This window comes from Rhopalosiphum padi, chromosome 1 (genome assembly GCF_020882245.1).
Source record: "Rhopalosiphum padi isolate XX-2018 chromosome 1, ASM2088224v1, whole genome shotgun sequence".
Classification (NCBI taxonomy): domain Eukaryota; kingdom Metazoa; phylum Arthropoda; class Insecta; order Hemiptera; family Aphididae; genus Rhopalosiphum; species Rhopalosiphum padi.
This window is the reverse complement of record NC_083597.1, coordinates 45,802,459-45,942,365: the sequence shown is the minus strand read 5'-3', so window position 1 is coordinate 45,942,365 and position 139,907 is coordinate 45,802,459. Positions and strand designations below refer to the sequence as shown.

At 25.5% G+C, this 139,907-nt stretch overlaps 8 protein-coding genes and 1 long non-coding RNA gene across 14 annotated transcripts; 3 read left to right on the top strand and 6 right to left on the bottom strand.

Moving 5' to 3' along the window:
• Positions 1-15,988: 15,988 nt before the first annotated feature.
• Positions 15,989-37,614, top strand: LOC132917293 (uncharacterized). Of its 3 annotated transcripts, none has more exons than XM_060977971.1 (11): positions 15,989-16,131; positions 28,682-28,749; positions 28,828-28,891; positions 28,990-29,082; positions 29,461-29,963; positions 30,823-30,999; positions 31,105-31,248; positions 32,755-33,018; positions 33,550-33,642; positions 34,739-34,934; positions 37,006-37,614. In XM_060977971.1, exons 2-11 carry the CDS (start codon positions 28,696-28,698, stop codon positions 37,137-37,139), a joined length of 1,722 nt encoding a protein of 573 aa, XP_060833954.1. In that variant the 5' UTR covers positions 15,989-16,131; positions 28,682-28,695; the 3' UTR covers positions 37,140-37,614. The 3 variants fall into 3 exon arrangements, with proteins under 3 accessions (XP_060833954.1, XP_060833953.1, XP_060833952.1); XM_060977970.1 differs by having other exon boundaries at positions 28,987-29,082; XM_060977969.1 differs by having other exon boundaries at positions 28,972-29,082.
• Positions 37,615-51,118: 13,504 nt separating this feature from the next.
• LOC132932400 (glyoxal reductase-like) lies at positions 51,119-56,468 on the bottom strand. Its single transcript, XM_060998761.1, has 6 exons — positions 55,964-56,468; positions 55,797-55,877; positions 55,238-55,345; positions 53,177-53,469; positions 52,008-52,215; positions 51,119-51,646 (listed from the first exon to the last, which is right to left on the bottom strand). The coding sequence occupies exons 1-6, from the start codon at positions 56,034-56,036 to the stop codon at positions 51,504-51,506; spliced, it is 906 nt and encodes a 301-aa protein (XP_060854744.1). The 5' UTR covers positions 56,037-56,468; the 3' UTR covers positions 51,119-51,503.
• Positions 56,469-57,907: 1,439 nt separating this feature from the next.
• Positions 57,908-58,726, bottom strand: LOC132932401 (small nuclear ribonucleoprotein Sm D3). Its single transcript, XM_060998762.1, has 3 exons — positions 58,458-58,726; positions 58,178-58,364; positions 57,908-58,093 (listed from the first exon to the last, which is right to left on the bottom strand). The coding sequence occupies exons 1-3, from the start codon at positions 58,581-58,583 to the stop codon at positions 57,990-57,992; spliced, it is 417 nt and encodes a 138-aa protein (XP_060854745.1). The 5' UTR covers positions 58,584-58,726; the 3' UTR covers positions 57,908-57,989.
• A 1,607-nt stretch (positions 58,727-60,333) lies between these two features.
• Positions 60,334-75,430, bottom strand: LOC132925878 (uncharacterized). Its single transcript, XM_060990239.1, has 27 exons — positions 75,226-75,430; positions 74,933-75,095; positions 73,429-73,624; positions 72,712-72,900; positions 72,459-72,640; positions 71,721-71,922; positions 69,905-70,105; positions 69,687-69,819; positions 69,438-69,594; positions 69,049-69,270; positions 68,637-68,835; positions 68,464-68,566; positions 68,312-68,399; positions 67,289-67,346; positions 65,464-65,509; positions 65,152-65,317; positions 64,339-64,546; positions 63,978-64,166; positions 63,692-63,864; positions 63,433-63,634; positions 62,536-62,736; positions 62,305-62,437; positions 62,055-62,211; positions 61,784-61,963; positions 60,930-61,128; positions 60,755-60,857; positions 60,334-60,673 (listed from the first exon to the last, which is right to left on the bottom strand). The coding sequence occupies exons 1-27, from the start codon at positions 75,255-75,257 to the stop codon at positions 60,583-60,585; spliced, it is 4,173 nt and encodes a 1,390-aa protein (XP_060846222.1). The 5' UTR covers positions 75,258-75,430; the 3' UTR covers positions 60,334-60,582.
• Positions 75,431-78,887: 3,457 nt separating this feature from the next.
• On the bottom strand, positions 78,888-90,319 carry LOC132932292 (peroxidase-like). Its single transcript, XM_060998599.1, has 13 exons — positions 90,112-90,319; positions 89,751-89,913; positions 87,233-87,428; positions 86,187-86,375; positions 85,902-86,080; positions 85,640-85,838; positions 82,292-82,492; positions 82,073-82,205; positions 81,297-81,453; positions 81,046-81,225; positions 80,767-80,965; positions 79,472-79,574; positions 78,888-79,409 (listed from the first exon to the last, which is right to left on the bottom strand). Exons 1-13 carry the CDS (start codon positions 90,138-90,140, stop codon positions 79,322-79,324), a joined length of 2,016 nt encoding a protein of 671 aa, XP_060854582.1. The 5' UTR covers positions 90,141-90,319; the 3' UTR covers positions 78,888-79,321.
• A 3,919-nt stretch (positions 90,320-94,238) lies between these two features.
• LOC132920669 (peroxidase-like) lies at positions 94,239-100,797 on the bottom strand. Its single transcript, XM_060983640.1, has 12 exons — positions 100,586-100,797; positions 97,880-98,292; positions 97,172-97,366; positions 96,674-96,849; positions 96,251-96,446; positions 95,988-96,185; positions 95,615-95,747; positions 95,404-95,554; positions 95,127-95,306; positions 94,724-94,922; positions 94,522-94,624; positions 94,239-94,428 (listed from the first exon to the last, which is right to left on the bottom strand). Exons 1-12 carry the CDS (start codon positions 100,633-100,635, stop codon positions 94,356-94,358), a joined length of 2,067 nt encoding a protein of 688 aa, XP_060839623.1. The 5' UTR covers positions 100,636-100,797; the 3' UTR covers positions 94,239-94,355.
• A 933-nt stretch (positions 100,798-101,730) lies between these two features.
• On the top strand, positions 101,731-138,024 carry LOC132923872 (beta-galactosidase-like). Its single transcript, XM_060988221.1, has 11 exons — positions 101,731-101,901; positions 102,062-102,228; positions 124,625-124,775; positions 127,749-127,812; positions 131,128-131,222; positions 132,442-132,637; positions 133,476-133,828; positions 134,982-135,245; positions 136,053-136,190; positions 136,248-136,460; positions 137,511-138,024. The coding sequence occupies exons 1-11, from the start codon at positions 101,839-101,841 to the stop codon at positions 137,697-137,699; spliced, it is 1,893 nt and encodes a 630-aa protein (XP_060844204.1). The 5' UTR covers positions 101,731-101,838; the 3' UTR covers positions 137,700-138,024.
• On the top strand, positions 104,359-105,671 carry LOC132924617 (uncharacterized). Its single transcript, XR_009661381.1, has 3 exons — positions 104,359-104,626; positions 104,817-105,069; positions 105,138-105,671. It is a non-coding gene; the product is annotated as an uncharacterized LOC132924617 (long non-coding RNA).
• LOC132921427 (peroxidase mlt-7-like) lies at positions 107,034-118,999 on the bottom strand. 4 transcript variants are annotated; one of them, XM_060985621.1, is made up of 14 exons: positions 118,834-118,999; positions 114,245-114,374; positions 113,972-114,167; positions 113,712-113,903; positions 113,471-113,637; positions 112,955-113,150; positions 112,429-112,626; positions 112,236-112,368; positions 111,156-111,306; positions 110,914-111,090; positions 110,633-110,831; positions 109,314-109,416; positions 109,149-109,236; positions 107,034-107,508 (listed from the first exon to the last, which is right to left on the bottom strand). In XM_060985621.1, the coding sequence occupies exons 1-13, from the start codon at positions 118,881-118,883 to the stop codon at positions 109,176-109,178; spliced, it is 1,953 nt and encodes a 650-aa protein (XP_060841604.1). In that variant the 5' UTR covers positions 118,884-118,999; the 3' UTR covers positions 107,034-107,508; positions 109,149-109,175. The 4 variants fall into 4 exon arrangements, with proteins under 4 accessions (XP_060841604.1, XP_060843155.1, XP_060840824.1 ...); XM_060987172.1 differs by lacking the exon at positions 107,034-107,508 and adding an exon at positions 107,870-108,106; XM_060984841.1 differs by lacking the exon at positions 107,034-107,508 and adding an exon at positions 107,870-108,091.
• Positions 138,025-139,907: the final 1,883 nt, after the last annotated feature.

Sequence of the window (139,907 nt, the reverse complement as noted above, 5' to 3'; positions counted from 1 at the left end):
TTTTATTTAAACAAGCACAAATTATTTGAGAGAAAATTATTGACTCAGAAAAAAATTTTACGAATAAAAATAACCCTCAGCAAAACACATCCTATTTGTTGTCAAGTGAAACTACATTCATCTGCATTTCAATATGAGTATAATATATCTCTTACACTATAAATATATATGTTTATGTGTATGTGTGTGTGCGTATATATTTATTTTAATTTTAATTTTAGTCCAATGCAGCACTTATACATCTTATGAATTTTTTTTTATTCATTACAGTATATTGCTGCTGTTTGTCGTTTGATCCTTTTCAATATTTTAGAATATAATAGGTATAATTATATTTAAAAAAATAATAATCTTTTTATAATAGTTTTTAAACTTTTTCAACTCAATAATTATACAAACATACTCTAATACCGTATATTAATATTAAAAATTCATAATACTATCGAATTCTAAACATTACTCTATACCTACACAAATAATTTCATAAATATATACAATTAAGTAGTAGACATCAATAATTTATTAAACAACATATCATAATTTAAAGTCGACTTTGCATTGCTACGGTATTTTTTCTACTTATTGACACAGACACTAAGTTTTTTTTTGTATTACTTATTTATTTGCGTTGCATTTAATTAAAAACACTATAATATCTAATGTAAATCTGAATACAAGTAGACATGTCTACATAAGTGTTTTGTATTTCAAAACCATTTACTGCCCTCTGAATAATAAATATTTGCTTATTAAATATCATAACGCGATATCAACAATATCAAACAACTCGAAAACAATGGTGCAGGTATAAAAACAATAATAGGCGGTGTTACGAGCTTAACCAATCAACTGCACGCACAATACAGCGGCGTCATATGTACAAATTTACAATAAACAATAATATTATAGTGTATTTTTGCATTAAAATATAACATCGATGATAAAAATTCGGACAAACGGCGTATATTATTATTATCGATTCGATTCTTTTCGAACGGCGGTGGGAAAAAATCCGATGCTAGTGCGCGTGTGTGTACGTTAAACGTGAAGGGCCGAGGGCGGAATTTAAAAATAGGTATAGGGGGGGAAAAGACCGGCCGACAAACTTTGAACGACAACATAATTTTGCAATATTATTATTTATAAAAACGTAATAATAATAAATATCGTATAATATTAACACGTCGACGTGTCGTCGTCCGCGACGGATCTCGCGCGTACACGGCGTATTTATATATTATCACGAGTATATTATTATAATAATATGTAGTGCGTATACATCGTTTGTCCGGCGTGCTCGCGTACATAATAATCGCCACTGGAGCTTTATTGTTGTGCAGTAGACTATAAAATTCGCGGCGGTGTCCGTTACCACCACAGGATTAAAATGATATTATTATTATCGCAATATATTGTTATTATTATTATGTACACAGTTTGAGCGCCTTGTATTTCGCGCCGCACGCTCCACTACGCGCACGACGGCTGCACTGGTTTGTTGCTGTCGTTTATTATCGTATACAATATACGCACGGCGTCGTTTCCATAATAATAATAATAATAATAATAATATGTCTATTATTATTGTTATTATTAGTCTCAAACTGTGACCGCGTCTACCACAAATCCGTGTATGATATTATTATTATATATAATATTGTTCAAAAAAAAAAAAATTAGCAGTTTTTTGGCGACCACTCGAGTATAATAATAATATTATATTATCAAAATAGCGATGAGTTGTCCCGGCCAGACGAAAATCGGTATTATACGGCGTTCTCGTGGCGGTGTTTCTTGGACCGATTTAGGTGTACATGCACTTGAATAGTTATTGATATTGTAACGACTATACATATAATAGTCGTAGTAGAAGGGACCGTATTTTGAATATCAGCTACAGCTCTTGCATTTTCCACGTTAACGATGTAATGGGCATTTTTTCATTTTTCATTTTATACTACGACTTTTTTTGAAAAATTTAAACACGCGAAAATAAATAATTATAATAGTAATAATATATATCAGATTTTAATGAGCTTATCAGGCGACATTTAAAATAGGTTTTTACGTTATTAAGTAGATATTCTTTATTAATAAATAGAAATATAGAATATATAAGGTTGTATTTTTTTTTTGTGTCTTATAGGAAACATGTCGTTAAATATTATCGTGAGGTACCTATTCATTTTTTTGTCGTTTGACTCGTAAATAATAGTTTTTTTTTTACTTCAAGTTCCTTTAATTATATTATTATGATGAAAAAATTATTTAATATTATGTTAATAATTTGACTAGTTTTAATATCATAACTACCTATATTGTATATAATTAAAATCTTTAACTAACGTTAATTTTTCCTCGTAAAAGGTTTAGGATATTGTAGCTTTCTCTTTATCGAAATTAAATTTGGATAAAAAAAAAGTTCATGATCCATCGTTTCTAATAATTATTATTACCAGTCTTAAACGTTAACGTATACTACGTACTAATGAAAGAAAATACTTTAATGCAACAACATTACTATATTTGTGTAACAATAGTTTCGTAATTGCATTATAATTTATTCTCCCCTATACCTATCCAACGAAAGAGCAATGTTGTTATAACAATTAATGTGTTATTGATAAATTACAATAATTATTATAAAAAAGAAAAACATACTAAGAGCGCGCAAATAAACAATGCCAATATTATATCAGTATATTCACTCATGAATTTTGTTGGCGTCGTGTTTATGCTCCGTCGTAAATACGAGTACATAATAGTTGTAATAATAATATACGTTTTGGTGTATTTATATAATACATTCGTTCGCTAACCTGCAGACTATGATCATACTATATGAGTATGATTATACTGGTCATTCGGCGTAGCGTAGTCAGTCTGATCATTATCAAGTCCGTAATGAGTTTTGTAAATAATATTTAAAATTTAAATGCTCAGTTTCGTCTACCGATACCAATCGGATTAATTTTAACCGAAAAAAATTAGCAACTATCGTCCATTAATGATACGGGCGAAACATGTTTGGGATAGAATATATTATTATAGGTACAGAATGTATAGACACGTGTTTTTATACGTCTGTTATAATATTGCCATGTAAAAGTTGTGATATCGTTCGCATACATGTAAGTATATTAATACGTGTATATGCATTTTTCACGACATTGATAAGTATCCAGTGGAGAGATATTTGGTAAAAATAATGAATACAATATTTGCCTATAACAATATACTCAGGTCTCCAATTATAAGTACCGCCCTCTCAACCAGTGGTGATTTTGAAACTTGGCTTTTGGTAGGATAAAAATGTTGTAATGCAGCTCTTGATCCTGAGAACTCTTCGACGCCTCACAATTTCATGATTTTTATTTTTAACAGCAATTTCCATTTATTTTTTTATTCAATGGTAATGCGACAATTTTATTACTACAAATATAATATAAAATAAAACAGTCACAAATCCAGAGCAGAGGGGGTGATCCAACTATTCCCCTCAAATACACCACTGCTTTCAGGAAGTCTGGACTTGAATATCGTTTCGTAGTATTTATATTTTATTTAGTGTTTATTATGTAGTGTTTACACTGAAGTGAACCCTATACACATTGGTGTATCCACATAAATGTAAATAATTTTTCATGATCGACTTTTATTGATATTTAAACGTTTAAAATTAATTTGTTGACTAACCTATTCTTATAATTTATGATCAAGTTCGAAAAAAGATAGATTCGTATATAATTTAATTTTATATAGTTTTTAAAAATACTATAATTAAACATCACATCAACATTTAATCAACAGCATATTGCATAGTGCAAAATGTATTCTTGGAATGTGCTAAAACTTATTTTATATAGTTTCAAAATTAACGAATATTATTAAATGTTACTTACATTTCATGTAAAAATTTATATTGTATTTTAGTATAAAGTACTATCAACTTTGTATTTTCAATTAACTTTTGACATCAGAAGTTCAAGTATCAAACTATTGTTATTTTATATTTTAAAATTGTGGTAAATAAAAAAGTTTATAATTATTTAATACTTAAGAAAATCAAACTTTTTATTTTTTATAAATTAAATCCTGAACTTCCAAAGTATGTTTTTTTTTAAAACATTGGCTATTGAAATATTATGGTATTTTAAAGAGAAAACTTCTAAAAATAAATTCTTTAGAAATTTAATTTACCTGTGCAATGGCGTATTTAAGATTTTAATTTAGAAGGGAATATTAATTTATCTAGTGGTCACTGATTCAAGGGAATCTCTGCTTCCGCCTATAACTTGTCTAATTTTATAATGACTTATCAATATCATAATTTCAAAACACGAAAATTATTTTAACATATCACTTAAGATTCAATATTGTACAAAAATAAAATTGAATACCTATTACAAATAATACATGTGATATTTAATTAATTAAGTATTATTCTTTAATTATATAATCAATATATAATATACAGTAATAAATATTTACAACATAACATCTATAATACAAAATCTAATTTTCTTTTTTCGAGACTTGGCACTCATCGATGACTTTATCCGGTATTATTTTGAATGATCGGTGACATGCAAATTTTTTTTAGTGTTTACTATCAGTATTATTATTATCTGTAAATAATTAGTTATTTAGGCTAGAGCCACTAGTGTTATACTGCTAGAACTAATAACTATTGTAATTATTATAGTTCCTCTAAGGACATTTTAATTTGACGTAATATATATATACATATAGTACAAATATTAATCTCATATTTATATACTCAGAACTCATATTGTGTATTAATTACTATTGCAGCAGTTATTGACGTCGTTCGTTGTCAAAACAGTTATCCTCGGTAAGTATTATTTAGCATGTATTTATTCTACATTATATAAAAATACTCATCTATGAACATATATTTTCATGGAAATAGATAAAAAAAAAATAAAAAAGGTTGTGGGGACTCTTTTTTCGCCGTAAATAACCACCGTACTCGTGTTTTATTCTTCAGTCGTGAAAGGCTTTAGTAATTAGCAAAGAGAACAATTATTACATTTTTTTATTTGCTTTCCTATCAAACACATCTCTAGATTAATCATAACAAGTAAGTAAAACAAAGGTAGGTATACAATTTTAAAAATATTGTGCTATATCATTCGTAGTAGTACTAATTAGTAATATCGTGGAATATAAATTACATATTTTTAATATTTAATAAAATATTCTTTACTACTTTTAGATAGAAGTGTCCGGGTATAATTTATTATTAGCAAAAGGATCTTATGTATACGTATATATATATATATATACATATTACATTAATTAAAATATTTTTTGTCCCATCATAATTTTTTTAAATTCTTCTCTGGTTACCTTTTATAGTTTTAGTCTACAATTAAAAATTAAATTCAATAATAAAAGAAATAATGTGTTTATAATATAGCAAAGATATATTATTATAAAAAATGTAATCACAAGTTGAATAGTAGTTAATAATTAATTTTTTTCTCTTTCTTTCTTTCTCTCTCTTTCTCTTAAATATAATATATTTCAATACCATTTTATGGAAAAAAATTCCAAACCTAGTAGGTTAACATATTTATTTGAAAAATACATTTAAATATAAAGGTACTTATTTAAGTTTAACAATATAGTCAATATCCAACAATAATTATTATTCTTTTTTGTAAAATAATAAAAATAATAACGATATAATTTATAAAACCAATATTTATAATATTACAAGTTACAGTTTTTTTTTTTATGATTTTAAATATTAAATAAACAAAATTATTAATTAAAATAATTTTGTAAAATATGCATCAGAAAATATTCTCACGTATATAATAACGTATAATTTATTCCTCTAACTGATATTTTTAAATAATATTTTATTATTGTAAATATTCCTATATTATGGCATTGTCATACAAAATGTTAGTATATTCACTAATACGGGACGCTGAGTGCGAACAGTTGAGCTAGAAATGTATTGGTCTTACTAGGATAAATATTTATATTTTTATGTTTAGCCTTTTGTGACTATTATAATATTATTCTTTAGAAAAGCAAAAATACCTCTATCTTCAACGTTGAGGGTAGTTTTTAGTCACAAATATTTGAATTTAGTAGGTATACTTTAAAGCAAAATTTTTTTCACAAGCTTTCGGAGGTGAAATTTTACTGAACAGTGAAATCTGATATTTAAGCGATAAATAAAGTTTCTTTATCGATTTTAGTTTTTGTTGTAATTCAAAAAACATTATTCGTAGGAACTTAAAACTTTTCACCATTTCTTATAGTATTATTATTTAATATTTTTTATATATAGATTACATTTTCAAAATATTTGACCAACTTTAAGTTATTTTATCATCATCATTTCACATCGTGTCTTGGTATATTAGTATTTACTTAAAAGTTAGTTACTGTAAATATGATATAATATAATAATAATAATTATTATTATATAATATTAATATATTATGTGATGTTTTCGACAAAAATAGTTCAATATATTGCTAATAGAAAAATAGGTAAAAAAAATATAAAAAAATTATAAAATATTCTTAGCAGTTATTGAAATTTGTATACATAAATCGTTTTTTGTATGTATAATATTATATTATTGAATTCAAATTTAACACATCTATTACAGTGATTTATTCAATGACAAGGTATCGAAATGTACTCTAAATCTATTATAAAGCAGAGAACATTTCCAGTTTTTACCTATAAGCTATATTATTATTGCATACGTACAGTATATTGTTAAGTAGGTATTTTTACTAAACATTTTAACTGAAATACTGTTTTGACATGACAATTAATCATAACAACAGTATTTTACATTAAAATTGGCGTTTCTCAAGAATTGTGATGCATGAATACATATATATTATATATGAAAGAAATAACATAAAATTACTGATCAATCGAATACAGACATTAATCAGAAAGCTGACTATGGTAGAACGTAATATTTCTTTTCAGAACACGTGTAAAAAGTACACAAGTAGCAATTTTAGTCAAATTACAATTTACAGTTACAACTATTTTAACATAATTTGGTGTAACTATATATTTTCTGTTTGAAAGTACTTTCATACGAACGTCCGGGTGACAAAATTACGACCAGCAATTATTATTTTGCGACTGTAACAATAGATAATGGTTGTATAAAACCGTCGTTATGTACCTATACCAATGCGAGAACATGACATTTTCAACAAAAAAATCAAGCCGGACTTGATAATTTAAAATTATCACGTGCATTCGTATCACTTTGTTGACATTCAGGGTGCAGGATAGTGAAGATAGTTGTGTACACATTTGAAAAACTATTACTGGTGAAGATCATGATTATCTGTACAATAATATGACGTATTGCATATGTTTTGTAAATTGACGACTTTTTTTAAAACGAAAAAGTCAATTCTTAGGCCCGTTTCACATGGGCGCGTATCATACGCGACGTATCGTACGCCCGCGTTTCCGGTTACATTGGTTAAATACATGCGCCATACGCATACGCGCCACTCCGACGATAGCGCGTTTTTTTCGTCAGTGTGGCGCGTACGATACGTCGCGTATGATACGCGCCCATGTGAAACGGGCCTTAAGTTTTTTAACAATCAATATGGATTTTTGGATATGGTTAATAACTAAATATTATATGATTATATAATTAGTAAAATAAATAATAATTAGCATTTGAATTTTAATACTTACATTTTTACATAACATACCAAAAATATAATTTATATTCCTGAATTAATTTCACAGTAGTGATTACCTAAGACTTGAAGGTTTGGTGCGTGCAAGCGTACGTAAATTCCTGTTTTATCATAAAAATGAATACCAACTGATGACTACTGATAAGTTGGCATGCAATCAATCAAAAGAATATTTTATTTTCTTCAAATGATTGATTTTGAATTTATTAATATGACTTTCAGATGGATTTAATCTGCATAAGTCACATGTTATTGGAGCACTACACAAAATAAAAAATGGGGAAAGTAGTTAACCACTTTGCTATACAAGTGGGTGTCGAATGTACCTCGTCATTGAGTAACACATTGTAATGAATTTGTTAAATTTATATTCAATGATAAATCGTTACATTCAAAATTAATTCTAAGCTAAGTCTGTCAACCTATTTTATCAAGTATATTTTATAATAAATTGCTATGTTATAAAAGTATAGGAGATAAAAAAATAACATAATTGAAAAATCAATAAATTCATCGCTTTGCGATGAATCTAAAACACATAGATCAATTGTAAAGCTGATACTATCTTCAGAATCTAAAAACATATGCTCGCGTGAATATGTAATTTACATATTATGCAACTTTACGTCGTTAATTTAAATTCTTTGGTGAACAAACTTCATTAGCGGCAACACGACATAGATATTATACAAACTGAAAATAGGTAGTTGAATAATACGAATATGACCAATGAGAATAACGGAGTCTGCGATGTAGAGAAAATGTCATCGCCCGTAAGAAGAGACGGGAAAATAATGTCGGGTTACATGGAGACATACGCGTGTGCTGCCGCAGTGGCCTTAAACATTGCTTGTAACTGCGATGGACTGAATAGTACGTGTACATATCGCCCGCGTGCGCAGTTCAACCCCCAGAAGTAGGTACTTTAATAATTTATGTACGGTTTCAGAAACCGCAGAAATAGTAACCGAATATAATATATATCATTGATTCTCAACCCGGAGGTCGGTCGCCAACAAATTGTTTAGGGTCACCAATACGCATAATATAATATAATGTAAACTCGAATGTAAACATATTATTTATTATTCAAACCTCTTTTTTTTTTTTATAAAATTCGTTTTGAATCAACTAGTTATACTCGTGTATTAGATTTTTAATTTCAGCCTATTGGATTTATCAAGTACCAACTATTATCGGATATTTTAATTTTAGTACAATAATAATTCATAATAGTTTGAAACAACGTTTTACTAATATAGCGTAGTACTACCGCACATTACAAAAGAGTCGTTAAAAATCTTTCCGGCATTACATAATTTGCATAGTTGGTCTCGGTCTCGAAAAGATCATATTGCTATATAAGCCTCAAGACCGATATAGGTAGGTACATCGTGGGGCGCAGGACACGGTGAAACACGATATTGGTTTAAATAAATCGATCCTTCGTCGTCACGCCGATACGAAATAATATTATAATATTATATAGTAGATACGTACCTACCTACATCGTTGCGGAAAACTTTTCATCTACGCGTCGTACGAAAGAAAAATTGACGATGAGAATGTGGAAATGTGGAATTCGCGACCGGTGATGCCGCGTACGGTGTATAATAATAATAATAATAATATGCGAGACACTCTTGCGGCTCGGCGGCTTCGGTCGGGCGAAACGACCGACGTCGGGGGTGCGGGCCGATAGAGTTTCCGGCGCGACGGACGACAGCGGTACCAAAACGGCGCGGGCAAGAACGCGACCGCGGTATCGTCGACGGTGATGGCGGATTATTATCTGCGGCGAAGACCGTACGGGTGAGTTGCTCGAGGGAATACAAAATATGTGTCAGCAGATGCCGACCCGGAAGTTTCCGGTGGGTGTGCGATACAAGTGCATCGACCGGACGACACAGACGCGCTGATGACCGGCACGATTGTTATATAGAATAATATCATCAAACGGGTACACAATAATTTCGCGATAAGTGTAAATCACAATATTATATATTCGTATTATATTTTTAACAAACGATTTATGCAGACTCTTAAGCAACGCGCAGCTCTGACCGGAAGAGACTGTGCACGCTTTGTCTGTGTGTGTATGTGTGTTTCCGATTTAATATATTTTATTTATCTATCTATATGTATACAGTGTATTGAATTATTCTATGTCAATGGACTTTTTTTAATTATAATTATCGCTGAGTCACAAAGGCAAAGGTTCTTGTTATATTTATTTGCGAATTTATTATTTGTGTTGGTTTATTACCATATCGTTGTGCACATCGCATGGTAGCAATGAAACGAATTCCTAAAATACCATTGTTCCCATTTTAAATATATATATATTATATACACAGATATTAGAAGAGTACAAAAACAAACACTTATGTGGCTATATCATATACCATTGATTATACATCAACGACCAATGATTATTACACACACAGCAGTTCACTCACCGAATTCATCATCACTCAGGCAAATCCGACGACCACCCACTCATCAGACTAAATACATTATAATATTCGTGTAAATAATGTATTTAGTTCAATGCTGCTACACTCCGTAAACGGTACACACAGCTATGAGATTTGTGGCACGCGCTGCAAAGTCGCTACCTCTACTTGTTAGCGACAATCAGACTACGTTCCCATGGCCCATACATTTTTAAATTACATTATTGATTTTTGTATACAAGTAGATACTATAGGTTTACAAAGGAATATTGAAAAAATAAATTGCAATTTTAAAAATTAAACTTCAAATTGTAATCGTTTAAATTAATTTTTATAATATACCTATCCATATGTACTTTACTTCATTTTACGGGGAAAGCCGGAAAGGAGTGACGTGCGAACTATGGATAGACGATAACTATATACACCTCGATAAATGGTAAATTATTTGTGACTAATTTATTATTCATAAAATTCAAATTTTAAGTTTAATTTTTTTATTATGAACTTAATCGATTTCTACATGCTTATATTATCGTCATTACTAATTTAAATATTCTGCATTTTAATTATTTGCCTGTTCGCTCACTTGTTGAGTTGTAAACAAAAAATATATTAAAGAAGTTATTGTTCACTAAAACTATTGGAAAAAAAAATTGTTTTTTATTATTCCTATGATTGATTATATTTTCGTCTCAAATAGTAGGTTAATTAAAAGTGTAATAGTTTAATTGTTTTTATTTCATTTATCTTAATCATCAATAAAGCTTGGACCGTTGGCCTTTCTTGTCATGATGGTTTGCGCAAGCCTATGCTCGTGATATCTGAAATCTGAATTAATATACAACGGAGAATTATGTCTATGGTCGATTAAGTTATTGTAAATAATTACTAAATAAAACCAAAATGATTCAATTTTTTTTAAAAAATTGTATTCAGTTGACTGTATTTAGTTGTTTGCTAAACGAGACCTGAGCTCTCAATTTAGCCCCTAAATACTTATAATGTTTCCAAGTGTACGTCAAATTAATTAAGAGATTTCAACGGTAAACGGTTTAGACAAAGTTAGAAAACTATTCTGTTTCTACTTGTATAAGGTAAATTGATAAAAACGAAAACTAAATAATAATTGTTGATAATTCATTGCCATTCATCATAACAATTTTTACTTATTAATTAAATTTAAAAAAATGTTTGTTTGCTTAATACGTTTTCATATTCACTTAAATAATGTAAATGAGTATTAAGTAAAAACATTATTTTTTTCAACCAAGAATAACGACTTTTGTTACAATATTTTATATACTCAAACAACTTTTGTTAAATGTAATTTCAATTAAATTAAGAACATCTCTACAAAGATATAAATATTAAACGATTTAAATATAAGCGTTTAAAGAAACACTTTTTAAATTTAAAAACTCCTTTAGTTTAATACTCATAAAATGCTTGTACATTTATTACACAATTCGAGGAAATTTGCATTTTTTGTTTTTGAAGTGACGATAATTTTTTAAAAAACTGTTAAAACGATCTTTAGTTGTCCACTGAAATCATACTTCGAATGCGATAACAATCGCTTTCTATTTAATATGTAAATATTGTAAATACGAGGAAATACGCCCATACAGTTCGTCAACTCAATGGTGCAAAATACTCGTACAATTTGTATTATTATCATAATAATTACAATTCAATATTAATAAATATTATATTTTTATTTAATATAATTCAATTAATTTATTTTATTTTACTATTAATATCTAAATACAATGCTATAATAGTTGAGCATATAAAATCTATATTCAGTTAAATAAAAGAGAATGACAGGTTTTATAAAATTTTATAAATTTCATTTATTTTTAAGTTTTATTTATTTGTATAGTCTTTTATAAAAAAGCTTTGAAAAATAAAATATTTTTAGAAGAAATTTGAAGTAAAACGTTCAGATAAAATTTAAATTCCTTAAAATTTTCAAAAATATACTGAGCATAACTACAATTGTGTAATAGTGTAAAATATATTACGAAATGCACCACTATTCTAGGTGAACATTCAATAACTTAAAATGTAAAAAAATAGAAGCTAGGAACTATCATTAATACGTCTTATGCACTCATAACCTGAAATAAGCTAGATACAGAGAAACTATTAAAAAGCACTTAATACATTTTTAATTACCTATGTTTTGTTTAAAAAAATTCAACTGCTGGTAGGTACCGCAATTTATATCAGGTATTTTACATACAAAGTAATACCGTGTGATACATCAAAAGTAATATAAAACATTTTAATCTACTTTTTAATGGTTTGGAATTTCGGCTACTTATTATGTAATACTGATTTATACTACAACAATTAATACTTATGTCTATAAAATGTATAATATAAATAATACAAATCATAGTTTTATTGTAATTTTTTATAAAGTACTCTAACAAAAATGTTGATACAACTATGAACTAAACCAATTAAGTATTCTCTTCTTATTTTTCCATAAAATTGCAAATTTTGAAGAAAAAATATAAATACGCCAACCATCTGACTGTTTTAGAACTTCGTAGAATAAAACTATTAAAATATAAATACATTTATAATATTGTACAATACCTAGGTATACACTATGACTATTGACTATACAATACTATGAGTACCATACTAGTTTAGACGCTGAACTGGAAATGACTCCCCGTTGATTTTTATATAATCATATTGTAGAACTGTAGTTTTAGTTGGTATACCTCAACTAAAAGTAAAATACTACGTTTACTACCTATTCAAATATTTCCAACTAAACAGACTTTCATATTATTTTCTTGTTGTATTGTTCAACCAGAAGTAATAGATTTGTCAAAAGGTATTTCAATTTTTATTTGGATTTGAACAGCTGTTAAAAATAATTATCTAGGGTTAATAATCGTCATAAAAAAATACAAATATTTTAGACTTTTATCGAAGCAATGAATATATCAGTTATACGATGAACGTTTTGGAGCAGTAAATATACTAAATACTTCCATCCTAGACTTTAAGGGTGGTTTATTGTTGAAATTTAAATCTAATTTTTACTTTAAGAAATAAAAAGTAAAATATTCTCAATAATTTTTTTAAATTATTATCATTTTAATAAAAATAAAAAAAAAAAAAAAATATTAATGTCATACCATTTTTTGCTAAATGTATTTTGTTATTTTGTTTTAATTCAAAAATTAATTACCGTAAATACTTTAGACATTTTCAACAAATATTTGTATTAAGTATTAACATTTAAAAAGGTTGAAAATGTTATACAAGGTTTCTTTTAAATTATTTATATAAATTTTTAAATAAAAAACAAAATTTCATCAACACAATTTGTTTTATTAAATTTACGATATTGGAATTCAAGTTCAAATTATTAAAAATATTGGATATTTAAATTAAATTTTTTTCTCAATTGGAATATATTAAATATATTATCAGATATATATTATATACATTATTTTTTATTTATTTTTAATATTTATTATTTTTACTATAAATTATATTAACCATAGAAACTTGACATTGTTCACTATTATGGAATTTTAATTTTTATCACTTTATATTATACACAATGATATTTTCATAATATTTAAAGTAAGGTTAAATTATTTCTACCTAATCTATACGCTCCATTTTACGGTACGTCGGTATTGATTTATATTTTATAAGTTATATGCAATATTTTTGACAAAAATTAATTTATCATTATACCGAAACTTCGATACACTCAAAAAATTAAAATTATACAGTAGAAGCCAATTCCCAGCAGTTTTTTTTTTTGAAATTGATAACCAAGTTTTTATACCCAAACCGATAACGTCCACGAATAAAATTGATTTTTATTTCCTGCATATTATTTAATAGATATTTAAAATGCATAGTATATTATTTAAAGACTATAATATATCCCGTGATCCATGCATTAGACGTGTACCCATCGTATTATAAAAATATTGTTACTTTGACCTTTTGAGAGGAAGTATGTTTTGAAGTGAAAACAATTTTATAAAAATGATGTGTAATAATATTATAATTGTATAATAATTAATTTTGTAAGATAAAATTGGTCCATTCGGTATAACTTTCATTTCATTACTATAATGTTTATTCCTATTGGATAATCTTTTCGAACTCTAGTTTCTCACAGTCGTCTCATTTTATTTACGAAGTTTCATTGCAACATGAAATTTCATAATTTAATTTCCAGAAGTATATAATATATATTATATGTATGGTTTAATCTAGATTATTGTAACATATTCATATATAAAAAAAAATAAATATTTTAGGGGATTAACTAAAATGTGAATAGGTATACATACAGTTATACAACTATATACTTTTTACATCCAAAAATAAATTTAGGATAGGTATAATTTAATTTCAATTATTCAATTATAATCAATTATTTAATAAATTGTTATTACCGACCATTTTCTTCGAAATATGATGCACCGAGTATAATAGCTAGTATAAAATTAGTAATTATGCTGATAATAACTACATTGTACAATTAATATACAAGATTTCAATAAACTAAAAAGATATTTCAATAGATAATATCAATAGTTTATAATATATATTTTCTGATATATTTTATATCGTCAAAATTTATAGGGTTATCAAGATTAAAATATATTATCTACCGATTTTAGAGGTAAAAAAATCATAAGAAAATAGCCAAAATAATAAAAAAAATATAGCGAGAAAAAGACAGTTCATCCAATAATAATTATTAGGAATACTCTAAACATAATATAATATATAAATGCAATGGTACTTTTAAAATAACAATGGTATTTATATAATCAATATATGCTATCTGTAATATTTTACCAAAACTCATTATTTTAAACGAAGCATATTTGTCTGCAACTTTGATATTCGTATAATTGTTTTCATATCATTGTCAGATACCTGTTTATTTTTTGCTTCGTATGTACATAATGTTTGGAATTCAACGATGTGCTTATTTATTTTTTTTAACTAATTTAATAAACGTCAAATAAATATAATTTAAACGAAATAAAAATACTGTAAATGATGTTAACATTATTTTATAAATGTAAAATATGTGAAAATACACCCACGATTCATGAAATCGATGTCAATTAATGTTTATAAGTTTATAACGTTTAATATACTCGTAAAGTGTACCTATAATATTATGATAATATTACCATGTATAATTTTTTGATAAATTGATTTTCATCCTAAGTTTGTCTCGAAAACAATGGTTTAGATATTTGATTATATTTTAATCTCGTTATACGTATTACCTATGCATAATATCTAGTATCTACACATTATCAAAATCAAAATTATTTGATCTATAGATTTCTATAGGAATAACACCAATATTTTGTTTTTTATGAGAATCTATAGTGTTTTGGTAATAATATGCTTTATAGGGACTTAATAAAATTTGTTTGTATTATTTTACTTGATATATGACGACGAATCGCGATTGATATTTGTCCCTGCTCATAAGAACTTATTGTTCATTATAAATTATTAACATTAAAATTAAATTTAAAAAAAAATGTTAATTATTGTTATGTATTATTATTTATTTAACTGGTTGTAAAACCCACACAATATACCTACTGTACCTAGCAATGACAGTGGATAAAAGGTTTAACAACTATTTGCTTTTCGTATATTATGTAGAGAAATACTTGAAAAATGAAAGTCCTTATACCACTCCACTAAAAACATATCTTAAGAGATGGCTATATAAAAGCAGACGTCTGCGAATTGGATCCTACCAATTGTGAAGGTGAATGCAAAGGAGAACATTGTTTTTCAACAATAATATTGTGTTTAAAAACTTATTTTTGAATTTATTTAACCATTTTTAAATAGTGTTTGTGCTTGTCAGAATCACAGTTACTTCTAACAGTTTCTAAACTAAGGTAAGTTAGAAATTTTAAAAAAAAATTTCAAACGACATTTTTATTAAAACCACATCACACGAGAAACGATATTATATTTAAAAAAAATAATTAGTCGATTGTCGATTGTATTACTTGGCACTTAAATTTTGAATATCACACTCAATCAAACACGTATATCGGGGTGAATATAAATAATTACAAGGTTCATATTATAAATTATTGCTTTAGTAAAAATAACCTAAGTATTAGATTCTCAATATTATATCAAAATAATTGTGTTATAGGGATGATTTTTTTTTTGCACAATTGCAAAACAATCAAAATTATTACTTGGCTATAATGTGAAACGTGCTATACATTGCTAGCCAATCAAAGAATTTTTTACACAACTATAGGTAGTGTATAAGTATTAAGATAGAAATCCAATATTTTATATTATATTAAGTTTGTGCAGAGCGAAACATCTATAATATATTTCACTGGAACTTAAATTTACATCGTTGAGTATATATACTTAGAAAGTATTTTCTTTACTTAAAAACAAAAACTATAACGTGTAGGTGTGAAATAATATCTTCTAGTAAATATTAGATATTTCTGAAAATAAAAAATGTAACACACATTCCTATACATTATTAAACATTTAAATACAAATATTTGACAATACTCCTTTCAATAACTTATTCTTATTTTAATTTCTTAAAGTAGTTACTCTGAACAATTTAAATTTATGATAATAATGTTGTAATTAATTTAAATATTTTTTCTTTAGCCTCGTCTAACATTTTAAATTTAAGCATTATGTTCTAAAATAAAATTCCCCTTTTAAAATTGGCAGATTTTGAGACTTGAACTTTACAATACCAAAGTATTTATTTTTTTGATGGTCGTCAAAAACCAAAAAAAAGTTTTGTAGATATCTATAGTATGTACCTGCCGTAATATTATTATTAAAAATGAATATTGTATTTATGCAAAATTATTTTTTTACAATCTCGAAATGATTTAAGAAATCAACGAAATATAAGAACAAATTAAACCAATTAATCATTTTTGGATAAACTCAATTTTACTCATAATAGGATTTTTAATACTGTAATTTTCTATTGTCACATTGAAATTGAAAACAATAAAATATATAATTATTTTATGCACGGGATAGGTTATACAATTTTTTTCTAATATAATAAATATTAATAATATTATTCTGTTTTATTAACTGATTTATGATAATACAATATAAAATAAAATTAACATTTAAATTTAGATATTCTAATTCTTAAATATTGTTTTGGTATTTATACGATCAAAATTAAGAAAAAAAATTCTAAATTCAGTGTTTTATAACATATACGTGTATATTCTTTATTCCAAATTCAAACTTTAAATTCTTCCTATTATTATTTAAAATAGTTAATTTTATTTATTAATCGTATTATATGTATATATAGATACAAAATTATAAAATCGATTGACTAAAGAAATTTTTTTTTATTAATTATTAACAATAACAAGGATAAACTAAGTTTTAAGTCAATTAAAATACCACATTACATCGAACCTTTTTAATAAAATATAATATGATAAATTGAATAGTCCTGTCATAACATTTTAACTTTATGAAAACAAATTATTTCACTCAAATATAATTTTTAATATGCGATTTTAATTGAGGTAAACTTTACAAAATCCATCAGTAAATTAAGTAAAATATATAGATATTAAGTTTAAAAAAATAATGATAAATATTTACGATGTATAATTATTTATAATTATTATTAACATACCTCAAATGCACAGGGTTATTATCAATTGATTTTTAGTTAGTGAGTTTAAGACAGCCAGTTAGGTTTTAGTGTTTTACAACAATAATTATTTTGACAATAATGGTGATTAAAATTTTTATCAAAAAATTGCTTAATCACATACTTCTATAACTATTTATGTAATCAAAACTATAGAAAAATTAATGTTATATGAATTAAAATTAATTCTAATAATTGGCTCAAATACAAATTTCTTTAGATTGAATCCAAGTGTTTTTTTTTTTTACTAATGTACCTAATTTATTTCTTATTTATAATTATCATGATGTATTTATATCAATAACCCTAAATTAATGAATAGAATATACATATAAAAATATTTAGATTATTTTGCAAATTTCAATAATACATTTATTTAATATTTATAAAATAATATTTATTATTTTATTTGTTATCAATAATGAATAAATTAACATATTTAAACTTTAATAATTGTATAATATTATGTTATGTATAGTAAGTAACAATACTACTATGAACTGTGGTTGAATTAAATTCGTTATGTTTATAACAAAACAAATACGTAATTTAATAAATTATGCGTTATATAAATCAATATATAAGTTATAAATATTAAAATATACCTTTCGATTTTAAATCAATAACAATTATTATAGTCTGTTAATGTTATTATTATGTTTTTGTTGTATGTTTTTATTTCATTTATTTTTTTTTTAGAAAAAGACTGAGTTTTTATAGTATTTATTTAGAGCTAAAAAAACGCAAGCATAATTTTATAAATTTATAGACATTATTTTTTTATTCAACCTTGATTGCTTTTCTTAAATTACGTAGACTCGTTAAAACTAGATAATGAATGAAAATAATAATAATAATAATAATAACAAATAATATTTATACAACTCTGTCTAACATTAATGTTATTATTTAATGGTAAATCATTTTTAAATTACGTAGGTATTCTTCTTGTTTAAATGTTCAATTGTGTATTAAGGTACTAATGCTGAGTTGCATAAAAAAAATGATTCATTAAAATGTAATGGTACAATTATGGACAACTATTTAATGTTTAAGTACTCACTATTGATTCATTAAATGTTTAATGATTGATTACATAACCCAGCATAATTCAAAAACAATTAAATGTTCTAAAATTTGAGAATTTATTAAGAACAACTTTTAAAATCATTCGAATATTTTTCTAAATATCCATACAGTAGGTATTGTAGTTATAAATATTAAATAACTTAATTAAGGCTATATATTAAAGTGTTTAACTGCACATAACGTATTCACTTGTAAATTATAATCAAATAAAAACGTTATCATATTATATATTATATTATATAATATAGTTAGCTATAATACTCACTTTTGATAAAGACTCACAGAATGTGCAGGAAAACGTACCATAGAATTTTCATTTATTTTCTTATCTACTCATATTTTTTTTCAAAACGCTTATAATGATTTTTCTTACAGGCTATGTCTATATTGTAAGTGGAAATTCCTTTTAAGGGTTTGTTTTGTACCTTTTTCTGGAAGGTTCGATTTAGCTTCATCTCGATTCAATTAAAAACAATTTTGATAAACTGACCTATTTTCGATATCTGGCGCACAATTTTGTGTAGCTTTTATTGTGTCTTAGTGCAATAATTCAACCATTTGTATATTAAATAGAATAATAGATAAATTATCAATCTATAAAAATAGCCAAATCTTAAACTTTTCCTTACGAATTATACTTATAAATGATTCATGTTTCCATTAAAGTATAGGTTATCTAATAATTTTAAAATACCGTTCGAAAACAATGATTGACCATTATTTTATTTTCAAAAACATCGCTCGTTACGTCAAAATATGAATATTTATTAATTTTCGTATAATAACATTACGTTCATACCTCGAAGCGCGTTACGAATTTATTGCAATAAGAAGTCACGCGCCTTCTAAAACGCAAGCACTTCGGCGTTTGTGTCTACAACTTTGATATTCTCTTACTTTTACCGTCGTGAACAGAAACGTTCTCGATTATTGGTTTTAATAAAAATGTTTTTCCATTGTTTCCTGCGTACGGAGACTGCAGCTGAGACCACGATATTAAGTAAAACATTACAATAAAACTATTACATCGTTATGTGAACGGAGCACGATATTAATATTTTACATTATTATCGTTAACAAGTCTACAATGGCGGCTGATGATTTTACGCCGATCGATGAGAGAAAATCGCGTTTTTTGACATCTTCCGTGATAATAACGCTGCGCCCCGCAGCACACGAACCATATTGCCGCTCACTTATCATCGAGTCGTGCGCAGTAGTAGTGTGGTAGTAGACTTTCCCCCCGACAAGATGTCGGCATAAAAGTTCGACAAGTGTTTCAAAGGATCGGATCAACGACGACACTGCAGAAAATAAGCCCATCGAAATCGCCGTGAGATATTCCGCGCCCGCGCACGACTTGCCGTGCCATCGTCGACGGGTTTAATTCCGCGTTGCATTTAATAGCCGAATCATCGATCGATCGATCGGTTTTCCAATAAATTATTCTCGGACCACTACTGCAGGCTGTGCACAAAGGTGGATACGGCGGTAAATCGTAAATTGTCGAGTATGTCGTCCCGCATAATACGATTGTATCCACAGGTCTTGATGTGAGTCGTCACTCATCGTCGACCTTGATATGCGCGCGACCTAACCGCTGAAAACACTGCACACTCATCGATCTCGTATGATCCTTATATAGGTAATAATAGTTAAAATAATTATAATATTAATAAAACGATTCAACGCATAAGACGGTTTATAGAGCGTACAACAATATACATAGTTACTGTTCTCCCGAATGGTTTCGCGTGTTTGCCGCGAGCAAACATTGTCTCGGCAAATTTTCCGAAAAACGCGTCGCTCATCGCTCATCCATTCGTATGCAAATCCGACAAAAATAGCCGGATCACGATCACCCGAAAATTAAACACTCCGAGCTGATGACAAATCAAAAAGGAGAAATATGACTATAATATGCGCACACACCACAACCGCTACGTATAATATAATATTATGTGTATTGTGTATATATGTAATATTATATATTATAAGTGTACCTATACACTTACCTCGTAATATAATAAATAAGCTACTCGAGTGTGAAGTTCTTTACCGTCGTCGGTCGGCCGGAAATCAAAACGTTACGAAATAACCATCATCGCGACGTAATTGGTCCCGGTGGATCGTGATAATCCGCGAAGACACTTTCACGGAACGACGACGAATGACCTTTGCCGAGGGGGGTAGGAGAGAGGGTCAAGTGACTTATGCATTTTCACTTTTTCCTTTGCTTTACTTCCCCGCGCGCAACAAAAACAAACGCGCCGCTATACGAAATGTACATTGTACATATACGGCAAAACAGTATAATGTGAAGTTTATTTATATAATTTATTATGTACGTATGTATAATATACACACGAATATGCAATTGTGTGTTTTTCCGTGCGAGATTACATTTTAATAATATTTGCATAATAAAAAAAACGGATAATTTCGTCCGTGTATTATTTAAATAGTCATAATATGTAAAAATCTTCTGAAACGAAACAAATATTTTCGATGCACACTGTCGGCTATAGTTGTCTATTAACCTTATTGAAGGTATGTTATAATCATTTTACGTATTATTGTATTTATATTATCGATGTACAAGTTGTACACGTTTATATAGTACGGTTGTTTGATTACTGCAGAGTTATTTTTTTGATTATAAAATCAATGTTTCATTTAATTTGATGTTTTTACGATACGATCGCATTGATATAGATGCGCCTCCATAAACTTATCTAATTTTTTTTTTTTTTTGATAAATCGTTTTTCCAAAGTATTTGATTGTTTAGGACACTTAGGACACGCCGATATAATAATAATCTTATACGCATTGTACAGTGTACACATATTATATCCACAAAAAAAATTACTGTTGTAAGAGTTTTTGAGGAATTGTTTTTATTTTGAAAGTAATTTTACGGTTTGGTATTTCTGTAGACTATAGCTGGAGCAAACGAATCAAGTTTACGATCGGGTGCATTAGCCATTAGTGTTCTATAGGTATAATATAAGCACCTGCAGTATTATTTTGTATACTTTTCCTGCAGTGTATTATAGTTATGCGCGCACATCTTGCCAAAACATCTCATTAATTTACATAATATTTATAAAAGATATAATAATATAGCGTCTCTTAATTTAGGGATTTCATATTATTAGCTGCGGTGTAAATGTATTCTTGCAGGGGAAATGTTGGTATAATTCTCACAGCCGAATTATGAAAAGCAAATTATGAAACGTGTTGCATTTTATTATTTAAATGACCTACAAACAAAATTATAATTTCAAGACTATAGTAAACATTGTAAATGTGATGCGCAAGTCGAATGGTTTTAAGTATTATTCATAAACACATTAGGAAATAAATTCTCATATCATTGCAAACGTAATTTTGGATTTATTACACTAAATAAATAGATAATATTTCATAATAATATACTTTTACTTAATGTATAATAATATAAAAAAACATTACAAACATAAAATAATTTAAATTTTACACATAAAATTATTAAATTTTTAAAAATTAATTACATATTTAATTCCATGTGCTATTTTTATATAATAAAACATCAAAATAATGCTTAAACTTTTTCAAGTATTTTAAAAATACATTACTTTAATAAAATTAATTATTTTACAATATAAGTTTAAAAATATATTTTAAAATATTATCTAATAGGCCATTGGGGAGTAGATTTTAATGTTTCGAAAAAAAAAAATACCTTTATAAATATAATTTATAAAACACTAATAATATAACATAACTTAAAAGAATGACCTACCTCCGTATTATGTAATAAAATCTAAAAACAATAAAACAATTTTTTTTTTCAATAGCTTATACTAATTTTTATTGAACTTCATCCACTTTTATAAAACGAAATATGTACTAAAAAAATAAAATAAATGCTAATAAAATTTAATTTTTAATTTTGAAATTATTTGATATGTGAAATGATTTTGTACTTGAAAAGCAATGTCTTGGAACATTTAGAAAAATACGATTTGCTTATCCCTATCATGTTAATGACTTTTGTATTATAAATCAATAATAAAAATATAAAATATGTTTTAAAGTTTATATTAAATGAGGTAGTATGTCAATATTGAATATTTTAAACGTACAATACAAAATAAATGCTTCTATTAAATTTATTTATTATTTTACATTTACATTTCTCTGGAATCGGCTTTATAATTTCGTAGAAATTTTAAATTAACTTTAATCTTGATTAAAATAAAAAAAAATTTTTATACGTCAAAGCATAAAGCTCTCAAAATAAATTCACATCTATGAAAACGATTCATGGTAACTTGAACTTCGAGAAAAATAGAATTATTGAGAATTTCTTTTGGATAAACAAAAAATATTTACATACTCATAATTCTATAGAAGTTATTTTTGAGATGACGAAAATATCGTGTTGAAAATATTCGGATGGTATAAATAAAAATAAACATGTATTTTATTCTTCTGGGTTCTCTTGATTTTTTGCAGCAACAAAAATCTGTTTAAACTTTATTATAACGTTTATTGTGCACTGAGAATGTGACACTCGTTTTTCTTGGTACGCGTTTATTACAAGAATATCTGTAAAAGTACCTACTACCCACCTACAGTATTTATTATACGTAGCCACGTAGGTAGAGCTATTATTATTATTATTATTTATAATCCAAGACTGTCTTGCATAGCAGCGGCACGTGTTATTTTGAAAAATGAAAATATACTGCTCTAATTCACTGGCATTTTTAATCGTTGCGTATGTGGTAGGTACGATAGAAGAAATAATGATAAAAAAAAAACCCCGTTAGGAAACGCTTTTGGGTTTTCTGACCACTCGGTTCGTTTCTCACAGCGAAAACGCAAAAGGGGCATGCACGCGATAAAAACTAATTTATTCGGTCAAGATCAGCCCCTCGTTTATTTGTTTGGTAAATACATAACGCGCAAGTACCTACTCTGAACTCGAACGATGGTAGTTTATATTTCGTCACGTCGCGACGCATAATATTCGGCATATTATTATAATATACTAATAACGAATTCCGCGTTTAACGGCCAACTGTTGTGTGTGTGTGTGCGCTCGCTCGCGGACGTGTATTATATAGTTAAATAACTTGTTACACGGGCGCGATTGCTAAATATTGTTGTTCTGAAAATTTTCCATGTACGAAAAACGTAAGACGAAAACACGAGAAATTAAAAATAGGTTTATTAAATAACAATAAACCAGAGTGTCCAGTAATTAAATGGCTTTACACCGTACGCAAAAATACGTCTCACGGTTTTTCACCCCTCCTTTCTTATAAATACGGTGTTACATTACGTTATGCGGTAGAATTAGTCGAATGAAAAATAGGTACGCACTATTGTAATATTATATGTATATAGGTGTCTTGTTTAATTATAAATTATAGTGATTCTACGAAAATGCAAGTGATATAACGAGTAAATTATATCACATCTATATACATTACGATTACACATTTACACCCACATAAATTATTTCAACTGTAGTATACACGTTGTTGTTGTTATTATTATTATTATTATTATCATTATACACAATGTACGTGTGAATGGTGTGTACTTCGTAAAATGTATACAGGTAACATTAAAATTTCGTCAAACACGATGAATGTTACACTGCCGTGGATCGACGAAAGAACTTATAATATTCCTATGACTTCCTTACATTGTTAAAATAATATAACTGTATAATAGTTATGACAAAATATAAGCTTCGAAAATATTTAATACACTTCGCTATAGTGGAGATAGCAACAATTTTAGAACTGCATGAATTACAACAATTTGTTTTATTATATTTTGCTACATGATGCCAAGAATATTCTTTTATAACTGAAATTGTGTGAAATTAATTTTTTATTTACATTTTCTAATGTTTTATTTATTCTTGATTGTAGTGGAATCTTTTATGATAATTTATGAATAAAATTGTCTTTCAAAAATTTAATATTCTTCATCAATCGTAGTATAATTTTTATCATTATGCGTCTAGAAATAAAGTGTATTAACCTTGAACCAATACTCGGTAAATATAAACATTAGAGAATATACAATATATGTAAAATACTTATATTATTATACTAATAGTTAAATAAATTATATTGAAGTATTTTACATTTTAGAAATTTTATTTTACATAGTAACTATTTAAAAATATATTTCTTGAAGTATATTTATAGAATCTAGCTAGCATCTTTTAAAAAATGTTTATATATTTTATCTAGAGGTAAACATTGACGTATCTTGTGACTTAACATGTCGAGGTACTTTTATCAGATATCTTGATCATCGCCGAACATGCCATATGGCGTATACAATTATTATAGTAAATACTTTAAAATGTACGACTACGAGTACCTACTATTTTTTTTTTTTTATTTATTAAAATCTAACAATAATCGTACATCAAAATATATTTTTAAAATAGTTTAGGCCTTAAGTTTTGCAATTTATGTACCTATATCAATTGCAAATATACAATCGTAATTATTCATTGTTAAATATAGTTAATAATTATATTATAATATATTATACCTAAAAAAAAATATTGGCAATTAAAATAATTACTTATAATAAGTCATCACTATAATATAATTATATAATTTAATAATACAAATTTACCAACAACAAATTATTATCCTAATTTCAAATATTTTTTCTTGCGGTGTTTTAATATAATCAATGTATTATAATCCATCATATTTATGACAGCAAATTTCCATCGTCTCCGTGGCTTTTTTCTAAATATTAAATAAAACAATTAATTATATCAATATACATATCAATATTTTATTTTTAGAACGCCGAATGTACATTGTTATTTTTCAATAAATCTTTTGGAAAATGAAAAGAGCTAAATAGCTATTTAAAAATTATTATAAATAAAAAATATATTATTACCTATTATTATATAATGTAAATATGTATATGATAATGTTCAATATATTATACTAACGGAATTCTATAATTAATTTTAAAATATAAATATTGAACGCATTTCCTATTTATTTATCGTGTATAATTATTAGTGATATAGTTACGATGTTAAAATATATGACATATCTATTTATGTATTCTAAACATATATAATATTATATATATATATATTTATACATAATGTATAATAATGAACAATATCGAAAGATTATGTATATATAATTATAGTATATGATAATGTTTTTGAAAATTTACTTTAAAACGAATGTTAGCACAGGTAAAATGCACTCGTTTTAGTATTTTACATATATCACACATAAGCATAATATCGTGTTTATTAAATTAATAAAAATACCGCGAGAACGGGGAATGGGCTTTTAGGGTTTTTTCTAGACTGAACGCATACAGAGGTTGAATAATAATGTACTTTTTTTATCGGCATAACTGCGTTGGTATAATTTGCATTGGTATCTCCCGAGAGAAATACCAAGCCACAATGTATACTGTTTATATAATATAAGCCTAGAAGAAATAAAATTAAGTTGAAATGCTAATGAATGACCTCACGATAGAGAAAGAGTACTGCTAATAACGGTGGTTATTCGTATTACAATGATGATACCGAACGCAAAGAATATTCCTCATCTTAGAAAAAAAAAATGATGTAATGAGTCTCCTTCTGATAATGATCTGCAATCACGTGCAGGGTTTTTTAACATTCCTTTCTGTGTTCGTTATATTTTTATACCAAAAACCGTCGTAAAATAATCAAATAATAATAATCTCCTCGGGATATATAAGTTTTTATTTCTAAAGGTTCTTGTGGCAGTATTATGAAACGATGTTTAATAATTGATGTAATCCAATTAAATCAAATAATTAATTTAGTATCTTAAATATAAGCATAAATATTAGATATATTTTTTCATACAAATATTTCATAATTGAATATAAAATGTTTTTAATTAAATATTTTGAATAATTTACATAATTACTTAATATAAAATTCAACATTTATTTAGTTTTAAACTCAATCTTAATTTAATTCAACCCATTATAAAACATGACTAATATAATAAAAAATAAAAATAATTAGTCGATTTAGGATAACATTTTTATATTTAAAGAAAATTATTATTAAAGTTTACGAATTAATTCTACACATCTTGTTGAATATTTAAAAATAAGACAATATATTGGAAACGTATAATTTATAGATGTCACCAAGTCTCCAAAATTTAAAAAAGTACCGAGTTTTATATTTAATCACTTGTTTTTAAATACTATTTAATTCACTAAACTTTTATGAAACCAAAAATTAAACTATATAAGGTAGTACGTGATAGATTTATTTTTTGCTAAAAAATTTATTCATAAACTAAAAATAAATAAATATTTCCTAACAAGTAATAATGCTCTAACAGTCGACTTTAGTAAATGCTATATTATAGTAAAAAGTTGTATTTATAACTTATTAAGAATTAATGCCTAAGTTACCTACGTAGTATCCAATAAAAAGTAAATAAATTACTTTCAACTATAAATTCGTTTAAGTTTTGTTTGTATTCAAATAAAAATACTTCATACTTGTTTAATGACTATACTATAATTAAAACTTATACAATTAAATATAAACATTTTAAGTACAACTTAGTAACCATAAAATAAAACTATTATTTCATTTAAAATATCTAAAAACATTATTATTATTATTATTATTATTATTGTTGTTGTAAACAGTAGGTAAAGTTATTCCAAACAAATCAATATCAAACTATATATTATTACTCAAGTCTAAAATAAAATTAATGTTACAACTTATAATAAATATTATTGTATTTTAATTCTGGTATTTAAAACAACAAACTAAACAAATATAAAGTTTCGTACAAATAATATGTATGACATATTATAATAAATACCTACATATTGATTTTATGTATAATTTAATTATTTTAATGCAAATCGAATCTCGATTAACTTGTAAGAATAGTAGATAAGCAAATATAGTTTTATACTTGATAAATATGGTTTCAAATTTACGATTGGTGGTTATAGTTAATAAATGATGGTTATTGATATCGAATCACCGGTATAAGATTTTTATTTGAATGTATTAAAAAATTATTGTAAATATCTACACTTTCTTTGTTAGATGTGAAAAAAAAACGAATACTTTAGAAACTTTCGTACGTATCTATAATTAACAATGTAGAATCTCGCACTGTGGTATTTATGGTAAATATTCATCAAATTATCATTATTCCTCGGGTGTCTACAATACATCGGCTCCCACGGGCTCGTAACCCATTCTCTTTCTTTCAAATTCCAATTTATTTTCTAATAATAATCTTGTTATTATACTATGTTACTATTATAATAAGATAATATATTATTGGCGTAAGTCTCGTTTTAAATATTTTTCGTTAAAAAAAGTATTGAACCACGTAATTTTTTCGACTATTAATCTTTGAAAAACGAATTCTTAAAAAAACCCCAGGTGAAAGGAGTACAGATAATCCATCAAATTCAAATAAAAACGTCGGTAACTCGAGTTCCCACTCTAACCACCTGAAAATTCGATCTATATTATATTATTGAAAACTATTTCTACATGTTAATGTATATATATATATCTATATTCTATACACATAAAGATCATTAATTCATATATATATATATATATTATGTATCTTTATAGATCAATCTCTCACGATGACCCGTCATTGGGCGACGAACTTGTTAATCATTGCACAGATATGCAACGCAGTAAGAGAAACCGAGTGACAACACTTAAAATAATAATAGCTAACATTATTACCATAATATAACGTAATTGTCTTTCAGGTATTGGGCGTGGAGTATGATCGAGCTCTATTCGTCAAATCCGATGACATACGAAAAGCAAGAGGTAAACACTGACAAAGTGGAAAGTGCAATGGGCATACTGCCCATTATTAATATATTTTATTTGACTTGTCTAAATTTCAGAAATACATACGAAAGTAGCTCAAATAGCTCCAAATTCTATGGATCAGACGGTGGACCATATACTCACATGGTTACAGACAAGATATCAAAATCAACAAAACCAGCGTTCAGGTAATATCATTTATTCATATTTTATAAATTATTGAATTACCATATAAAAGAATTAAATGGACTGCCGTCTTGGCATTATATAATATATTATATACACGTAAAGAATGTGAACAATTCGTATTAAATTATCCATCTCTAATCCTATGTATTATTATGGTCTGAACGAATTTTATATTGAAATTCATAAGACAATCAGTTACCTATCGTTCGATCTACACGATTATTATTATATCGTAATCATACGTTCATCGATTTACGATATTTTACTTGACCGTACAAATGTATCGTTTTATACGACACTTAAAAGTTAATATGTTTTATACAATACTATACCAACTAAGTGAAGTGTCATCATAACAAATTTATTACGTATTTTAGCTCGCCAGGACAACAACGAACAGCGTCCTCGCCCGTTCGTGGTCTCTCCCGGTCAATCGGACTACCGGGGTTATCTACCTCCGCAACCACCACCCCAACCGGAGTTCATTATACCGACGACCTCATCGCAATACCAGCCCGCCGGCACTCCACCCGCGACCTCAAACCCATTTTTCATTTCTGAACCCAGTCAGACGCCACCACCCCCACTATCTTCGGAAAATACGCCGCTACAGTCTCTAGCACCGGTTGAGGAATCACTACCCTCATTGTCACCAGACGTCTCACCACAAACTCCAGGATTCGTGGACGTGCCGACCAGTTTTCAAGCCACTAATCCACCACTGCGACCACAATTTCAAAATCCACAAAGCTTCCAACTCAACACCAACGATATTTCACATCCACCACACATACACGAGATGAACGTGCAGTGTTCGAAAGACATGATGACCATCAACGTCGAGTTCAATAGACCGTACGATGGCGTTGTTTACTCAAAGGTTAATATGATTAATTATTATTCTATGTAGGTGTATCAAAATCGCGTTATAAGATTTAATCATCATAAGAAAACTACGTTTCTTCGGGATATACACATTTTAAAGTCATCCTTGAAATCCAACGACATGAAAGTTTCCTATCCCTTTTTCCAGCCAGTTTTTGAAAATGTGAGAAATTAATATCCTTACGTCAATATGATAGAAAATTATTAATAATTTGCTTGTTATTGGCGATATATATTTTCTTTTTCGCTCAAATAGTAATAAGTACATCGTTTATTTTTAGCTTATGGCTGACTTATGAGCTTTCTATGACGTGTCTGAGTACCTCTAGACAATAAAAAAATATGTACTTATATTTTGAATTTTTTACATTCATAATAAGTGAAAATTATTTTACTTTTATTTAAAACTAAAATGTTTAAATTAAATTTTTTTTTATTAAAATGTCTATTTGCTTCTACTGACTTAATAATAAATATTATTTATAGCAATTATTTAAGCTATTTCCATCATCGATATAATTAAGGTTTTTTCATCAAAAAATATTTGCGAATTTCTATTGTATACGATTAATAATAACAACAGTTTTTATTTTCTATGTACAAATGCACACCATTCCGAAAAATCTGCCACAGGCTAGTGGCTGCTGTGCTGGCAGAATAATGATTATTATTTATTGTATAATGTATAGGATCCGTGCATAGCGTCCGGTGGGTCGTTGGGCGCACGCAAATTCCTAGTAAATCCCCATTTACCCGCCCGCGTGAAATACCGAACGCTTTAACATGTCATTATTATATTATATTCGGTCTCTGCTGAGTGCTGATAAACACATAATAATTATTGTTCCGCGCAGGGGTTCTACAACACACCGGAGTGCAGATATGTGAACCCGAATTCCGGCCAAACGAAGTATTCGTTCAAAGTGATGTTGAACTCTTGTGGGACACGTTTCGTCGATGATTTCTCTTCGGGCAAACAGGCATACTTGGAGAACGTATTGGTCATACAAAACGAACCGGGAATACAAGAAGTAAGTCTCGACCATCGCGCTTTTCGTACAGTATTATGTATATAGTGTATACATAATTTATGTATATAAATTATTGTACACTCGTAATCATGAAAATTCGTTTAGGTCTGGGACGTCATACGTAGTGTCAGATGTCTGTGGGAAGGCAATTTGAACAAAGCTCTGTCCATCGCGTTGAATATCGGTATGTTGAACCAGGAAGTGGTGACATTCAGTGGAGATACGGCGACTGCCCGACTCGATATCCAAGTAATAACAACGATATTATTGTTTTAGTCGTATTTTTAAATAACAAAAAATATATATATATATACTAACACCTGACTAACAAAAGCCAAACAATTTATTGTGTTCCCCAAACGAAATATTTTTAGATAAATAATGTGCTTTTCATTAAATGCTTACACAACGAGCAGGTGTAAATCTGTTGTGTTAAATTAAATAATTAAATCAATGGGATGATAATAATACTTATGTTTATAATAACTTAAAAACACTGTCGGTTATTCTTTATTATAAGATACTTGGTGAAATTGTAAAAATAAAATTTAATTTAAACAGAAAAACCGTTAAAAAATTTAACACGTAATTAATTTTTGAGCAAAAATAATATTAAACTTTAATGGATTGAAATATACATAAAATTATACGTCAAGCCACCGTTTGTACATTATTATTATGTTATATTTTAATAATTAATTCAAACTTTATCACGGTAGCTTTTATTATTATTTTGAAGCTCGTTTCAATCAAATACTTAACTCCTACGCGTTTTAATAAATTTAACCAAATCATTATAAATAATATATTTTTTACAGCACACTACCTAAATATAAATTATTGTATTATCTATTTAAAAATTTATGTTCGATTTTCGTTGTGAAAGTGCCGTACAATGAATTTTACAATACAATTACATAGTACATTTATAATACAGTTTCCCGGTGGGTACCTATATTATGTATGATGTATTTGGAAACAGAGTAGGACATTACTTGTAAATAATATTGGTATGATAGAAAGTACTGTCTAAAAAGTATTAAGAAAACATTAAGTAGTTGAAAAAAACCAATTACAAAAAGACTATGCTTGTACTTACAAAAATAAACATAATTTATATTTTTATTAATACAATCGTTTAATCTTTCGTTTAAATCGTCGACATATTATGTAGTATAACTGCCTAATAATAGTAATGAGTAAACCAATAAGAAAAATATGAAAATGCAAAATGATTTAAAAACATTTGTGAGAGTTAAATTATTACCTACTTAATGTAGATTTTATTAAACACAAACTAATTTAGGTACCTAGTGGATATTATTATACATCATAATAGTCTGTGCAACATTAAAACGCAGACTCTATAATATGAAATAGGTACTGTTACTATAAAAATGAATTATGATTATCAAATTATGTTATTATTAAAATAATAATAAAAATTATTATTATTATTTTATTATATTTATTTTTTTAATACTTTGATTCAAATATTAAGAATATATATATATAGTTGCAGTATACTTTTTTTCTATATGCTTTTTACTGTTTTTAGCCATTACTTTTTATATCAATATACTTTTTTTATGATTGCTTTTTTTCTAAATTCCTTTAGTAAGTACTATAATATTTGCGCAAAATACTATATAGTATTACTATAGTTTAACTATGCCCTTATTTTATTATTTATTTGGTTTTTTTTTTTTTTAACTTTTTCTTTACTAACACCATTTACGACGGGTGTGCTTGCAGGCGGGCAAAGGACCATTCGCTCCGATCGCTAACGGTCTGGTAAAAATCGGCGAGACCATGACGTTGGTCGTGACGGTCGATGGTGACCCCGGATTTAACGTCTTAGTGAGAGAATGCGTGGCCCGTGACAACAACCCCGAGTCGGGCAATCAACTGCAGCTGACTGACGCTCAAGGATGCGTGGCGAAACCCAAACTTTTCGGTAGCTTCCAGACAACGACGAACCCGGCTACCGGGTCGTTGATAGCCTACGCATACTTCCAAGTACGTATCTATATAATGTATAGTAAGTGTGAATTGTATTGTACCGCTCTAAGTTATTGAATAATATATTATACTTTGTATTCGTTCGACAATCTAGAAAGAGATGCTATGAATAGTATATAAGCATAAAATCTTTCAATTTTTTGATATTTTTTAGAACAATAAAATAATGCCTGAAAACTTTTATTAATGTAAAATGTTAATTTATAATGTATTTTAGTTTGTAGTATTAATTGCACTATTGCGCATCTATATACTGATTATATAATGATTATAGTGTACAAGATATATATTCCATGTATAATATTGTAGATTGCCATTAAAAAATTACCCGTGAAAAATAAAATTTTCCATACTAGGTACTTAAATTATATTTTATCGATTTCTAACCATTAAAAAACCATACGTTCAACAACTTGACATCGTCCTGCCACTATATGTCGACACCGATGATAGATAATATATTGATATCGATATAACTTGCGAGTTATGTATAGTTTGTCGAATAATATTATTATTAATAATTTATAGGCGTTCAAATTTCCGGACGTCATGGACCTGTTGATCGAGTGCAACGTCGAGCTGTGCAAATTCAACTGTCAGCCGTGTTCAGATCCGAATCAAGTACGTATAATAGATGCATAATATGTAATACAATAATGATAATTTCGATAATGCACAAGTTCAACGATAAATTTAATATTATAATACGTCTTGTCGATGTTGTTGAAGTAGCGAAAGTAATCTGTCAAGTTATAATAATACGACCATTAACATTTATCAAGCTCAATATTTCGAACGCGATTTGCTTAATAAACAGTTCTGTAGTGTGTTGAACAATCGACGTTTAGAATGGCTTTTGAATCTTTGATGGCTTTTTTACGTGTCCGATATAACACATATAGGTAGATTGGGTTGTCGAAAGGTGTGTGTGTTCAGTGTTCCCTATTATAATAATATTATGTATGATATCGCACAACGACCGCCGTAGAAATGCGCTGAGAAAATAAATCCAACGAAACCGCGTGTAAAGATCGGAATATTATATATATATATTATGCATTGTACCCGTGTATAGAATCACCGGATAAACGCTCACCTGTCTGCCATACGTATACGTTGTAATTATATATCGTGCGGTGCGATATACGCAATTGCATAGTATTATAGACAAGTAGGTACCTACCAGATCGTATAAACTGTAATTTACATAATTATAACCTATACCTATACATAATTATATATACTTATTATACTGGCGGCGCAGATGTCCACCGGAGACTTTTGCCGGTCGTTTCGGCGATTCCGCGGAAGATTGAAAATTATTTGAAACCGACCGCGTGTAAAACGCGCAACGTATCAATAAGGCATCGTTATTATAATATTATACATTGCATAACACTAATCGCCGGGAATCGAGAGATAATGTGCTGGTTATGTTTTGTTTTTGTTTTTTCGCCAATTTCTCCGTTCTCCCTCGAAATCGGTATTTTATTATTATTATTTTTTTTTTTTTTTTAATTATCATTATCATTCACAGTCTGTTAAATAATTTTTCATACACACTATAATACACCTATTTATAAACAACACTGGACGGCTGCAGTAAGCCGCACGACCGACCGGCCGGCCGGCTGGCTGGGCTTTCACTCGCGTGGATGTCACAGGTCACGATCACGCGCATATAGTAATAATAATAACAACAATAATTGTTCCGCAGAAAATCGATCCCGGTCGTAAAAGACGAGACGTGCACAATATTGCGACGAACAATACGATCAATACGTTCGACGACAGTGCGGATTCCATGATGTTAGTCGGCCGCGTACACGTATACTCGCCCGACGACCTGCTGGCCGACAATTTCAATCAGACCGCCACCGACGTGCTGGATCCGCTACAGGCGTTCACGACGGGTAATATAACAAAACGACCACTATACGATAATGATAATGACGATGACGATGATAATAATAATAATAATAATAATATTGACAATACATATATTAATATAGTACAATAGCCATATCACAGGTACCCAGGTATAGTATGTGATATTAATTATTCTGTCATTAAACGCAGCAATTAAAAAATTGTCGTCCTTTGCGCGCCTAAACGTCCAAATCGGTTTATTTTCATATAGCGCGGTAGATTATACAATAATATCGTGTTCTATCGTATTGTATAATATTATGTGTGTAATCGTAACTATTATATATACGCGCCCAAGTAGAGATGGTCGACGACAAAATTAATATTGTTCCGAGAAGAATGAATATAATATAACTGCAACGAAATAAAATATATATTTATATATTTTTTTTAATTAAAACAATTTCGTGGTGTTATTAATATAACATGGTTAGCAGCATTTTGATATTTTTTGGTGTACCATAACAACGTAAACGACTCTTTGACAAAGCGCATCGTTCTATAGTCAATAGAACATTTTTTTTTATCGTAACTAAAAATATGAATTAGCTTTCATATTATAATATATGACATTAACATAAATAAAATAGGCACATTGATTTAACATTTGTATTTTATATTATAATAACGTATATGAATTGCATCTATAAAACTTCCGCATACAATTTGATACGTATATAGCACTTTCAACATCTGTTAACTAAACCATCCTGGCGACCGTAGACACATGTAATGATGTAAAAGTACCTATAGTAATTATTATGGCACCTATAGTTGATAAAATCACGGAGCAAATAAATCATTAAACTTTAGCGTCGTCGTTCGGTACTTCCAAAGAGGGATAACCTTTGTTGCTGCAAGGAAGTGTTATGCTGTGTTCAAAGTTGAAAGTGTTATCTATAATTTATAAGACGTAACATATCGTACTGTGTTATTAATAAACTACTCGCCACCAACGCAATCACTAATTTAAAAGATCTAGACGATTTCAACTGATCACTTGAAAACTCTGCAGATGTAGCCACGGGAAAATAGTTAAAACATGAAACTGCATTCACAAATAAGTCAATAACAAACAGTAAATAAACTTCTTTAATAATATAATATTTAATATTATTTTTTTTTCTTAAAAATGTATTTATTTAATGATAAGTGATATTTATTGAAAAACCATTATTAAATATTGCCCATTATCAAGTAGGCGTTAATGTTCTATTTACAAAACCAACAGTATTAACTTTCACTTTAAATTTGATTAAAACACAAAATAATATACTACGCAAATCTGTAAAGAAGATAATGACTTATAAAGTGAATTTTTATTTATGACTTAATATAGGAAGTGCGCAATTGGTTTTTTTCACTCCCGTCAAATTAATATTATCGTTAAAATTAATTAATTATGTAAAATTTTAATTTTTATGCGTGAGTATACGTATAAAGATAAACACCTATAGATATTTCCTATGAGTGTTATGCTATTTATAATATAATTCAAATTATAATATTATACAGCTGATATACTCATACCTGATACTTGTTGATAAAATAAGAAAGTATTTTTTTTTTTTTTTTTGAAGTGTTACATCTTCTTTAAAATATATTTTCAACTCAGTTTTACACTGTAAACTACCATAAGCTCTTGACGTAACATTTTTTTTTCCTTTTTAATACTCACTTTACTGTTTAATATAGGGTTAGGATAAACGCGAAATCATAATATTATTATGCAATTCTAACTATCGAACTATAGTAACTACACTAAAGCCAAATACCTTAGGTTTTTTTCTCTTTAAATCATAATAATATTAATAATAATAACAGCTTTGCTATAGGTATACGTTAACAGTTTTAATTTTATATACAGTTTAGGTATATCATTAGTTTTTATCTCATTGTTCTATAATATAATAATATTTTAGTACTTAGTTTTATATAACATTTTCGCAGTATAATAACGATTACACACAATTGTACATCGTAAAACGATGTATTATGATGATTATTATATTTTTATGTAAAATAAATTAATTGTCAATTGCCTTCTGTTTGCAGGCGACAGAACTTTGTGCATCTCATCAAAAAAGTTTTACATGACGTATTCGTTTATGGTCGCAGTGACATTAATATCGAGTGCAATGAGCATGATCCTGTGGATTCGATTACAACGTAAAATCTATAAAGATTAAATAGTCACTATAAATAAAGAAAATATGTTTGAATTACTTTTTTCGGCATTGAATTTTAATTTTTTACTCGAAAAATATGCGTGAACGTACAGAAAACAGTTTTCAGTTGTTTTTTTATATTAGTTATAATCGATAAATTAAGATAGTTATTAAAAAAGCATATTATAGACATTTAAGTGTATAATGTATTTATATATTTTATAAATGGAATATGTGCTATTTTTTTACAATTTTTTTACTTTTTTTACAATAAATAGAACGTTTTATATATTTGTAAATTATATTACATTAGAATATTATTATCTAAACTATACACTTAGCACTTAATTTCTAATTTTTAATTATAGTATAAACTATATAGATGTTATGAGATGTATATAATATGAAGAATTTTTGTATGTGTAATGTGTATGAATTTTATAATAAACCCACATTTTAAATAATAAAATTGTTACATAAACTAATTCAAGGTACATTGTTTTTATTAAGTGTTTAATGCACAATAATATTTGTGTATATGATGAAGTTTAATTATAGTTATAGTTATAGTTTATGATAGTTATTAGTTTGTTTAGTAAAACGGAACAGTTCCTTTATATAAATATTCATAACAGTGTAATAATTCAAACACAATAGTAAGTCTATTGAATTCTTCAAATGCAACACGTCGTAAAATTATGCGTATAGTGTATAGTATATAGTGTATACTGAATATTGTATATATTGCACATAGAGTGGTCATGCTATAAAGAAGAAGGGGTTTATTATTGGATAGTGTCGAAGAGTTCAAATTAAAATATTTTAAATGTTTTTTGTTATTAATTAATTAATTTAAATAATAAATAATAATTTTTGTCCATCTTAAACATCTCATGAAAATGAGTTGAATAAAATCCCCCAAATGTCATACTTTTAAAAACAGTTTATGTCAATCATGGCATTCAATATGCAAATCAATATTTAGATTGAATATTTTGGAGTTCTTGAAGTTTTGGAGTTCTATCTACCAATTTAAATTAAAGGAATGTTATTACGTGTAGCGTAAATCAATTACCAATTAAATAAATCAATTTTAATTTGACATTTGTCTTTGTCTTTCTTTTAAATTATTCAACGCACATTGAAATATTTAAAAATATTTCAAAGAATCTTCAACCAATTAATATTGGTTTGTCATGTGTCATGCCCTATATGCTATAATTATATTTTATTAAAAAATCAAAAAAATCAACTGAACTGTTTTTTTTAATAAAGGCCAAATAATAAATGTTGCGAATGCATTTTCTCGTGAAGAAATTAAAATTAAATATCGACATATTTTTCCTGATGAATAGCCTATAGTGGTAAATTAGTTATATTTATCCTAATAAGGTTTGAAAATTAAGAACGTGACATATTTTATTCTTATAATTAATGCAATAATTGATTATGATTAAACAACTAATTTAAATAAAAGCGACATAATATACAGATTTATGTCTTAAATTAGGTAAGAGTTCTTTTGATACCAAAAATCAATTTAATTAATAATTTTCTACATAAAATATAAAAATACCTTTAAGGACGTACCTTAAACTCAACATTTCCTGATGTTGAGATTGCCTTTAAATATTAATTTATTTACCATATTCAAATACCAGCTGGAAAATATAATAAAAATATAAATAATATGTTTCACACTGTGGCCACGCATTTTTTTTTTTTTTTAATCAATACCTATTTAATAAAATTGTTTATTTTTTATTTTTAATAACTGTGTTGTTTGCTTAATAATTATTATACTAAAAATAAACATGTGGTCAATAAAAATATAAACTAATTTATTACAGGTACGGTTAATTGTAATTTGATTAAATTTAAATAATATTCATTGTTTATCAAAAATATAAGACTATTACATAAATGTATTCACAAGCATAATATAAAGTAATCGAGTTTGATAGAGCTTTATTAATTGTATGTTAAATCTTAACATCCCTAGAAATTATTATATCAAATATTATGTTGAATAGGGGTATTATGTATGATTGCTCTTGGGCACCAATGATGATTAGCACGATACCATATAGTACACAATATATTATAATATAAACATAAACAGATTCAAGTTCAACGCATAATGGAGTTATGCCATACATATCAGTTACTATACTAAACGATATAACTTTTCCAAAAGGTAAAACAATTTAACACGTATCTACGTTTTAATATAAAATACTCGACACTGCAATAGTGCGAACAATCTATCAAAATGGACGGTCGCTTCGACGTCGCGCCTTTAATTTGGAATATTAAATTCATAAAGGTACTGCAACATCGGTCATAAGCTAGAGAGGAACTTTTTAATACTTGGACTGTGAGTTAACCGAAAATGTTTATTATTTTTTTGAATATTCAATACTTTCGAGTTTCGATTATTCGAGATTTACAAACATTATGTCACGTCACGATGGGAATATTACGCAACGTAATTACCCATAGAAAATATAAAAAAAAATGCTGAGCGTTTCACGTGAATTTAACTGATAATCGACAGATATAAAACTTAATTATCAGATATACACTCGGTTTATTTTACTATATAATATTTACGCATAATCTTTTATTTCAGTTGATTATTAATTAATAATTATTACCTCGCCCCAACTGACGATATTAAATACAATCACATACAACGTCGGTAAGCAAAAATATTTTAAGGAAATGGTAAACAATATAAACGCTCGTTCTATTACTCGGTAAGTACTTGAATCTCGCTGTACAGCAGTATATTTTAAATTAATATGTCAAGTTTTCTTCAAAATATATTAAGTCTTGATTAGAAAACATTTCCAGCGGTATGATGATGGTTTTTTTGTTTTTTCGCTTAGAAATCTACTATTTACAAACTTTAATAAAGTTCAACATACCATAAAAAACTTAAGTTTACCAAACATTTTAAAATATTTAAATGTTCCATTCGTAGTAATTTATTCTATACAAAATATCTTGATTGTTGTTTGTACTTCTTCATAACCAAAGCAAAATTAATTAACAAAATACATAAAAAAAAAACTGTATTAAAACGTAAACCAGCAATCATAATCTAAAGCAGCGCAATATACATTTACTTTTAATAAATAAATAACCAACATTGTAAATTATATTTTTAACCGTATATAACACTTTTACGACATCAGAGTATCTATTATTTTTCATTATGATTCAAATCTTAGAAATGTTAAAAGTTTCTAATGTTTCTATGTTAAAACATCTGTAGAATGTGCCTTTCCTGTATTTACATTACAGTGGTAACTAATGTCCCTTGCTATCCCGTAGTTACTTAACTGCGAACAGTTTAAATATCCATTTTAAAAACCTTGTACATTATTTTTACATTTTCTCTTCAAAAATACATAAATTCCGATTTTATTTTTAATCTTAAAAATTGTATTCGAAAAAGTGAACACAATCATACATTTATTGCACCACAAATATAAAATAAAACAATAAAATACAAACGGACATTGGTTTCGAGATTGCAAAGGATCCGTTTTTATGAACTATAAGGTTATTCGGGAACTTTTATTGAAAAAATAAATAAGTACAATTACACAAAACATGCTTCGCTAATAACAAACGCAAGTGGTTCATCAACCAAGAGTGCCTTTTTAATTTAAGAAAAAGCACTTAAACTTTATCGTAAACCACAGACAGATTATAATAACGACAACAAAAACAATGAATGACACGTGAAGTTTTTGGTTTAAACGTATTATTCAAAGTAACTTAAAAGTAGATATTTAAAAAACAAATAAAATATATATAATATTTAATAAACTTGAGTAGTTTTAAAAAAAATTGAATATCGTGTATTATTATGTTATTATACAATATACTAGGCACATATCTAATATATACACAGTGCAGAATAAAACTGTAATTAAATTAAATCGTGTAGGTACAATTACATCCAAAAAATGAATAAAAATTACTTTTAAAATTTTGAATTTCCATTTAATAACTTCTTTAACATTTAAATTAATTTGTTAAACTATCAAAAACGTGATTGGAGAGTAACTAGTAAGGAACCTAAATCATCCGTCTGATCGTTATTTTAAACATAGATGTGGCAGTAATTATTGCATTCATATTATACAACGATTCTGATAGGAAAGGTTTTCAAAAAAATGGCACGTGTTACTTATTATTAAATTTGTTTTTCTTATAAGCGCTTGAGAAGCAGGGTTCGAAAGGGCTTCATAAATATTTAAAATCTGCAATATTGCTCTTTGTTCTGCTCAGAAAACAACAAATTAAATATTATCATGGGAAAAAATCATATTAAACTTATAATAGTTTTATAATTTAAAAATAATAAGGCAATTTTGATGTTACAAATCTAAAAGTATCATATAAGTAAAAATAACGTCATTGAAGAAAGTGATCCTTTTTTTTTTCAAGAAATTAAACACCAAATAACAATGTTTGTCGATAGCACGATTGGTTTTATATTACCTACGTGTAATATAAACAAGCACGTACAGTGAATTTTTTTTCCTTCTCATTTCAGTGATTCACAAATGGGTTTTGTCAAAAAAAACCCCCCTTGTAAAATGAGAGAGAAATAGTTTAATACCAATCGATGGATGAAAGCAAGTCGGCTTTTATAAAGTTTTATTACTATTTTATTTTAAAGAATATATCATTTTTTTTATATATATATAGTACACATATACAAATACATAATAATAAATGTCTGTAAATATTTATGTTTATTTGTCTGAATGCATTTTTTCATGCTATACAAAAGAATAATTGTAGTAAAATATCGTACAAAATTTAATTTGCTTTCAATTCAGTAATAATATAGTTTTTAAAAACGGGAAAACGATTCTAAGCCTCCAGTAAACTTTTAAAATAATAATTATTATATATAATATATTTGTAGCAAAAATACTTTAAAAAAACCAATATTATAAATAATTGAATAATTTTATAATATACCTATTTGAATAGAAAGATAACCGTTATTCGAGAATTATTGTTTAAGATTTCAAAAGATCTTTGAAAATATTAATTTTTTTTATATTTAAATTGTATATCAAAATATTTATAAAAGTAACATAATACTAAATAAAAAAAATGAATTTAAAGTTGTTTTGTTAGAGTTCAATACAATTTTCGTTCATGTTACATGTACGAACTATACATAATATTGTAAATAACCTTTATGTATAAGTTCAAATCTTCGATATCATTCCTATCATATGTACCAACACTAGAAAAAAGCTAGCCCATGCCCATCGACCATCACTATTAAGATTATATTTCAATTTATAATTATAATTATATTCACAACAAACTTTCAAATTTTAAAAATAATCATTCAAGTTTCCTCAATGACTATTCCAGGAAGTTCCACTAGAAGATTGAAAATAAATTAGACAAGATACGCTCAAGCCAATAATATTACATATTTTTGTTAATAATGTAAGCTATTTTCAGTGGTAGTATATATTCTATTGGATAGTTTCCTCTTAGCTGTATCCTAAATATTTGCATAGTGCATAATTAGGTAAAATACTTTTAAAAAGTATTTAGAGTACCTACCTATATGAGTATACTCGAATAGTTATGAAAAACAATACTCCGAATGAAGTATTTAAAATACTATTAAAAAGTATTTTTTGTTTTAATATAAAAAAAAAGATACTTGTCATCGAGAATACGTGTAACAATAGTTCATGTTAAAATATATAGTACCTATTTGTATATATTATTATAATCATTTATGATTTACTATATGACAATAAATATTTAACTATTAAAATTATATTTTTATGAAAGTTTTCAGAATACACGACAAAAGACTTTTAAGAAACAGTATTCCAAAATTATTCAGAATATTACCTCAAGTCTGAATATCTATTACCTGTAATTGTCTTTGTTTTCAAGTTTTGTTACCAAATTTACATACTGGTTACTGTAAAATAAAATAGTATTAAATATTGATTTTAACTATTAAAATATTAATAAATATGTATGTAAAGAATTAAAATTCCTTTCAATGTTCAAAACATAAATTAAATATACAATTAAAAGTTTTAATTAATTATTAATATAATTAATTTAATATAAGCGCAGATTTTATAATATACTATAATTATTATGAAATCGATAGTAGAAATAATATAATTAATCAAGATTAAATCCAAATAAATAAACAATAAATATTGTTTTACATAAATGTTTTTTATTTCAACTATATAGTTTAGATTGCTAGATTAGTGATTATTAATAATATTAAAAATCGATCTAAATAATATCATTGATATTAATAAGGAATAATGCGCCGTATTCATCAAATAAAACAAAAGCATGTAAAAGTAATTAAATTAATAAACGCTAATAAACTTCGAATACTATTAAGAATACGCCTACTCGTTAATAACTAATAAATATGTTATTTTAATCAGAATACAAAACAATAACAACAACAAAAAATCCATAGAATTAGTGATTAGTATTTACTATTTTATAGATTAGATCCGGAGCGAGGTGGATGGAAAAATGTAAAATATTAATCTTGGGTTCAGCATGTTTAAATTGCGTTACTAGGACTGAATATACACTGCTTGCAATGTAAATAAATAATCATATATACGCTTGCACACTAGCCTAAACTTGTATAGTTATATACTTATGTTTAAAGAATAACGTATCTTCTACACAACTTATGTTTCTGATTTTCTTTCCCCGTGTGATTTAAAAAAAATAAATAGTTATTTTGAGTTTCTACAATGTATATAATGGTATTACCTACTTACATTGCACTAGGTATTGAATTGTTATACAATTTGAATACATGTATTTCATGTATATTATTTTCATTCACAACAAATATGTAGTTTTAATTCCTTTAATAGGTATGTGTTTCGTGTATATTATAATATGATTATATTATATCAATGTCATCGGTATAAATCCAAATTTTCAACGGCAAAAACAAAAAAAAGTGATAAATAAATGTAACAATTTAATATTTGAGCGCGATCATTTTTATCAAAATAATTATACTTGAACTGAACTTTATAATAAAGTATATTATAAAGTATATTATTTTATAATTAACAACAATTTATAGTCTTTATTTTCATATAGTTCGGGACGAATTCTGTACAGGAATTGTTCATCAAAATATAAAATTATGTAAATAGTACAAGCTCGTTACACTCTCGAAGATGTAGGGAACATAAACATAATAAGTAGCTGATATCGCACACAAATTATATGCACAGAGTTATGTTTGAAGTGTTGCTTATATTAACGCTTAGTGGTAATTAGTATTTTAGAAATGCCTTTCTGTAAAGACTGCATAACCCACATGCAGTCTTTATCGACACTAAAAAGGTCAGAACGCAAATTACGTGGCCAAGATTAATTTTATACAAGAATATATTATCACCTTGAGTTTAAAAAAAAATTTAAAAAATAGAACACGTGAAACATGAAAATGGTAAAATTTTAAATTTTACTGATTTTCAATGTACAAATATATTTAAAAGTAAATTTTCTGTATGTTAATATAACCTTGACTGAACTCAAACTTACTATAATGTAAAAATAGTTTTCGCGACAATACAAGGTTAGGTTATTAGGTAAATTTTGTGATTAAAACATATATGTATTATGTACACGATCTATGATTTTAGATGATATAGAATATATATATATATGATTATAAATTTTGGCTAAGAAAATATTATAATTTTGTTTTTTTAGATGAAAAAGATCCTTACTTCGCTATACGCTAATCGTGTTATATATACTGTTATATACAATTAACAATATACATTATTTTTTAAAACAGTGCATTGTATCAAAAATAAATACGTTTTTAATTGGGAGTTAATGTTTCTTTAAATATAATATTTTTTCTTGATGTTTAAATCCCTGATCTGAAGTTTTCATTCTGAACAACTGCCACGTACCTATAGGTAGCTGTCCGTGAGAGAATATATCATGTCTTCGTCGATAATGCCAATTTTATCATAATTCTGTCCTTGTCAAAAATTCAAACCAAATATAAAATACTTTCCGGAAAATGGCACACGTGACTCGAATATGTCACGTAAAGTCAATCATATCGAGCATAGTCTACAGGGGATCATTGATGCTTCGTCCTATAAAATACTGTTGTTGTTTGTAGGTATATACCTACCTACAATAATATATACATCTACGAAGTTGTTTTTTTCGTTCTTTTTCCAGTTTAAAGTTAGTGCACTGATTTTGTGGCAACCAAGAAGTATAAACACGATGTCAAAACCTCACATAGTAAAAATGACAAATTATTTAATCCATTGAGAGATATTTAAAATGATTTATTAGATTAATATATACTGATGTTATTGATGGTAAATGCGCGTTTAATCTTATCATATCTTTTAAGCCTTTGCTAACACTAATTTTTATTTGATTATAATAATCATTTTCGTCGTTGCGTATATCCTTTAGTAAATACTATAGAAATTAATTCGATTTCAATAAACTAAAATACATCTCAGACAGACGTCAAACGTCAACAAAATTATGGATCTTCAAAAATATTGTTCGATGACATAATAATGACAACATAGAGAAAAAAATTATACGTAACTACGTTGCAGTAGAATTACTATAATATAATAAAATCTTATTGTTAGTATGTTATAGTGTCCGTTGTTGCGTATAGTAAATTTAAGACGATCAATTGTTTCGAGTCCCCTTGTCATCTGTCAATGATTGCAATGAAATGTAGGTGCTCGCCGGTCATTAGTCACTAATACAAGGATGGTCTTTTCTGCGATGCCTAATGAGTAATGACTAATGCGTAACGACCACACGGCCCGGCCTAATCGGTGTATACGTGGTCGAAAAGAACACTCGAATCCACGAGCAGTCTTCGATATAATTAAAATGTTTGGAAAACGTAAGTGCACGAAAAAAAGAAAAGTAAAAACAGAATAAGAAAAAACCGTCAATATTTACGCAAGTAGACAAATATATATGCCGCGTGCGTTGCAGCAACCGATCTCTCATCGTAGGTAATAACACGCAATATCGCAACTTGCAAGCGAATCGCACTCTATAAGACAGCACACACTGCTCCGGTTGTACGGCGGCGTTGGAAAATAATTTCTTTTCAAAAATTCGTAACTATATAGGCAGTACGACGACGACGACGACCGCACTACCCACTCGACGGGCTGATTCATATTTCACGTACGTCATTGTGCAGTCCGGGCCATATACTTTTATGTGAGATCACATCGTGAATGAAAACTATGATTACTGTTATTGTCGACGGTATATTATATAGTTTGATAATTAATACAGACTATAATATACTTCCTATTTTAATGCGATTATTATTGAGATGAAATCTTTGTACGCGTTATTGTCTTATATATAATGTATAGTTATGTCCAATACAATATCATTGCCCATACAGTCGCAAATCGCAATCACGATTCAGTGACTTTCCAGAAACCATCACTCGTTGTGACTGTTGCCTATTATAATACTCGCCTGCAATAACTTATTGATTGATTTTTTTTTCAATTCAAACGTCATAAAATTATACGATACTTAATTTACGAATTCAATAGTAGAAACCCGATTTATTTCTTCGGATTCCCCGGACACCCCGGTACTTGGATCGCCGCCAAGAACAAAATAAAATATTTGAACGGTCCGCAATGCTATAGGTATATATTAAATCATTATACGAATGAAAATATGTTAATGCGGATTACTCTTGCAGTGGCGTTCTAACCGCAGGGACTTATTACATAGAGATGCTGGTGATTGTCAAGTGTATTTGGTAGATAAATTATGTTTAAAATTTAATCAACGTAAACGTATAAAGGTTAATATGGTGTATAAAGATTATAATTTCTATTACAGAGGTGAAAAACATATTTTGCCTCGAGGGCGCTTTAATGTACAGCTACGTCATTGAGTGTCTTCGTAGTACTACTATACGTAGGTATCTGGTATACCATCGCCACATTAGATCTGCAAAGGAAATCCTACCTAACGTCACTATATTGCCACCATATAAAATTATAAACTATCACAAATCACAACGCACGCATTGCTATACTATAAAGAAATAAACATTTATATAGAATAAGTACTACGTAGACATTTAGCTTCTATTTATGGCTTTGGACGTATCATTAATACGTAAAATAATATCAAACCTCATTTCAGTTAAGTTTTCTTCCGTTTTCTAAATAAAATCTTAAAAACACAATACATGCAGTAAAATTTAGATCAGCAAAAAAAAATATAGGTAGGTACATTTGTTTGAATTATCTAGATAATGCTGAAACACTAGATTTGTATAACACTGCAGTATTGAAAGTTATAAGTTATGATTTTTTTTTTATATTTTATAAGCTAGCTAATTGTATCCATATTTTTTTAAAAAAAAAATTGATTTTTATTTCAATCCATTAAGACGTTTAGGTGAAAAATGTAAAAGAATTTAATATACCTAATTGATTCGAAGAAAGTATAATCGAGACACAAACTACTTTGCCTATATATATAGTTTGCTACAGTTAAACTTTTATAAATATTAATAATTTGCATTTGTTATTTTGGCTTAAGCTTATAAGCTCTATACTCAAAAGAAGTAAAAACTTGTGTTGGAGTAGAACACTGTGTTATTATTTATAAAATTAAAATTATTTTAAAGTAAGCCATATAATGGTGTTCTGAATAATTATTAATTCCATAATAGGTAAGTCAAAACACTTTTACATTTTACGATATTATCCTGCTGTGTTGATTTTTGCAAGCATTCCGCTGCTGTAATAAATCGAAAATACGTCAATATAATCTTCAAAGGTATGTTCGCTCATTAAATTTAAGTTATATCTATATTGATTGTTCTTGAAATAATTTACTTATATACATTTCCACGGTTTTAAAATATAATAAAATTATTATTATTTTTTTTTAGTTAAAATATTATATTTATTAACGTTTGATATTATTCTAGCTAAAATTATTAAATAACTATAACATATAAATCTGTAAACCAACTCTTAATTAAATGTATTATGTATTATTTAGAAACTCCAATATCACCTGCAATACGAGGTATACTTTTATTAATTTATAATGTAATTAATTATTCGTGTATGTATTTTATCAATCTCTTGGCCCATAAATATTATTATTATTATATTAAATTGTAAGTTCCTGAAAACGTACTTGTTTATCACCAGTTATTGGCAGACATCGCTGATTTTCATTGAAACTTTTGAATATAAAATATTATGGCAATCGTCCATTGGCCAACTTACTCATCTTATTCTTCGAGAAATCTATCAAAGTACCTTAGTAAGTACCTATGTAGTTGTATGCAGGGACAAATATTAATACTCACAAATAAGGAAAAAAATCTAGCTTTGTTTCCCTAATAGATACCAACCTACTTCCTAGTTACCTAATGATGAACTATAAATCGTCATTTGAAATGAATAATGTTATGACGGCTTCGATAAAAATGGAAATGTACTGCAAAAATAAACAATTTTATTATATATAACGTAGGTAGGTATAATATATAAAAACATCAATAGATGACAATTTGGCGATACTTTAAAAAAAGTTATAAGATATAATTTAGTACCTATACAGTTATAAGACTTACATATTAACTTTAATCAGTATAATAATGTTAACTTCAATATACCCATAATATTATAATTGTTCATTTAGCTAAGGTATATTATTATGACAGGATAATACAATAATTAGCTACGGGGTTCTTAGGAGATTTTATAAACACTATTTTAACTGTGTAAATCGATGTGTTTCGTGAAAGGTGAACGTTTTGATCAAAACATTTTTTTTTCTCTCGACGTAATATTTTTTTTTTTATTATTATTAATTTTATAGACATATTAAGAACGCGATAATAATGTAGGTAGGCATTTAATAACATACGCGTCATATAATTGACTTTCGTCTATCAGTTCTATCATTATAATTGGATCCGTCCATTGCTATACTTTCGTTACTACGGTAACCGACGCAATAAGTGTTGATTCTTTATACCTACGTCTTATATAAGTATACTGTAGCTAATAATATTATTATTTAACGATATTTTTGGCCTACGCTACTACGCTAGACATTACGTCCTTTATATGGTAGGTAACTACCGAAAACCTTCTTATTTCAGACATGTACAAATTGCATGTGGGGGCGTTAGCGTATGCTCGTGTGATTTTTCATATTTGCTGTAAATCTGAAAACGATTAATCATCTATTTTTAAAAAACGATTTTGGTTGTATGGTAATATTATATTATTTTGCCATGACGTGTTGTATCTGTGAATTCGTGTGGTCTAACCGTCATTTAGTGTTTTTTTTTTTAACATGTTTTTCGCCGTAAAAAGGAAAGTTTATACTACCCATGTACCTAGTCGATTGTGTATGTATTAATATTATGTAGGTATCATAAAATACGCGTTACAAAAAAAACTTTTTAAGTAGGTATTTTCAACAACCAAATAAAAGTTAAGTTTTACAAATATAGAGCGTTATAGGCGAATATTAATAGGAATGTTGAAACTGTACTCCAAAAATTGTAGGTACTAAATACGGTACTATACGATTGTATCGAATTATTGTTATACTTTATACTTATTACAAGATGTTATAATAGTTTTACTGCTAGATTTTAATAATGATTGCATTCAATAGCGCAAACAGGATTTTTTTCGGGAGATGTATAATGACTAGGTATAATAATATAAACTGTAAAATGTTGATTTAAAACAATTTATGAACGATGAAATTTTAGAGGTGGTTTTGACACTTCACCCCCCCCCCCGCCACTACCACAATAACCACGCGAAAAACAAATATATTTTTATTTATATAGGGTTGCCATTGGTCACAGTAAACAAAATAGTTGGATAATATTTTAGATCTGTATTTGATCAAAACCACCTAAATAGCCGTGTTAAACTTGTTAAGGATTTAGGTACAATAATACTTTAGTATACTTTTACATATTAGTATAATATTATGGTAGGTACCGAGCTTACATTTAACGGAGTTGAAGGCGGGGTAAATCCACTGGTTTTGTAAAATGTCGTGGACAACACCGTACCGGCTATAATTAATAAATATAACTATAATACAGAGTGATTCATCAAGCATGATCAGTGATCACCTAAATTTTTTCCTTTAGCAATAAATTTATTTAAATTTTGAAATTTTTGAATATAATATACATAAAAACTATACTTTACAAATCTTGAGATTTTTGTACTGCTTAAGAAGTGTTTTGTAGCAATACAAATTTCTGGTTTACAAAATATGATCCCCATATTTTTTTATTGTAAATTATTTGGTCATTGATATATTTTTTTTTTTTTGAGCATTTTGATGTTTTTCAACATTTAACGTTTTTTTAACTACTTACTTTATTAAAAATTTGAATGAGTTACCTATCAATAGCTTTTCAATCATTGAAATGTTTATTTTTGTAATCTTTAAAAATAGTTTTCAAATAATATAAAATTGAATATGTATTAATTGCATATTGAATAAAAACTAGTTTAAAAAAACTTAACTTATTAACTTTTTTTTTATTAAAAAATATTTTGTATGTGTGATTCTTTAAAAAATTCTTAAATGTAAACTAATATCAAACATGTCACTTAACTTTGGATTAATACATTTTTTTTTTATTATTGTACATTATAATTATACCAATAGTGGTACAAATTACAATTTATTCTCAATTACCCTATCTAAAAATTCATTATTATCAATTTTCCACCAAATATTTTACAGTGCAACATATAATAAATGAATATAGCAGATACCTATGAATGTTGTTTTGATCAATTAATATGTTGTAGAACAAACATTTAAAAACAAATCAAAATTTATGATTTTAAATATTCAAATGAACTATTAAATCAGTGTTAAAAAAATATTTTTATTAAAAAACGATTAACATAATTAAAAAAAATTTAATTGGATTACATTGTGAATAAAAAATTGTAATAAACCAAATACTATACAATTATAAATATCAAAAAATATATAACAATACTTTTCATAATAGTATCATTGGTAAACTTATTGATAAAACCTATTAAACGTCATACAACATTATGTTACCTTGTTATCCCTATCACCAATATTAATTTGTTTAGCTATTGAGTTTAAACTGTAAGCAGATATACTATTTAGCCACTAATATTAAAACCAACATAACAAAATGCAATACTAGAATGATGTTATATTTAATTATGGCATGTAGTTTATAGTAGTATGTTAAAAAAAAATATATTTGTAAGATTATGCAATGACTTCAGGCTCCCAAGCAAACTTTTCTTTGTGCTGAATATTATTAATATTGTCAACATCTTCCTTAGTGAGTTCAGTGTCGACATCAAAATTTGTTCTTATTCTTTCTGCAGTAACTGACTTAGGTATAATAGCTAAACATATAAATTAATAAATATTAGTTTAATAAATAATTATAATTATTATAAAAACCCATTTATTAATAATATTAATTGAATTTAAGTTTTAAATTCTTTAGGTTCTATATAATATATTATTAATTTGAAATTTTAGTTATTACTTTTAAATTATAATATATAAATATGTACATAATACAGTAAAACAATTATAGTTAAGAATATTTTGTGTTATTAGAACTCTCTGAAAACAAAATCAATGAACCTATATTAGGTTTGAAAATTTCTAAAATAACCTTTTGTTTATAACTAATTTAACATATTGAATAAATCATATTTTTTTATTAATTCTTTTAATTATAAATAAAATAAAGCTCACCATAATTTCTTTGAATAGCCCATCTCAATAACACTTGTGCAGCACTTATGGAATGCTTTTTAGCAATACGATTTATTACTTCATCATTTAACAATGAATTTTTACCAGCAGATCCTCCCATAGAACAATATGCTTGTAGAACAATTTTGGCATTTCTGCACACTTTATGGAACTCTAACGATTGTTGAAAATATGGATGGAATTCAACCTATAAATAATTATGAATATTAACAATATTTCAAATGTTTAATGTAAATAGAGTATAAAGTAAATGTGTAAATGTCTTATAAATTATAATAAAGTAACAAAACTTAATGCATTTGTATATTAATTAAGAAAACACAAATGTTAAATTTAATTTAACATAAAAACAAACAATGTTATATAGCTAAAAGATTTTAGTTTATATTTAAAAAAATTAAAATATTTTTTTTTTCAAATAAAATCAAATGTACTAAATAAAAATAAATCGACAACTAATTTAATTTAAGTTTTTATTTTGATAATTATTATAAACAATTAATCACATTGTTTAAACTGTATTATGTTTTATAAAATAGATTTATCAAGTACAGTAGAACCTCGATTATTCGTGTTCGCGATTAACCGTGCTCACTCTTCCAAAAATTTAAAAATAAGTATGGACGTAGATGTATTATGTATAACATTATTGTATATATTTACAATTATAATTAAATCAAAATTTTCAACATTTCATTATTATAAAATTGTACCTATGTATTTCTAATTATAATTAAAAAAAAATTACATTATTATAAAAAGTCTCGATTAACCGTGGTTTTCACTTATCCGTGTATACCCTCCCCGCTATTACCCCGGATAATCGAGGTTCGACTGTATTAATATTTCATTGAAAAATTGTTCATATAGTTATAAAATTAACATAAATCAGATATTTTTCATATCAGACTTTTATAGATATGTAATTAATATTTTACTATTTTATTAATAATTTTTATAATTATCATCATTTAAAGGAAAAATAAACAAAAACATGCTCAAATATATTTTTTAGTACAGTACGCAAATAGTCGTAAATCGTATTTTTTTTTTTTTTTTAATTAACTCCAAATAGATACCTGCCATCTTAGAATATTAAATAATCCAAATCATAATGAGGAAATGAGGTAGTATACATAGGCAATTACCTGATTAACTGCAGGAACAACATTAGTCGGATCATCAAGTATTTCTTTTATATGTTTTACGGTATAATTAGATACCCCAATATTCTTAAGTGAACCATTGCCATTGTTGTGCAACTTCATAAGAGTCTTCCAAGTTAAGTTACGAAGTTTAGAATTTTCAGGACTTTTGGCATCAATACGTCCAGCTCCTGGCCAGTGTATTAAATACAAATCCAAGTAACTGGTACCTAGATTATCCAATGACCTTTGTACAGCAGCAGTTACTTGCTTCTCATCTCCGTGGTCTTTAGGAGCTTTAAAAAAAATAATTAAGAATAAGAATAACAAAATATCCTTGTTAACTCAAATATAAATAATATAAAATATACAACTCAAATTTTCCTTATGGATGAATGATAAATATGTATTACTTGACAAATGAAATTATTTTCATAATCATATTTATATGTTATGAACTTGCCAAATTAAAACATTAATTAATTAATACTTATTTCAATGTAGTTATGAACATATAATAGTATATTATTACTTACCTATTGCATTTTGTAAATACAGTATTATCTTTTTTAATTAAAAAAATGTCAAATTAATGCAAGTTAAAAGTTTTTAATTATACAATTTATAGAAAAAAGAAACTGACAGAGTCACAACATTTAGAATCAAATGAATATAATTTATTTGTTTATTATAGGAATAATGAAAGGCTTTTAGAAATTAACTAAAAGAAAAGGCTATTAAAATATTTAGTGAACGATATGTCATATTATACCTATTATACTTTAATAATACAGGTTTTTCAAGTTTTTTAAATTCTGAGCGAAGCGATTGGTTAATGGGTTATTATTATTATTATTGTTTATGTCAAGAGACAATTTTTATTGCAGAAAAAGGTTTTCAAACTATAATATTGAGCAGTTTCTAGTAAAATTTGGATCTAGATTGTAATTAGCTAGAAAACTACAAGAACATTTCATAATAATTAAGAAAAAAAAATGAGATGAGAAAATGTAATTAGAAAACACTAGATTTTAACAAAATAAATTTTGATTTTGGTTGTAGATGAAAAAGGAATAAATGTTTACACCAAATATATTTAAAATTAGTATTTTCTAAACATGACATAGTTTAAAAAATATTTTAGTCCTTTTTGTGATATTATATCTAAAAATATTGAAAATACTCATTTTTTTTCTAAAAGTTTTATAAATATAAATTTATTTAATAGTATGACAATTTGCTAATTATTTTATAGTTACAAATTCATACAGTTTTTAAGCTGGAAAAAATAATATATAATATATAAGATAATAAATTCATAAATTAATCTTGTGGCATCCTAAAAATATTGAGGTCATAAATATTTAATGGATATTTAAAATAATAATTTATTTCTAATACATTTAATTTTAATGTTGGAATCAAAAAAATATTACTTGTAAGAACTTGAAATTTTTTAGATATTATTCATCATTACTTATTAGGTATATTATTATTTTCTATACATAATGCTATTTTCAAAATACTTAGACTAATTTTAAACTACCATGAATTATAGTATGCAGTATTGAAATAATAATTTAATAATAATAATATATAACTATTTATATTATATGATTATGATATTTTGGAAAATATTAGTTCAACATATTTTACTGATGGAAAATTAATTATTAATAGTTAATAAATAAATTATAAAACATCCTTAGAAATAGGCAGATAGTGTATCCACATAGAATTGTTTTTTATATGGAATGATTTATCCTTGAATTCAAATTTAACATATCAATTAAAATGTACTACTAAATTAAGAGATACGCTTAATGAAAAGCCTAGCCTATACAGCACAGCGATTCTCCTAGTTTGATAAATTAAAACTCTAAAATCTTAAAAACTGTTTTGTTACTTTTAAGATCAAGATATTAAGGTTGTATACAGTAAGTAATTACCATATTGGGTTTACTATTTATCATTAAAATAAAAATAATTTAATAATATCCATGCTTTGCTTACACAAATTTTAACTAACAGATTAGAAGTTAGGTTTATTGCACAACTATATACCTAATTTTGATGTAATAAACAGATCTTCACGTTTCAGATTATACTTTGGTAATAACACTTGAAGTGCTTCTTTGATGTACTGCTCATTGTTATATACTGCTGCCGTATCTGAAAAATAATATCATATAATTAAATACTGATTGCAAAAGAAACATTTTAATGACAATGATAATACATAAAGATAATTATAAAAATACTATAAAATACTACTACTATTTAATTATTATATGACTAAGATGAATTTGAATACTGATATTATCTTATAAAACTAAATCATAACCAATCAAACCAAATTAAATAAATATTAATACATTTATATTAGTTTATAATATATATACAGTGAGTTCACGTTAAAACGAATACCAATACAACGAAAGTCATAGAAGTCCCCTGCCGAAAAGCAGGGCTTATAAAGAACTTAATCGAATTTTCATTACAACGAAAAAAAAAATTCGGTCCCCTTGAGTTTGTTGTAACAGGATTTTACTATATTTATAAATTAAATGATCATAATATACAATTATTTTTATACTAATATAGTAATATTCAATTAATTTACCAATTAGACGATAACCAGCGCCAAGTGCTACATCCAAGACATTCAATATTGTTTTTCTATCAGAAATTGTGTATGTGCCAACTAAAAATCAGTAAAAATGTATTACAATTTTATTAAGATTCAAGACTACCTAATGAACTAATGAACACTATTTGTTTATGACTTACATCCAATTATGGGCAGTTGGCTATTTCCTCCTTGAGTGTTTAAGGGTAAAAATGTTTTAGAAATAGGAAGCATTATAATAAATGTATTTTATATTTTATTTTAAATGTAGAAAATTAACATAACAAAATTAATTTACCTAGTCCTAAGAAATAAATGGCTACTTAATATAATAAACACAATATTAATTATTATATAATACACTTTAATAGTTATCTCTGCTTTAGACGCTTTAGTTATTGGCTTCTAACTTCTAAAAACAATTTACATAATAAATAATAATGTATTCTGTGAATAAAGTATAAACCACGGTTATAAGTAGAATAGATATAAACGTGGAACAAACTACCTTGGTGGATTGATAAGGTGTTAACACTTTCGAGTTGATAGCAGTAATTCCACAAACCATTTGTTCCAAAGAAAAAAAACATTAATTGTTGTTGTTCAAAAACAGTTTGTGCTTTAAACCAAACATATTAAGAATGAGGCCCCAATGTACAAATGATCATTGAAAATTTTGAACAAATGTTTTGTGGAGAAAGTGGTTACTGCCAACTGGAAGGAATATTTTATTGTATAAAGACATCTGAACAAATACAATTTTAAATATAACTGTAGGTGGTGGAACAAATATCTATTTAATATTTACACAATGTACTTACTGGCTTATTGATTTGATTTGTACCAATGCACATCACAATATTATTTAAAATATGTTTAAAGTTTACATTTTTATGAAATTCATAAAATGCTTGATACTCAAATCTACGATATTTTTTTACTTAAAGATGCACATTTAATACAATTACTAACAGATTAACAATAATATTCTGATGAATATGGCTGTCTCATTTATCATAGAACTTAAAATTGAATATAAATTAAATGATTTTAACACCTGTAAAGTTTCTTATACAACTTTAACTGCCAACTGTCAGTGTCAGCTATCCGATGGTCATAATGTCTTAATTTTTACTTAATTACCTTAATTTTTTTCTTATTAACTTGTACAATGTGTAAACATCATGTACCACAAGAGTGGATGTATTATAATAATGTAATGATATATACCTTGACTTTTAGACATGAGTACCACTGAGTTATTGGTAAATAAAAAATTTAAAAGAACTTGTAAACTTGTCTTTTTACCCACAATTCAGTGAAGTACAGTATTATCAATATTGATGATTGTAATATTTAACTTGAATTTATCATCGAAGTACAACAGTATGCTTACATTCTTATAATACTTTGAATACAAAGAAATATTTAAGTAAGTATTAAATACTTATATTGAATCCCAAATGTCGTAGGATTTTTTTTAAAACTGGTATTTTTTCAATATTTTAATTTTAAAGTACTAACATTTTAATATTTTACATGAGTAAAACACTTTAAAATTGAAATATCAAAATTACAAACAATTATGCTACTTTAAGGTTTAATAATAAGTTGAGTTATATACTGTAACATTAACATTATTGAAGCTTAGTATAAATTATTTGTTATATGCTTGGTTTTTTTAGAATTTAAAATGAGATATATAGCATAATATATTGTAGCATAATACTGCACTACATACAACCTAATTAACATTTTTAATAGATTGAAATTTGCATTAAAAACTGTTTATCATTATTTTCAAACATGTTTAAAGAATTTTTTAGTATTGCAATGACTATAAATCGATTGTACAATTTTATTGTCATAATAATTAATGTATAAAATATAATTAATTGTATTTGTCTACTTTTACAGTTTATTACAATATAAGTATGAGTGAATTTATATTTTTTTTTTAAGAATTCGGCTTTAACAAAGTTTTTATTTTTAAATATTTTATATAATATAGTTAAATTGTGTCCATAAATAATATAAGACTTTTGAGTAAAGTATTTATTTCAAAATAATTTGAATATATTTATTTTTTTTAAATATATTTCAACTTAAAAGATATTTTAAAACCTTTATTAACCTTAAAAGAGAAGTAGGTGTTATTTTTACAATTATTGTTGTAATTTAATAATATTAACGTCTTTGATTCCATGATCCAGCCGCTGGAGGTCCACCGCGTCCCATGGGAGGTCCTCCACGACCCATAGGAGGTCCACCGCGTCCTCGACCTCGTCCAACTAAAATATTATAATAATAATTAATATTAATCATACAAGTTATAATATTCAATCTTAATTAAAAATAAAACAATTGATAGATACCCGATGACCGTATCATTCCACTCTTTCCACGTCCTGCTGCTCCACCCATAGTCATTTTACTTTTAAACATAGGAGCATTCCGAAGCATGTCAGGTAGTATAATGAAACGAACTTTTGATCCTCTTACATACACATTCTCCATTTGGGCAACGCGTCCATCTCTGTACGTAACTGTCACATGCGACACCTATTTGCCATAAAAATTGTAATATACATCATAAATGCACGATAAAATGTTTAAAAAGCTAAAATTGTATTATTATTTTTTTTAACACAATACCTGGCAGTTCATGTTGTCTTCAGCCTCAATAAGCTTACCGCGATAAACTTCGCCATCAATTGTTTCGCATGTGACGATATGACCCTCAGCTTCGTGCAACACTTTAATAGGAACGCCGATAGACATCACGTAATAGTTATTTATTCGTTTGACGTAAAAAAAATAAATAAGACTTCACAGAAGAACAGAAGAAATTATTTAATAGTGGTTAATAATTTCAAATGTTCAATCCTAGTATCCTGTCGGCAGTCGGCTGTCGTTTTATCACGTAAAGTAATTAAATGGTAGCGTAAATAAACATTATGTTTACCAAAGAGAATAAAGATATGAAAGGGCCCAGTGTTGCTTAGCAGTGTTGCCAAGTAATCAAATTTTCATAAGTTTCGATCACGATTAAATAAAGATATAATCGGTTTCGATATTATTTCTTTTATTTTACAGATGATAAATATTAAATTTAATAACCAGAATATGGCCGACTCCTAAGTACACGTCGATCTTCCATAGTCTTTAATCGTGCAGTAAAGTAATAAAATTGTGGACTACGGAGACGATATATTTTTACATAAATCATTATTATTCATATTGAAGCGAAATTGGACCTCTTTTACAACTTCAGTAAACACTAGATGGCGTCGACAACAGTGAATACAAATTGTGTTTAATTTAGAATTTTAGATCATAATAATATACCTATTAACATTATACTTCATATATTAGTACCTAATACCTACATGATCTAAGATATTTGGTAATATCTGCGGATGTAGGTAGATAATATTTTAATATTCACATTTCACAATTTCATTATGTCATATAGATAGGGCTAGCCGCGATAGGAACTTCATGCCCTAAAAAACATTAACATATAATCATAATGCATGCGTTTAAGCCCTAAAGTATCATTAAATATGCTGCTAGAATATGCCTTAAAAAAAAATAAAAATCATAATAGGTATTGAATATAATCTTTTTATTTCAATATCTAAACAATAGGTATTTAAAAAATTGCCAAAATTATAAATTGTTTAAAACTATTTTTCTTTTACGATTTGTTTTTTTTTTTAATCACCCGCGTGTTACCTACTGATAAGTAGGTAACAATAAAAATAATGGTGCGAGAAAAACACACTCTAATTTTAAAATATTTATTTAATTTAAATAAAACCTCATACTAATATCTCAGGTCCAGAAAATCCATTTAAAATTAAGTTTATTTTTATAAACTTATATATAACTTACACCTTTATATAAATAATTGTCAAATATATGCGGTTGTAAATAAAAAATGATCTAATATGCAAAATATAAATTAAATTAAATTAAACTATATAAATTTAAAATAAGGTACCTACACTTGCATTGCTATCAGTGGCATACCGGAGGAGGGGGAGTGGGGTTATATCCATAGACCTTATACTAGTATATGGTCTATGGTTAAATCCCCAATCAACTTTTTTTTGTCGACTTTCAGAAAACAATTTATTAGATATTAAAATTGTTATAAAATCATTACTTTTAATTATTAGTAATAAGTTATTGTTTATAAATTATTGACCCAAAGCCATAAAGCCCCTTATTAAATTTGTGTCTTTGGATCACCATAATTCATTTAAATGTATCATAACTAAGTAACATTCCCTCCGCCCATTATTGAAAATTTCTGGGCACGCCATTTGCTATAAAACAATTTTATATTTTATACTTAGCTATTTTTTAATGATTTTTGAATAACATACTAACTCCTATGAGTCTCTAATTCTTAGTCATATATTGCTTGTTGTGTATTGTGTATTTTATTAATTTTGATTATTCGAACGGATATAGTAAATATCATAAACCTATTTCTAACCTTAGAAATTAGAATATAAAACTATTTAATAATAATAAAAATAGAATGTAGTTTATTAAATTAACCACTAGGAATCATACATTTATGTATTTATAGTTTATACATAACTAAATATCAATGATAATTAAAATACTATAGGTAGGTACCTAGTATCTACCACCTACTTACATATCCAAACTGAGTAAATTATAATAGACTTAACAGTTAACATAGTAAATTGTATTACATTATGTATAATGAACAATAAATATTTATCTTAACGCTAAAATTAATTCACAACTCTGGAGAATCGTTTACTTTTTCCCAGACTTCAAAGTTTATATTAAACTCCTCATCACATTTCATTTTGATGTTTGGAAATAAACTGAAAAAAAAATTAAACAATTTAACATGAAAAAATAATAAAATCGTATAGGTAATATTATGTATTGTTTTATATATTCACTTGTGATCGATTGTTTTAAAAATATCCTTTTGAACAAGGTCTACGTTTGAAGTTGCACATATAACATGACCAAGAGTAATTTTCTTTATTACTTTCAATTGATCTATAATAAACAATTAATATTTTTTATAAGTTTCTATTGAATAATATTAAAAGTTGTTTATTATTTATTTACCATCTGTGAAGCTACCGGGCTGCCCTCGTACATCGTAGAAAAATCGATCACCAGCTTTGTATCGATAAAAAGCGTCGGCAATTAAACATCTCGCTGTTGGACCCACAATTGCACCATCACTGTGTTTTTCTAATAGAATTCCCACCATTAAGTCGATATCATCAACCGAATAATAATTGTTTTTTAATTTGATAATGTCCTAAAACAAATTACAATTTTACTCTTGGCTAAATTTTTTTTTGTTATTTTATTATTTTTATATTAGTCAATACATATTTTCAATTAAATAATAAAGTCACAAAACCTAGTAGGTATTTGTAATTACTGATCACTTATTAATGTAATTTGTTACATTATAGGTACTAATATGAATAGGTATAATTAAAACATAAATACAGTGAAAACTCTTTATAACGAATCTGAAGGGACCAAGAGATTTCGTAATAGAGGGTTTAAAAAAAACAAAATTTTTGTTAGAAATTACGTCGATAATAAAATTAATATATTCGATATCGATAATAATGGTAGATAATGAAAGAATGTAATCGTTCTTGGAAATTTTGGCATTTTTTCCGATTATTTTTATAATTTATTATACTTAACAACTTAACAGATAAATTGTGTTATGAACATAAAATATTGTTTCGTTATTGAGATTGACTATACGTTATAGAGAATGAATTTACTAATGGGACATGGGTTATAAAGCAAACCAACCAATAGTACGTCATGTTTACATTATATAGAGTTTTTCGTTGTAAAGAGTTTCGTTATAAAAAGTTTTCACTGTATTCGTAAATACAATTCTATATAATATAGTATTTTAGTTTTAAATAATCGATGATTTATTATACTTTTATATGTATAAGATCCGCCAAGTCTTTAAAATGTTTAGCCAACGGATACCCACAAAAATGTCTAACTTTATTGTATGGTTGGAGACCTACATCACGGCCCCTTGCAATATCGATTGCAAGTAGATCACGACCATTGTATTGAGGGTTGTTTGGCAGAGGAAACATATAATTAGATATCTATAATAAATAAAAAAAAACATATAAAAGATTAACTTGCAACGAAGTAGCGTTAAGTATTATATATTATAATTTAATAAGGTCAATTTACATAAAAATTATATGAAGGTTGAACCATTCGACCAGGAGTCTCTATAAAACCTTTTAACAGTTTATCAAAATTATCGCCTAGAGGTATTAGGTCTGATTTAGTCATCCAATCCGTAATTTTTACTGAATTTTCTACTTCGTAGTTTTTGTTCATAAAACTTAAACGTTAAAATTAAAAATTATTTTTTAGTAAAATTCACTCAATATTTATATAATAAAAATAATATATGATTTTTTGTTATATTACACACTTGAACTCAACTGGTATAATAGCGTGAAGAACTCGACTTGCGGCACTTGAGAATTCGAGGGATGTAGATGGATTTATGGTAGGATCGTAGATATTTTCTTCATTTAATCCATACATTTCTTGAAAATCATTCCCTAAAAGTTTTTTTTTAAATTATAGATGCATTTTAATGAAAGCGAACATTCTTGATCTTGTATTCCAATCACCAATGGATACAATACTAAATAATTACCAATAATAATCGGTAAGAAATCTTCATACGCGATACGTTGAATAGTTGCGATGACAATTCTTCGTGACTCTTGATAAATAATTTCATCAGACCAAAATGGATTTAAAGACGAGAGCTTAAAAGCGATATAATTATGAAATCTTAAAAATAAAGTCTGCATTGCTGTTATTCCTAAATTTTGATTCCCGTTGTTTGGATCCCCTGTAAACAATGTATTAATGATGATTAAAAATAACATATAACATTTAACATATATATGATGAATGATGATGTAAAAATTATATTTCTAAATGGCTAAAATAATTGATTGTTTATTAGTAGATTAGAAGTGGTGAATACTGTATATTTTAAATTTAGAACGTGTAGTACCGTACCTAGTACAGTGAAACTTCCATATAACGAACTTCCATTTTAGGAAATTTTCTGTTTAACGAAATATTTTTAAGAACTATGACCTTCATTGTTAATGAATACGTTATTCTATTTAACGAATTTCTCTATATTACGAATTTTTTGTGTTGCTTATTTGACTTCGTTATATGGAAGTTTCACTGTATCTAAATTATACAAAAATATTTTAGTCTGTCTTTGGAGTATTATTTTAATTCTCAAAAATAAATAATATGTTTATTGAATTTAATTAATGAAGAACATCTTAAAATTATTTACCTATCTGATTGTATTTTATTTTTATTTTAAATCAATAATGTATCACAATATTTGTTCAAATTAAAATTGTCTAAAAATAATGTAGGTAGGTTTATGTATTTTATTTATTTGTCTTATAAAATGTTAGAATAAAATAATTATGAAACATGCTATTCTTATAAAATATTTATTTTATAAATGTACATTTATATTTAATACCATATTATATTAACCATATTAACCAATAACCTGTATCGTATTTAATATGATGGTCATTTTTATTTCGGATTGATGCCTTATTTTGATTGATTAGAAACGGACAAAACACTTGACCATTGTCGCTTATGGAATACTTAAGTCTTCCACCCTCCATGGCTCTAAGATGTAGTGCATAATTGTCGTCGGATCCATACACTTCAGACGCGTCGATAAAATGAGAATTTTCATTGATCTGCAATGTTTAATTATATTGTTAGTTTTCGATAAAATATAAATAAACCTGACATACAAATTCTGTAGGATATAACGGACAACTATAATTTCTTGATGTCAGCGATCGGAATGTAGACGAACAACTTTTATTGTATACACCATAAACAGGATCGTCAGGTAAACTGAATAGAACTATTTGACATTGAGTATAATTTTCTATTTCAGTCAAACAACAATCTATTGCATCACCTAAATTATACATTCAAGATATAAAATAATAAATATATTTATGAGTACTACGATTATAATTTATAAATTTGAAAACAATTAAATTAGTTATAAAATGTGAACTGTGAACTTACCATTTTCATCTGAAATTATATCATTGGGCATACCCGATATGTCATGAGCTAATAATTGCCCGAATGGCAATAAAAGTACATTATTTTCATCGACTCTATAAATTTCACGGTTCAGAAATATGTTAACATCGAGCACTCTTGGGTAGGGTAATGCACTTCCATTTTTCTGTACTCGTAATTCGTAATAATCTTAAAAAATGATAAATATTTATTTAATAGTAATTAAAATGGTTGAAAATCAAACATTTTTTCCAAATCATATAAAATAACTAACGACCAACTCGTAGTATTTGAAGTAATATTATAATAATTAATAAAAACATTTTTAATCAGAAGTATATTATATATCTAATTGTCTAACCATCGCTAAAATTAGCATCAAGTAACCGAGGAAATGGCGTTTTTGCTGCACCCCACGTATTTGTCTTCAAATTATTACAAGATCCGTTTATACTTCTGTATTTGGTGTTTTTATCACATTGCACTATAGGAGCACATTTCTTTAAGAAATCATCATTTGTGGTTGCAATACTCGTGATATGTAATGGATGTTTTTTCTGTAATAGTACCTATATGATTTAGATTTAATATTAATATTAATACAGTTGTTGGATAATAATTTATATTAGAGATAAATTAGATATATTATAAATTATAATATAATATGATTTGTATGTTGTAGGTAGGTACCATAAAATGAACTAGTTATATTTATTAATAACTTAATCAGAAAATTTAAAAACACGCAATTCCAAAAAAATGAAGATATATGCACCGGACCTTTTCTTCAATTATTATTCATTATTAATTTATTTATCGTGATTTATATTTTTCACGTTTTTTATTTTATATTATACTATTCATTTTATCAGTTTCAATGACTTTTATGTGAATCTACGCAATTCAATGATTTGAATAATTATTTTGTTATTATTATCATTATTATTATTTATATTTTTATAGTTATAGATTTAATTTTAAACTATTTAAATATTTGCTGTAAGTTGTAACTACTTATTTAAGTTATTTTTCATTTTTTTTTTTTTTTAAATATTTTAGTGATTATATGTCAAATAATAAATATTTATTATAATATTTGCTAGTTTAGTAATAATAATAGTTTAATATGCTGACTAAATAGAAAATACATTTTTATAATATTTACAAGACTTACTTTTGGAGTATCACTGAATTTTGATTGTATGTCATAGTTAGTAAAAATGTATAAGATAATATAAACAGCACCCAGTAACATTATGCCATACAAAATTACGTTGCAAGGCCACTTGAACAATTTTTGGTTCCATTTCAAAAGTTTATTATTTTTCTTGAATAATGGTCTAAAACGAGTAAAAAAAATGTCATTAATAGACAAAACATTTTAGTTTAATTATATTATTGACTTATTGTTACTATGAGCTATTTGTATGTGTATTATATAATAATTATACAACGGTCGATCAAGTCTTATTATTATAAAACTTACTTTGATTCACCAATTGAATGTAGATAATCCATTTTTATAGACGATTACACTATACGATTTCTCTACAAAATTACGGGAAATAATTTATTTAGATAAATGGTCCTAGAAAATAAGACCAGATTTATTAACAAAATATAAAAAAAATTTAATTATTTTCAATAATTATTATATTACATCTGGAATGGAATTACTTTTACGGCAACTATAGTATACGATAACATTAGTATGTAGGTACTAATTAGATTATTAGATATTTTGGAATATAAAATTAATATTCCATGTTTATCTATAATTTTAAAATGATAAAATAGAAATATTAGTTATAAATATTTAGTTTCATTCATATTACATGCGGCTAACGATAATCAGAAAAATTATTACTTAAAGAAAATGATAAACTATCGATAAAAGTTATTATGTTTATATTATATAAACGAGTAATTTGTTATTTAATAAAACCATATGATAGTAACAAATGATATAACTCATTCATATTTATTACGTATATATATATACAGGGTGCGACGTAATGGACTCCCATATTTCAAATAATCATTAGCGCGTAATTAAACTGATTAGATTAAAGTGGTTTATTTCCCTAGATTAGATTATTAATAAGGTTTTTAGTTGTCACTATGCCGTGGTCTGGTGAACAATGTGGTTTCGTTATTGAGGCATTATTCAAAAACGTTGAATGTGTGATTGCGACACAGAGAGCATTTCGCACTCGGTTCAGTTTGAATCCAAACGAAAGTGTCCCTGATAGGAAAACGATTTTGAATTGGGTACAACATTTTAGAGCGACCTAGAACTATTGAGGAACTAAAAAAGGTTATCCGTCAAGAAATCTCCGCGATTCCACTCGATATGTTGGCGAAAGTGATGGAAAACTTTCGAGAACGGCTCCATATGTGCGTCAAGGCAATCATTTAGACGATATAATTTTTAAAAAATAATTTAAAAAAAACCTTATATAATATAGTTTTTAAAAATAAAAATTTTTTTCTTTATCTTGTATCGTTTTTTTTTAATTCACTTCGGAAATGTGGGAGTCCATTATGCCGCACCCTACATATTACAATATTCCATATTACGTATTACAATCCATCATGTAAGAAATAATATGAACATTATGTTACTACAAGTAGATAAGTCGATATTTATCGTTCATAAACTTCGACCTAAAATTAATTAAAATATTGTTATTTAATATAAATATACTGATATATTTTCAAACAAAACATTAATTATTCATGTCATTAACCCCTTAGATCTTGTTTACAAATTTGATTTTAGATAATAGACTGATGAATGTATTGGCTTAACAAAACAACAACCATGTTTATTTTAATTGTCGTTTATGTTTTCCATCAGTGGTTAGGTGCTCATACATTTTTGAATCAGTAAAATACTTTAATCTATAATGTAAATGCCGATCCAAAAATGTATTATGCAACTCGAGATGTCACAGTAGCCAAGCCTGCACAAATAAATAATTTAATAATACAATTAATTTAATTATAATAAAAATAATATACTAGTAATAAATGTACTTAGTACATTTAATTTGTCAATGTTTGCATTAGTACTTAATAATAATAATAATAATAAAACAATATACTAACTAATATATTAGTCATTGATATAGTACCTACCTATAATATACTTAAATAATAATAATAATTAATAACTTTGGTAAAAATGTTTGGACTTTTACTAACACTGATTGTTTATCCTAAGATTTACCAAATCTCGTTTGTAAAAGTCCGAACTACAAAAATCATTCGGGGTATGACCAAACGATGTTGTATATCCTAGGTTTTACCGAAATCAATTGGTAAATGTCCGAAATTCGGACATTTACCATCAGTAGTCGGCGAAACCTAGGATTTACCGGTAAATTCTAGGTTTAACCGGTATTCGTACTTTTACCGTAACATATATATTCTGAAGGTAGTTTTTGATTATATATGAACTTATTTACGCAATTTTACTGTATGTCGGCATTGCCTTATAAGTTAATAATGCTGTTGTCTAATAAAATATTATGATAATAGTTATGTAATACATTATATAATGATTTTTTTTTAAAATTGATCAATATACCATATTATATTATTTATCCTATAATAAATTATAAAAATGCGGAGAAGTGGGTATCGCATGCAGTACGGCAAGTAATGAGATTTAGTTAGTGTGACGAACGTGTTAAATTTTAATTCAATAATAAATTATAATATTGTTTAGGTATAAAAAATAATTCTGATCGGAAACGGTCTATAAGCATAATATCACCAAGCACATTTCATGATATATTTTTTGTTATCACTATTAGGTAAAGTAATTTATTTTACTACCTATTAGTAATACAGTAGATTGAATCAACTTTTACCTACTAAGAAGGTACTTAATGCATAAGTACACTAGACCTCTAATAGACAACAAAGCAACCTTCCATGGTTTGTTTTGCGTCTGCAACAATTACTGATAAACTAATATTTTATAAAAATCAAGAAATATGAATAGGTATAGTATATTATAAGACTATTAGTAACTACACTGGTATACATTTTTTATATGATTTAAACTTTTTTTCTATAACAATAGTTTTAATTTAAAGGATATTTTATACAAACGAATAGTTTATAATGTACTGTGGTGAATTCCAATGTTTTCTAAAATTTATATTATGGTTTGAAATTCTTACATTTTATATTTATGAGATTTTTTTACAAAATCGTAGAAGTACAAATTTAAAAAAATATTACCATATATTATAATGTTTAAGCATCTAATACAATATATATTTTTAAAAACAACAAATATTTATCCTAAATCAATTAATTCATAATTCTGGTCGACCATTTGATTCATGCCAGTTTTTAAAGTCCAAATAGAAGTCCTTGTCACATTTTTCTTTGAGTGTGGGGAATAAACTAAAACACACAAAATATATTTCAACATTATGTGAGAAAATTATAACAATTATTTTATTATTACTTATGATCGATTGTCTTAAATATATCATTTTGAACAAGGTCTACGTTTGAAGTTGCACATATAACATGACCCAGAGTAATTTTCTTTATTACTTTCAATTGATCTAATAAACAATTAATATTTTTTATAAGTTTCTATTGAATAATATTGAAAGTTGTTTATTATTTATTTACCTTCTGTGAAGCTACCGGGCTGCCCTCGTACATCGTAGAAAAATCGATCACCAGCTTTGTATCGATAAAAAGCGTCGGCAATTAAACATCTCGCTGTTGGACCCACAATTGCACCATCACTGTGTTTTTCTAATAAAATACCTACCATTAAATCAATGTCATTCACTGAGTTATAAAGTTCTTTTAATTTTGCTATATCCTAAAACCAATAAAACATAAAAAATATGTTAGTTTCCATTCAGTTTTTAACATTAATAATATTAAATTTTTATTTTTTATATTATGGAATACGTTTATATTTATAAAAGTATGCGTATAAATATTTTTAATTTAATAAAAATATTATAATAATAAGTCCAACATGTTAATAAAATATTATCATTTGAATTATTTGATAGTCTATCCTTCCTACTTTTGTGTGTAAAAGATCCGCCAAATCTTCAAAATCTTTAGCCAATGGATATCCACAAAAATGTCTAACTCGATTGTATGGCTGAAGGCCCACATCGCGGCCCCTTGAAATATCAATTGCAAGAAGATCACGACTATTGAACTTAGGATTATCTTGTAAATCGAGTACATCCTGTCCTTTTATTGAATAATTATCTATTCTAGGAAACAAGAAGTTGGATATCTAAATAATTAAAATACAAATATTATATTATTTTATAAGTTATGTTCTTTGTATTATTATGTAGGATCGGTATGTATAACGAACAAACCATTAGAGAATGAAACATTTAAATAAATACAAATAAAGAAATTGTACAATATATTATGAACAATTTACGATAAGCTTACGTAAAAATTATAAGAAGGTTGAACCATTCGTCCTGGAGTCTCTATAAACCCTTTTAACAATTTATCGAAGTTATTATCATGGGGTATTATATCTGCATTTAACATCCAATCTGTAATTTTTTCCGAGTTTTCTATTTTGTAGTTTTTGTTCATAAAACTTTAATATCAAAATATCAAAATTAAATATTTAATTACATGTCGTTAATAAAATAAAATAAAAATGTACACTGCATCTATTGTATTACATACTTAAATTGAACTGGTATAGTTGCATGTAAGATTCGATAAGCAGCAGATGAAAACTCCTGAGACGTTGAGGGATTTACACTAGGATCATAGATATTTGGTTTATTTAATCCATACATTTCTTGAAAATCTTCTCCTGTTAAAAATAAAAATATATAATAGTAGGTATAATATTTGAATATTTTAAAATGTATAAGTATTATTAATATTATTATGCATACCAATAATTATAGGTAAGAAATCTTCATATGCAATACGTTGAATAGTCGCAATGACAATTCTTCGTGCCTCCTGATAAACGGTTTCATCGGACCAAAATGGATTTAAAGACGAGAGCTTTGAAGCAATATAATTGTGAAACCTTAAGAATAAGGTTTGCATTGCAGTTATTCCTAAATTTTGATTCCCGTTGTTTGGATCCCCTGTATAAAATAACTAACTAATTTATTGAAAGTTAAGATATTAGTTTCAATGTAGATAATTAATATTATATTATAGCAGACACGACTTTCATAACTATAAAGTTGTCAAAGATATAGCACACCGCAGTTATTAATTGAAAAAAAATCTTAATATATAAACATGTATTTTTTTTAATGAGTAAGTCATTGTAATGTATACGGTATACCTATAAAAACAGAATTGAGTAAAGACGGTCTCTCCTATATGTCAGCCTATATTACTAAATATATTATATGATTATAATTATATAACTATTGTAATTTATTTTACGTGTTTATATAAAATATAATGATGTACATTAAAGTTAAAAGTCCTCAAGAATAACACTTTTGAATTACAATAAAATAAATAAAATTACAGTTATTTTTCACTTTAATATCTAATTTTGTCAAATTTTGAAATTCAAATAATTGTAAAAAAAACCATGCATACCTATATTATATTTTCAAAGTTCTCAAAATTATAGGATAACTACTTAGTATATATGTTTTAGTATTAACTTTTCAAATTTTTTTTACCGAGTGTAAAAATTAGTATCATTGTTAATAAGAAAACTTAAAAATATTGAAAATTTTAAATACCATATTATATTTTATTTAAAACTAGTCTAAATATTTTGTAAATTATAATTTCAGTAACAGTGAACGTTTTTAATGCATTCAATAGCTTGAATACACCACACATTTTTTGCTAATTTAAAAATATTAAAAAAACATGTCCATGGTTTTTCATTTATAAGTGTTTGAAGTTCAAATGTTGCCATATTACGAACATGTTAACATTGAGTTATAGAATAATAATAAAAAAAAAAACAATTTAGTGATTATGTTATAATTCAAAATATAAATCTTAGGGAATTTAAATTTCTACGTGTGCGTATTCATATTTATATGTATATATTATGCAATAGAATTTTTTAAATATTTATATTGAGATATTTTTAAGATTTTGCCCACTTGGTTATTTATGCTATACATTTATTAATACCAATGTACGATAAGTAAATCATATTGTATTGATTCAAAAGTTAATTAATAACAATAATATAATATATATTTTTAAATTTTAATGTTTTTGAAAAAAATTTATTCAACCTACCATTTTACCATTTTTAAAATAAATTACTATAGTAGTAAGTACTATAGTAGCAATAAAATATACTTAGTAATATATTATAATGTTGAATGTTGATATATAGAGTCTCCCGACTATAATCGTTTATCTTATACATAATGTAATGATTAATCATTGAATTCAAATTTAACTCATGGATTACAAAGTTAGTCAAAAGCTGTACCTATGTGTTTACATTTTTTATTTTAAACATAAAGTTTCGTTCATTTTATATTAGACTCTGATTTTTGAATTAACTTATAACGCCACAATTTTTTAATAAATACTGAAAAATAGACTTTTTTTTTAATCTGTGTCTAATATAATCTGTATAAAGTCTTCACTTTTAAAATAAAATTTCAAAATATGATTGTTTTATAAAGAGTAAATGTTTTTCTGTATGTTAATTTACGTTTAGAAAATTACACCGGCACCATCACTCTTAATATTAGATATATTAACCTGTATCAAATTCAACATTGATATTTTGATTTCCAATTGATGATTTCTTGTATTGATTGCTTAAAAATGGACAGAACATTTGACCATTATCACCAATAGAGAAATTAAGTTTTCCACCATCCATAGTTCTAAGGCGTAGTGCATGACTTTCGTTGGATCCATATACTTCAGACGCGTCTATGTAATGCGAATTGGCATTGATCTAATATTTTGACATAGGTAGTTAATATTATTCTTATTAAGTTATCACGTCTAGCGCTAGATTATGATTAATAAACCAACAAGAACTTTTAAACTTAATGCTTTAAATACATTTAGAGTATTTTATTAAATTTAAAAATATAATAACATAATTATATATTTATATATGTTGTACATAGTTAAGTTATACTAACAAATTATGAATAAATAATATTTTACACAATAATAAAACATGTAATTTTTAGATTAAAAATAATTTATTTAATTTTTATGTTTAGTTTATTTAAATTTTGATTAAGTATCTATATAATGAGTATTTATTAAGTCAAATTTTAGTTTATTTATTAGATGTATTATATTTTTTTAGTCAATAAAAAATAAATTTATTATTATTATATAATATTGAAAACAAATATTATCTTTATGATTTTAAAAATAATGTTAGAATGTATAGGTTTATTTTGCTTATTTTGGATCCCTTATTTAAATTAGATCCTGATTACTTTATGTAATGAAAATCAAGTAAGTGTTACTTACAAACGTTGTGGGGTGTAATGGGACGTCATAATAATGCTTCGATGTCAATGATCGGAATAATGTCGAGCAAGTTTTATTATGCACACTATAAACAGGATCATCTGGTGGATATTCGATAGCCAATTGACATTGTAAATATTCTTTTATTTTATTTTTGACTAAGCAACAGTCAACTGCTGCACCTAAATCATGCGTTCGACAAAGTGATATTATGAGAATGCTATATCAAATTGGTCGTAAAATATTAACTTACCATTCTTTTCTAACATAATATTATTGGGCATACCAGATACGTCATGGGCTAATAATTGTGAAAATGGCGATAAAAGTACATTATTTTCATCAGCATGGTATTTTTCATGATTTAGAAAAACATTTACATTTATAACTCTTGCACTGGGTAATGCTTTTCCATTTGTTTGTAATCGTAATTCGTAATTACCTATGTAAATGAATATAGATAATAAGTCACATTTTAAGCTTATTTTTATGGTTTAATGCATTTTATACTATGTTTATTATTTTCAAAATTTAAGACGTAATTAGCTTGGTTAATTAATTATAGGTTATAAGATCTATATAATATGTAATAAAAATCCTAAAATGGTTTTAAATTGATTTGTACTTTTTATATTTTAATTCTGTTACCAGGACAATTTAATATCCGTAAGAAATTAAAATTATAGAAGTGTTTTAACATATGAGTCATGAGAAGCATGAATACATTTTAAATTTAAATTGATAAATAAATCGAGATTAGGCATTGATAAACAGTTAAATTATAATTAATGATTAAAATGTTTAAATTCATTTGATCGATTTAGGCTTAAAAATTCTTTAAAAAACAATTTTTAAGGTATAAATATTTTATTGTATAACTAACTCCTTAAATCCATGTAAGTGTATTCAAATATTTCATAGTCATTTGTGTTACATAAATGTTTAAAGTAAATAATAGTCAATATCTCACCATCATTGTAATTAGGATCAATCATACGAAGCATTGGAGTTTTTGCAGCACCCCACGTGGGAATCTCCAAATTATTACAAGATCCATTTGCACTTCTATATTTGGCATTTGGATCACATTTCACTATAGGAGCATATTTCTTTACAAAATCATCATTTGTGGTTGCAATACTCGTGATGTGCAGTGCATTTTTTGTCTGAAATATCATACAATTTAGATTTTAAATATCTTGGAAATTATACCTTTGAATATATAAAAATAAGTAAATATTGTATTAATGTATAAAGAAATGACAATTATATGACAGTTAACATTATAATAGGTGTAATGTAAAGTACCTATACATTTTAGATTTTGAGAAGAGTTTTTTTTTATCTATGTAGGTACGTTTAATTATGGAAAAATTCCATCATTTTTAATATCAATTGTGGTTTTGGGTAATTAGTTTTTAATAATACTAAAATTGTCTATTTGATGAATTCAAAAATAAATAACTGCAGAAATCTAGAAAATTAGAATTTAACCAAATATTCATAATATAATTTTTTACACATGATTTATAATTCAAAATATTTTGTGATACTTACATATTATAATTACCTATTTAAAATTGTTGATCTTTTTTAGTTTATTTTCGATTTATGCACGATAAAATTTTCGATTGTCAATAAAAAAAAGTAATAGGTATTAAGTAGTACATAAAATATTTCTCATAACTTTAAAAAAAAAAAAAAAATGTTAATTTAAACTAATATTGATTTTGTAAAAGTGTTTAAAGTTTACATTTTTATAAAAATAAATATTCAAACGTATACCTAATATCGATTTATCTAGAAACAGTATTTTGCTATTCTGTTATTATTTATAAAACATATTAAAAGAAAACACTTGAACTATTTACATTTTATTCAAATGATCTATTTCTATACAAAATGAGATAACCAAAATATTTGGAGACTTTTTAGATTTCTTATGTGCATTAGAAATGTTTTACTTTTAGGTTTTTCTTATTAAAGTTATGAAAAAAGTTATTCATTATTCGGTATAAGTCCATCATAAGTTTTATTTCTAGTAATTTTTAGTTATTTAAGTTTAATTTTCGATGAAATTTGATTCTAAAATGTTTTATAATATTATTAGTTATTTTGTAATAATTCCGTAAATATTATCCATTGGAATTAATAACTTTTTATCACATGGTATATTGTTATTTACATAATATAATTTAAAAAATATTTAGATTGACTTTAAGATAATTGATTATTATACCATACATTTATTTATACAGATCTCCGGTACATCGGAACTGATCTTTATGTTTATAATAAATGGTCTTTCCATTAATGAAGTACATGCTACACAAGATACCTAAAATACAGTAAGGCTGATTTGCTGATTTTTATTATTATTTACTACTGTATTTTAGATAACCATTTTTTTAGAAAAAAAAATATTAATCATTTCAGTTAATTTTATTATTAAAAAACAATTAAATAATAGGTACTTTTGGAATTGCATTGGATTCTAGCTGAATTTTATTCTTAGTAAAAATGTGTACAAGATATATAGCACCTAGTAACAATAAGCCAAACAAAACTATATAGAATATCCACTTGAGCACTTTATTATTCCACTTAATACTGAATTTACTATTTTCTAACAATGTTCTGAAACAAGAAAAATAATCAATATATACTGTTATTTAAAATCTTATAAACATTTTTTTTCGTACCTATTTGAATGGTATGTTAATTGTATAAAGTGATATGATATGTTATAAAATAATTTTCTACTCACTGTGTTTCATCACTCTTAGAAAATAAATTCATTTTTTTGTTAAATTACAATTTTAAAAAATAAAGATTAATAATATTTATTGAAAGAAATAAAAACGTAAAGATTCTCAAAAAATTAATTTTTTTTCATCTATATCACACTTTTTATTTGAAAATATTCAATTTTTGTTCCAACAAAAACACGTTTAATGTGGCTGAAATCCAAATATTAACTGATTGCGCGATTTAGCTTTTTGGCTTCTTGTTCTTCGTTATATAATTGAAATGTTGTTTTATTTATATTATTGCCTATTCGAGAATAAAATTAAAATATTATTACTATATTTATCCAATCGATGAAAATATGTAAAAAAAAAAAAAAACAAGTTACTTTATTTTTTAATGGAAAATATTGAAACAAGAAAAACAATTATAAATATGATCAGAAGTAACAAGTTTTTTTTAAAAATAAAAACTTTGTCTTACTTTGTATAGATTTTAAAAATGAAACCAATAGGTACATGAATTCTAAGTTAAAAATGTATAAACATATTTTCTTTGATCACTTTGAACATTGTAAGTACCTACATTTATATGTTTTTTGTTTAATAGTTTGTTTGTATTGGTTTCATAATAAATAACATAAAGGATATTGGGACTTATGATTAAATCATGATTTAGGTTATAAATATTTATGTAATTTGCATATTTTTATATTTTTATTTTCACAAACTTCATCCCACGGACTACAACGCTGTATCGAAATGAATCTAATAGTTGAAATATAAAGATAGCTAACTAGTTGCTTGGCCCATTGAGTAATAATTTACCGATGCTGGTAAATGTATGCCAGTAATTTTCCAACTGAGTTTCGCAACACACTTTACTGTGTCGCGAGCATTTTCTAGGTGTGTCGAGATATTTTGTTTTAAAAAAGAAAGAAAGAAAGAAAGAAAGATCATAAAAAGTTATTGGTGTGCCGTGAAATTTAAACGAAGAGCACAGCGTGCCCTGTTTAAAAAAGTTTGAAAACCACTGATTTATACCGTGGGTCATGAGGAACTGGTTGCTTTTCGATGTCACCGAACCATACATTTCTTTAATTAACGTACCGAACAGCTTACAGATAACGTATATTACAATAGTGCATACTCTATAGGTAGTATAATATTTAAAATATCAATATTACATTTTCGTATCATCTGCACTTGAGTGATATGCGTTAAATCTACGATCGTCTCGGCGATATACAATTACGTTTGCGTATATTTGTTGCTTTTAGTAGCACGATTATTTACGATTTTTCTACCTGACCCTTAAAAACATAAGGATTGCGTATGAAAATGAGTGCAATATTGCCAACATTCAATACTTAGTATAGTATTCAGTATTAAAAAAAAATAATATTTTAAAATGAACATAGTCAATTAAATTATTAAGATGTTATGTAAAAAGGGGCGTTGTTCATAACCGCACACTTTCAAAAAAAGGTCGTCGCTCAAAACCACACACACTTTTATACCTCGATCTCGCATATTTTCCCCAAATCATGTATACAAACAGTGGCGTAGAAAGACTCTTTAGCGCCCTTGGCAAACCTGGGAAAATGCGTCTTTTTAGCGATTAAAAAATTGACGAAAATACGGAATGATATTTTTTAACACACACAAGCACGCACCGTTCCTTCTAGTAAAAAACGAATTTAACGATAAACAAAATAAACAAAATCATACACATTTCAAAATGTATAGCCGTATAGGTAATAAAGAAATGTCGTTTTGAAAGTAGAACAAAAATAAGTACCAATTTTAAAGCATAAATTTGCGCCCCTTCATAATTTGCGCCCCTGGCGTAGGCACAGTTCGCCATACCCTTGCTACGCCACTGTATACAAATTTTGATTATTGTAAATTAGAATTAGTTCTTTCTATTAATATCATTGTATAGTGATAATAAAAAAATTTATTTATTTTTTCTTTTTGTTTAAATTTGACTTCTCTTATGTTTTCATAAGATTGATAAGAATGGCTTCCCCAGCACAAGCTTAGCTTATATAACAATATTATAGACTTGTTAATTATAACAAAAAATGTATTGTATATTATTGTTGCAAATATATACCAATATTATTATTATTATTATTATTATTATTATTAAATCAAACCGTTCAATTCCGCACACATTGATATATATTAATAACGTATATATTTTTTTAAAATAACAAAATCAAGATCACAAAATCATAAAAATAAAACTTTTGGGGTTATACAGAAAAATTACCATGATAACTTATTTTTGATTTGCCTTATTTACCAAACGAGTTGTGTCCCAAATACTGAATTGTGTCCCGCAGTTTTTTTCGGGTTACACGAATTGTGTCCAACAATTTTTATAAATTTAAATCGCGAATTTGTCTATTAAAAATTAAAAGTATGTTATATATTATAATATTTTACACGAAAAATGAATATTTCCTTACAAAAAAGTCGTATACTCGTCGTAGCTCCATGTATACATTATCTCTACGTGATAATAATAATGAACAGAATCGAAAAATTGTACTCAGTAAATATCTTATAAAATATATGTGGGTATTTATGGACAAATTTCTCGATTTAAATTTATAAAAACTTTTTTATTTCAATTTACGAAACAACATATCTTGTTCTTGTGAAAAATATCGATTTTAATTTATCAACACCAATTTCTATAAAACTTTATAAAATAGTTGGGACTCAATTCGTGTACCCCACTTATATTATTGGGACACAACTCGTGTACGAGTCATTTCGTCGGGACACAACTCGTTAACTGCCTACCGTTAATATTATCTAAAATAAGTTATTTTACACATTTTAACAATTGCGAACAACGAAGCGGTTGCGTAGCATTACGTTTGAATAGATGGAACGTACGCAATCGTAATAGTGAAAAAAATGTATAAGCGACCGAAACGCACCCGATAGTCTTACCCTCGTACGCCCCGAGAGTGTCAAACGATTATAATAAAGTTCAAACACAGTTTGAAACCCTTTCAACCGGTATAAAAATCAAACACAAAACAAAACACTTGGCCCGTTCTACAGTCGTTCATGTACAACCGCCGTACCATCGCTCTTGCCGAGTTTCAGTATAACAACTGGACTGGTGGTATACAATATATTTTAGCGTCTCCTTTTAGTACAATACGTACTGTTTCGTTGTTCTAACCCATTTAAATTACTGAAATGCTACAGAAACATATATTGTATCACACATAATAATATATATTCTGAAATAGTGTAAAATAGTGTTTACAACTATCAACAATGTACGAGTTATACGTATATATTATATAATAATATATTTAGTACCCAATTTAGACAGCGCTGCAATCGCTGTATTCCGGTATTCCGTACGGTGAGATCATAGCATCTAAGAACGAGTTCATGGTAAAGATGTTGTGACTTTAAACCTGATTGACGCACTGTGCTTCCTCGACAGCTACAACACTTTCAACTGATTCAACTTATATTTCTATTCTATTCTACGAATATACTCATTACACTCGTATTTAAGTATTTTTAAACATAATATCAAAATATTCACTAATTATAAAATTGTTTATTATTTTATAATCATCATTATTCCCGGCAGGTGAAAGATAATGCATCACAAAAATAACTTAAGTACTTACAATAATAATATGTTTTATGTTTACACGACCATGATTGACCGTTGTTCGTTTATTCACTGTAATGGACATATTATATAATTTAATATAATTTGCACAGAATTCATATTAGGTACACAAATATTCAATCAAACTACTGTGTTCGTATAGAATATTAAAGTAATCATTTGGTACATATTTGATGATCGTTTTGACTCGGATATAATATGAAAAACTATTCCCAAATATACCAATTGACGTTAAAAATATTTTTAAAATATATTGTTAAGAAATCAATCGAGTTGACAAATGTTTTTTATAATTTATAATTTATACACATTCAAGCTCAATACAGACATATGATAGTATTATTATTTAGAGAAAATTATTTTAAGACAAGAAATAAAAAAATAATAAATAATAGATTTATAGACATTAAATGTAGTAAATATTTATCTTTATTAAATTACAATTCTGTTCGGTCATTCAATTCTTCCCATGCCTCAAAATCCAAATAGAAATCATCACATTTCAGTTTGCTTGTTGGGTATAAACTAAAACAAAAAAATTAACAATATAGCAATGAAAAATAATAAATGTTTATATTTATATTTACTTGTGATCGATCATTTTAAAAATGTCACTTTGTACGTGGTCCACATTTGTAGTAGCACAAATCACGTGGCCAAAAGTAATTTTTTGAATCGCTTTTAATTGATCTAGAAAACGTTTAATTTATCTATTAAACCGTGTAATTTTATTTCACTTGTGCAGTATTTAGTTTTATATTTTAATATTTAGTTTTAATTATTGCTTATTATAAGGGCGTATAGTAATTGTATTTATATGTATTTACTATTTATGTTAAATTTATCTTACAACAGAGTACATTGAAATTTGTTGTCATGGAACAAAAAAGACGGTTTTAAATTTTACATCGTTACAAAATTACGATTATTTGTAATAAGATTAATTCCCGTCCGTAGCTACAGCCTACACAAACATATAATTACTATTTACTATTGTTGTTGTTGTTGTTGTATAATGCACTCCATACGTTACACTTTTCTTTTAAATAGATGATAGGTTACAAAGGTTATTTGATAACCAGGGAAGTTGGTAGTATTTAATCTATTCTGTGGTAGTATAAATAACAAATGTTCGCTGTTGCTTATTATGCTCGAATATTATAATGCCGATTTGTTAGGATAACTTTTCAGCAAAAAAAAAAAATCCATTAATTTTAACGGTCAGTAATTGTTACGATTTCAAACATTAATTCTACGTATAGGCTTAAATAAAACATGACCAAACTAAATTTATTCAACAATTTCTTCAATCAGTTATATTATACGTACTAATCATTTTTATATACGATTACATTACCAAATTGGAAAAATAATGTTTTTCTCTCTTAGTTTTCTATGCTAAATTGTTCACAATTAATCCATGTTAGGACTCATTAAAAAAATAATGTACATATCATTAAAATATTAACGATATGAAAATATTCAAGTATCGGTTATTTATTTTTTTTTTTTTACATCAAACGAGTTTAATGTTTAAACATAATTATAGGCACATTTTTATTATAATATATATTAAGAATCTTATGTTTTATAATGATCTAATTCGACTAGGAGTTATTTTAAATAAACTCTTCATATTTGTAAATTTAGTGTGGAGTACACTTGATGAAAAATACCTGCAATTTTTTTTTTTTCAAGCGGTTTATGGTTTAAAGTCACGTTAAAAAAATTTTGTTCATAATATGATTAAACACGCTGACTGTATGTTTTCTTTAATCGAAGTATTAATTCGTTCCAGGACAATTCAAATTAAATGTATGTCAAGAAATAAGTAAGAAGCAATATATATTTGTATTGTACTCTGTGTATTCGATCTACTTACTTTTAGTAAAACTGCCGGGTTGACCTTGTACATCGTAGAAAAATCGATCACCAGCTTTATACCGATAAAAACCATCGGCAAGTAAACATTGAGCAGTAGGACCCACAATTGCACCATCACTGTGTTTTTCTAATAAAATACCTACCATTAAGTCGATGTCATTTACTGAGCTATAAAGTTCTTTTAATTTTGCTATATCCTAAAATAAATTAAAACTATGATAAGTTGTATATATATATATATATTTTTTTTTTAATTATACATGGTGATTTACTATACCTTTATATGTATCAGATCTACTAAGTCTTCAAAATCATTTGCAAACGGCAGTCCACAAAATTGTCTGACAATATTATATGGTTGTAAGCCTACATCACGACCCCTAACGATATCAATAGTCAGTAAATCACGTCCTGTATATGGAGGCTCGTTAGATCTAGCAAGCATGAAGTTGGATATCTGAAAATTTAAAATACAAATATATTTCAATATTTTATACAATATAGACACGTGTGGAACAACATAATTACATAAAAATTGTACGAAGGTTGAAGCAATCGCCCAGGTGTTTCCAAAAATCCTTTGAGCAATTTATCAAAATTATTTTGTATTGGTAATAAGTTTGATTCTTTCATCCAATCCGTTATGTTAATTGAAAATTCTGTTTTGTAATCTTTATTTATAAAACTGTTACCAACAATTAAATATTAGTTTAAAATGTTATAAATTTAATTACTAGAAAATATGATTCTTTTAAAAATAATTACTTATATTCAAAAAAAGTATTTTTTTTTTTTTTGTTGGATATTTTGAAGTTATTACAAAATAAAAATTATCAAAAAAAATTATATTTTTCATCATCATAATTTTTAAGTTTTTTTAAAAAAGAAGAGGTTTTTGTAATTTCAAATGAAGAACTAATTAGTTTAAACTTTATAATATGAGCAGAATGTAAGGAAAATGTACTACTTAAAATATTAATTTACTAATTCGGGCATTTAAATTTTAAACAATCATAAATTAAGTCATAGACAACTAATTAAAATTTTTTTTTCAATTTGATTTTTATACATAGCTATTTTTAGAAAATAATTCAACTTCAGAATATAAAATTAAAAATATATGCTGTCATTAAAAAAAGTTTTTTTTACATTAAATATTGTGCAGTGACTATAAATTATCTAAAAAAAATATTTCCAAAAACCTCAATATATTTTGACAAAATTAATAATTTTAGCTATAAAAGAATCACCTTGTATCAATAAGGAATATACACAAAATGGAATGATATTTATTTATTACATACTTGAATTGAACGGGTATAAGTGAATGAAGAATTCGGAAAGCAGCTGTGGAAAATTCCTGAGATGTACCTGGATTAATTGTAGGGTCATAAATATTCTCTTCATTTAATCCATATAATTCTTGAAAATCTTCTCCTATATAAAATAAAAATACATAACAGAATAGTTGAATGTTTTTAAATTTCTATTGTGCTATCATGTTATTAGTATATTATGCATACCGATAATTATAGGTAAGTAATCTTTATATGTGATACGTTGAATAGTTGCAATGACTATTCTGCGAGATTCCTGATAAAGAATTTCATCTGACCAATAAGGATTTAATGTTGAAAGTTTAAAAGCGATATAATTATGATACCTTAAGAATAAACTCTGCATTGATGATATTCCTAAATTTTGATTTCCATTATCCGGATCACCTGTGAACAGAATTTGCCTGTAGAATATAACATACTCAACAAACGTTATAAATATAAATGTTAACCTTGTGGGAATTTAAGTGAGGAAAAGAATAATTTTCACACATACATATATCAAAGAAAAATATTTAAGTAGTTAAAATACTACGTAGGTATATAATATTAGTAAACTTATAGTATACAATTTTTATTTTTAAATATTATTTATTTCAGTTTCCTATTAAAATATTATTATTCAACAATTTTACGATGTTGTATAAAATTTCTACATTTTATCATTCAAAATATGAGTGTAATAATTTATTAACAAGTGATTATATTTATAATCTCGACGCTGGTTAAATACCTCCCAATCCCTAAAATATTAAGTACGTGTAGTGGGCCGAATTTTTATCTATTTTTGTTACTCAGGAGACACCACGAGGATGTTGGTTGAGTTTTCTACCAAAAATATATTTATTGTATTAGTCCTAATTTATAAAATTATGAGTTTTCATTTTCTAAATTTTAAATTTTTTATTATTGGTTTGTTAAATACTAAGTCTTCATTTATTTTCGAATTCTAGTTTGTAAACTTATAAACGGTCGTTATTTAAAGTTTTTTTTTTTTTAGCGTAATAAGTTATTAAATATAAACTACCTATTTAAATTAAAATGGACTTGCTACTAAAGAAGAATAAGAGATTCAAAAAAATACTAAAAATGTGTAGCATTATAAACGCTGAATATGAAACGTAAGAAAAATATGTTAATATTACTTTAAACCCAGCAATCTGGGACAAATAGCATCATTTAAATATGTTTCATTAACATCGTGTGGTGTGGAAAGAAGTTTCAGCTAATATAAATCTATTATTTTATCTAATCATCGGTCGTTAACATTTGAAAAGTTAAAAAAATATTTAATTATAGAATGTAATAACAATAACTAATAAATAATAACAAAAGCTAATATTTAATGTAATAATAACATATAATAAAATAAAATAATATTTAAAAAAAATTATTTTTGCATATTTTATAATTTTTTACTGTATAGAAATCCTAGCCCTAGTTATATCTATCATCATTCAGTTAGTTATTATTCAAATTAGGGTTATTACTAATAATTATATTATCGATAATCAGCGAAGTTACTCGGGCCGTAACTTACTAACAATCAAAACATTATCGGTTCAGAACTCACAGGTATCTAATATTGTAAACAAAATTTCGATCCTCAATACACCCATAGACGATAATTTAACCCAGAGGCTATAAATATTTTCACGTAAAAATTTATTTTTGAACATTTTAAAATGTTGGTAGGCAACCCTCAAAAACATGACTTTTTTTTTATTTTATCGTAAATTGCTACCATTGTGATTACTTTTAGTTCAGTTATAAATCATAACATTATATTAAATACAAATTAATAGTTGTGTATATAAAATATTATTAAATAAATATTAACAATAAATAATGATATCCTATTTATTTTAGGTAGTAGGTAACTACCTATATTTTTGTAATGAAATAATAAAAATAGATAAACTTTTAAAATAAAACATTACAATGACGTTAACAAAGTAACATAAGTAATATTTAATTAAAACTTAACAATTATAATATTGTTTATACTATGTGTTGATTAATGTAATGATAAAAAAACAAATATTTGAAAAATTGAAAAGTTGTGTTTTAATAATATACCTACCTAAATAATGTTTTTAAATATTTTAGGTATATAATAACGTTACAATAATAAGAACTTCTAAAAATATATGTATTACACTTAATTAAGTAACATATAATAATACGTACTATCAAAAAATATAATGTGTATAGAGATAAAAATATTAACAGAGTGATTCTTTAATTAAACAACACTAATTATTCAACATTTATCAACGTTTATTAAAATAATTTTTTTAATATAATTTCCATTGAAAATAAAATATATTTTTTAATGGTTTTAATCGTTCTAATTTTTTAAGTTTTCTTACTATTTTGAATGACAACATACCTTTATAGTTTTATATTCCGAAAGCAAAATATTTTTCTGAGTGTTGTTTTGATATATAAAAATTGAAATTTGCGGAGTTGGGTCGTTGGGTGGTATGGAAGACCTTGCAAAATGTTGGTTTACTACTAACTCCTCTCATATAAACTTTAAATACTATTATAACTTATAAGTTATAACTAGGGCTTAGATTTAAATGCCCTTAAAATCATACAAATATGCTCTAAATAGCCAAAAATTCTCTTAAAAATGAATTTTATCACAAAAATGACCTTTAAAAGCGCCTTATAATTTGTGTTATACAATTTGGTAATTTATAATATAAGATATAATTATATTATTTTACTAAAAAAAAAACTGAAAATGGAAAAATTGACTTGCTATGGCGATGATGTTGACACGCATATATTTTATATTATTTTATATTTACTAAAAATAATGTTAAAAAAAAATTCAAACGCGATAATACATTTTGAAATAATGAGTGTTGTTGATAAAAGAATTATCCACTATACAAAACAGATAACGCTTTTTTATATTATAATGTGGATTTGGTTATTCTTATGACTTTTCAATGTTCACTTTTGGAAATCTACACTACATACTATTATAAACTTATTTTTAAAAATTTGTTCGATAGCTAATATATTCTAAAAACTTTGTAGGGTTATGCTATCCTAGGTTTCCGCATCGTGAATTTCATGTGATGGGGCACCTTTTGATATTTTACAAATGTCATAGTGTTAATAATCGATTGGAAAAAAAAATTCTAAAAAAATATGTGAATTTATTTAGATTATTGTTTATTTAATGTTTGTATATTTAAGATTAAAATTCGTTTTTTACTTGAATGGGGTAACGGAGAGTTCATTGGTATTATAACGTAAAAACTGGTCCTATCACTGTTATTTTCTCAAATAGGTAATAGTATTTTCAAAATGTGAAAAATCAGAATGCCAAGTTTCATGGAATATTATAGAGACTTAAAAAATAATTATAATAATCGTAAAAATAAAAAATAAATTAAAATTAAAAAAAAATTTGACAAATACCAATGAAAATTAAATATGTTATATACATTATGCATCGATAAATGGAATAAATTATTTATAACATCATTTATTTTACGTATAGTTAATATTAACCTGTGTCATATTCGATGTCTTTCGTATCATGTACGGTAAGGTCCACATTTTGACTATCTAAGTATGGACAAAACATTTGCCCATTGCCGTTAATTGAGAAATTAAGTCGTCCGCCTTCCATCAATCTTAGATGCCGTGAATATTTTTCACTCGATCCATATACTTCAGATGCGTCGATAAAATGAGTATTATTGTTAATCTGAAATTTCCAGCATGGTTATTATCAATGTACGTCGAAAATGTTAAAACTCTGTATACTTACAAACGTTGAGGGGTACAACGGACAGCTGTAATTCCTTGACGTCATCGAACGGAATAACCCCATGCAAGATATGTTATGCTTACTATAAACAGGGTCGTCAGGTGGGTTATCCACCACCATTTGACACTGAGTAAATGTTTTTCTTGCATTTTCGTCGAGGCAACCATCTATTACTCCACCTGTACAAAAAGCCAGCGTGAATTAACTTTTTAAAATACAATAATTTTAAATAAATCGTGAAATTTAACGATTTATGTTGTTGGTATTTGAAAATTGAATGCGTACCGTCTTTATTGTATGGAATGTCAATGAATAGACCTGATATGTCATGAGCTATTAACTGTCCAAATGGCACTAAAAGTACATTATTTTCATCGGGCTTATATATTTCTCGATTCAGAAAGAGTTCAATGTTGACCACTCTTGGACTAGGTAATTCACTTCCATTTGATTGTAATCGAAGTTTATAAAAACCTTTAAAATAGAATTATGAGTTTAAACCTAACCAACATTTCATTATCAATATTATAGTTATCAAAAGTTTTAAAATTAAAAATTTTAATGTAATATTAATTGTGTGATCACAAGTTAAAAAATCATTTTTATATACAGTTTAATACATTAGTATTAATTATTATTTTTTATTAATATTATTTTAGTTAATTTTTCACCTAAAATATTATATTAATTCTATTAAAATATGGAAATATTTCTTATTTTAATTAAAAACTATATATATATTTTTAATGTACTGGTTACATTTTTTTTTATGTTCCATTATGATATTTGTTTGTAGTTGAACATTATACAAAATAAAATATCTGATGCATAACAATAGGACATACAATTTAAATTTAAAAATAAAGAATAATACTAATTTAATTGTTGTATATATATATATATATATAAATTATATTTTGTTGATAGTACATATTGTTACTTTATTGTTTACTAGATAAGTAGTAAAACGGAGACGAGACTTGTAAAGACGTACGATTATAACTATTACTGTAATATGTATTATGTGCATTTATATTATTTGATTACAATTCAATTTAATTAACCCAATTTATTTTTAATTGTTTGTAAATATTTATTATATATGATTTATGGCGATCATTGAATTTTTAACCAAAAATTATTTTCTATACCCTTTTATTGTTTAGAATATTGATGCGCATTTGATGTACGATAATTTGGTGCAGGTAAACAGACGATGCCCAAACGATATAAGGCCATTACAACGGACATGCAGCACAAATATAATACCTATTTACCACTTGTAAGAGTTGTAACTTAATTAATGTTTCTATAATAGTTTAATTTATTACCATCACTAAAATTAGCGTTAAGCAAACGAAAAAATGGTGTTCTTAATGCTCCCAATGTAGGTATTTCCAAATTGTTACATGATCCATTTGAGCTTCTGTATTTAGCGAATGGATCACATTTTACTTGAGGAGCGCATTTTTTGTAGTAATCATGATTTGTGGTTGCAACACTTGAAACATGTAGTGAATTCCGTGTCTAGGAATAATAATAATAATAATAATAATACATGAACTAAGTAATAATTTTAGAATCAAATTAAAAGTAAGTATGTCAGTTCAGCAAGTAGCGTACGCAGGATTTTAGTTCGGTCAGGATTTTCACCTTGGATTGATTAGAGACCCGTGGGGGGCTCCGCCTCCACAGAACCACCACCACCACCACCACTTTATAGATAAAATAGTAAATATCAACAACATTTTATGACACAAAATAATTCTTTCAAATTCTTATTTTTATATTAATTGTCTTCTCTTATTTTCTTAAAATATAAGATATTTTATAAAAACATATAATATAATATATGTTTAATACTATAAACAATATAATAAAATAACTTAGCAATATTCATTTTTTTGAAAAAAAAAATTAATACTAAGACATATTTTCTTTTAACACTCATATTATTTGTAAATGGTTGTTAAATACCAAACTATATCAATAACTTGGCAGCTTAAATTTTAGAGTCATAAGTTGTAATTTATAAGTGTTAAATCAACATTCAAGTGTCTTGATAAAAATTAAGTTCATTTAATGTTCTATAATTTATTTTCAACAAAAATGTTATATCTAATCAAATATTTGAATAATGATTTATCTTTTGATAAAATATGGCACGATGTTGCTGTGATAGCAATCTAAAAAAAAAAAAAATTGTTAATAGATCTATCCTCTATGGCATAAGCCATGGTTGTAGGCATAGCTAGACTACCAGAATTAATTCAGCCATGATCTGCACTATCGACACTATCTTAATAAGTTCATAGTTCAGCTAGATTTTTGTTCAGAAGACCATAGTCCATGGACAATATACACATTATTTAACATATAAAAAAATTTTGGGAGGAGGAAGAAATTTCGGGGAGGATTGAAATCTTAGAACCCTAAACCTGCGTACGTCACTGAATTCAGCCTCTTATTAGGTATAATAATATGTATGTTTTTAAAATATTTATACTTGGATGATTTTTTTAATACAAGTTATTCATAATTGATATATTTTTACAAAAGTAATTAAAAGAATGTACTTTTTTATCATTTTAATTTTTAAATACAATATATTTTTTAATTTCAAATTCTAATGCAAAGTATTTTTTTGGATACATCATAAAACTGAATTTTAAAATGAGTAGTTATAAGTATTTAAAGTAGCGATGAGTGGTTGAAGTTGCATGATAGTGTCCCAGACAATGTTTAATCGATTACTTCGCTCTATAGGCAAAATATGGGTGGGAGATTACGGGGAATGTTTTTTTTTTTTTAGATATAAGCCCCCTGTGGAACTTTGCTTATTACGTATGTTATATATACTATTTTTACGTCCTCGTGTATGAAAACTGAAACTATTTTCTAATATTTATATTTTTGTCAACAATAATGTCAAAAAATATAAACCTAAACACATTTTACAATTATAATTATTAATTTATTTGCATAGATAGGCACATGAACATTATTTTATTATTTTACGTATAGTAATCAATATAAAAGGTAGATCGTTTTATTAAATTAATACATAATATCAATTTGTATTTAATGTTTCTTTTGAAAATTATAACATTGATTGAGAACCTAATTAGTTAATATTATGAATGGTTTTTAAGGTTTTGTTTAATTTAATTTTAATATATGTTTATTGTATATGCCATATTATAGTAGGTATATTATACTAAAGTATCTAATTAAGTTTTAATAAAAAAAAATTAAAACTTTAAAGATATTGACATACGTAAGTAAACTATATTAAAATAAAATTATATAGTTATAACTTATCACAAATGATACATTGGTTGAAAAATGTTCCTAAATAAATCTAGGTTTATAGTTACGTCGTCTGCCGTGTCGTTACCAAAAGTTCAACTCAGTCCAACTCTGGACATTTTTCGGTTGATCATGGTTAGTGAATGATGCTAGCAAGACTAAAACGGCCAATTTATATTACGTTAAAAAATACACGACACGACAGACACGTATTTTTTCGTTATTTTTGTAAATTCTATAGGCTGTACAATTAAAAAAGCCTGTTCATATAAAAATAATATATTTTATTTTAAAATATGTATAAAGTCATCGAATGTTATTTTTATAAAAAAAGATGTATAATTATTTGTGATTAAAGAGTTATTATTATTATTAGATTATTTAATATTTATTACTTATTAGTATAGGTAGTGTACATTAAAATATATTATTAAAAAATATTTAAATATCTAGATTCTAATCGAGTTTATTACGCAAATTGTCTAACATAATATTTTCTATAAATTAACTATGGATTTGACGGGATTTTAATCAAATTACCTTAGTGGTGTAACTGGATGCTGGCTGTATTTCATACTTAATGAAGACATACAAAAGATAAAGAGCACCAAGGAATAATAATCCAAATAAAATCCAATTGAAAGGCCACTTAAGCAGTTTTCGGTTTGACTTTACATTCGACTTGTTTTGATTTAGCAGTGGTCTAAAATGAGAATAATTATTATTTTATAATAAACAAAATTTCAGTTTAGTTAAATGTTGATATGACTTATTTGTGTGTATACATAATAATTAATATTATGTACATTTTAAAATAAATAAAATAAAATAAAATAGAATAAAATTCTGTACTCCTAGCCCTTGAGGCGTTGAAAATTTAAATAAATAAATAAATAATTACTGAGCTTCACGTCCAGACGAAAAATCCATTTCATTGGGATTTATTCTGTTGAGTTAACCAGCGATGGTTACACACAATGACTGAAAATGTTATAATTACCAAATTAAATTAAATTTAAAAGTCAATAGTATATAAAACACGTTGATGTACTTCGTTATAACATTAAATAAACACAACTAATTGAACGGATTAGATCAAACCGCTGATACTTATAAATTGAATTATAATTTTATTTATTTATTAAATTAACATAACCTATTTAGAAATCAAACGTATATTTATAGTTATCTAATATGATTCTGTTATGATTAAACAATAATAGCCCTTATTATTGATCAATAACGATTGATTTAATGATGATATAACGTATAGTTAACTAATAGAACATCTACAACTAACATGCATTACGAAATAACTAATAATTATAGGCATTATTAGTCTACTGGGTGTTCGCCGAGACTATATAAACCGCAATATCAGATCTTATTTTTTTAATTCGCAGATTCTGGAACACGAAACTTAAATAATTCACCTGATATACTTTTTCATGTCTAGAAAAATGTTAGTTATTGCATCCTGATAATTTAGTACATTGTACCTGATATCACCTATGAACTATGTAAACAATTTTATTTTTAAATGCACCATATACAATTATATGGTTTATAGTTGCTTGATTACCTAACCATATTATATAATAATTTAGTATACTTATATTTTTTACATCCTTTATTCCTTTACCGTTTTAATGCTATAAAATAGGAGTGACCAAAATTTTTTTGATCACGATCTACTAAAAATATATTTCACCTTTGAGGATCGACTTCCATAGAAAATTACACAGATAAAACTTATCGACAATTTGTTCGCTACAACCTCGATCAATTTTCGTGCGCGTAGCTTTAAAAATAAATTCTAACATGATCGACTTTGAAATTGTCCACTATCGACTGTTTGGCCTCCACTGCTATAAAGCAATGCTCAAATAATTATGTACATAATTCAAACTATTCAGAAGTTATTAATCTTGAACACTTCACAAATTTTTGTATACTAAAAAACACTTATTTATTTGATTTTCATTGATTTTCAAACAATATACTATTTACTTGTAACTCTTTTAACCTTGTAAATAAATACTTACTTATTTTTCTATTATACAGGTATATTATGTATTTATTTTTAACATAAAATTTAAAATTAGTTATTAGTTAATTTTTATTTTTATTATAAATAAATAAATACATTATTATGTATAGGCATTACAAATTACAACATTAATTAGTATTAACATTTCTGAGTATTTGATTCTTCAGCTTTACTAAAGGCATAATCTAGAGGGGGAGAAGGGGCCTCTGACATTATAAAATAGTGGTATAAAGATATCATCCCACCTATTTAAAGTATATATTTATAGATTATTATGATACAATTTTTTTTTTCAAAGTATTATGCTTTAATATTTGTGTGTGTGTGTGTGTGTGTGTTTCACGTCATTGCTACCTAGTCATTAAAATATTTATTAAATGTGGCCAATTTATTTAAGTTTGTTTAGATAATCTTATAACTTAATATAGCTAGTTTAATTAACTCTAAGTTTAAAATTAATATGATAAAAATGTATTAATTAACTTGATTAAAAACCATTTAATAAGCTTTCTTTAAAATTATTTAATTATTATACTCACTGTTAATAAATTACACATAAGTGATTGCGAAATTTATCATTATGAACTAATTCGTCCTACTATTTTTTTTATCGCATAATTTTGGCATTTTTAAATTTAGGTCTACTAAATTATTGGATCAAAAATAATATATTAGTTTACTTTATTGTATAAAGTAATTACCTACATATGTAGTATGGAAATTAATTTAATAAAATTATTAAATTCATTAGAAAATTAACTATCTAACTATCTAGTTGAGTTTAAAACATTAAAAATAATAACTAGATAATGTCCAACTCTGAGTATAGACACACTTAAAGTTATGCAGATTATAATATGAACAGTATCAAACATAATATATTTTATATAATTTTACAATTCTACAAAGCTTTGAAAGCCATTATTCAATTGGGAAGACTAAAATCGTTTATACTTAAGTGAATCGTATATGTTTCATATTCTCAACATAAATTTTCAAATACCAATTATAATATTTTAAAAATTATTAGGTAAATTAGGTAATCATTCTAGCTGTTAAACAATTTATTTCGAGTGTACCTTGTTAATGAATAAGTCACTGTAATATTGTAATATATTTGCTAAATTTAATACAAAAAACGATTCTGACGGAAGACCAGAAATAATAAGCATCATCCTATTATATAAGTACCTATATTTTATGAGATGTTTATGTTGCTATAATTATAGATAATTTATTTAACAATTAGTAAGGTTAGTTAGTTATACGGTTATACCAGTTGAGTAGGTTGAAATAATTTTTACCGAAAACATTGGATTTATTTCATTACTTATTTGATATTTATATCATACATTATTAATTATTATAATTAAATTTTCAGTCAATATAAACTTACCGTAAAAGGTGTGAATAGATTCGTGGTTTAAATATACAATAGTATACAATTATTAATCAAATTATTTTGGAAATTATATTGTTTATACAAAATAAATTAATATCCATAAATGATAAATGTTTTAAATTCCCATGAAAAATATATTTTAATTACAAAAAAAAATAAGTAAAATCTTTATTTTTTGTTTATCTATTTTTTTCTAAAATAGAACTTAAAATTTCTATAAGATAAAATTGTGTTATCCACTACATTTTTCATCCAGTATCAACTACTTATGAAGACCCTTGTATTAAATTATTGAGACTTAACTATAAATATTGAACATTTAATGTATTTTTAACTATAAAATAATTTGCAAACATTCGTGATATTGACGTATTTTGTCAATAATTGAGATTAAAATGCTTAAAAAAATAAATTACTTAAATTAATGTCGTATGGGTTTTCCCTCTAAGTGCTAATAGAGAAAATAGTGCAAAAATATTTGAAAAAATATGTATAGCATTTTATTTCAATACAATGTCAATGTATAATATATAATATATTATATTATACTTACACTAACAGCATAAATTAGCATAATTTCAGATGGGTAGATGATTTAATTAATGTAGGCTCTTATAATTTATAACAAATATAAAAATAATACATCTATATAAGTATTGACATGTCCAAAATGAAGAAGCCTAATCTCATTACACACCATTTAATCAACCATACATTTTACCCTAATTTCCAGGGCTCTAACAATAAACCACTTAACTGTTGGTGGGTTAATGGGCTAGAGCTAAATATATGGTATACTTTACTAAAAATTAAGTTTAGTAAACCTTTATACAGAATACGAAAGAATACGAAATACACGACAAACAAAAATTAATTGAATACTTTTAAAATTGTTTATAAATAGTATCAAAAGTAAATATGTTTTGAGATTTATTTAAGTATATTTTAAAATTACAATTATAATTACTGTATTATACAATTATTGTTTTAGGATTTTTATTATCGAGCAAATACTTACCTAATTAAATATTTTATGTAGGTACATATAAACTCCACACGGGAGTAATACAATAAGTATTGTTAGATCTTTTTGAAAATTTTATATTCAAAGAGTTTCGTGTAATATTGACTATAGCCTCTTTACCATTATCAGCTATAAGTTTTGTCAATGACAATATATTATAAAGAAAACGTAATAAAATGTATCTGTATTGCTTTTTTATAACACCATGGACCATGTCTTTGAACATATTCTTGTTATACATTTAAAGGCATGATAGATTACAAAATGCATTAACACATTTTATTGATTTCAGATTACATAGTACATTATTTTTAATGTTATTCCTTTTCATCCAATGAATGCTCATAACAATCATTAATTAAATTAAACACCTCAAACATTATAATTCATGGAAAATAACATCGTTATAGATATATTATATTCCACACACCATTTATAATTTAATGTATAATGTGTATTAACTGTAATATTATAAATGTAGATAACGTATATTTTTAAACGTGTGTGTGTGTTGAGATTTGAACAAGGTATATTTTGAACAAGGAAAACAAATTATTTAACATTTTTATATTAAAACGTTTATTATTGTATAATCATTTATTTATCATATTTGATGTTCATAAAAAGTAAAATTATATCAAAAGTAATTATGTTATGATACAATAATTCTTACGAAAATTCCTTCCATGGTGATAAGTCCAGCTTATATGATTTACAGTTATACTTAATACTTGACATCCACCTAATAATATAAGAAGACATATTAATATTATTATAACTTACAGTATAAGTTATAATATTTTATGTTATTATTTTAGGAAACAAATAATCTTACTTATGGTCAACAAATCTAAATGTTTCCTTTTGCATATGGCCCAAGTTTGACGATGTACACATAACGTGACTAAGTGTAATTTTTTTCAATGTTTTAATTTGCGCTGTAAGTACAAAAAAAAAAATGAATTTTAATCCGATGTATTGTTGCTATAATAATATAATATTTATTATGTAAAATGTGTATGTTTATTTTTCTGTACCTGGGGTGAAGCTTCCCGGTTGTCCTAGAATATCATAGAAGAAACGATCACCAGCTTTAAACCTATAGAAACTATCTCCGATTATACATGCAGTTGATGGACCAACCATTGAACCGTTTCTGGGTTTTTCTAAGAGGGCACCAACAATATAATCTATGTCATGCACAGTAGAGTATAACGATTTCAACGTTTCAATATCCTAAAAGAAAATAATTCATAAAAACAATTTATATATCGTGTAATAAAATCGTAAGAACTTGAATACCTAATTAAACAAAATATATTATTAAAATAGAATTACTTGAATATTAAATATATTTTATTTTAAGTACTCATAACGGAGATTTAATAGTATTTTCGATTGTTTTCTAAATCTGTTGAAAAATGTACGTAATAATTTTACCTCTTGAGAAACGAAATCAGATAAGTCATTAAATGTATTTGCTTTTTTTAATCCACAAAGGTATCTCATTTTGTTATATGGTGGAAGACCATTATCTCTGCCTCTCTGAATATCGTAAGACAATAAATCAAATCCTGAGTATCCATCTAAATTAGGTATTTTAAACACGATATTTGTAATCTGAAATTTATTTATAAGATTTATTAATATATAAATAACAATAATAATAATAATAATAATAATAATGATAATAAAACATTATATTTTATAATGTTACCAAATTATTATAGGATGGTTGTACAGCTCGGCCTGGCGTTTCCAAGAACCCTCGTAGCATGTTATCGAAATTTCCTATAAGCAAGTCCGGCTGCAGCAACACTCTGGATGGCTCTACTTCATCGACGATTGAATAGTTTGCACTCATAAAGCTGGTAATCACAATAAGTCAGTAGTTAATTTATTTTATTTCATTAGCTTAAAAATCATACTTGAATTTGGCGGGAATAATGTTGTGAACAGCTCGAAATGCACCACTTGTCATCTCTTGTGCTAAAGCCGAATTAATTGAAGGATCATAGGTTGTCTGTCCGGTCAGTCCATACTCTTTCATGTATTCGTCGCCTAAAATATGTTAAAAGATATTTAAACAACTTGAATCCTTTCATATTATTGTATTATTTTATTTAGTGGTTATTAAATATTATAATACCACATATGCTTTTGATTATTTGCAGTTATAACAGATGGGTATTACGTGCAGTTTTGTATTATTTTTCAGAGCTTTATATGTTTGTAATTTTGTTTATTATTATAAAAGTGTAGTGTTTAATTTAAATTAAGTAATAACATTTTTTTTTTTACCTAGAATAATTGGCAAGAAATGCTCATATGTTATGACTTGTATAATTGCACCGACAATTCTGCGTGTTTCTTGGTAAACTCTTTCGTCGGACCACGACGGATTTAATTTCTGTAATTCATCAGCCAAATGATTGTGATATCTTAAAAACAAATTTTGAAACAATGCAATAGCCAAATTCTGATTGACGTTTTTATCGCCTATAAAAAAAACGATTTAATTAGTTAATGATTTACACTACATTATATTTTCAAATTAAAATTACCTGCAGCGAATTGAATATTAGATTTTCCTAATGGGCCATCTTTAAATTCCGAATCAGGATTTTGTGGACAATATTCTTCGTTTTTTAATGTCCGTGATCTAAGTTTACCATTTTCAAATGTTCGAAGACCATCAGCTATACTTTTGTCTGAACCGTACACGTGAGATGCATCTATATATTGTGTATTTCTATTGAGCTGAAAACAATTTTTAAATGTTTACATTAATAATGGAATTAAATCATCTCATAAACTATTGTACACACAATGTAAAAGAAAAAAAAATTAAATTAAATTATGATAAAAATAAATACATAATGCATTAAGTATTAGACGACGTACCTATAAGTATTAATTAGTAAAATTGTCCCTTTATCGTTAAATATTTTACGAAGATTTGAATAAATGGCTATTTTAATACTTACAATAGTCCTGGGTGTTAGTGGGCAACTAAAATTTACTGAAGGCATAGATCGAACAAATTTAAACAGTGATACATTATATTGGCCATATACTGGGTCATCTTTCGCTATCATTATAGCGGTTTTACATTCAAATGGAATTTTAGTTTTGTCTTTTTCAAAACAGTGGTCCAAATCAGCTTAAATTACAATTATACACAATTAGATATATTAAAAGGTGTTTAATTATTGTAATACTAATTTATAATTTTATGTATATTATATTAAATGTATAAAAAAATATATATACATCTGGATTCATAATGCTACGTCTATACAAAAACTTGTTTTTTTAAACTTATTTTAACGAGCTTACAGTATTATTGCAATTAAATATTTTTCTCACAAAATATAAATTATAAATATTTGAAAAATAAGCTTTCGTTTACGTGGCAATTTAAAGAATGTTTATCTTTATAAAAATAATTTTGTAATAATTTATTTTATCAAATTAAATAATACCTGGAGTAGTAGCATTTCGAATATCATCAGGATAAAACGATATATCGTGTGTCAAAAACTGTCCCCACGGAACTAATAACTCATTATTTTCATGATCGAAGTTACGGATGTCTTTCATATAAAATAATTTCACACCTACTAGCCTAGCACTAGGCAATGGTCTTCCGTCCAATTGAACTCTAAACGTTTCATTACCTGAATAAATTAAACACATTACATTAAAACTTAGTGTTTATAATAAACACATTATTTAACAACTGCAGTTATTAATACTTAAATAAAGTGTGCAGAAAATTCAAAAATGTATGAGTTCTATGAATACTTATAACTAAGATGAACCACATATTTTATTAAATTTTAATATAATATGAGCGTTAGAATTTTATTATTTGTTGGTTTGTAATTCAAAATTACAATGATGCAATATTCAGTACGTTATGGTAATTTATCAATGTATCAATGTTAAATTTTCTATTTAGTATTATAAAATATTTTATTAAAAAAATGTATTAACAGTGCGCGCGCGCGCGTGTGTATGTGTGTGTTTTAACAGAGTTTTACATTTTTTTCTGTGGTTTTTATTTATTTTCATAAATAAACGCCAAATGATAGTTTTTAGAGAGCAATTCGTATTAATATTATATTTAAAGTAAGAACAATAAATAGGTATACTAAATTTATTTTTTAATAAATATTATCGTATATTACCATCATTAAACTCGGCGTCCATCAGCCTGTAAAATGGAGTTAAAGCTGCACCCCAGTTCGGGTTCTGCAAATTGTTGCACGAACCATTGTATGTCCTGTATTTATCGTTTGGGCTACAGGTAACGAATGGGGCACATTTTTTGAAGTAATCTCCATTAGTTGTTGCCACGCTCCACACCCTAGAGGTTGGTTGTGCTTTGACCTCGACATTTAATATATTAACCTCCGCATTAAATATAAATCGATTTGCCTCTGGTTCGACCAAATTAATGGTATTTGGTGAACCATTTTTAGGGTAAAATATGTATGCTATAACAGTTGTAGCAATAGCAATTATTAATATTACTATAAAAAGGGTAAACCATGGTTTCTTCCAAAATGGTTGTTTTTCTGCCTTGGATTTTAGCAACGGACTAGAACATAAATATTTTGATTTTATTTTTCTATTACTTAAATAATTATGTATGTTATTAAGAAACAATTAAGTACGCATTAGTTATTATAGTTATAACTGTAAGCATTTCTTTTTTCATTTATTTAACTTTCTATGGTAGTTTGGGAACTTACAATTAATATTGGTTCTTACTAAACCATACAAATATTACCCATCGTTGCAAATTAAATTGTAATTTGAATCATATTTAAAAAAATATTAGTGTTCATAAAATTCTATAATACCTATTCTTTAGGTAACCTATATTATAATAATTATAATATATAAAGATCAGATTATACAATAATTATGAATAATTATAATTCGTTAATTATTTTTAATTACAATTTTGACTTTGAAGTCATGTATTAAAATTATGTTATAAGTACAAAGTAGGCATATCATTAATCTGAGTTGATTACATTTTTAAAATCATACATTTATAAATTATACTTGACACCTGACATTTCAGAGATTACTGAATTAGTAGGTAACTATTATTTTTTAGGTAATTAATATCGAAATATTTGATAGCACTATATTGATTGTAATAACGTATACGTATTCGAATTGTGAAATACGTTATCAAATAGAATCTACATTAGTTAAAATACTTAAATTATAATGCATCATTAATTAAAATATATACCTATATAACTTAATCAGTTGTAAGTTTTAAATACGCGAGTGCCATATTTACCGCTATCGACTAATTAAGAACCAAACAAGGATAATGAAATGATTCGTTAAATACACAGAGAATAGTAGAATCATTTTTTAACGATTGTGGACAGGTTAATACTACCTGATATAACATTGAAGAACGCTTAGAAACAATATCTGGTGGAGGAATTGGTTAATATAATGATTACATAAGAGCGATATCTAAACGATAGATCAACTACGTATCTTACTATCCATTTAAAGTACTGAATTTTGACGCTAAATCAACATTGTATCATACATACTTATTAGTAATTATTATTATATTGTTATAATTGTTATTTTATTTATTCTATTCTATTTGATCGTTTTTTCCTCCCCAATCTGTACACCAATACCATTAAATACGATAAAAACAATATAATTTGTAATTGATTATATTTTAAGTAAGTATTCAACGTGGTATAAAAATCGAAAATAGCTCTCTAGTCTCTAGATCATATCTATTAATCGGGTCACAGTATTTTTATTTTTGAAGCATTTTAATACAGTACGATCTTTCTTTTAAGTGACATAATTCCAATATATCGTCGTTCTGTAATAAATCGACAAAGTCTATTTCAATATTGGGAATAACCAAAATTGAGAAACAGTTGTACAGCTCATTTTTAAATATTTTCCATTTCAACGGCGAAAAAAATGTTCTTGACTTATTAGTTATTCAATTTATTCAATGTATATTTATGGGTGCTATGAAAATATTTGGTGGGATTAGCCCCTTCCCTTGCTTCCTAACTAAACCCTCACCAGGAGCGTGTCTATGTCATCACAAAATCATCGATATATTTAAACTGATTACTGTTATAAGTTTATATAGAAGAAAAATTAATTAGATGTAATCAGAGTTTGAAACTAAATTAAAAAAAGTAATATGTATGTTTATAAATGGTACCTTAAAATTAAAAATAAATAAATAAATTATAAAAACACGAAGAAAATATAAAGATTTTATCTGATCTTTAAATATAAAACATTTATTTAATCATTTAGCAACAAAAAAAAACGATGAACCGAAGGCAATATTTCTTTAAACTTACCTAACAAAATATTATTACTTATCATACAGATTTAAGGATGCAAATAAAAAACGTAGAACTGCAGGTTTATTTTTAAAATAAAAAACACATTTTATACAATTTTATTATAGGTAGGTATCAGAATTATAATTTATTATTATAATCAAGTGATCGATGTATTCGTCTTACAATGATTTAATTATTTAGTTATTATTATTATCATCTCATTTACTGTTAACAATTATTCTGCAAGAAAATAGTGCAAGAATCGCTATAAATATATCACATAACACTTTTTAAAGAATTATTTTTTGTTTTGTTACTATTTAGTTTTTATTGGAACGTATAAATAGCTATATAGGTAATGTAGACGAAGCATTTTAAAGAAATCTGGCGCACTATACGAATGCTCGGTACTATAGTACCGTTAGTGCTGTTAGCCGGGTGATTTGTATCCTATCAATTTTATAAAACTATATAATATTATATACATGTTATAAATCAGTTATAATGAAGATTATAGACAATACTCACTCAGTTTCAAACGGCTTGGAGTTATCGACCTTTTTAAAAATATTAACCATTTTTGAATAAACCGATCGGAATGAATCATATGATTTGACTGAATTAGAGAAAAACGTAGGTTGTATACCTGCGCGAAAGATTTAAGAGCATGTAGGCAATATTACATAATTACGTACTTCCATAGTCCGTTACACGTGTCAGGTTCACATCTAATATATATACTAATATATGTTGTAAATAAACAATTATTTATAGAGGCTGATATGATATCATAAAAACAAATTAAAATTTATTTATTTATCGACGAACGGTGTAGGATTGGTACACGAAGCCAGTTTAATAAAAAATCGTATAGTGAAAATGAAAATTAGCATAAATAATTTTCGGGATTTCGAGGGGTGCCCAATTTGTTGTTGATTAAACTTTATGAATAATTGTTTTTTATTTGATTGAATTTTTGGTATTTATCGATAAACTATTATTATTTGTAAGACATGGAAAATATAAAATACTTAAATCAACCTAAAAAATCGATTGAAAAGTGAAACTATTTAGTAATAAACGATACAAACTATTGATATTATTATTTTGATATGGATTATATTATATTATTAATGTATGTACCTTTAGAATTTAAAAAAACGATTTTTTTTTTTTTTGGTCTTATAAAGGCAATTAAGTATATAAAATTTCTTTAATAAAATATTTTATTTTAATTACTACACATACATATATAATATAAAAGTTAATTAACGAACTAACATTCGTTTGAAATTGAATTTCCAATTATTGATTAGCAATCACTATTAATGAATCTATGCATAACCAACCAAACATAATTTGATTTCTCCAATCATTTAAAGTGTATTAGAATAACTTTAAACATATCAATTGATTGTGATATTATAACGTATTTTAATATCGCCCTTGATTGAAAATTTAAAAATCTCGAGTATTGTTATTACTCGAGATGTTATTTATCTATGCAAATTATTATAAAATATCAATACCATCATTCGATTTAAAACAATTATGTATCTACCAATTTTATTTTCTGGACTTGAGTTTCGTTTAGTTGAATTTTGAAAAATGAATTTATATACAATATTCCCAGTTCCCACTCTTTTTTCTGTTTCGTAATTATCAAATATTATGGATTGTTAAATAACTTACTGCAATATTAGTCATCCTAGTGAAAATTTAACGCAGTTCCAATTGAACGTTTGTGATGATCTAATGATTTTTATATTAATTATATTATAATGCCTACGATTTTAGTGTATTGTTGTTTAGCGCTGTTATTGTCGTTTCACATTGAATATGTAGTAAGTTTTATACACAATTAAAATATACCTTTAAATAAGCTACTATTAACATAATTTACTAAATAGAAAAAAAAACAATAAATAAAATATAGAGATACAATTTTATATTTTAAACAGTAAAAATAGTGGTAATATACTTTTGTATCGTATTAATTTTTAGAACAGTGAAAAGAGGTTCTATGTGGACTACGAAAAAAATGAATTCATCAAAGACGGCAATGCATTTCGATATGTTTCGGGATCACTACATTATTTTCGAGTACCCAGACCCTATTGGAGAGATCGTATACGCAAAATGAAATCTGCCGGCCTTAATACAATATCCTTGTAAGTACCAAAAAAATTAAGAGAAAAATGGATATAGATTTGAATATTTTTTACGGTCTATTTAGTTTTTAAAATATTACAGAAAATAATTATAAATAGTTAAATTTACGTTTTTTCAAACATATTTTCCACATAAAGGGAGCTTTCTATTAAATCACAAAAAAAATCATAACATCTAAATCTCGGCATAAATACAAGAATTTAGTTCTTATTATTTATTTATTTGTCTAAAAAATTATATTTTTAAACCTCGATGTTCTTAAAAAAATATTCTGCATAGTTTTATATTGTGAAATATAAAATATATACGTGTCGTTCAAAAAGTGTATTTAAAAATTATAACGGTAAAACAGTAAGAAATACTTTTTCATTTTAAATGTTTTATTGCAATGACTACAGATTATGTAAAACAATATTTTTAATAAGATTAAAATGTTTGAGGTAATGAGTGTTCCTTGTTAAAAGAACCACTCTGTATTATATCAGTCTAGTGTGCGCAAACTAATTGGTTATTGGATGTTACATTTTATTTTTATCGTTACTGATAGTAATCTATAAAAAGATAAAGGTCGAGTTATGATATATCCATACAACCTATCATAAATAAATATAATAATGATTATTCAGTGTAATAAAAAACATCGAAATCGTAATTATAAACAGGTACCTGTAATAATTATAATTACAATTCCTAAAGTCCGTATGGATTATCTGAATAAGTTTCTGGGTATTCTGTGTATTAATATATTATATTGGGTAGATTTTTAGTTGTTATTTTAATAATGTTCTAAATCCGAGTATATTGTGCTATAATACATATTGCACGAGTGAATACTTAATATGAGCGTTTTTGAAATTGTCATATCATTGTTAATGCGACGAAAACTTGTGCTCACTAATACGTTTTGTACTTTGCAGAACAGAAATGTTCAAATTTCACGAATTATTTTTCAACATGACAATGTTTCCATTGAAACTTAAGTATTATTATATAATTTACACAATACGTGTTTCACATTAGAGCAGCGCTGTGGCTTTTGTAAATTTTTCCATACTAATTATTGTATGGCAACTACATCAATAAATGTTTGGCTCTGCCATCACTTAAAACTTATATGTCAATACCAGCATCATAATAATATACCATAGAATGGTTTCAGTAAATGTGCGATATAAATACAACTAGTCTAAATATTTTGAAAATGTCAATGTGTACAGGAAATTATAACTTAGTTGTAAATAGTCATAATGGTTTATGGTTTTAAATTCTACAATTTATTATTATTATTATTATTTTTTTTTTAATACTAATAATAAAATAACATAAATCTTATGAGGACTAATATTTAATATTAAATGTTCTTAACATTTTAAATCCAAACGCTCTTCAATAATTCATGTAATTAAACGATTATTATTATTTTTTTTATTTCAGTAAAATACTCATGAGAAATCTTGTACTGATTTTTCGAATCTTGTTTTTAAATTAAAAATACTATGGATTTATAACTCCAATTTTTTTTTTTTTTTATTATTATTATTATTGTAAAGTTTTCCTGACTAAGTCATCTAACTTATTGATCACAGTTTTTTTTTTTGGCAATTGAACAATTGATAATATAAATTATTTACAAAAACTTACAAAAATTTACATAGATACAAAACTAAAATAATTTACATATTTCTAGGTCTTAAACGAATTTGGTAAAAATTTGAGCTATAAAGCAATTTAACAATTTAAACCGACAACTAGAACCAAATGTGTTAGAGGAATCTAAAATTCACACTCATATTTTTCATATCTTTCATCATTCTAAATTTATATATAGGTATTTTTAATTGGTAAAAAAATATATACATTTATATTTAATTTATTAAATAAATATTTTTTCATTTTTACAAGTAATAAATAATTTGTATCAATAGCTAGACACAATATGAATATGTGATAAAAAGTAACAATGTAGTTGTTCAAATGCTCATACAAATAAATTGTGCATATCGTTACCGTCATACCTCTAGAGTAAATGTGGTTGTGGTGATACCTCGTATCTAAATACACTGTTTGGAATACCTTGTATATTATATTTTGTATAATTTTATTTTGTGTTTGATGGTTTACCGGACTTTTGATCCAAGTTCATACTATTATTTTTTTACTATAAAACTTTGAACAAACAGGTTACAGGTATGTAATCCTTTTATGTTGTCAACAATAATATTACGCACACGTATTAGATAATATATTATAATACAGGATCATAAAACAATATATTATTTTAAAATGTACGATTTAATTGTTTCAGTAATACTGTACTATTCATTATATAATTGTTGTATATCATGTTGAATCGATATTCTCAGTCAAATAGATGCAAATTATTATTGGATTTGGCAAGTAAGTCTCATGAGGATACGACAAATCAAATTTTAATACATGGTATTTTACCTAAATTAAATTGTATGAATAATGATAATGAAATCGTGGAAAATGTTAATATAGTTTCACTAAGTAATAATGTTTAACTCAAATCTAATATTTATTGTGTACAATAAGATAAATATTATTATTTTATTTTTTTTTTTAGATCCTAAGAATTTTTAAAAATAGATTTTTGATAACGAAATGAAGAATTCAATAGCACAAATAAGAGTAATGAAGCTATCATTATGATTACTTAGATATTATTTTAACTAAAACTATATTATTTTTAGTATTATTATATTTATTTAAAAATTATTTTTTAGATCCTCATGATGGCTATAATGATTTTAATAAAGAATTATCTAATATAAATAATTCTAATGAAATTATTGCGGATAATGATGTGATTACCTCAGGTATTATTTTTAATTCAACAAAGGTTTTTATGTACAGTATAGTATAATATTATTATTTTCATTTTTAGATACCAATTGTGTTAGTAATGGAAAAAAAAAAGAAGATTGTTTGCAGATAAATTGCAATGGACTAGAAAGCGAGCTATAACAAAAATAATGCATGAACAAGATTACATAAGATATCACAGGAAAGGAAAATCAATATTCCATGACACTATTCGTGAAAAAAAAACGTTAAAACTTGCTTGTACTTCATTAAACTGCATTAAGTCAAATATCAAACACTGCAAATTCCTATAAAATGAAAGACAATAAATTTTTGATGACTTTTGGAAATTTATTGAAAAGAAAAATATTTGGTATAAAATGGTATTAAAACAGTTAAAATAACAAGAAACAGTAGCTACTGGAGAAAGTAGTAGAAGCAACTTCTCTTACACATATTTTTTAAAATCCTGAGACGCTAACTTTGTTGTGAGCAAGAAAATATTTAAAAACACATTAGAACCAAATGAGTGGATGATAAAAAATTTGCTAGATTCTTTTAATGGTAAACGGTCACTTTGTACTGTCCATTGTTTAAAATGCAGAACGCGGACACTTTGTACTATTATATACATAAAGTATATATTATAAACATAAGTTTTATACATAAGTAGTAACTAATAATTATGTATAGTGTTAATTATTAAAATTTTTATTATTTTTATTTTTATTAGCTAATATTCTAAAAATTTGTAATAGTAAAAACTATTAATAAACTATTTTCATATTATACTACCTTTTGGCTTATTTATATTGTACACATTTTTACATGTAGCTTTTTATTATTTTTCAATATTATATTTTTTTTTTTTGACGTTTGACATTTATTTCAAATTTGACATATTTCTATATTATCCTATTTTTATTTTTATTTTTTATTAGCTAATAATCTAAAAATCATTACATCTAAATACTATTTATATATTATACTACTTTTTGACATTTTTTTTTCATTTTTTTGATATTTATATTGTACACATTTTTACATGTAGTTTGAATGATATTATTGATTATTTGTTTATTTAGATTATTATTATTATACAAATACAATCAATATTTTATAACAATTTTATTTTTATTTTTTCTATTTTAATAATTAACACTATACATAATTATTAGTTACCTACTACTTATGTATAAAACTTATATTTATAATATATACTTTATGTATATAATAGTACAAAGTGTCCGCGTTCTGCAAAGTACCTTTTTACAAGACCGTACAAAGTGACCTAGAACCTCTTTTAATTACCTTAATGGACATTGGACTTCCAATGAAAAAAAAAATTGAAAAATATTGGCTCAGTTGGAGTGAAAATTGATGAAGACCAATATGAAGTTTTTCCTCGGAGGTCTGTTTTAATGATACATGATAACCTAAATTCATGGTTTGACTTAGCTAAGATGCCTAATCATTACATGTAGACAGAAAACTAATAGACATTAGTATACTCTGCTTAATTACAAAAATGTGTTGAAGATGCTATTGGAAATCCATTAAGTAGGAGTCTTTTTTCTACATTTATGAAAAAACAAAACGTGTCGATATTTCAACCAAGAAAGGATTTGTGTGATAAAATAAATGTTCTAGTTATGGAGTAAAACAAGCGAGTGAAAATGACTCATATTAAACAAAAAGACAGAGCCCGAGAAGAGCTTACTAAAGATACAATTTATGCTCATACATATAAAAAAAAAATGTACTTACCATCAATTTATGCCCAGCATTAAATGCTAGTGCACTGTATTATAGTATGAAGTTGAAAGTTCATAAATTAGCTATTTTTAACTTAGCACTAGAACACCAGTGTTCAAATTATTGGCGGGACGAATCAGAAGGCGAGTTAGAAGCATATGTTTCGCATCCCTTTAGTTAAAAATTTAACTATAAATTGCATTAAATAAAATACAGCTCAAAATAATAATGACATCATACTTTATTTAAATGGATGTGCAGGGTACCAGAATCGCAATAGAGTCTTATCAAATTATGTATTTTAAATATTTTTACGTATCCATAAAAACAATTTATGTGGGATCTTATATTACATTTTCATGCAATTTAACAAAACAATAAAAATGTTATCATTTATATAGAAATAAAAAAAAAATTGAAAATGTTAAAATTGAAAACAATTTGACCGAAAATTGACCAAGTAAAGAAAATAATTACATAACCATTTGATGAAAATGTATGTATCTATTTACGATTATATTTTGTTTCTAAGTTACATCAAAAAAACAAAACCGATTTTGTCGAAAACTTGTTTTACACAAAAATTTCCGTTTTCGTTAATTTTTATTTTTTTTTACAATTATTTTGAAAAATACTGGGAATTTATATGAAAATGCGAACAGCTTTAAATATAATACTTTAATTGCTCCGTTCAGGACCTATAAATTAAATAACAATAAAAATAGAATAATTTTCTTGTATCAAGAATATAGTTGATATTATTTTTAATTGCTATTCAAAATATCATACATTCATACCACATTATAATAACGCATAAGAGCGAAAAATTCCATTTATATGTATATTGTGTATAGTATACACTACTGTATATTGTATTTTTATTTAGATATTAGTGTAAATACCTATATGTACTTTTGCATAAATAAGTTACTAAAATAAAATTTATATTTGATATCTTGATTGTTTTTAATTGTTAAATCTAAATATTAACTCTTATTGAAATTATATGTAAATCTATATATTCCAATTCAGTTCAGGGTTCCTATACACAAAAACAACTTTTTATTTGTTTATTTTATTAAATTCAAAATAATTTTGTACAAAAAATAAATATATATCGACTTTTACTTTGTGTAAAATATAATGGCTAAAGGCAGATATTATTTAACTTAATACTTGATAAATAAATCTGAACCTAGTTGTTCTTCTTCATCTACACATTGTTAGCTCAAAGTTCCGGTCTTAAAAAACATAACTGTCTAAATATATTCATGAAGAAAACTGTAAGTATAAAAACTTAATATATTATGACCTTTTAAGTGAACTCCGAATTCTATATAAAACAGACGTACAATATACTAAAATTGCATTCAACAGATCTAATTTTTTATAATGATAGCTCTAAAATTGGAATGAATTATTATCAAATTATAGGAAACAATAATAGGTATTTAGTGTACTTCATAGGATTTTATTGATATATTAACTACATGATAGGTATTTAAAACTATGTAAAATATTAAAATTTAAAAATATATACAATTTTCTTAGTATTTAATTATCAATAAAAGATATTGCTACGAGGTGCCTTAAGTAGTATTTTATTTTCAAATTTGATAATAAATCAATTCACTCAATTATTAAAACTAACAATACAAAATTGGTTTTATTGAACGAATATTTACTATTTTGTACGGTTGTAGGATGGAGAAACACATCAGATTCGGCATCCTTTCAAGGATTGCAAACTAGCAGTTTTTAAGGCGTTCAATATAGGTAATTTTTTCTACGCGTATACAGGTTGTGTTATGTGTACTTCGTAGTATGTGTATTTCGTGATAAGTAATCATTATATTGTGTACGATTGTAGTAGTGCAGTGTATAATAAATAGGGTAGAGCTCCCAGATACGCACTTACAATCTCGACGTTGTTTGCGTGAACGGTATTCATTTTTATGTCCTTTTTGTTGATCTTAACAATAAACCTCATATTGCGATTAGACTTCTAAAAATTGATTAGCATTTGCTAATATGTCAACTTGAAATCAAGCAAGTCACATAATATTTAAGATTTTAAATTTAAATTTAAAATAATTGAAATTTAAAGTCGTGTACATTTTAAATATTCAATTACAATTTTTTGGGAGAGTCGAAATTTAAAAAAATAGCTTGATCGACCTCAAATAGATATAATCCTAAATTTAAATAAATTTTCTAATGTATAATAACATTACTAGAGCTATCAGTATGATTTGCAAAAGATTACCCATTTTAATTGAAATAACTGACCATTTGCAATCCCCTTAAAACAATAAGAAAAATAATTATATTGTTATACCTTATATTTAATATGTTTTGGAATCATTCACCATGCAGTCAAGTCAATTGTGTATGTTTCGCAGTTGGGCTTAAGTTTCATCATTCGTCTAAAGTGTTATATGAATTTGAATATTAGAATAATAATTTAAAAACTAAAATAAAATAATTATTAATATTTACTTACATGTGATCAATTAACTTGAATGTATTCGTTTGAATACGTTCTACATCTGACGTTACACAGATAATATGACTAAGGGTAATATTCTTCAACGACTGTAATTGATCTAAAATATAAAAATCCAAATCAATTATTAGTTATTATTTTATGATTCAAAAAATATAATCGTAAAGATATTAAATTTTACGTTATATTTTTATTTTCTGAACACAAAAATAATTATACTAATTTTAAGCTAAAAATGTTATACAAACCAATTTACGTTTTATTTGTGTCAGTATTGATTTGTAACTTATAAGTTAAAAACTATAATCTATTATTTTATGATGTTATATTATAATAATTTAATGTATGCGATGTTTTACTGAAAAATGTACAGTAGGTGTCGAGTATACTTCATCATTGAATAAATAACTGTAATGTATGATATGTTAAATTGTCAGTCTATATTTTATGATAATATATTTATATATATATTGCTTTTATAGTAATTTATTTTAAAATATTAGTAAAACGGCAGGATGAATGAATTTTTCCCAAAATCATTGCGTTTATCATATCATTACTATATAATTTTTAGGTATAATAATACATAAATTATACTTGTAATATATAATATTATTTATTGTTGTAAAATTTTGAAGCAATATCGATTTACATAGAGAACATTAACGGTGTAAATATATTCGTAGTATAAATAGGCTGCAATAGCATACAATTATTCTAATGTCTTAAAAAATTCATTGTGGATGTAAAATATAATAATATATGAAAAAGTTGCATATAAAATATATTTTTGAATATTACAATAAATTAATTAAAACCATTATTCTTCCTTTAAATATCTGGGTTTCTTCAAATTAAAATTTCACAAGTATTAATATATATATTTATAATTTTTTGATTCTAGAATTAAATATTTGTGAAGAACCTTGTATTAAAATTTTAAGTTTTTTGACGAGTGAAAATTATTTTATTGACATTTTTAGAGAAAATAATTGGCTCAAAAAGAGTTAAATATTTTGAAAAATGTATTGACGATTCTAGTATACATTTGGTGAAAATTGCAAATATCTACAGCTACCTATTCGTTTTTTTAATTATTACAAAATATTTAATATAAATATATTTTTTTCAATATTGTTAGGAATAGAGGCTAACGCATTGTCTTCGCTCAGAATCTTTTTTGTATACAATGAATTATCATCTTAGAAATCAAATTTAAAATACCCGTAATGGTTTATAGTGATCTATGATGTACAATTAATACCTACTATAAAGCTAAATTAATTACCTAGTCGTTATTTTAATTTTTTACATACCCGAAGTGAAGCTTCCAGGTTGATCTTTGACGTCGTAAAAAAATCGATCACCGTTTCTAAATCGATAAAAACTATCAGCAATAACACAACTTCCAGTAGGGCCAAGCATGGATCCGTTTGCTTTATTTTCCAATAAAATTCCAACATAATAATCAATATCGTCAACCGATGAATAGAAATCTTTTAACTGCTCAATTTTCTATACATAGAATTGAGTTAAATAAAGTTATTTTAATATTTCAAAACGAATATGAACAAATTGGGCGAAGTAAAATACTTACTTCTGATGGTATGTAATCCGATAAATCATCAAAAGTATTCACTTGTGGCAGTCCGCATAAACTTCTCAATTTAGTGTAAGGAGGAAGACCAACGTCACGACCACGTTGTATATCATAAGAAAGCAGATCAAATCCAGTAGTATTGATTGATGGAGTTTGAATAACAATATTTGAAATCTTTAAATATAAATATAAATTAAAGCCTTTATAGATATTTCGATCAACAAATTATTTGTAATTACAAGGTTATTGTACGATGACTGGGGTTCGCGTCCAGTAGTTTCTGCTAAGCCTCTAATTAATCCATCAACATTACCAATCAATGAATCTGGTCTTAAAAATGACTCGGAAGGTTCTTCCACTTTGTATGTAGTGTAATTTTCAGTCATATAGCTGTAAAATATTGCAAAAATAATAATTACTTTACAAATTAATAACTAATAACTATACATAAAAACTATGCATTTATATATAATTGATACAATTCAATCAACATTTAAACATACTTGTAATATATGTTAATACTTAATATTAGGTTTTAACGCAACAGCTTTCCAATTATTTTATTATTAATAAAAATTATTTTATAGTAAATCTATCGCTGTACTATTTGTCTATGTTTTGTATAAATCTACTAGAAATCATGTATGCTTAAAATCATACATCTTATATTTGAATTATTTCAACGTTGAAAATTTTTTTAAATTAATTTGTATTACAATATCGTCAAAATAAAATATGCCAATTTTATTGTAGATATTTGAAATTACACATAAAATTCATCGCTATTAAAAATAAATAGATTTTCAACTTGGATTCATAATTTTAATATCTTTTGATGATAATACCATGCATTGCACAAACGTGGGTATAGAATTCCTAAACATTTTTAAAATTATTTTATTCCAATACAAAAATGTTTCTAAAAGTAATTATGTCACTGTAAGTAATCTGTGAATACTTGAAATTTAAATAATACCTTTTATAGAGAAAATAAAAACAAATACACTACATTTTATACAATAATAAACAGAAATAATAAATGATAAAAAAAACTACTGAAAGTATTTGAATTATTATTATTTTTTTTGCATGTATTTGAGTAAGTATTTTTTTTGATATTTCAATAGTTATCAATAGTTAAAATAAGATAAAATTATTTTCAATCGTTTTGTTAAATAAATTACCTAGTCTAATATTTTAAACTTGTATAGGATAGTAAATTAATAAATAATTATAAAGATATTTTCTAATCTTGGATTAGAACTATTAAACTAAAAATTAAATGTTAAGGCTTTAGGATATTAAAATATTTAATATACTTTAATTTGGCAGGAATTATGTTGTGAAGTAATCGAAAAGCACCACTAGTCATCTCTTGTGCCACAGCAGGTATTATCGTTGGATCATAATTAGTTTCGTTATTTAAACCATATTCATTCATATAATTTTCACCTAAAATAAAATACAATTTATAAAAAATTATTCATTTTTTAAATATTAAGTCTTCCTTACCCAAAATTATCGGCAAAAAATGATCGTATGTAATAATTTGAGTAATAGCTGCAACGATTCTACGTGTTTCTTGGTAGACAGTCTCATCAGTCCATAAAGGGTGATCTTCTTGTAACTTGTTTGCGATATAATTATGGAATCTTAGGAATAAATTTTGAAATAAAGCTATTCCTAAATTTTGGTTAATATTTACGTCTCCTGTATACAAAAAAATATTTAATATTAATTGAACAACAATATAATATTATGCTGTCAACAAAAAATTATTAAATTATAGGAAACTTCAAAGTGGAAAAGATAAATCATAATCATTTTTATTATTTTTTTTTTTTTATTTAGCCTAATAGTTTACGTATGAAGACTGAATAATTAAGTATTAATAGTTATTTCCAAATAATATATTATGACACTAAAACGTTTAATAAAAACAAAAAATTTATGTTTGGGGATATGTTTTTGTATTTTTAAGATTCATTAGAGTTCAGCTCCACAATATTATTTTTAGTATTTAAAAATTGTCTATTACCTGCAACAAACGCAACTGTTACTTGAGTCTCATTTCCTTTTTTTACAACTTTGCTTTGATCCTGAGGACAATAATCTTGATTTCCAATTTTATTGTATAATAATTGTCCTCCACTAAACAGACGCAATTGATTTGCCAATTCAGTATCGGAACCATACACATTAGACGAGTCGATAAAATGTGTGTTTTTATTAAGCTAAATTATAAATAATGAAAAAATAAAAATGTAGTAAGTTATGGATAATTATTCTACTATTGATGTTCAAAATGACAAGTGAAAACATTAGTGTACCTACTACTAGCAGAAAAATTGTTTTACATTAAATTGTACGATACAATTTATGGATATCATATTGTAGAATATAATAATATGAAAATATATAATTGCATTGTCAGAAACACAACTTTTACTATAAGAAATCATTATTTATTTAATATTATAAACAATATTTGAATTAGAATAGGTACTAACTTATGCACTGGTTTAGTAATAATAATAATAATAAAAATACTAACAACTGTGTCAGGAACTAAGGAACAATTATCAGCTGATGAAGTTACAAGACGCATGAATTTTAAAATCGTCATATTGAATTTTCCGTACACTGGATCGTCCGGAGATAATGGAATGACCGCCGAACACTCTGTTGGTGGATTCTTATCCTGACAATGGTCTAGGGCAGCTATATAATACGTAGGCGCGATTAAAACATTGAAAATAAGTTTGATTCGTTCGTAAATTCTAGTTTAATTTTACCAGGAAAAGATGAATTGACACTTCGAACTGGAGAATAAGCCACATCGTGGGTGATAAATTGGGCCCATGGTACTAAGATTTCATTGTTTTTATGGTCACAAATCGTTTTCACGTCTTTGAATATCGTTAGAGTAAGATTTCGAGCATTTGGTAATGGACTTCCATCCGATTGTAGCCGAAAAGCTGAGATCCCTAAAGTCATAATATTAAGATTAAGCTATAATGCAAATTATAAAAAATTAAACATTATTTTCAATTACCATCACTAAACTCCGGATCCATGTATCTATAAAAAGGAGTTAGTGCTGCGCCCCAGCTAGGATTTTGCAAATTATTACATGATCCATTGACTGTTCTGTATTTTGCGTTAGGGTCACACGTTATCTGTGGTGCACATTTCTCAAAATAATCATTGTTGATGGTCGCCACGCTATTTAATCTTAAAGTAGATATTTTCTAAAATATGGAAAGTAGTTTTATTATAATTTATAAGCTATTTAACCAACAATTTATTTGAAAAAATGTATATTTACCTCCGTCGGTTTATTGAATATCAAAAACAACGCATATAAGACAATTAATATGCATAGTATAAGGGACACAAAGAGCGATACATTTCGTAATGTATACCATTTCGATTTCGACTTAAAGCCAATTAAAGGGCTGAAAATATAAAGATTTAGTATTTAAATATTTAGTCACCGTAATACAATTGTTTAATAATTTTAGTATTGATATTTTATTAGTTTATATTTTGATTTGAAAATTGTTGCCTCGGATGACGGATAGTAATTTAATTCATATAATATATTATTATTATTTTTTTGGACGAATTAGATAAGTAGATAAAAATTAGATAAAACCATGACATTTAATTATTATAACAAATAGTCAAAATACAATAGTTTTAAAAAATAGCAAAATTTAGTTACTAGCAAATTTAATATTTAAAATGTCATGCCATTTTCTGTACACAAATGTATGGATAGATTATTTGTAGTTGTTTTTAATGTTTTGATGACTCTTAAATCATTAATGCGCTAAATTACTTATTAATAAGTCATAATGTGAATTCTGTGTTGAACTTTAATAATTTATAATATTTAAACTATGTAAAAAAAAGTTCCCTCTTAAGTATCTAAATTTGTTCGACAAAAACGCGAAATTGTGTCAATTATATTTTATAACTTTATAAGTACAATTGTAGTTTTGTTTATGTTCGGATTAGGTTAGGAATATTCTACTATACAAAATATGAACACACTGACGTACGCAAAAAATGTTTACAAATACTTAAAATTAGTTATAGAACATTCAAAAATGTACTTATATAATATAATGTTCGAAAATTTAGAATAAAATTATATACTGTGATTTTTGTGATGCTCTTTTGGATAATTTTTATTACTATACTAACAAGTATTTTATTTTGTTTAAATAATCAAAATTTAGAATTTAGATTAGTAGAGTTATGCATAAACGTTTTGAAAAGTATTCCTGACACTTGACAAAATTTGAACAGTATCGACATTAGCTGCATAAATATTATCAAACGATGGCAATGTTAATATTAACTAAGTACGAAGAATCTTTAAATAATGTCTTAGCAACTAATCAAATATATCAATATTATTGTAATTAATCCAAATATTATATTGTATGTGGGTAATGGTATAGTAATCATCAATTGCGTATTCAATCAAAATATTTCATTATGCATTTTGCTTAATTTATTATATGTACCTATAATGTAATAATAAATATGTATTTATAAATTAAAATTCCTCTATTTGTATTATTTACCTATGTCATAATTAAAACCACCCGGCCACCTAAAAAATGTTCCAATTGTATAAATGTAGCCATGCTGGTGATAAATTGGCCCATAGTGAAAATAATTCCTATATACGCCACTGGTAACCATGTGATGTTAAATTATATTTTAAGTTAGGTTAACTCTAAAACTGTTGCGATTCAATATTCATTTCGTTTTATAGCCAGGTACCTTTTCGACGGATGCTATCATCCCCTCTAGTATTTATAATTTAAAATGTATTCGAACGATAAGATTTTTTACTGCTAAGGTCTTTCAGTTCATTATTAAGTATTCTTAATTTGATAAATAAGATGAATTGTCTTCAAATTTTTCGGACAACAATGCCTCAAATAAACTATAAAATTTTGTTTTGGTTCCCATTTTTTTTTTTTTAATAAAACAATTTAAAACACTTTAGAACTGCATACTTTTTCACGCGAATGTATCTGAAATTTTACGTCGTGTATTGCATAAGTTATATAATTATAACAACAATTTCGTCTAATTAAAATCTATAAATTAGATCTATGTATTTTTACTTTATCATAATAATAATAGGTTTTACGTTTAGATAAGATAAACTAGAATTATATAAGAATTATATAATTATATGAGTGGAGAGGAGTGATACATAAGAGGTCACGGGGGTATCCCGGAAAATATTAGTCTACTAGTCTGCTCATCAAAACTTGATAAAAACTCGTAAACTATAGGTACTCATTCAATAAATATTGTGCTTTGGAATGAGGAATAAAAAGTTCATTAGATAATAGAAAAATTTAAAAAATGACAACGAAAAAAAATAATAAATAATATTTTTTTCAGAAAAACGTTATTTTTAATGACTTAAAATGATGTGACAATATCAAAATTGCAATACTTTTCTAGATAAAAATTATTTTTGTGATAAAAGAATCGCGCTGTATTATAAAAAAACATTTTATAATTATATATATTATATACTTATACATATTATAAATAAATGGTAATTATTTAAATATGTTATATATTATTAAATTAATAAATTATAAATCAGTACGGCATACAGTATTCAGTATAAAACGTTGTGAATATGTTTGTGGTACAAATCGGCAAAATTAATAATATTATGAAAATTTATCGTTTATAGAAAATAATACTAATCCTCATAATTAATATTATTTAATTACAACAAAATAATAATAACAGTCGGAGAAAAAGTTATTATTTTTTATTGAAATATTCAATTTCATCATTCAACTTCAAAGGTTAATGTCAGTATTTCTTAACAATTATTATTGGAACAAAAACAACATTTGTACAAAAAACTCAGTGAGCTACAAAAAAAAAATAATATATTTATGTTATTATTCATCAAGAACAATTAAATATTTTTACATTTAATTATTATATTAATATAAATTTTCTATATAAAATTATTTAATTTAAAAAAAAACAATTTTTATTCATTTTTCTTACCAGACTTCTGACATTTTTTATATATATAAAAAAACGATACACATAACATAATATAAGAATATTAAAATGTTGGATTTTCAATTTTGTTAGAGTAGTTAACAACATTTGAAATCTATATATAATATAAATTCAATATATGTTTATTTTTTTATTATCTTTTGATTTGGAATACATTTCACTTTATTTTTCAATTCGACTAGAGCTGTATAAATATAAATCATGAGCCACGTGTTTGAAGTGCTTAATATATGATTATTATGTTTAGAACTAAGGTCATATAGTTAAGTAAATCAATCATTAAAAAAGAAAAAACAAATCAATTGTGTGTGATATTTATAAATAATTATAATATCTAAATAATATTACATTAGTTAATCATCATTGCTTACATTTGAAAATTATCTCTTATAGTTTTTTAGACGAAATTACCTTATTCTGAATTATTTACAAATAAACAGATAATTCTACAAATACTTAATCATTTGTTCAAGAAAATAATATAATCTAATTTATTGCTTTCTAAACATGAATAAATTTTTAAAAATTATCTCTTTGGTTTTTTAGATGAAAACATCGGTTTGTTCGTAATTATATTTTCTTTTGATTCATAAAAACTTATTATAAATTAATGAAAAATAAATGTATACGTCCACAAACAGTTGATCATTTGTTCAAGAAAATAATATAATTTAATTGCATTCCAAACATAAATAACTTTATGAAAATTTCTCGGAAATTATAGTTATGCTAACAATCTGTAATATACGACTCGGGAAAAGATGTCAGGTAAAAACGACAATGTTGTTTGTCAGCTGTCATAACTCAAAGTAATCATTTTTTATAACTAAGAAATATAATAAGCATAATATACGAGAACTGTAGTTACAGTCGACTCTCGATAATTCAAACCTTCAATAGTTCGAAACCCTCGGTAATTCGAAGTAAATACTCAGTCCCTTGAAAATCACGCGGTAATTCGAACAAAAACAATGCATTTAAGTACACTCGGTAATTCGAAATTAAATTTTTGGGAAAATTGGCCACTAACACTTGACAATTCGAAGTATCATTCATTCAACGCTCGGAAATTCGAAGTATATATATTTAAAAATGAAACTAAATTCAATGAAGCAGAAAATCATTACAGATTTCTTCCAAAAATAATAATATTTTATAATAATAATTAAATTTACATAGTATAATTATTATATAGTTTAATTTAAAATTTAAAAACAATAAATAACTCTAATATGTACCACCTAATTTACTGAAATAATTGATATGTACAATAATAAAAAACAAAATTTTTATCTTAACTCTAAAATTCGAATTTTTTTTGTCCTCTCGTTATTTCGAACTACTCAACAATTCAAACTCTCGGTAATTCGAAGTTTTTCAACAGTCCCGTCAACTTCGAATTATCGAGAGTCGACTGTATATTATGACATTCGATACATATTAAACAAAGCATATAGACCAGTAATAATATTCTTACTTTAAAAAGTTTTTTAAATAACAAGTGTGTAATAATAACTATATTTCTTAATTTTCCTCCCCTTAATTATTTTTGTCATCTTTTTAAATAATAAATAAAATTATCTAATATAATTTATTAGTTTTAATACAAATAAATGCATTTTTCACTAAATTTTTATTTACTTATCTTTACTTTTTTGAAAAGAGTTCTATAAAAGTTTTAAATGGAAACATATATTTTTTTGTATTGATTAAAAACCAAATAAAAACAATTTTTTTATAAGTTTTAATTATAGCTTTTTAAATAGTATACAGTGTATACTATACACTTTTTAAGTTTATTAAAAGCCTAATTGTTAATAATATACTCACGAATTTTCATTTGTAAACAGTTTAACTTTTCTTCTAAAAATATTTCCCATCTTACATAAATCGATCAACTACAACAAACTACGATATTGAAGTGAGCAATAATCTGCTGATCCGTGTGTAGCTGGATTTAAACTGAAAGTAACAAAGTGTCGTGCGTGGTCTCACGATATTGACGAACAACCGCTATCGTATTAACTCGATAGTGTTCTTAGTACCTATACTGAAATTATTGTCATCGTTATGTGCGGAGTCGGCAAAATTATAGATATTTATTGATAATGATTTTAATGCGTTTTTCAGATTTATTAAGAAAGATTATCTCATTTGAATAAAACAATGAATAGGTACCTAATTATATTATTTTACTGATAATTTGCATAATGGATAATTTAATAATTAATAAAATAGTAATCAGTTATCACTTGAATTATTTAATTAAACTTTCATTTCATTATTTAGTAATTATTTTCGTTTCATAGGTAGTAAATTAATATTAATTATTATTTCGTGTAAGCTAGATAAAATATTGTGTTACTGAATTATCGATAGTCGGCTATCGATATAAACTGATGGCAGTATAACGGACCACTTGGTAGCCTTGCACACTGGAACGATCGTGGCGCTGTGGTCTGTTCCCCCATACTCATCGGGGCAGATTGTGTAATCGTTAGTTACGTAAGAAAATTATAATAACATAAACATAACAAGATTCTCACCAAGCCATAATATTATAACATCTACCTGTAAGTTTTCGATACTGCGTACATGAATGACCACAATGTGGTCTACCACGTGTCTACGTATACAGTCTAAAATAAAAACGTTTATTGACGACATAGGTAAATTATATCGATGACAAAAATACCATGGGATCGAAATACATTTTATTATTTTATATTTTATTTTTGAGCATTAAGGAATTATTTACATATGAATTGGTGCCACACTGCCACGGTAGGAAAACAACATACTGCGTAGTACCTAGTGCAGGTGGTAGTGCATACTGACACTGCACTACTGCAGCGACACCGGCGTGCGGTGTCGTAGTTTGAATATTTCTGGACTGACGTCGCTACATTCATCCGAGGATACCGTATAAATTTAATAATATAATATACTGAATAAACAAATAATATCGCGTGACAACCATAAAATCGTAATTTTTTTACCAAAATCTAACTTTATAGTACTGCGTCGATAACGAATTCACAATTATAATAACCCAAGAAAAACGTACCTACCTATGTATATATATTTATATTTATATTTTGTAGATAAAAGATTACTTAACATGTATTATGTTTATTTAATCAGTTAATTTATGTTTAAACAAATAAAACCTAACGAGATAGATATTAAAATATTAAATACATATTTTAACTAACTAGTTAGGACTTAGGACTGTGATAATATGCGATTAAAATTCTAATTTGTACGAAAATCGACAAAAATATGAAAATATGTAATTTATTTTATAGTTAAATAGTTAAAAAGGTCATGTACAATTTTTTTATATTTACATTAGACTTGCAAATTGAATAAAAACTTCCTCATAGCTCATAAGCTTTTTTTATAGGAAATTTAGCGTTATTAAAATTAATTTTTTTGTGATATTTGAAAAACGTCTAGATCAGGGTTCTCAACATTAGTTGTAAATACATTTACTACCAGAACATTTTGAAAATTATCACGTTCATGTACTATTTGATCTATTAACCTTTTATTTCCTTGTCAAACAAATTAAATGTTATTTGTTATAAAGCGAGATATCGTTCAGTGTCAGAGGTCGAGAAAAGTGCTTAGCACAGATAATAATGAATTTCTTTAATATATTATAGTATCCAAAAAATAAAGCAAAATTTGTAACATTCAACTATTATTTAAAATGTTATCATTTTCGATACAAAAGGATTTCAAAGTATTAAAACTAATTTTAAATTATTAATTGCACATTTATACACAATATAAACTGTTCACATCGTTCTATACAGTGGTGTATTTACGGAGGAGAAGTTGATCCCCTCACTTGGTATTCTCTACAGGTATAGGTATAATATCGTTTTATATATTTATGGCGATATAAGATAATATTAAAGAAAAATTATATTATTATTATAATATTGAATATTTATAAATTAATTGCAATATTATGATCAATTTCCGCAGTCCATACACTGCGTACTGTTAAATACGATTAAAAACGATAAAAATTTCGTATCATAAAATATCGTTAATCGTCATTATTGTCAATAGCCACCTGTCTATAACCATGCTTCTAATAATAAGCTTAGTAATAAGTAAACAAAAATTTTATCAAACTTAAGTTTGTTGGACGGTGTTAAAGTGAATGATGTCATACTGTTATGATGACAGTATGTTTTGTATACAGTAGAACAATTATCAACTTCACTATCTTCACTATTATAAACATTTCCGGATAGTATTGAAAATGAAAAACTGGAAGCTGATGAATTTAAAATGTCTTTATCTTCCGAATTAGTCAAACTGAAAGAAATATTATTAACACAATATAACTGTAATATAAGGATAGGAACTTCATGTAGATACTAAAAAATCTTATAAAATGCACAAAAAAAAAATACTTAATATATTATAGAGTAAGGGCATGTATTAATATATAGTGAGGTATGTTATCAATCAAAAGTTATATTTTAATATATATTTTCGTTCGACATTTTATTCATTCTAAATAATTCAAATATCACAGAATACAGATAACAATCAAACCAAAAAAATAAAATACAAATAATTGTTATAATTTATTATTGTATTACTTTATTTTTATTCCAGTATAACTCACACCCACTAACGAAATTCAAAACATGTGTAACGGTAACCTGTTTAATGACGGGATATTATACTCGATTTAGTGATAGTAGGGTGGCATTTGGTAAAGCGATTTCCACTTTGTTAATAATTATTATGTAATAGAAGCATTTTTATACCTATATCTTTGTTTATATATTATTTGTATACAAAGTGTTACTAGAATTAGATAAAATTATTTTTAACTCTTAACGTTTAATTTTTATATGTAATAATAATTAGGGCTAGGATTTCTACGCAGTAAAAAACTATAAAATATGCATTTTATTAAGCAAACTATGTAAAAATCTGCAAAAACAATTTTTTTTAAATATTAGTTTATATTATTATATGTTATTATTACATTAAATATTAGCTTATATTATTATTTATTAGTTATTATTATTACATTCTATAATTAAATATTTTTTTTTAAATTTTCTAATGTTAACGACTGGTGATTAGATAAAATAATAGATTCATATTGGCTGAAACTCCTTTCCACATCACACGTTGTTGTTTGATGCAATTTATCCCAGATAGCTGGGCTTAAAGTAATATTAACATATTTTTCTTACGTTTCATATTCAGCGTTTATAATACTACACATGTTTAGAATTGTTTTGAATTTCTTATTCTTTGTTAGTACCAAGTCTATTTTAGTTTAAATAGGTAGTGTATATTTACGACAATTTGATAAATAACCCAAGAATTATAGACATTCATTAAATAAATACCATTTAAAATTAATAAGATACTCAAAAATTTTTATGTCGTAGGGCGCCCTATATATTAATATTAATTAATAACAGCACAATTATGGTGCATAACATTTTATTGAAATAAAACAAATAATAATATATAATATTTTATAACAAAACGTAAACGATATTACAAAATATGTCAACGATATATGAAAACGATGTCGTGACGCGTAGACGAGACGCATATTTGACGGATCGTCAGTCAATACTAATAACAAAAGAATAATATTAATAATAATAATATAATAATACTATTAATAAAAGATGTCGCCGTAATCGCTTATTACTATAATTTATGCAATTATATGTATTATGTTCAAAATATGCAAAAAAAAAAATTGTTCTATTTAATCGAGAATAAACCAAATTGTGGACATATCTGACAACCAATCAATTTGGACTTAATGAAAAAACATGCAAATGCATAAAAATTCTAGTCTTAATAATAATAATAAACTAAATACATACAATTATAAATTTGTAGTAAGTACATGGTATAAAAAGAAAAGTATTCAATATAGCTTTGTATAATCAGTGTATATTTTGTTTTTATCATATGGATTTTATAAAGATTGATACTTTGAAATTATTGTTTATTTTATTTGTCAGAAAAATGCTGAAGTTATTCCGCATGGGTCACATACTCAGTTCTCACATATCTACATCAGTTGCTACAGTGATAATTATTAAGAAGGAGTTACACGCGCTAGTGTTGTATCCATCTTACAAACGTACAACATAAATTAAATTTGTATTCAATATATTCAAATTTATTTAGTTGCCTTTAATAAAGGTAAAAAATGTTCCATTATAAAATTTAAAATTAAGAACATTATCTGTGCTTTATTATTGTTTTTTTTTTACGATAATTTAATAAAAGTTAATAGGTAATAAGTAATTTGTAAACAAGTAACGAGTGTGTAACATAATAAAAATTAAAAATAAAAATTATCTTAACTCGCATAAAAATGAAAATATCTTTAAAAAACCCACAAAAATTATTACAATAACCTTCCTACTTAGTACTACTTACTACTAAGTTTACTACACAAAATTGAATCAGTTTAACACAAATTTACTATTTCGTATATTTGGAAAACGGATAGAACACGTGTATGTGTATGGAGATCTTCTGGAGTTTGAACTATTGGCCGACGATAACAGACGAGAGGTCGTCGCCCAGTTAAAATATACTGGTCACAATCACAATATACCAGATGTATTAATGAATGATGGCGCGATAAACACACCGTTCCGTGATGTTCACTATCACTGGCGAAGTGGCGACATGTGACAATTATATTTAGTACTCCTATTCAACATGACATTTGATATATTTTCTAGGGTATCCAAGATTTGACATATATTTATACATATTAAGCCCGTACTTACAAAAATCGCTTTTTATGCTCTCCAATAACTCCTTTATCTGGACAATCTCCCCTACAAATATCATAACTTTATTTTGTTAATAAACATTGTTCAAAATTAATCCAATAATATATTTTTTTTTAAGTTAACAAATAATTTATAAATGTTTTGCAATCACTTTTATATTTTAATATTATTTTCTAAATAAGCAAAACAGTCAGTAGTAAAATATAAAATAAATAAACAGTTTTTTTTCAACTAAGTTAGTTGAAAAATAATGTTTGTAACAATTTATAGATCCATAATATTATAGTCCTATTAAAAAAAAATTTAAGAATAATAATAATGATTCATGAATTATTATAAAATTTATACAAATGTTGTTTCTAGGTATAAGTTTTGAAAATATAGTAACTAGACTATAGTAATTGTTGACTATTAATATCCCTTTAGGTACAGAAAAAGACCTTTTTCTGCTTGAATTATGAAATAATTAGACTAGAATATGGAATACAAATAAATATTTTTAAGACAATTTTAAGTTTGAGAAATGTGTAATTACGATTGAGGATGTATTATTGAGGTATAATTCTTGTATTCTTGTCTCATTAAAAAAAGTATTTATACGATTGAATTAAATCGCCAGTACTTTATTTAATATTATATTTTATATCAGAAAAAAATATAAATTTGTCTTAACATCTGTATGTCACTTTTGATTTAATCAGTTGAGTAATTTGATTTACGTCCTAATTATAAGTAATACCGCCAATGTCTATTTAGTTATTAATTGTGTACTCGTTTAAAAATCTTATCTTTCTTATTTTTAGTTATGTAGAATGGAGTTTACATGAACCATATTCAGGCGTATACAATTTTGAAGGACAAGCTGACGTTGAACATTTTTTGACAATATCCAAACAAGAAAATATGAACGTACTTATTAGACCAGGACCGTTCATTTCAGCTGAAAGAGACTTAGTGAGTATAAACTTAAGTGTAAAAAATTCTGTAAATTCCAATAGCATGATGATTTATGAATTTATATTTTTATGTATATTTTTTGATAAAGAAATTATGGTCATTTATATTAGTATATTACTAATAGAATTATGGTATGTTTATTTAATTTATCACGAAAATATTTCATTAATATAATTATATTTATTTATTATAATAATATATCTTTAATATTTATACTATAAAATATCAACTCATATAACTCAAAATGTATTAACCTTTTTGTAAATAAGTACCGTAAAAGAGTAAAAATAGGTTCATAGTATAAATAAATAATATAATAAAATAAATCAAAAATCAGTGCGTATAATAAAATACTTAATAATATGAAATAAAATAAATCAAAAATATAATTTTGTATAATAAAATACATAATTATATAATATACGTATAAAAGTAAGTACACACGAAAAATGTTTTTGAATTATAACAAAATAATTAACATAGTCGTAATTTATTGTTGCCTTTAAATATTTTTTAGATTTTATGGTTCTAATATGAACTACTTTTAAGAAATCTTGTATTCAATTTTCAAAACTTAGATAAAAAAATAAAATTGTCAATGAATTTTTAACAAAATAGTTTGCATTTTTTTTCGATTTCAACGAATTTTGTCAACATTTTAACTTCAAATGCATTTAAAATAAAAATGATGTTTAATTATTTTTAATATTTTTATACAGATATAAGATCAAATTATATGGGAACTTGTATTTATACTTGTATTTTATACATTTTCAAAATATTTTACCCAGTGAATAATTGTTTATAGAAAAGATTAAAATATTTTACAAATTGTATTGTAGATATAAAATATTTGTATAAATATTTGATGAAAATTTCAAGTATCTACATAGATTCGCTTTTGAGTTATAATAATAAACAATAATAAAATCGATTTTATCAAAAATGAGATTTGCCTAAAAAGTCCCGCTTTTTTAAAATGATTTTTAAATTATACAGAAAATATATTTTATTAAATTACTTAAAAACAAATTAAAAACAATTATTGTATTGAAAAAAATGCATACATTATGTATGCACTTCATTTCCATGTACATAAGTAATTTGTGTGCTAAATTTGGGGGTGACCACTACACCGAAATTTGCACAAAAAATAAAACCAGTCCAGCCAAGTGCGCCCTCTGCATGGGCAATCATACTTCCAACTACAAGGGATATCAAATTTTTAAAGCTCTTCTCAAACGTCGCAAAATTAATCATTCAAAACTACAGAATCCGAATCCAGTACTCACTCTTCTTCATCCCCAAATTCCCCTTTCCTTCCCAAAGCTTCTTATGCTTCCGTTACTGATTCCGAAAATATCCCACTACCCAATATCCACGCTATTGATAAGCCATTAACTAAATTTATATCAGTACTTTCCTCATTAATTACTCCCCTCATTACGCTCCTTACAGCTGTTCTAAACAAACAGTTTGTTCCATAGTCCGATTACCATTCTTATCTCATAATTAAATTAAATTAAAATAATTTTAATCGCTGAATATGTAATGTAACTATTGTCACAAGTTTTCAATTCATATTATTATATTATTATATTAAGCTTTATTATTATATCTTTCACTATCTGTAATTTTTGAACTGTAATAGTTATTAACTAAATGTTCTAAAATAAAAAAAAAAATAAGCAATTTTATAGTTGTATCACACTATTATTACCTAATATCTATATTAATTTTTATAAGACTATTTAAAAAGTATTATAAAAAATACAATTATAAATATATGAAAAAAATTGAAAAATAGTTGGAATTGTTTCATTTTATAAAGAAAGTCAATAAAATTGAAAAATTTCATTATGTAGCACCAAAATATTTTAGATTTTAATCCATATTTACATGAATAAAATGTATAAATTATTTAGCAACAATTCCGTACAATTTACAAAAAGAGTGAAAAAAGTGAATGCTAATCCGTGCCTTATTGGTAGAATTCTAAATTGAAATATTTCACTTGAAACTTTTAAATTGAAATATTTAAAAACTGAAAATTATTGAAAAATATTTTTTCTTCTTTTAAACGTATTCTGTTATAGATTATTAGAAATAATAAATTGATGACACACAGAAAATATTGATAGTAAATAATCTAAAATATGTACTATAAATTTTGATATTTTTCTTGTAGTGTCTAGGAAAAGATTTCTAGCTCACTAAACAATAAATCTAGTCCAAAAAAATATGCAAATACAATAACTTCCGAGCCCTTGTCCTTATTACTTATTAAATGTTCCTTATTGGATATTATAATTAATATTATACCTATTTTTCTGTTTCATACAATAAACCAACTTTAAAAATTTTCTTTTGCAATTTGACGTGCTATACATTTTTAAATATGATAATATATATATTTTTTTTTTCATTGGAATGAAATATTTCAAAAAATAAATTTCATAAAATTTTAGAACCCTACTTATTGGATAACGCCGTTTAAAAATATTATAAAGCGTTTGATATTTTCTAAATATTAAATAGTGTTTATGGAATTATACAACAATAAATAATAATATTGTTGTAATTTGTAAAATCAATACGTTCATAATGTACCTATAACGTTATTCAGAGTTAAAATTTAAAAGTCTTTCAGAGTTAATCGACATGGATATTTTTAAACGGCTTTAGAAATACGATATATTTTGTGACCAAAGTGTCTGTTTACATCGATGTAAACCGGTTTTACAAGAAACATTATAACTGACTTTTTTAACGATTAAATTGTATTTTTTTTGCAAATTATTGCTGTGCGGTAGGCAGTGAAAAATATACTTAGTACTTAAGTATTACTTACTTATATACTTCATTATAAATTAGAATGATAATGTTTTCCAGATGATGGGTTTAATATATCTGGAATATACCTTGTATATACATAATTAATTTTTATTACTCTTTTTTAAAATATTGCAGGGTGGACATCCATATTGGTTGTTGAAAGAAAAACCTAGTTTACATCTCAGATCTAGTGACCCAAGTAATATATAAATATTAATATTATACATATTATTTTACACTAAAAACTATAAACCTCGCTGATTGATATTCTTTGTAACTAATCAAGCTTTACCTATTAATTATTAAACTTTGTAAATAACAAAAAAAAAAATGTATATATTATATATAAAATACTAAAATGTTATGGTAAAAGTATATATACCGGTTATTCTATGTTTCTCCTACTAACTATTATTAGCAAAATATTCGAATTTAAAACGAGATTTCTTAGGATAAATAATCAATGCTAATTAAATTCCAAAACTATTTACTAATTGTCTAATATTTTCCCCTTACTTTATACACATATTATATAATTGAAAATAAAATATTATAGGTACGTAAACTTAGAAAAAAATAGTATAAATTAGGTACAGCTTAGGTGACTACTATTAAGTATAACTACAAATATACTGCTAAATAGTATACTATGTAAACTTTATTAGATACACAATTGATATTATTATACAGAGTGATTCACAAAACATGATCAACATTTTCAAATACGATTTTTGTGTATTATTGAAAAATGTTAAATATCAGATTTTGAATGATTGTATATTATATACAAGGTGTAGCAGATTGAACCGAGTTATGGAATAGCTTTTGTTCTAATTAATATTTTCAATTTTTTTTTATTTATCATTAAATTACATTAAAACTACATTCTATGTTTATTTTTTAGTACTGAAAACAAATTTTAATTTGATTTTTTTTGGGATAAACTTAAAATAGCTAATTTGTGAATCTTATTATAAAAACAATTTTGATGATAAAAAGATCTATCTGTCAAGTAATTTGTTTTTTAGAATTTTTTTAAAATATCAATATTTTTTGATTAAATTAATTTGGAACGTAATAACTTTTTTAAAAATATGATTTTTGAGAATTTGCTGACATGAGTATATTTCTTAAATTATTTACTCATCATATTAACAATTTTGTCATACGTTTAGGTAGCATCATTTTTTTTTTTTGGTCAAGTCCATCTGTTACATCCTGTATAATATAAAAAAAGAGAGGTGTGTATGTATCATAAATCAGTCTGGAAGAATTTTAGAAAACAAGTTTCTTCTGTTGATACATACATTAATGTGAAAATGTAAATTATTTGATGTAGGTGTCTTCCTAGCAAGTGATATATTACTTGTGGTTTTTTATTTCAACTTAAATAGTTAAATATAAAATATAAAGGAAGTTAACCTTGATACGTTATTACATAAACGTAAGCAAACAATCAGTAAATTAGCCGAAATTGTACCTATATGATAAGGGTTATTTGTACTTAATACTGTGCTATACGTATAAATTAAATTTATAATATTATGGAACGGGTTTTGAAATTAGATTAATATTAATTAAAAACTATTGGAAATAGACATATTTGTTATACAATAAAATAATCATGGATGATATATTATGTTCAATATGTCACTTAAAATAGGGTTTTATATACATTTAAATGGTATTGCAGAACTGATCAATTATAAAACAATGTTTACATCATGACTAGTGAAAAATATGATATATTATTGAATAAGTCTAAGAATCAAAAAAAATTAATATTAAAAAATCAATTCCTTATCAGTGACTTAAATGGTTTGATATTTTAAGTTGCATTATTTAAAAAAATGTATTACTAAAACTTTAAGTAAAAGAGAACTTAGAAGATTGAGAAGTTGGTGAAATAGAGGAATAAGATTAATTGGTAAGGAACCTTATGTTTACTCTTTAGTAAACAGAACATTTGTATAAGCAGAAGTAGCTGAACAAACCAAAAAACTAAATATGTTAAAATAAGGGACGTAAAAATGTAATACCAGTGCAAACACAAACAATTAAGCAATATCAAGAAGAATCTCATACAGAATCTCCACAAAAAAGAGACGAAAAATAAAGACAATATCACACAAAAAAAAATCCAATTGTATTAATTAGAAAAAAAATCAAAATTCAAATTCCAAAAGTCGTTCAAAATAATGTTTTCAATGTTGATGTCCACAAATTCCTGGCTTACTGGATGTGGTTTTATAAGTTTTTTATGGACATTTTTATTATCTGTATACAAAATCAGGAACACTCACAACTTTTTACTAATAATCAGTTTACTTTATGCGAAATTTTTTTTTTAGAATCAGCAACAATTTCAAACAAGGATTTGTATTAAAGTGTGTCTGTTTACAAAATGTATTACTATCTAATCAATGTAAATACCGATCCAGAAATGTATTGTACAACTCAAGATGTCAAAACACTTATAACTCACAGTAACCAAATAAATAATAGTGTTTACAATAAAAATATACAAATCCTAATATACAGTAAAACCTTTAAATAGCGGACACTTTTGGTTACCACAATTTCGACCATTATTTGAAGGTGTCCACTATTCAATGTGGATAAATTTTAAACTCATGAGGGGGAAAAGTATAAAAGGAATAAAAATATGAGCTAGGTTAAATTAAATTATAATATTATTATTTAATGTTTTAATGATTTAATAATTTTAATATTTTAACAATACATATTTAAATAAATATAAAAATAGTAATCCATAAATATAATTTAATTAGGTTTTTAAATGAGTTCGTTATTGTTATACTAGTGTAAGAGTGTGTAAGTCTTTATTAATAAACTAAGAAGGTACAAAATACAAATCACAGACTTTTTTTTTCTCAGACAATTCTCTAACTTATTTCAAATATAAGAAAACCAGCCACATTTCTGAAAAATATATACGAATTAAATTTACAAAAAATCATATAGAAAACTAAATAGATAACAATATAATTGAATAACATCGTTATTGATCGTTTAAATATGTAATTTTGTAAAGCAAGGGAATACAATTTCGGACTTTTAACAATACTGATTTTTTATCCTATGATTACCAAATCTCATTTGTAAAAATCAATTGAAGTTTGACTTAACTATTTTGTGTAGTTTAGGTTTCACCAGTATTAGTATTTTTACCGTAACTTTATATTATAGTATAAATACAAATACAGATTATATTTTAAATCAAGAAAAAATATCAACTGTTTTAAGTTAAATTTATTTGTGTTGTTTAGAAAATGTAAACCCTGAAGGTCTCGTATTATAAAAAATACGTACGTATTTGTTTATGCAATTTTTAGGTTAATAAATTTGAAAAAATTAAACATAAATATTTTTTACCAGAAAACAGTAAATTCTAGCTAGAATATTTATTCTATGAATTTTATAATTTGAGGAACATGCAACAGTTTGGTCGATTCGATTTCATTTCAACCTAACCTAACCTGTATTATTTCAGATTACACAAAGTATGTAAAAAGATGGTTTTCAGTATTGATGCCAAAAATAGTTCCGTTTTTATATGGGAATGGAGGTAACATTATTATGGTCCAGGTAAGTCAACATTTAAAATGTTTGGTAATTGTTATTTTAAATATTACGCTTCTTTTAGATTACAATCTTTGCATTTTCGCTACGCTAATATATAAATAAATAAATATTATAAATTCTGGATCATTATTAAAACATTTCTCAAAATTGTATAAGTTATTATAACTTATTGGTAACGAAATGTAACCATGATCATTTTTTATAACATTCAAAGAAATTCAGTGTTTTAATTTATGTTACATCTGGACCGTTTAAAATTAAAAATATAAAGTTAAAAATTGATTTCTGGACTTGATATTTTCACATTATGTTAAAATCGTTTTAAATTTGGTAATCAATTTCATCACCAGTGTAACCCGGTACTCTCTTAAATAACATTGATGAAACGCGGTTCACTTACACCGTAGTTCACCAGAATCTAATATTAACTTATAAGTGAAGCGTGGATTTCTATGCAATTGCATAGGTATTGTTTTCCTTTTTATATTTTTGGATTTTTATCAGTAATCTGTACGAATAATACTAGTTTGAAATTATTGGTGACATTGTTTTTGTATATTTAATAGTCATTGCATATTTTTACGAAATTCAAAATGTAAGGCACATTGTAGCGAAATTTAAAAAAGGTATTAATTTACAAATTTATAATATCTTTTTTACAATATGTAAATATCGATCAATATTTCTATTAATAATGTAAAAATTTGTGATGTAAATATTATTAAAATCGTCTATTTTATTTATTACATATTTTTATTATTTTTATTCATTTTCATAATAAATTTAATTTAAAAAATATACATTAATTTACAATAACTTTTTTATAATATTAATATATACAAATTTGTGATGTAAATAATTGAAATTTTATTGCATACTTTTACAATCTGAACTGTTTATTATATGGCATATTTTGATACTTTTTAATACATATAAATCTGTGATCTACTTATAAGCAATAAAATTAAACAAATTCAAGAAGTAAAATGTTATACACAATCATTTATTAAGTACCTATTGTCTATTAAGTCAAGTTATTGCTGAAGTGGATCAAAGTTTAAGGATAAATATAATATATCGTATTATTTGTATTAGAATGTTGAATAATGTGTATCGTATTTATAATAAATTCATGAATTTTAAATTTTATAATTTTTACATATTAATAAAACTCTGTTATTCAAAATAGTATTTGAGTTATGATTTTTTTTTTTTTACTTAGATAGAAAATGAATATGGGCATAACGACTTAGGAAACTGCGATATGGAGTTCAAGTTATGGCTTAGGGATTTACTTCTGTACTATGTTGGTGAACAAGCTCAACTTTATACAACTGACGAATGCGATTTATCTTATTTGCAGTGTGGACAGATTCCAAATGTATACTCTACTGTCGACTTTGCTGCAATTGTTAATGGTAAGATAAGATAAATGATTCAAATTTACGTTCAAAAATGAATACTCCCTAGGGAAGTACTCTTTCATTGTTTAGGTCTTTTTGGTAATTATTGCTTATATTAAAATATGTATTAACCTTAAATTTCTATCAATAACTTTATCCAAGAGTAAAAATAGGTTTTTGAAACTAACAATGTACTTTTAAATATGTAGTAATATCTATGTATAATATTTTAGTTTATAATACGAAAATGTCAGAAACTTTGAATCAAGATTATTCAATCTACATTCTAATTGTATTCTATTATACTATGATATTTTAATATTTACAGACAAATTGCTCTTCGAAAATATTAGTAGCGTTGAACTACCTACATTTTTTTGGTTATACAATTTTTAGATGTAACATAAGATATTCATATCTATTTTAATTATCCCTGAGGTGACAGTGGCCTACTCAATGAAAAAATTACACTGAAGTAAAGCGATTTTAATTATATTTATAGTTACTTTATGAGTATATAACTGTATGTAAGTTTATGGAACATTTCTATACCTAAATATTAATTTAGGTACATTTTTTTAAAACTATTTTAACAAATATTTGATATTTACAATTATTTTGATTTAATCATACGTTATTATCATGATGTACCTATACACAAATCCGGTACATTTGAAGTATTATAAAATTAATATTATAATTAATAAAATGTAATGTGATAAGATATAAGTTTTTTTAAGAGGAATAATTTATTTTCATATAAATAAATAATATATTTATTTGTTTCTCAAATTGGTATATTATAGTATATTATGATATTTGCACGTCTATAACATAAATTAACTTTTTATAGTAACTGAGTGTTTTGATCATTTGAGACAAGTTCAAAAAAAAGGACCATTGGTAAACTCTGAGTTCTACGATGGATGGGTCGCGTTTTGGGAAAGTCCTAGGCCGGTTAGATATACCAAGGACATAATACGAGTATTGAAATATTTTTTGGCGAACAACATATCTTTCAACTTTTTTATGTTCCACGGTGGAACCAACTTTGGATTTACTTCGGGTGCTAATACGAACGGGACAACTGCAGATAAATCTGGCTATCGACCGCAATTGACCTCGTACGATTTTTCCGCTCCGTTAGATGAAGCTGGTGATCCGACAGAAAAGTATCATGCTATTAAACAGACTCTAAAAAATGCGGTAATTCAAATACATTTAAAAGTAAAAAAAAAAAAACATAAAAAATAACTTACTTAGTAGATTGTACATTGAAATATGTGATTCAAATACAATATTTCAATGTATAGCAGTACAACTACTTAATAGTTACTATAAACTAAATATTTAAGCATTTTTAAGTTAAATTAAGTTAATAAAAATACATCTTATGACTTGATTTTTTATGGAAAATACAGTTGATTGAAACATAGTTAATAGATTATTTATAATTATTTGGTTTGAATGAAATTATTATTATTATTATTTGTCAGCGCTCGGAAATTCTAGCAAATGCATATTTTTCTTGGTTCATTCTAGAACATCTTAAGTGAGATATAAATATGTTTCACATTTTTCCGATGTCATACACGAAATTTAATTTTGCTATTTTTTGCATATTTACTGGTTTTATTGCTGTTTTGCTAATTTAGGGTTTATAGTGCTATTTTTGGGTATATTTTCGAAAATATAAGAAAACATTTAATAATTCAGTGTAATTTCCAAGGTAAATATATAAAATAGTTTAATTATAAGTAAACTTATACAATTATATTTAAATAATTCAACAATTTTGCTGACAGCTTATAGTTTAACCAGTCCAGACATCCCTGACGTCTATGAGCCCCTAAAATTTGTAAGATTACATTTAATTTTTTTGAGTTAAATGCTTATTTTTTGTGCTATTTATAGCGCATATTTTAAAGTTTTTATGTGCATATTTAAGAGCTAAAAGTAACTTTTTTATTGCTACAACTTCCGAGCCCTGTTAGATGTACATAACTTACATTATTATTTATATTCGCACAGTGTTGGATTTAAAATTTTCATACCCATATGTATTGAAATACGGTCGAAAAATAAATAAACACTACGTAATAATATATAATTTTTATACTGAGTATTAAGAATACCATTATTCTGGTCTGGATTCACAGTAACGTAACTTGTAAAAGCCAACAAATGTTAAAGATCAATAAGTTATGATTAAGTTAGTGCATAAAATGGTCGTGAAATAAATTGAAGAGAAATAATATTTATAATTATTTAGAAGTATTTAATATTTATAATTTATAATATAAAATATATATTAATATAATATTATATAAACATTTTCATACTAAGACAATTTCCACAGAATTTTCCTACTGGATCAACTCCAAAAGTTGCACCAAAGGGCAATTACGGAACTGTAAATATGTTGCCCGTTGTCAGCTTATTTGATAGCGTAGCACGACGTCTCAAACCGGTCTTAAATGACGTACCATTATGCTTTGAAGATATGGATATAAATCATGGGCTAGTGTTGTATGAAACTAATCTACCATTGATTACAGGATTGACTAAATTACCACTAGTAATCAAATCACTTGGTGACCGAGCAATCATCTTTTTAAATAATGTAAGTATTTAACATTATATTATGTAATATAATATTTTGTTATACTCTAACAATTCGTTATTATATTTATAATCAATTAGAGTCTAATATTTGAATCTTAAAAATTGTGATAATTTAAAAACATTTATTTTAAATGTATACTAAAATAGTATCTAGTATAGGTTTCTTTAAAACCGAATACAAATATTTTGTTTAAAAAGTTTACATATTTATTTTATAAAATTTTTAAAGCATATTACATTATTATGAAATAAATTTTAAGGAAAATTAAAGATTTAAATGTTGTAAACATTTAAATTAATTTATTATTTATATACATATATTCTTAAAGAACTCTCTAACTTAGGTTTTTCATAATTATAAAACCTAAATAAATGAATTCAGTTTTTTTTTGTTTTAAGTTATTTATATCATGATAAAAAAAAACTATTTATTAATAATTACTAAATGTCTATCAATAAATTACTGTTTTCTAACTTATTCGTTTGGAATCTGGTTTTATTTTAACATTGCTGCATGTAAAGTAAAGAAATAAATTATAAACAATTTTTTCTGTGTCAAGTACACTTATAATAATATAATAGTAATAAAAATTAGAAAGCTCAGTAGTAGTAATTTAATAAGCCAGATTTAAAATAAAATTTATAAGTAAAAATCTTTCATAAGAGATAAAACTGTATGATAGCGATATCCTGTAAATATTAGTTATTTAGATATAAATTGTACTTAAACTTGGATTTTTGTTTAGAGATATTTAATAAGCTATTATTTCAAATGTGAAATTAAAAACTGTTGATGTTTATTTAGGTGAAATTAGGAACTATGAGTAGATCTCATAGTAATACAACAATGGAATTATCAGTAATTGGCAATAATCAAAAACTGAGTATTCTCGTCGAAAATCAAGGAAGAATTAACGACAAGAGATTTTTGGTGGATAGAAAGGTACCTTAATGACATCTATTTTTAAATTGAATATATGTATTAATTGGTAAATTTTAGGGGATTTTGTCAAACGTTACGTTAGGAAAACATACCCTAGGTCCGTGGGTAATGACTGGATATCCATTGAATGAAACGGCATGGTTAGAAACTCAAAATATTCAACCGAACGTCAAACCACCAGCTTTTTACAGGGGAGTTTTTATCGTACCGCAAGACAACAAACACACAAAACCATTGGACACGTTTTTAGATACATCTGGATGGACAAAAGTTTGTTGATTAATTTAAAATTATATTAGACGTTCAGTTAAAAAATATATATTCAAGTTGATCATGATGGTGGTTCCTTATGCTCAATGCTCATGCTAAATAAAAAGAACTTCTGAGTTTAAAATTAAAATGAAAAACATCTACACTTAGAACATAGATTTTAATAAAAAATAAAGATAATTTAACTCTTTATAAATATTATTATCCAGGGCCAGGTAGGTTTATGTTCATGCTCTAATCATATCTTGAATGAGTAGAGGTCCTAGATTATATTTTTAAATTTTAATTTCATAATAAGTCAATTCTCTTTAATATTAAACATAACAGAGTAACCTGTGCTTTTATGCATTAGCGTGACGATGAAAATATTATGTTTTTTTTTAACAATATTATTACCCATTTAGCCATTTTAATAATCACCATTGGCTTAAACTTTAAAATATAGGAACCTAATTAATTATTTCAAAAATACAATTTAAAATAAGTTTGTTACAATGCATGTGCATATGTTTTTTTACATATCCTACGGCCCGGGGCCTCATTTATCCTACCATAGGTATGTTATGGTACTAATAACACTAATAACAAATTAGTTTAATTAATTATTATTTAATAAAAAACAATAAAAGATAATACTTATCATTATACAGAGAATAGTTTATTTATTAATAAACAATAAACTTAAGTATGATGTTTTCTATGCATTCATTTTATTATTATTTTTCATAATACGACTAGATAAAATAATTTAATTATTCTAATAATACAAAATTTATATTATAAAATATACAATAATGACTGTATTATTAATATGAAAAATATTTGAGATTTAAATCTTGAATTATACATTTTATTATATAAATGTTAAATGTTAATTTACTTGTTTGTATTTTGAAGCTTTGAATAGTTTGACTATAAAATAATATTTACCATTTATTTTACTTAATTAAATACTATTCCTAGAACTATACATACAAATCATATAATTTAAATACTTACTAAAATTTTATTATAATTTATAACTAATCAGATTGACTATTAAATTTTTAGGGTGTTGCGTTTATCAATGGCATTAACATCGGTAGATATTGGCCAGCAGTAGGTCCACAAATCACACTATACGTTCCAGCTCCATATTTAGTTCCTGGACTCAACACTATAGTAATGGTAGAACTCGAAGGGGCTTCTGAAGATTTTACCGTCAAGTTGGTTGATAAACCTCGTTTGGATGGGTTATAGAAAATAAAAACAATACTCCATAAATTCGATTAATTATGTTGTTCAAGTGAATAAATAAATATATTCATATATAAACATTTTATATAAATGAATGAATAGATATGGTTATATTTTTTAAAAATTATTATAATTTATATTGTACGTAAACCTTATCTGCGTAAACAATTATTTTTATGCGTGTTTATTATTAAATATATGATCGTGTATTAGATGTGTTAAGTAATTATGGATTATTATCAATTCACTACGATATTTAAACTCATAAATAATCATATTAATTGTAGACGTAATAGTAATAAAAAAAATATAAGACACTTTAAAATTGTATAGTTGTTGATTATTTATATTACACGGAATTATAATTAAAATCTATTTTTAACATTATGTAATATGTACATCAGTTTAAAAACTAGTAAACGTGTAACATATGCCAAGTACTACAATGTTGTGTAATGAAAAACATAATAATGATGAGTCAATTTTAATGCGAAAGACCTTTTATTTATGAACATTGAAAAGACAACATCGGGCATCACGAGTAAACCACATTATTATTATGTAGAAATACAAAAACTACAACTCAAGTAACCGGACATAGATTAGACATAATAATTAGGTAACAATAACTTAAAGTTGTATAATACTATCGATAACATATAACACGATAGTATTAGATATAAATAGATAAAGATTGCAGATACTTAATGTTTAAAGCCTGAAATATTTCACTATGTGGTGAAACGTTTCACAACAAAAATTAACGTTAAATTTACATATTCGCATTTTATTATTATGTCTTAGCATCAACTACAAGGTTATTAGCTTATGGTTATTTGAATACGGAACGTTATTTACACTGAACTCACCACTTATATTAAGTTGTACATTTAAATTTTTTTGAGAATATTATTTTTTTTTTTTTTTGTATCAGAGTAGGGTCTTAGCAATTTTTCTAAAATTTGGCATTCTTATCTGGCCTCCGTGAACATTGGCAGATAATATTAATCGATTTCTAAAAAAAAAAAAAGAAAAAATTTAATAAAAAAGCTTAGAACAGTTTTAATCGAAAATGGAATTGATAATTTTTTTTTATATCGAAGCAAAGCCCATAAAATCATAAGAGTTTCAATACTTGAATGCAAATATATAGTAACGCAGCGTCCAAGATGGAAAATGTAAGTAGCTTATACATATGTTGTTTACAGCGTTTAGCCTCAGTAAAATTATATTTCCAATGCAAATTGTAATCATTTTTGTAATTTTTATAGTAAATTACCTACATTATTACAATTATTTATGCAAAAACATCAGACATCATCCAATAATCATTTTTACTAATAACCAATAATCGAGTACTCAGAAGTAATTTATAATAATAATTTTAAAAATTGATATGTACATTTTTTTATACGCAATATTCAATTTAAAACTTTAAACATCAGTGTGAGTGCATATCGTGTAATTTACTTAATACTCATATTATTACTCATTAGGCAATATATACATGTTTTACTAAGATTTGAAGAGAAACCAGTACTGAAATTATTTGTAAACAACTTGTCAACTTATTCCTATTAAGTATCTTTGTGTTAATATAATAAACTTTAAACATTTTTTTTTTCATTAATTGACTAACTAACCAATAATTATTTAGTGGTAATCAAATATCTTTTCTGATTTTGCAAAAAAAAAAAAATATAGAGAAATTTTAAATTTACAATAAAACTTATGAATACACAATATTATAATCATAGTTTCTATCTTGGCATACATAGATATAGGCATAATAAACATATTATACTTATTATAGTATGCCTTGAAAAAAAAACAATTAATTAATATTTGAATGAATCTTAAAAAGGCTCCATAAAAATTATTTAGATAATAAATAAAAATGTTTATAATATTATGTACCGATTCATTCTACATTAAAAAAAAAAAAAAACTAAAACTTTATATATATATTTATCATAATTTCCATGGATTCAAAAGAACTTTTGACCTAAATTATGAATATTTTTCAACTATATGAACATGAAAATATTTATTATTTAAAAATACCTTTAAATGATATATATCCAAAAATAATACGCTTTAAACTTTGATGAGATATATAATGGTTCTGGTTTCTCTAATCATACTAAATAAGTATTTCTTATCTTTAGATGGTAAATTAATGAGTAACAATTTAAGAAAGTTTTCAAAATT

What these genes read in the sequence shown, in the direction of transcription:
- LOC132917293 (XM_060977969.1), top strand. Translation starts at nt 28,696, where the DNA reads ATGACCCGTCATTGGGCGACGAACTTGTTAATCATTGCACAGATATGC. An exon ending in TGACATACGAAAAGCAAGAG is followed by an intron (nt 28,892 to 28,971) that starts GTAAACACTGAC and finishes TCTAAATTTCAG; the next exon opens with AAATACATACGAAAGTAGCT. An exon ending in ACGAACCGGGAATACAAGAA is followed by an intron (nt 31,000 to 31,104) that starts GTAAGTCTCGAC and finishes AAATTCGTTTAG; the next exon opens with GTCTGGGACGTCATACGTAG.
- LOC132932400 (XM_060998761.1), bottom strand. Translation starts at nt 56,036, where the DNA reads ATGCTTCCTATTTCTAAAACATTTTTACCCTTAAACACTCAAGGAGGA. An exon ending in GTTTATTACATCAAAATTAG is followed by an intron (nt 53,470 to 55,237) that starts GTATATAGTTGT and finishes TTTTTTTTAAAG; the next exon opens with CTCCTAAAGACCACGGAGAT. An exon ending in TTGTTCCTGCAGTTAATCAG is followed by an intron (nt 52,216 to 53,176) that starts GTAATTGCCTAT and finishes AATTATTTATAG; the next exon opens with GTTGAATTCCATCCATATTT.
- LOC132932401 (XM_060998762.1), bottom strand. Translation starts at nt 58,583, where the DNA reads ATGTCTATCGGCGTTCCTATTAAAGTGTTGCACGAAGCTGAGGGTCAT. An exon ending in AAGACAACATGAACTGCCAG is followed by an intron (nt 58,365 to 58,457) that starts GTATTGTGTTAA and finishes TATGGCAAATAG; the next exon opens with GTGTCGCATGTGACAGTTAC. An exon ending in TGGAATGATACGGTCATCGG is followed by an intron (nt 58,094 to 58,177) that starts GTATCTATCAAT and finishes ATAATATTTTAG; the next exon opens with TTGGACGAGGTCGAGGACGC.
- LOC132925878 (XM_060990239.1), bottom strand. Translation starts at nt 75,257, where the DNA reads ATGAATTTATTTTCTAAGAGTGATGAAACACA. An exon ending in TCTAAGAGTGATGAAACACA is followed by an intron (nt 75,096 to 75,225) that starts GTGAGTAGAAAA and finishes TTCTTGTTTCAG; the next exon opens with AACATTGTTAGAAAATAGTA. An exon ending in AACCTTCTTATAATTTTTAC is followed by an intron (nt 69,271 to 69,437) that starts GTAAGCTTATCG and finishes TTAATTATTTAG; the next exon opens with ATATCCAACTTCTTGTTTCC.
- LOC132932292 (XM_060998599.1), bottom strand. Translation starts at nt 90,140, where the DNA reads ATGGATTTTTCGTCTGGACGTGAAGCTCA. An exon ending in TAACGCTAATTTTAGTGATG is followed by an intron (nt 86,376 to 87,232) that starts GTAATAAATTAA and finishes TCTATTTTAAAG; the next exon opens with GTTTTTATAAACTTCGATTA. An exon ending in TAGATCTGATACATATAAAG is followed by an intron (nt 80,966 to 81,045) that starts GTATAGTAAATC and finishes AATTTATTTTAG; the next exon opens with GATATAGCAAAATTAAAAGA.
- LOC132920669 (XM_060983640.1), bottom strand. Translation starts at nt 100,635, where the DNA reads ATGGTTAATATTTTTAAAAAGGTCGATAACTCCAAGCCGTTTGAAACT. An exon ending in TCGAAATGCTACTACTCCAG is followed by an intron (nt 96,850 to 97,171) that starts GTATTATTTAAT and finishes TTGTAATTTAAG; the next exon opens with CTGATTTGGACCACTGTTTT. An exon ending in ATTATTCCCGCCAAATTCAA is followed by an intron (nt 95,555 to 95,614) that starts GTATGATTTTTA and finishes TGTGATTACCAG; the next exon opens with CTTTATGAGTGCAAACTATT.
- LOC132923872 (XM_060988221.1), top strand. Translation starts at nt 101,839, where the DNA reads ATGCCTACGATTTTAGTGTATTGTTGTTTAGCGCTGTTATTGTCGTTT. An exon ending in GGCCTTAATACAATATCCTT is followed by an intron (nt 102,229 to 124,624) that starts GTAAGTACCAAA and finishes TCTTATTTTTAG; the next exon opens with TTATGTAGAATGGAGTTTAC. An exon ending in CAATCATCTTTTTAAATAAT is followed by an intron (nt 135,246 to 136,052) that starts GTAAGTATTTAA and finishes ATGTTTATTTAG; the next exon opens with GTGAAATTAGGAACTATGAG.
- LOC132921427 (XM_060985621.1), bottom strand. Translation starts at nt 118,883, where the DNA reads ATGGGAAATATTTTTAGAAGAAAAGTTAAACTGTTTACAAATGAAAAT. An exon ending in AACAGTTGCGTTTGTTGCAG is followed by an intron (nt 112,627 to 112,954) that starts GTAATAGACAAT and finishes TTTTGTATACAG; the next exon opens with GAGACGTAAATATTAACCAA. An exon ending in CGGATTACATACCATCAGAA is followed by an intron (nt 110,832 to 110,913) that starts GTAAGTATTTTA and finishes TTCTATGTATAG; the next exon opens with AAAATTGAGCAGTTAAAAGA.